This window comes from Athene noctua, chromosome 2 (genome assembly GCF_965140245.1).
Source record: "Athene noctua chromosome 2, bAthNoc1.hap1.1, whole genome shotgun sequence".
NCBI classification, from domain to species: domain Eukaryota; kingdom Metazoa; phylum Chordata; class Aves; order Strigiformes; family Strigidae; genus Athene; species Athene noctua.
The window spans coordinates 115,967,823-116,112,001 of NC_134038.1; the positions used below are offsets into that span (position 1 = coordinate 115,967,823).

At 37.3% G+C, this 144,179-nt stretch overlaps 2 protein-coding genes and 1 long non-coding RNA gene across 10 annotated transcripts; 1 reads left to right on the top strand and 2 right to left on the bottom strand.

The window, feature by feature from the left end:
• Positions 1-29,498: 29,498 nt before the first annotated feature.
• LOC141957848 (uncharacterized) lies at positions 29,499-36,051 on the bottom strand. 4 transcript variants are annotated; one of them, XR_012633182.1, is made up of 4 exons: positions 35,937-36,051; positions 32,794-32,886; positions 30,834-30,991; positions 29,499-30,616 (listed from the first exon to the last, which is right to left on the bottom strand). It is a non-coding gene; the product is annotated as an uncharacterized LOC141957848 (long non-coding RNA). The 4 variants fall into 4 exon arrangements; XR_012633180.1 differs by having other exon boundaries at positions 30,834-31,021; XR_012633181.1 differs by having other exon boundaries at positions 30,834-31,021; positions 32,794-33,982; positions 35,937-36,035.
• Positions 36,052-36,651: 600 nt separating this feature from the next.
• PFKP (phosphofructokinase, platelet) lies at positions 36,652-85,773 on the top strand. 5 transcript variants are annotated; one of them, XM_074899958.1, is made up of 23 exons: positions 36,652-37,092; positions 45,801-45,874; positions 52,682-52,759; positions 55,097-55,286; positions 57,774-57,939; positions 58,549-58,593; positions 58,694-58,802; positions 59,234-59,329; positions 60,778-60,870; positions 61,225-61,350; positions 61,932-61,996; positions 64,174-64,243; positions 67,676-67,822; positions 68,676-68,746; positions 69,184-69,271; positions 70,188-70,340; positions 76,008-76,160; positions 79,861-80,025; positions 81,170-81,231; positions 82,233-82,344; positions 83,814-83,913; positions 84,561-84,666; positions 85,240-85,773. In XM_074899958.1, the coding sequence occupies exons 1-23, from the start codon at positions 37,008-37,010 to the stop codon at positions 85,391-85,393; spliced, it is 2,508 nt and encodes an 835-aa protein (XP_074756059.1). In that variant the 5' UTR covers positions 36,652-37,007; the 3' UTR covers positions 85,394-85,773. The 5 variants fall into 5 exon arrangements, with proteins under 5 accessions (XP_074756059.1, XP_074756063.1, XP_074756062.1 ...); XM_074899962.1 differs by lacking the exon at positions 70,188-70,340 and adding an exon at positions 84,247-84,252; XM_074899960.1 differs by lacking the exon at positions 76,008-76,160 and adding an exon at positions 84,247-84,252 and having other exon boundaries at positions 36,654-37,092.
• Positions 85,774-86,398: 625 nt separating this feature from the next.
• Positions 86,399-117,048, bottom strand: PITRM1 (pitrilysin metallopeptidase 1). Its single transcript, XM_074899964.1, has 27 exons — positions 116,941-117,048; positions 116,440-116,542; positions 115,508-115,614; positions 114,432-114,583; positions 113,886-114,000; positions 113,682-113,778; positions 113,111-113,271; positions 111,735-111,861; positions 110,934-111,022; positions 110,245-110,373; positions 108,393-108,506; positions 107,858-107,954; positions 101,785-101,919; positions 99,744-99,882; positions 98,548-98,664; positions 97,252-97,384; positions 96,449-96,569; positions 95,583-95,659; positions 95,086-95,251; positions 94,861-94,961; positions 93,783-93,903; positions 92,163-92,234; positions 91,226-91,338; positions 90,547-90,672; positions 89,151-89,296; positions 87,478-87,580; positions 86,399-86,857 (listed from the first exon to the last, which is right to left on the bottom strand). Exons 1-27 carry the CDS (start codon positions 116,985-116,987, stop codon positions 86,764-86,766), a joined length of 3,102 nt encoding a protein of 1,033 aa, XP_074756065.1. The 5' UTR covers positions 116,988-117,048; the 3' UTR covers positions 86,399-86,763.
• Between the last annotated feature and the right edge of the window lie 27,131 nt (positions 117,049-144,179).

The following is a 144,179-nucleotide window of genomic DNA, read 5'->3' on the forward strand; positions in this document are numbered from 1 at the left end:
AGAAAGAAGAGCACAAGTTCCATGGAAAATTTATCCACCTGAAATATAGAATGAGAATTGTAAATACTAAAGCTTTTGCTTGTAAATTCAGTCTTGTAGTCTTAGATAATCTGAGGACCTTTACTGAACCACATGGTACATTATCTTTTTAATTAATTAAATTTAAGAATATCCCAGCATGGTGAAATTTAAGCCCTAATTCACTAGATCCAAATATAAAAGAAAATTATTTCCTGACTGAAACTACAGTGCACTCACTGGGAAAGCATATTCCACCTTTAACATATTCAGAGAAGGGAAAACAGCTGTTATGCAAAAGTGTATAACACTCAGAGTAAATATTGGGAGCTGCAAGATGAGACAAGTATGAAAATGAATCATCAGGAGTGTTTTGTTGAGCCTTTGTAGTTGTATTCCCATTTATCTAGAGCACTCAAATAGCAAAAAGCACAATGACCAGTTTCAGACTCTGGCTAGTTGCATTCAAAGTTAAAGATTTGACCTTGTATTTTGTGGCTCTCTCTGATTACACTGTTGGGCTTGCAGATTGCCAAGCCTTGGACTAAAAACTGTTTCCCCACGGTTTTGTAACTCATTCAACCAATTTTAATATCTGAGCAAGGCTTTTAACATGGTTTTCCAAGGTAGCCTTTAGGCAAATTGGTGAAATACAGTTTTGATACATAAGCTACAAGTGGAAAATTGGCTGGGCAGACTCAAAGGGTTGCAAGCAACAGCATAAGGGGCAACTGACAGCGAGTTCCTAACAGTGTTCCTTGGGAGTCTGTGCTGGGGCCACTACTTTCAGTGTCTTTTTTAAGGACCTGAACAATGGAAGTGAATACACTTCCTGAAATACTTCCTGACATCTAGTCTAAACCTTCCCTGGTGCAACTTGAGGCCATTCCCTCTTGTCCTATCACTTGTTACTTGGTTAAAGAGACTCATCCCCAGCTCTCTGCAGCCTCCTTTCAGGTAGCTGTAGAGGGCGATGAGGTCTCCCCTCAGCCTCCTCTTCTCCAGACTAAACACCCCCAGTTCCCTCAGCCGCTCCCCGTACCACCTGTGCTCCAGACCCTGCACCAGCTTCATTGACCTAAATATACGCCTAGCAGGTTTGTAGAGAATATCAAACTGGAAAGAAAAGGTCAGTACTCTGGAGAGTGGAGGAATTTCATTCAGAGGATTTCCAACAAACTAGAGATATGGATTGATTTCAAGTTCAGCAAAGGCAAATGGAAAGTCCCGTACTTTGGGTGGAATAACCTCACTCAGCTGCACACACTGAGTGCTACCAGCTAGAAAGCTGCAGTCATGGTGGCCATGAAAATGAGTTAACATTGCATCCTTCCAGTGAAAAAAAACATACTGGCCTCTATTAGCAAGAGTTGGCAAGCAGGTCCAGGGAAATTATTATTCTCTTCTATTCAGCATGTGTGAGAACTCACCTGGAGTACTGTGTCCAGGTTTGAGCTTCCCAGCACAAAAAAAAAAAAAGATACTGTCATACTGGAGTAAGTTCAGTCACCAAGATGATTAGTGGGCTGTAGCACAAGATATATGAGTAGAGGCTGAGAGAACTGTGTTTGTAAGTTTGAAAGAAATCTAAAGATCTACAGTTGTTTAAAGAGAGGGTATAGAGAAGATAGAGTCAGACTCCTCTTAGAGGTGCAGAGTGATAGGACAATTGGCAATGGATAGATATGGCAATAAAGGAAACTCTGAGTAGTAAAAAAAAAACATACACAATGAGGGTAATCAAAAATTGAAAAAGGATGTCCAGAGAGGTTGTATCTCTTCATAGTGGAGATATTCAAAACTCAGCTGGACCTGGGAAATCCTGGGAAACCTGACCTAAGCCTGGCTCTACTTTGAGCAGGGAGTTGGACCAGATGAACTCCAGAGGTCTTTTTCTATCTATTTTATTCTGTTAAGAAGAGAGATTCCTCTATAGGTCAATTTATTCCATCTGTTGTAGGATGGGGTGACTTACCCTAAGTCCCTCTCTCTTCACTGCCTAGAGGAGCAGCATAGAAAACTGTTTTTATAACTGCTAACTTGTAGGTGGTAAATATTACACATAATAAATTAATCTTTTAGTATTCCTCATCCAGCAAATCGGTCATTAAAAAACCCTACAAAACTAGTTTGTTAGTTATTTAATGCCCAGAACAATCTATGAACTTAAAAAAGAAATCCTGGGGAAAAAAAAAAAAAAAAAAAAAAAAAAAAAAAACACCAAACCACAACAACAACAAACAACAACAACAAAAAAACAACCAAACAACCTAATCCTTAGATAAAAAGTATGAAGATTAAGAAAATGAAGTAGCAATAATTCTATAAAAATATACTTACATACAAAATTTAGTTTAGATATACAAATCCATTCGCTAATGGAAATCACAAGTTACACTCCTCGGTCTATATATCAGAAAATTTAAATGTGTTACAGAACCACTCAACAATGATCTCACCAAGTGTCTTTAGACTTTAGACCACTCAGTAAGTGTCTTTAGACACTTCAGCTTCTGAATAGATCCATTAGGAGATGTCTTTGGCTAAAAACCTCAAACACTTGACAGGTGAGATTGATAAAATAAGATTATATTGATCAATTTGAGAATAATGGCTTTATTTTAACTGTTAAGGTGATCTTGTTTTGGAGCAACTAAATAAGATGCTTTAAGCAGACTGATATCATTTATATATTAGAGAGGTTGGATGCTAGCCCAAAGCTACAATTCTATCTGTTAAGATGTCTAAGCCTGAGCTACTCATTGTAGATTCCTTTTATATCAATCAATAAATAATTTTTTCAAGGGATCAATCCTGAGAGAGCATCTAAGTGCCAATAAATCATATTCTGGTGTTCCCTATTTACCTTCGTTGATTGTTAAAGAAACCTCAGATGACTAACTCAAAGTAAGGGCATATTAGTGTTCTGGGTCAGGAACGTGTTTCTGAAACAGATCTCCTGATTGTAAGTGGGGACAATGCTTTCATATGCATCACAGAGTCATCTTGCAGCATGGGAACTGAATTCCTCTAAGAAGAAAGTAAACCAGAAGATGCATTCCAGGATCACAGTTGAATGCATCTTTGCTCATTATTTTACAGAATGAGACTAAAGTTAATCAGGAATAACCCCTCCAAAATTTGCCTAGTGTAGATCCCCACTCCTCAGAATCAATTTTTTGGTTCTACAGATTCATTCCTATTGCTTGCATCATTTTCCAATGAAGATATAGACCATGACTGTGTTTTAGACCAATATGTTTAACAGAGACTAATATAATTTTAGAAATCCAGTCACTAACCATTCAAGTTTAAGACTACTCCTTTATTTCACTATGAGGGTACAGCTTACCTTCTAGTTTTCAGAATCAGATGTCTGTCATCTGTGAAGCTCTCCATCAGTTTGTGATTTAGAACTTGTCTTTATTTATTGACTTAAGAAACACTGACATAAAAGGGTTTCTCTCTAAATATTATGGGATATACAGATGTCTTCTACCGGCATTTGGAATGTCCCCAAGAATGTCATTAATATGATATTTACACATGGGCTTTAAACAGTTCCTTCCCAGAAGATCCTTGGGGAAGGAGTATTTTTTCTTTTATTCCTCTCAAGAGTTCTTAGTTGTCCTGTTTGCCACTTTACAGGGAATTTGAAAACAAAGTAATTTTCCCATGACAGAGAATGAAGAAGACCGTGATCTTCTCTAGCTCCCCATGGTCTCCAATGAACTATTAAACAGGTGATTAAGCTTCACTTCAGGGAGAACTAGTCAATCAGGTCTACCAGACCTGAAACAGAGTTTCAAAAGTCACAAACTCCTGGCATCCAATCCAGATTAAATGACTGAATCAAAATAATTTTACCTACTGGAAATCTCACTGGTGGATCACATGGAACAGATAGGGACAGAACTCACTGGTGATGGATTTAATAATTAATTTCCTTATGGCTTTGCTGTATGTTTGTATTTAAATTATTGTTTATATTTTTGTTACAGTTTGCTTAATTTTTTCAAGGTTTATTCAAGTTCTGGTGTTCCTTTTACCTTCACTGTATCATAAATTTGTATAATAAAACACTTAATAAAGATGTACTAAGCTTTGTCAGGTGACATTATCATTTTAACCTGGCATGACATAATTTTAAAATGTATTTTTTGTTATTTTTAGTATCCAGTGGAAAGTATACACAGCAATGGTGCTAGAAATTGTAACAGTTTATCTGTCAGACTACACAGGCCAGTGAGAAGACTATGCAAAGTCCTGGGTCTTAGTACAGTAAAACCTGAGTGACCTACATTTTCAACTCAGTTATACCAGGAATATGAAGAATAACCATTAATTGCAGTTTACAAGATCCCCCAAGTACAACAAGTGACAAACACATCAGTCCTACATGAAAGATAGTGTTTTGGAATGAAGTCTTGAAACCAAGATCAGTAGAAATTATGAGTACCTTGTAATGCCACACCTTGCCACTATTCAAAAGATATTCTCTGGGGCCTTTAATCCCTCACAGACCTAATTATAGCAAGAAAACGGCCAGAGGTACGCTGGAAGAAAAGGAAAGTAAATGTGTCAGACTTTATCTCAATGTAGAGTCACGAAGTGTGGGGTGGCTGTGAAATTCCCCAAGTCTCCCTGTTAAGTCACAATCAGAGAAGTTCTGCTTAATGCCAGGAAACCCACTAATGGAATTCGGTGAATTAAAAAAAATAATCAACCCAATCTGGAATTGGCAGGAATGCAGTGTAAAAACAGTAAGTCTATTTCATGAAATGGAACTATAAAACAAAACAAAAACTGAGTTGGGCATTAAAAAAATTTTGCAAGTTATTGTAAACTGAGGTGTCTAATTTGTAGGAAGGGTGGAGACTATTTTCCAGCTCCTGGTTAGAGTAAAGTGAAACCATTCAGTGTTTCTCTGAAGAAGAAAAATAAAAGCTAGGAATTGAAAGCTGTGATTTTGCACAGTGAAAAATAAAGTCCATTAGGCAACTGGAACAACCTAAAGCATAAGAAATTAGAAAGTTTGTTATATAAAATGTTTTAGCTATGTATATATAGGAAGATTGCATATAACTATCCATGTCACACTGATGACACTGCTTTTAAAACCCACAGTAAAGCTGACTAAACATTTATGACACAGACATAAGTTTTTCTACTCAGAATTAAGGGTGCTTTTATAAAAAAAAAAAGGTTACTTTTTCAACCTTACTTATTGGTTGCTTTCCAGCTTCAGGCTGTATTTATCAACAAGTTCTGACTAAACAATTTTTAAGATGTCATTTTCCTCTGTAGTTCAAAAAACCCAATCACTGTAAAAGTTTGGTTAAAAAAATTGTAATAAATGCCATTTTCAAACCTTGCAAATTACTTATTTTTTCTGTATAATAAATCAACAGTGCAACTATTTTTATGTATGTGCAAATATTTATATACATACACATCTGTTTATCTTGCAATTGTATATTCACCATTTAAAATATCTTCCTGATTTCTGGTAACAGCAAGAATGAAAATAAACATATATCATTTTATCTTTGATTAAGAGACGGGTAAATCTGTCACTTTATGCTGCTTTGAAAGATTCTGGGATTTGAGGAAAATTGTATTTGTGGTTAACTTTGAAAATCATAAAGTTTAAAAAATACCTAATAATTAAATGCTATTTCAAATACCTCTTGTAAAAAACATTAACAATTTTGTGACAAAATTTAAACTTACTGAAAGTACATTTGTTATATATTTTCTATTCAGAAATAAATGTTTCATACTTTTAAGTTCCTAGGCTGTGTGAAAAGTCTAGTATAGATTTCTAAGACCAGACTTTGTAAAATGCCTTTGTAATGATGGTGCATTTCCCCATAAGTACCCTGCTTAAAAAAAAATCAAAATACAATCAAACTTGTGATTGTTAATGCAAGTCAAGACAGAGCTCCGAAGTACTGACAATCTAGAAGATTAACTATACATATCTTCTAAATGTCCATTTCTGGGAACTGAAAATAAACTGCCTTTATTCTCTCCACATTTGTTACCTCCTCTTCCCATTCATTTTGCACTGAAGTTAAGCTTTCTCCTTAAGTACAATAATTTCAAGGAAACAGAAGTTGCATAGTGCTTAATATATGCAGCAATTTAAAAATTACCTTCTATAATTTTTCCATCTGCAAATGACTAACAATATTAATCTTTATGAAAATCTCATTAATTTAATTCAGTTTTGTCATACAATCAATGGGTGGAGGTAGTCCAAAATCTGTATTAACAGTTCCCAAACTACCTTCGTTCACTTATCACATTGTGAAAAATCAGTTTTATTATACTAATGTACTTACCTTGTGTGCATACCTACACGAGCATTTATCTCATGTTTAAGCATGGCATGGATCCAGTGTCTGAAACTCTCAAGGGAGCCAGTCTATTACTTTGGGAAGACAAAATGGATCAACTCTACTTTAGGAAGATAAAATCAGTTGGCTTTCTACAGAAGTCAATGAAGTTTGCTTTTAAAGCATATCTGGGGAAAAACAGTAGTGCCTCTTTCCCTTTGTATGATAATAAATGAAACACATTCTTGAATTGGAAGGCTATGCATCTCTCACATTACTTGTAACTGCCTTAGTAAGCAGTTGGGGCAGACAAAAGACTTACCTAACACAAGTTAGATAGTTATTATGTTCACCCCTAGCTGGTACAGCCTTCCTTAATCACCAGGTTATAGTTTATTCTAAACTGAGGGACATCATCCACATTTCTGGCTGTTCCTTCGTACATATATATTTATTTGGAATAGAGATACCGCTTTGACATAATGGCTAACATACCTAGTTGGATAAGGTGAAGTTCTGTTATAGCATCTCCAACAGTTTACTCCAAGTTCTCTGAGTGTTGCTATTGTCTAACCATCACAGGTCTTGGAAGTGCCTCACCAGTGCTGACCAGATAGGAAGGTACACCTCCCTTGACCTGCTGACAGTAATGCTCCTAATGCAGCCCAGGACTTGCTGCAAGAGCACCATGCTGGCTCATGTTCAGCTTGGTGTAAACTAGGACCCCCAGGTCCTTTTCTGCAGAGCTGATTTTCAGCTGGGTGGCCATCAGCATAACCTGGTGCATGGGGTTGTTCATCCCCAGGTGCAGGACTTTGTATTTCCCTTTGCTGAACTTCACAAGGTTCCTGTTGGCCCATTTCTGCAGCTTGCTGAGGTCCCTTCAGATGGCAGCATGACCCTCTGGCAAATCAGTGCTCCTCCAAACTTGTTGAGAGTACACTCTGTCCCATCATCCAGATGATTAATAAACATGTTGAGCCAGTATTCTCCAACAAGACTTTGTACCACTGATCACTGCTCTCTGGGCCTGGCCATTCAGTCGGCTTTCAGTGCACCTCACTGGCTGCTCATCCAGCCCATACATCAACAGCTTCTCTATTATACGGAAGGATATTATGGGACTCAATGCTGAAAGCCTTACTAAAGTTAAAATAGACAAGATTCACTGCTCCCCCCCATATACCAAGGCTTCACAATCTGTGAATCTAGCTGCACATGCAAGCAACTGCTGTCCTCCAGCTGCAGGAGTAAAAGCACAGCTCAGTAAGTAGCAGATATTACCCATCTCAAGGAAGAATGCAAAGATTTCCTTTTTAGCTTAGTCTCTCAGTGTATCTAGTGTTTCAGATCTGTTTTAAAGCAGCTGATTTTTCCAGGTATCATTTCTGGAACCTTTGTGCACAGCTCAAGAGCCCAGACTTCACATTAGAAATCATGTAAAGATAAAGAATATGATGAGGTTTAAGTCTGTGAAGATTTGAAAACGGGTAGATCTTTCCTATTAATAGCTTTCCTCCTTGTTTTACTTGTTCCCATATTTTATTGGCCTTTCTGCACTTTTATGGATTCTTTCCCAAAGCAGGAATTTCATCTGCTAGTCACAAAACATCAGGTTTTCTGATCAGAATTCATTAGGTTTTCTGATGAGAATTTAGTGTTTTTCCACCATTTTTATACTCCTGTATGGCAGTATAGGTTTTTCATGTATCTTCTCATAAACGTCAGTCATGAACATTTTCAATACTGAAGTACATAGCTAAAGCCATCCATGTTTTAACTGCATTTACCTTTAAATAAGTGAGATATCCTACAGAATTTTATGGGAACTAAACAGTTAATTGATCAGGATCTTAATTTTAAATTTTGAATGATGGACTGTCACACTCTACTGAACAGCTGAACTGTACGGCTAATTAACAGATTTTCCAAAAATTAAGTGCTAGAAGGGCTTATATTCATGCACATTTTTATAGAAACGGTGACTTCAAAGTAAGTTTTAAGAAAAAGTGCAAGGTTAGACATGGCCATGATTTTTAAAATAATTGATATTTTTAAAAATTTTGATTATTAAAAGCATGATTTTCAGACACTGGGTGATCAGTACTTCCAGGAAGCCAGGCGTTTTGGTAGTGCCTCAGTCTGGATGCCAAAAAAATGACAACTAAAACGCTTCATATTACAATGTTGGTAAAGAGATTACATAAACCACGAACTTCTTCCAAACATGAACTCAGCAATATCTGGCACACAGAGCTCAGTCATTGCATGGACAATTGTACACAGAAAGAAATGAGTGAGAATTCTAAAACAGATGCATAAACTTCAGGAATAGAAAGCAATGAGTATTAAACTATGGAAGGAAATGATACCAAAAGTGGTAAGGATTAACCATTCTCAAACAAGGTTCAGGTCCAACAAGAATGTCTAACTAATCTGATACTCTGTACAATTATTTTAATTAGGGAATGATGTGGTTGAAAGAAAAAGAGGCAGCTTTTACTTTATGACCATTTTCTGGCTTTCAGATCACAATTTAATCTGGCTGAGTTAAAACATTCTGAAGGATGTTTACTCTAGCCCACACCTTATAAAAAAAATATGAAGAAACTTCTGAAATCACTAAATCCAGCCTCCAGCTCTGGAACACATTGGATTACATTATACTTTTCATCAATTTATAAAGCTTGTATGTTAATAAAAAATATATTTTATCAGGACCCCAATTAGAAAATTGTTCTACAATCCAAGAGCTCCAGAGGTTGGGAACTTTCAGAATGACAATTAAATACTGGTATGTTTAAAATGGTCCCTCTATAGTGGAGTATCTCTCAAAACAGCTGTGCTAAGTACCCTGGAATACATGGCCTTAATGAAATCAGGAAGCCATTAGTGCTCTGTGATATTTCTCTAAATACAAGGAGGTTCCTTCAGCTTCTTACAAATATGAAGGCACCTGACCTGAGATCTAGGGAGTAATGTCTTCAGGTCATGTCCAGAACTTTCCATAACCTACCTCTGCCACCTAGTGATGCCACATACTCAGAGTTTCAGCATTCAAACATTACCTTGCTTTTTTTTTAAAAAAAAAAAAAAAAGAAAAAGAAAAAGAAACATTGGTATGCAATTAAACTTTAATCACATTTGCCTTTTCTTCTATACTAAAATGTAGCACGCTGAATCAAGACAATACTGACAGCTAAATAAAACAGAATTAAAACACCATAATGTTAATGGCATGTTATTAAATCACCATTGGTCTTCTCCATTCACCCTCTGTATTCTTATAGATCTAATGTCCTAATAGTCACAAAAATATTACAACCTGTTTACAAATTTTCATTTAAGTTAAACAGTGAGACAACTTAATAGCTTTTTTATACAACCTGAATTTATTACCCATAAAGCATCAGGTACCTATAGCTGTCACAGAATACCAGTATTCCCTCCCATTCCTGGTAAATATTTTAGTTTTAGGATTTATCATTCTGAGCTATGATGAATCTGTGGGACAACCAGCTTATGGAAACATAAAAAGAAAAATGTATATTGTGTAAACATGTCCATGGTTTACATCAAGCTGCAGCTGCCTCCATTAGGAATGGTACAAATGGTTAAATTGCTATCGGAAAGAGTCTATCCATGTTCACATTGCTGAGTCTCCAGAGAGCTTGCCATTCCTGACTATGCTACTAATATAAGTTCTCACCTGCTTTACTCTGTAACAATATTAAGGTCACTTTCTGTTGACATCAAGCCTTCTGTTAAACTCTTCCAAGTCAAAACACTCCTAAATTTCCCTATGGACACTCTTATAGAGATAAAAATTAAAGTACTACAGAAAAAAGTGATTGCTCAAAGGTCACCAAAATAAAAAGACTGGATGTCCAGATCTTCCAAGTTCCATTTTGGTGCCTTAAAGATGATTTGTACCAGGCCTAACAAAGGTTAACCATTCCCTCACTATCCACCTTCTTGAACTAGTGAAAGTAAATTTTTTTGAGAGCTATGATGGTATTATTTAATTTACAGGACTCTAGTTTGAAATTCTAAGCAGTAAGGTTAGGTATTTAATTTCCAACCTTCTTGGATTACTTTTCCTGATCAGCAGGAAATGACTTTCAGATGTGGCTTTCACTTTCTGCAGATACACTTTATACAGTAAGGTATGCCTTTTCAAAAAAACTAGTTCACACCCATACTAAAAAAAAAAAGGGCGGGGTGGAGCGGAAACACCTCTCCCACACTCATCCATCCCAAACAGAATGGGATCTTCTAGCACAATAAATTTTTATAGTTACATAGCGATACTGACAGTATTCAATTACCTCACTTTGAGAAAATGAGCTGCTATTTCCTCTGGCAAACCAGAAGAAAGGGGCCAAAACACAACAGTGACTATGGTTCTTATGTTCAATAAATATTCTATGAACTATTTTTCTTTAGTTAATTCTTTTACACGTTGTTTGTTTGTTTGTTTGTTTGCAAATGTTTTAATTAGAAACACGGCAGAGCAGAATTTAACCACATCACTGCTGAGCATCTTGTAAAAGGAAAACCACAATACAGGGAGAAAACATTAAAGGAAAAAAGCTAAAGCATTTCAGATGCCTAGCCCCGATCACTCATGGAGTTCCAGTGCACAAAAGGAAATTACATTATCCTCAAGTGTGAAGCCTAATATTGAAAGCTAAGCAGGGTGGAAAAAATGAAGTGGCAAATTTTCAAACACAGACATCTGGCAGTCATCTTTCAGACCAAGAAAAGTCTTATCACTCTAACAACAAACAAGTAGTATCTATGTTTTTCTCACTAAGATATTCTAATTTTAAAGATGAATAATTTTTTAAAAAATCTGATATTGAAGGATTTGTAGGTTCAAATAAGGTTATTTACACAGCTAGAAAGAATGTATCATTTCCTCTCTTGCTTTCTTGCTTTTTTTTTCCTTCAAAAGAACATATTTGAATTCCTATGTCAGACAAATTATTACAAACATTCACAGAGATGAATTGCAGGCTCACAACACAGTTATTTCATTAGTCTTCTGAAAAAGCACCTCCATTAGCAAACATAACACAGAGAAATATCTTTTGAAAGCTGACTTGTTTTATCTGCAGCCCCACTGCACTGCTTCCTTGAATATTCTCTCCAAAGTGGTCCAACTGAATTTTATTGTAGGTACAATAAATTTACATAGAAAGAATAGTTATGATTTGGTCATGAGATACTACACAGCAACTGTGTATCTTCTATTCAGGAGCCTTGATCTCTCAAGAAGCCATCACTGGAAAAAGAAGACTCGAAAAGACAGAGATAAGGAGTGTACACAATTTTCATGCAATTCTCCTCCTCTCCCAAATTGCTTCTCTAATTTTTTTTATGGAAAGTCCATTGAAGGTGTACTATATAACTTATATTTTCTATTTCTTACTGTTGTTGAATCAAAAGCAAACCTGAGACTAAACATCACATGAAAAATTTAGGGTATCACTGTTTAGAGATATTTACATTCACATACATAACACATGTTACAACCTGAAACTTAAGAAGCATGGTTATACATGGAATAATATATATATATCACCATCCAGTCTATTTAAAACATTTTACAAAGTTACTCAGTTCAAAGGGAAAACAATATATTCAATCTTACAAACAGGATCTGGAATTTTAGAATTTCAGAACTGTTCCTTTATATGGTTGTTCATTGAAACTGAGCATCCAACTAGTAAGCAATTTTCTGCTCTGAATGTTAAGAAATGCACAGAGATTTGCACACAATTTCAATGGTCTGAAATTTCATTCTTGAAATTTAAATTAGCAATCAGTAAATTATCACCTTTCTTATTTTTTGTTAAGCATTGAAAAGTCTACACATCTCAATATAAATGAATTCCTAAGATTTAGGTCCACATCTGTAGCATCAAGTTAGGTATCCAAGTAGCTCACGCTGAAAGGTGTGATCACACTGAAATGGGCCATCAAGTCCAAAAATGTTCCAGCTTCCAGCACTACACTGTTCCTGATGTTGTCTTTGCCCTATTACCACTGCTCTCAATTCAGCCTTGACATGGCATTATGCTAAGACAGCATTTTACTAAGACAGAATTTTACCCTTCCTTAGTGGCTGCATGTATCGTAAGGTAATTTTTTACATCCTGTATCCAGACTCTACTGCTGAAAAGATGTTCATGAAACATCTCCAAGACAAGATAAAATGAGGTCTGACTTACCACACCCATCTAGCTACTTATTCGCAGAAAAGTGGCAAAAATTACCCTTAATTCCAGATGTTAGGTTTCTTACTACAATTCCTGAAGAGTTATGAATAGCACATAGAGAACAGACATCCACTAGCATTAGTAAAGTAAAATTATTAAAGATGGGGAGGTATTCTCTAAAGGGACAAACTGACAACGTTACAGGTGAAAGAGACAAATACAGTCTTAATGAGCTTTCCAGAAGTTGGATGTTAGCGGTCTAAGGACTTTTAAAACTACAAACCAAGCCATCTGAAAAAAAAAATAAAAACTTTAAAAACCTCGTGCAAAATCCTTTCTGTCTGCAAGTAATGCAGTGCTTAACGTTTGGACCAGCTATCACAGAGAAACTTCAGGCAGTAAGATGAAGGGCCTCAGACAGATATGAAGTAACAGGACCAGTACATTTGGATGTTAGAGCTGCTTTTGGTTTTAATGGGATTGAAAAGCTCCAGGGAGAAATTTTAATGAAAATAAAATATTATTAATATTAAGACATTTTCTGATTTGGTAGGGATTAGCTCTCCTGGAAGTTAATTCTCTACTGTACCTCCAATCTACAGTCAATGAAAAACTTACACTGATTATTTCATAGTACTTGGTGTAACTTGGGGAAGAAACATGTGTATGTGTGTGACCTGTATGTATATGTGTGCGCATATGAGTTTGTACTTTACATGTGAAAGTAAATATAACAGTTACAGAACTATAAAGTTAGATGTTCACATAGAATGAGTACAGTTGAACTTTTTAACTGTTACGTTCAATACTACTTATACAAGTATCACATGGAGTAAGTTATATGAAATTCTACATTCATAATGTAAATGCAGAAGACAATATTTGTTCATATTGAAGAACAGTGGGTTCTATATTTTATCACCTTTATGTGAATATTTACAAGCTGTTAACTAAATGTTGTAAAATCAAGCAAAATTAACATTTTATTCTACAGACTTCAGTCATCTAGTTTTTAACTGTTTAAATAAAAACTTTAAAATGTGGCCTCTATGCCACCCACATATAGCCTCTCTATTGCCTGGAAATCAACATACCTGAAGAGATGGAATACTGAAAGCAGGAAGTTTCACTTTGCATCATCTGCTGAGAGGAGGTGGTCAGAGATTTCTAAAAGTGCGGGAAGAGCATTTAAAAGGGACTGAGATAGCTGACAGAATGGTACCCCAGGAGTCCTACAGAAGTGCATGATCAGGAGCTGAATATCACCCACAAGGTAGGTTTCTTTGATTTTACTGCTGATTTTTATAGATGAGATTAATTTACTCATTTCATTTTTCTTTTTTACTTTACTACTGTAATGCTAGTATGAAAACAAAATCTTACTAAAATATATCTTTACATTTAGAAGCAATCGCCTCAAATCGTGTTATGAGTTACAAGTGACAAGGTTACAGGTATTACTACTCAGCAAACTGCTAGGGAAAAAAAAAAAAGAAGTATCTTTTAAGTCATTATTTAGTGGATAATAGTTTACATGTAGTCAAATTTACTATAGCAAATAATGCCAGTATTTGTTTATCCATATAGAAACACTGGGAAAATAAGTATTTCAGGAAATTAGAATAGGATTTTTAAAAACCTATACAACAATTTACATATTATATAAATAGTATAAAAAAGGATTTCTTATATATTTTTTTTTTCTTCATACATTGGATAAACATATTTAACTTTCAAACATTCCACCATGAAATCTGAACTCATTAGGCCTATCATAGCACATCAGTAAATACAGAGTAGAAGTGAATAAGCAGCAGCAAATGATCAACTGTGCTTGCGTGACTTTACAAAATTGTAAAACCATCCTGATTCTATTTAGCCTTCTGTCTTCTTATTATCATTGTTCCAAAACTAGACAATGTATTGCCCAGGGAGCTGCTTCTTCCTCTTAACTGTCTGCCTCATTGCTTCATCCCTTGGTAATCACCAAAGCAACAGTCATCAATGCTTTCAAAGTGTGCAGTGGAGTGAGCTTTTAAAGGAGATTGAGAAACTGGTAAGTCAATGTGCAAAATATTGTCACAATCTAGAGATGTCATTTTCAATCTTTTTTTCAGTTTAGGTGTAATGAATTCTCAAATGTGTAGGAAATGCCTGATGACAATTTTTTTACGTTATTAAAAAATGAGCCAGATGTCCCATCTCTACAAAGACAAAAATTTTAAATTTAGAAATTTTAATTCAAACTCATCCTGTTGAATATAATGCATTTGTCTGCCTTTCCAAAATGAGCTCCACATCCTCCACACAGAAGTCACATATTATACAGTCATCTGGGATTTCTGCTAACTGGCATCAGCTGAAACCATAACACCATAATTGTCTTTACCATGACATAATCCCACTCAAAGAAAATGGCATTCACAGTCACAAGGGGTTTGGTACAAATACTTTCTGAAGGTGATTTTGGAAATCAGCTATATGGAAAGCATGTTTCCTTTCCCAGTTTGACTTCTTTTGTGGCCTACTCTTTTCTCAACACCATACAGACTGAGATTCCTGGAATGTTTGAGAAAATAACAAAGAACTATTTTTTCCATTTTAGATAGGCTTGGAAACATATAAGCAAATGAATCTTCACACAACCTCATGAGATATATAGTGTCCTCTATTGATGTAGTCATCCATACACTTCATAATTAAGAGAGCATCCGATAAATGAACTCTTCTACGAACTGTTTCCATAATAAACCTGACTTTGTTGATGCTTAAAATTTCTACACTGATGTTTTCTTTAAGAACAAAAGAGGCTTTTCTTTGGAGTGTGAGGAAGTGAGCAATGAAGATTTGTGTTTCCCTGAGCAGATGCTAAAAGCAGTAAGTAGAAGAAGTATGTACTTGACATTATCTCATTGTTAGCGGCTCTGTACAACACAGCTTATGCACCTTGCCACGAGACTTTTACATTAGAATTATGACATACTAAATTACAGGTTTAAATGATAAATCTGATTGTTGACTTTTCAGTCCAAATTCTTTTCCCTGACAAGTTACTTATGGAAATTGACATTTTCTTGCTTTTCCTATTATTTTATTTATAACGTCACTTTTATAAGCAAAAGGGTTATATGTTTTTTTGTTAGTCCTGCTGTTTAAAGTGGAAAACTAGTTGGAATCGGTTTGGTAGCCTGGAAACTACCAGAATGCCAACTTCAGTTTCAGTCAGAAGCAGACCCCATGAAAGCAGTGCAGGCATAATCTTATGTACTACTTAGCACATACATGAACTTTATGTTCACAGTTCACTTTCAGTCCAGGTCTGCAATGACATAAAATAAGGTGGTACTGGGTTGAGAGTGTGCTACTGCACCAAAGCTATTCATTCAGCCCACTTCCAGCTCATCTCTTCAATGGAGCTTCTAAAACACAAGCAGGGAACAAAAGGGACAGACAGCATTATCAGACTCTCCTGTATTTCCATCTTCTCTGAGACAGAGGGAGCTCCCCTTCATCAGATATGTACTGTGCTTATGAAGAAAGAGCTGTACACTTTTAGTCTATTGTCTTGGGTCTTAATTCTAAAGATCTGCATTTGACTCTTGGCCTCTTACTGACTATTCCTTGTACATTGTATATATATGCAAGAATATCAATACAGTCCAAAAATGCAAGATATATTTACATTACAAAATAACAGTCTGCCTTATGAAAGCAAAAATTGCAGCTGGAAATCACACATACGATTCCAAATTTTCAAATAAATACAATTTTTTCAATGCGTATTACTTTCTATAATTTTTGTACTAAAAATTTAGAAGAGCACAAGAAACTGGTGAAAATCGTTTAGGAGTTTATGATAACCAGAATCAGGCAGTGGAAAAATGTACCATTAACCGAAACTTAAGTGCAACCTTCAAAAAACACATTTGTCTATGTTTGGTTTTTGTCATCACAGGTTAATTATGATAATGCAGCCATTGCTCATATAGTGCATGAAACTGCTGAGTTTTTCAAGAAAGTAGACGCTCCTTTTCAAAATAAGAATGTTTTTCTAAGAGGAATGTATGAAGCTCATGCTCAACTCAAGACTTGTGTAAGTACCTTTTTTTTATTACACTACATGGTATTCAAGTCAGACATTCATAGTGAATAAAACTGATAATATGTATGCTGAAAATGCAGTAGAAAACTTCAAAGACCACATTTTCAAATAATGGCACTGAAAACATCTGTATGCAACTAATGACAGGCATCTTTCAGCTTTTTTACTGACCTGTATGATACAGGCAGTTTCAAATTTACATATATATATTTGTGGGCTTATTCTGAGATGTGATGTCTAAAAATGTGGCTGTCAGTATTTAACTTGCTTCCCCTTAAAGACTACACTAGTTCTACACAGAAGTACTTACTATTCTCACTAAGTATCAATTTCAAGTGCTTTTCTTCAACTAATTATAGCTTCTGTCAACACAAGCTAAGGAAAGAATTACATGCAAATTGTATGTAAAACACTTCAGGAAAATATTTAGATCTGCATTCAGTCTGTTTCAGCTGAGTAAACTACTTAACATGCGCAAATAGTTCATTCAGTTGGGGTCAGCTTAAGAACTATTTACAGAGGACAAAGCCTCAGATTTACTATAGCTTGCCTTGCAACTAATACCTACGCCAGGCACCAAATTGCTAACAAACCTGCAGAACAAACCTAGGCATACAAATGTACACCTAATATACCCTTCTGTGCTGCTGTGAAGGGAACCCACTGCTATTTTCTGCAGAAGAGAGAGGTTTCCATGACTAGACATATACCTGACCAGTAACACATAAACACTGAGCTCCAAAACCACACTGATGCTTCTAATCAGGCCAGACCCCAGCACATGATGTGTACAACAAAGGATAATAACTAGTACTTACTTAATCCTTCTTTTAAAAAAAATGAATTAACACAATCACATAGGTATATCCATAACATCCTATGTCAAATGACCACCAATTATTCTGAAATCAGTTTCCTTCAAAGACAGTATACATAAACAAAACTAGTATTATCACAGAACAACAAAAAAAAATCCATAGACCCCTTACCTTGGTTTGAACACTGATATATTAATTTCCTAATCTCTTTGTAGACATAGCATGTGCTACACTACCTTTAACATCAACACATTCATCAAGCTGGCATATGACAGAAGCATTCCAATGCTCTCAGTCATGACCATGTATATCATAGGTTACTGTTTTACTGAGTCATGCTCAACTTCTGTTTATTTGTCACTGTTCAAACTAACAGGATTTTTCCTTTTCCATTAAAATAATAGCTGAAGTCCAGACTCAATATTATCCATGAATCCATAGTGAAAAGCTGCTTCAAAAAAATGGATAAATTTGTGGCCAAGGTAAGTAGGTTATTTCTTTACTTACAGCTAACCTAAAGGAATTGTAAAGATACAGAAGAGCTTCTTATACAAGCAGTCCCACTGCTGATCAAAGCTGTACGAATCTGTGGGATTGTACCACGTTACCAGCCACTATGGATTTTCACTCACACAAAATCTTTTGGACCACATCCATTTCAAGGGCATATTACAGGCTTTAAAAAAACCCATTTAATTTTAATTCAGCATCAAAATCCACAGCAGTCTGTGCCTTTTCAGAAACACTTTACATCACATGGGTCAGGATTATCCATGCATTTGATGATATCTATTTCACCTTGAAAAACAATTATCCTTTTATATACCAAAGAACATTTGATTCTTAAATAGACTTCCTAAAACTATTCTTCATTTTTTTCTTAAATTTCTTTTGAATAAATTATTACAGGCCTGTTCTCAATTCACATTTTGCTTACCATAATATTGGATGTAATTATTTACAAAAACATCTAATAAACCCTTCTTAATCTTCTCTTCACAGTCAAATGATCACTGCACTTGGCAAGAGATCCATGCGCAATCCAGAGAGATGCTTCAAAGAATTGAAAACTACTCTTTCAAGAGAAGAGCAACACATTAGCAAAGTCAATTTCCATCATATCCACTGAGGAGCTACTATCATGTCAAGATAAAGTATCCTATTTTTCTAAAAATGAAAGGAAGTAGTATACACATGGTTTCTACGTAAAACTAGAAATTGCTTAACTTATTTTTGTGAAGATATTTTTTCTAAACTACTGTAATAACTTTAGCCTTAATAAAAATGTTGTAAAAGAGCATGTAAATATGTTTATGCTTAATAGTTTTACCAAAAAAAGCAGATATTTTTCATAAAATCGATATCATAGATATGGCCCTCCGAATCTTGTGGTCAGGCTAAAAAGTTACACTATTTTATTTTACAGTATGTTCATCAAGTTACAGGAATATGAACCTATAAAAAATCCTAATGCTTTTCCAATGCACGTCTCATGGCACACATTTGCACTGCTGGACTTTTACCACTGCAGTTACAAGGCTATCTAGCCATTCATGTGTGAAAAGATACGCCTGTTTCCACAATGCCATGATGCCAGGCTTCCAGAAACATTCACGAAGAATTCTGAGATTTCCCTTTTATCATCCAGATGTAAATTATATATATATATATATATATATATATGAAAAACAACAACAAACGAACCAAACAAAATCCTCTGCATTCCTTTATACAGACCAGACCCTAAATAATGAAACACCTTTAAATGCTCACATAGTATCTAATAAGCACTGGCAGCACTGCATACTGGCACATTTTTCCAAACAGCTCACTGATTATTTGAAAGCCTGTAAAAGAAGATAACATCTATGAAACTGACAGTTTTGAAGCAGAGAAAGGAGGGGTACTTTGAATGAACAGTGTTTCATAACATCTTCTGGCAGTGAGATAAGCCTTATTCCTGTGGTTCCGGATTTCTAGGCACTGGTTTTCAACTTGCCTCTTCACAGAAATGTTAAAACAAATCAGAAGACTGCAAAAGATTCTAATATTTGTATTTAATTTAGATTGCACAAGGCTGAAAAGAGTAAAAATATTTGTAACACCCTGTCTGGTATGGTATTTTCCATCCATTCTTGAACTTTTTTTTTTGTTGTTGTTTAAATCTGGTTCAAGCCTTCACAGGTAGCCTAGCACTTCACTTCAGTATGACTTTCCCAAATCCTCAAGATCTCCTCAGCTCTTCTTTCATAAATGGCTTGGGAAAAAAAGCTTATCTTTTACAAAGAAAAATGAGAGTAACCAGGCAGTCAATCTTATCCCTTTTAGATCTACTGCTCTGTCATCAAGTTTAAGAACAAACACAGTTCTGATGGTTTGATCACCTTTCATGGCGTATGCATTACACTGCCTTAGTTATGTATCATCTGCATCAGAATCTGATCACTTAGCTGAGACCTGTGTCAGAGATCAGCGTGCAAAGATAGTGCAGACAGTGTTCCAGCAGAAAAAAAAAACCTTTAAGTCACACAGTAATCAATACAAAAATCAAACTTCTTGAATTAATAAATTAAACTAAGACAAACAATAAATTAAAATAATGAACAAAACTCCCACATCTTTGATCTGAGGAAGTGCTTTTGCATCAACCACATTCTAAGGCAGATATTGATATATATTACAGTCATTTGGATGTGGATCCAGACTTTCCATCATAAAAAGTTCACTGTCAGTGTAAGCACATTATATATATGATGGCATTAAATACCTAAAAATGCAAATAGAAATTAAAAATTGTCTTACCCTGACCTTTCTAATGTTTTCCCATTAATATAATTAAACATCTATCAATATATATATATTGTTTTATTCCTTAACATGTAGACATTTGTAAACTGACTTAGGGTAGGATTATTATGCTAATACATCTGTCTGAGTATTTATTTTAACAACAAACATAATCTATGTTAATCAGATTAGAAAGGACACCAATTATTTAAAGTATTCAATGCAGAAAATATAAGCACACAAAAGCAACTTTGCAAAAATAAAGGAGCAAAGAGATGCACTGGGATTTAAAGTCTCAGCTAATGAATCATTTGATGAATGCACCATTTTTACAATATCTATCCCAATCTCCTACTATAGAGGAAGTTATATTAGGATTAGAAAATCTTTATGCATCTAGCAGTGATACTGTGCACATCAAGTAGGAGCCAAAGACAGAGACTTCAATTTCTGCTGGAAAAGTTGGCAACTTCTAACCTTCTTAGATAGTCAATGAATAAAACAACCTGTGTTCTCTTCATAGCAACACATTTTTTCTGTGTATTTGCAGATATGTGGGCAAGTTCAAGCAATATATGAAACTCTATCTTCTCTATCTCTATCTTCTCTCTGGAGGAAAATAATCACAAATCATGGCTACAATACACTGTGTATGCCAGATAGTGACAAAAAGTTTGGACTAACAGGTATAAGGCCTCCATTAAGGACCATTCTAAGGATATGTCTCTACAGCACATGGCAGTACAAAAATACTGAGTTAGCCTTAAAATATTTGGGCATAACATGACAAAAACTCAGGCTAGACATAATGGTATCAGTTCTTCACTTAGGCAGTGAAGAGCAGATTAATAGCAATCCTGATTTTATATAGCAAAAATGCACCATGAGTCAAAAAACACCAATGCACTCACTATCATGAGTAGTTTATCTAATTTTTTTTTTTTTTCCTGAAAAACAGCATTAGAATTGCTAAAGGTTTTTGCGCTTTGGAAAAAGACTAAAATTATTCAGCATCTTCCAAAACACTAATCTTGTACTGAGAAAAAAAGGGGGAGGTAGGAAGCAAAAGATTTTTAAAATAATGAGGAATAAAAATATGAAAGAATGATGTTAAATGGCCTATACTTTGTCCTGGAAAGCTGTAGATACAGGATTAAATATGCATTGTCTTATTTAGCATATTTTTATAAAGTGTTTCAACATGAAAGTATTTCAGAATATAAATAAGGCAAGCAGACTGTATACACTGTGAAACAGCACTTCTGGAATAGACAAGATTTATTTTTTCCTCCATTTGAAGTCAATAGTATGCCCACTTAAAAATATTTACGCATAGTTTCTTGCACCGGTTGAGTATTCACACTCAAATTTTCATCATAAAAGCATCTATGTAAAATCTCATTCCTATGTAGTAATCTTGATAAATACAAGATGTGTGTACAGAAGATGTGTGTAGCCTTGATAAATACAAGATGCAGAAGAACAGTATGAGGCCAAGTCATGAATGGCAGATTTTTTCCTACTGGTGATTTTACTCAGCTACAGCATCTGAGCTGTTTAGGTGACATTAGGAAAACAGTAGTGTGACAGCTTTTTAACCTGAACTTACAGCTGAAAACAAGGAGAAATGAGCATCATAGACCAATTTCTATTATTCAGTGACAATGCATGGCTTTCAGTTTGAAGACTTACGTGGTGCTATGAGCATACTGAGCTAACCACAGTAACAGAAGAAAGAAGCCCTGCATTGCCATTGTATGTGATTTCCACTCTGAGACATACTGACAAGAAAAAAAAAAACAACCACCTTGGCATAGCAAGGACTGTCACAAACTAGAAAAGCTATCTGAAGCCAGTAAGAAAAAAATAGCTGCTCTGAATTACAATCCAGAGAACCTTCCTTCTTCCCCGATCATAACAGAGAGCTTGCTATTTAGCTTAAGGAGTTTAAGCTTGTATATGTCATATTCCACATTGCATATTGAAACTCTAGTACTCTATAATGCTTTGATGAAGGGATAATTTTGTATTGTTTTATTGGACTTTGTTAACAATACATTCTTCATGTGACAACCTTATTGCTATAATCATCCTAAAACAAAGTTTCTAGTTTATTTTAGACAATTCTAAAAGATCTAGAAGAAAAGATCTTAAGGATTTTATAACAAGCATGTTGCTCCTTCCAATTTGCTTTTACTACTTCACTCACCGTGATACTACATTACTAAATTTCCACTTGAAACACAAGTTCAGTACAAGTTAATAGTCCCATTGTCTGTAGCAACTTCAGAATCTCCAAGTGTTTCTTTCTAGTGGAAACTGTAGTCAACACTATTTCTAATAAACTGAACAGCAATTCTGCAATAACGAGGCTGTACTTCATGGTAAAGCCTCTTTCCTGTCTCACTGTTTTCATGTCCACATCCCATCTTTCTTCCTTCTTCACATACATTTTCCCTGTGTATACCACAACCGCCTATCAGGAAAACCTAGAAAAGTCTAGTTTAGACACCAAATCCTTTTCCAAGTATGGCTTTTCTTTCAGAACAGAATCTTGAAAAAACTCTATCAGTGATCTGAGTTCAAAACATGGTCTCACCAGAAATACTGAGTTTACCTAGAATCCCAGATTTCCCCTGTAGAATAGGGGGTTTAACAGAAGACCACTTTTAGTCTTTGTACAGCACAGCAGACTCCAGATTCTTTCTAGACTCAGCCTTGAAACTGTCATGGTAATAGGACACATGGATGTCTATACTGCTAAAATTGCAAATATAAGAATTTCCTTTTTTGTGATGGACCTGTTAAAGTTGTTGGCTAGAATGAAAGTATTACGCCTCCTGATATTTAACAACTTGTTTAGTGGATCACTGCTGCCTCTTAAGAAACAATATAGATAATACAGGTAAAACTGCTGGCGAATATTATACATTACAGATAAATAATGGAGATACTAATTATTTATACTCTTAATATAGGCATCAGCCTGCTCTAAATTTCTAGTGGGTTAAAATTCAAATATAGCTCTGTGAATGTGAAGAGGAGAAGTTTGATTGTGTTCAATGTGTTTGTTTTCCAAATAAGCAAATTTAGCTCCAAAATGTGAATTATTCATAAAACCAAAACACTGTACCACTCTAATTTTTACTGAATGTTCAAATGGTACATTCTCACATCTGAATTCTTGATTTCTGGTCAAAGAAATTTCCTTCCTAAACTCTCAAGTCCTTGAAAGAAGAAACCAAATGCAACTTTTATTTTTAAATACAATATCTACATGGCAAAATTATTTGAAGTTAATTTGTAAATTATTTCAAGCTGTCTGTAAAACTATAAAGCTGTGGCATACAGAAATATTAGAACATGTATGTACATGGATTATTGCTGGAAAGAGCAGTTGCAATTAGAACACAGGATGCAAATCAAGTAAAGCCTGACAATGTGATACTATTATCCTATTTCCATGTTTACATTTTTATCTTATAAAGCAAGTAGTGTAGTTGTCACATTTCATATACAATCAGCACTACAAGTTAACAAGGTGACTTGAAAATGAACTTAACTCAGAGAGATTCCACAAGGTCAGGAACACGGATGGTGGTCACTGACAAAAAGATTATGGAACAGTGGTACTAGAAGTGTACTAGAAATAGTGCTTAAAATGTTTAAGTAATCTTCAGTGAAAGATGCATGAAGACTGAAGACAGCTAAATCTTTTAGATTAATATATTTTATAGCTTTAGATTCAAGAAGAAATAAGTATCAGTAACACAGAACCTAAATTTACATATTCAAGTCACTGATAAAAACAGCTTTTCTTTTTTAAAAAAAAAAGCCCAGTATCCCTAACTGGTAACAATAGTGTATTCACACACATCTCAAAGTAACAGTAACTGTGGGGGATGAAAGATTTCTGTCAGTCAGTTTTAACAGTTATTCTTGTTAATAAAAAACTAAGTTACTAGAAAATAATGTATGGAAAATAATTTTGTTTTGGGGTATCATATAGGTGGCCTAGCCAACCATTTGTACCTCAGACTTCCACGATCTCATTAAACTGTACTTCCATTGTGAGTGGCATAGGGAAAAAGGAAATAAGAAATATCTGACAACATCCAGGTAACTGTCTGTTATCTCGTGGAAAAGTTTACTTGAAGTTTAACTTGAACTCCTAACCCACACCAGAGTGGAGCCTGCACTGCAAACATGACCATGCCAACTCATTACAAGGCTGAAATGGTTGTAAAACTGGAATAGCTCCATTACAAAGGAACAGAGTACAAATGTCCCCCCATACGCCCTCTTAATGGGATCCTTGTGCTGGACATGTGCTCAGCTGTCTCCCTATCCAACACCTGTATTACATCTTTTCTATTAAGGACAGTTATTACACTTTGTCCAACTGTTTGCCAGCTGATGGCTGCTCAAGGGTACCATGTAAGGCACTGCCACTCCAAGACTTAGGTGCCTATTGTCAGACCTACTCTACAAGTTATCTTCAGTTTCATTTTCACTACTGTCCTGACTCCATAGCATCATCTTATTGTTTGATCACATCATCTACAGCAGCAGTGACAGTGGTCTCTTGCCAGTGTGCATGGCTTTCAGGAAAATTCTGGCCCTAACAATTGCAAAGAAAATTACTGCAATTTCAGTTATTTTGGCTGCTTCATGCTTCTAACAATACTTTACCCCAGACATCTAGGTACCCCCCTGGGTTTGACTCTTCAAACTATGAAGTGCTCCTTGTTTGCTCATTAATCACAATCTTGCACTGACTCATTCTACTCACCCCGCATAGTAAGCGTTTCCTCTCAGAATCCCAAGTTTCAAAAATTATACTGGTTCTTTCTTTAAAAATATTTTCAGAGCAGCTGCAACTTGTCTGGCAGTCTAACCATACGTATAACGTCCTTCACGTGTTTTTAGCCTGTAAATACTCTTCTTTTCACACAAGATGCTATAGCATACCCTCAAGTACTGTCACATCCTACACTGGGACACAGGGAAGGTGCCAGTCACATGGCTCCTTCCAATTCCCTGGAAAAAGAACTTGAACGGGCCTGGATTAAATTACCTGTGAAAGCAATGTGGTGAGACCTCTGGCAACCTTCCCTCATCAAAAAAAGTAAAAAAGAAGTCAGAGTTTCACTACCCCAAATCTGTGAGGGTAAGGGAGAGACCTCTTTCTGTGTTGGCCTAGAGGAGGTTTCACTATGCTATGAGGTTGTGGCACGGGACCTGCTGATCCACGGCACTGGACATTACTGTTAAGAAAAGCTACTAGAACAATGTTTCCAACTTTTACAGACAAAAAGCAGTAGTTAATTATCTTGTGTATAGGACTGGGGATTTTATTTATTTGCTTTGGACAACAAATTTCTATTAATTTTTTTTTTTTTTTTTTTTTTTTTTTTTTGTGAAAGTACTGTGTCCAGTGACAGGTACAGACCAAAGTTCAGTAAAATAATCATAAAACTATTTTTAGAAGGAATATACAAATGGCAAGAAGCATAAAGAATGTGACTATGAGCAGTAGTTTTCTAGTTGTCTTGGAAAGAATTTTATGCACTTCTATTTTTTACAGCTACTTCTTCATACTAGCACTTAGATAAAATAAACTCTGGAAACAAGAACAAAACAATAGCTTATGAATACTTTTAGTAACCAAAGCTTTTATTTTTCCTATTATTTGTAAATGCACTTAAAGATATAAGGAAGAAGTTCTTCACTGTGAGGGTGGTGAGGCCCTGGCAGAGGTTGCCCAGAGAAGCTGTGGCTGCCCCCTCCCTGGCAGTGTTCAAGGCCAGGTTGGACGGGGCTTTGAGCAACCTGGGCTAGTGGAAGGTGTCCCTGCCCGTGGCAGGGGGTGTGGGACTAGATGGTCTTTAAGGTCCCTTCCAACCCAAACCAGTCTGTGATCTGTGTATGAATACTTGCCGTCTAATCCATACAACTAAGAAGGTATGACCCACATTCATCCTCTTAGTGATTTACAAAATTGAGTATAATTTAGAATTATAGTACTATAGAATAATTTAGGTTGAAAGGGACCTTGCAAGACCTAAATTCAACTTCTTGCTCAAAGCAGGGTCAACACTGAATTCTGGGCCTTCTCCAGTCAGATCTTGAAAACTTCCAAGGTACAAGTTGTAAGAAAAGTGAGTATTCTTCACAGCAGTTCACATTCTTTTGTGATTCTTGATAAATTATTTTTATTGGTGGCAATATGAAGGTTAAGAAGGCTTTAAAATGTTTTTCCTAGCAGACTTATTTCTGTTGTCTCTGTTCCTGTCTTCCTTACCCTTACCAGATTAATCTTGTCCTACATTTGCTTATTTAACTTTCAGTAATCCACCCTAGTCTGGCCTTACATACTGGAAAGATTCAGGGTTTCCTAAAGCAGCCACCTGCTTTATTTATATGGTACATTTGTGATCCTCTAGGACTTGTGGATCCCAAGATAAGGACAAGGGCATTGCTGCAGAATTGTTTCAGGGATGGGGGGGAATTCCTATCCCTCTCAGTCACCTAGCAAAACGGAAGCACTTTGCCACAGCTGTCTGGTTTGGGTTTGGTGAGCATCACCTTGTGTCACTACATTGGAATGAGGCTTCACAGGAGCAGATCTTGACCTCATGGAGAAATGAGATTGGCTATGGACAAGTGAGTGTATCAGGGAGGAAGACTGGAAGATCTAGACCACAGATTCCCAGAAGTAGCTAAAATACTACTAACTCTTTGTGGGGCTCATCCTGCCCTGGAATTCAGTTGATTCCCTTCTAGCCCACCACACATTATTTTCCAAATGCCCCATGATCTCTCCTACTCCTCTCTACTTCTTTAGAATCCATTCCACATGCCACAGAACTGAGCTAGCTGCTGCTGCGAGCTAACTTGCCTTTTTGGTTTTGATAGTAAAATCTAATTTCATCAAGTTCTAAACTCACAAAAGCAATAATGAAGAGTAAATACTATGACATATAGTCTCTTATATCATGTTAATTAACGAGTTATTTTTTCATCTATGTAGAATTCGTTTTCCCTTGCGGTAAGAATAATTTTCCTTTTAATGTCTCCAGTGAGGTGATGTTGTTGCACCTGTTCCTTCAGCATTGTTGTTTGTTTGGGGTTTTTTAAAGCAACTATTTAATACACAACATTCATATTTTAAAGACAAGTATTGTGTGAGGCATTCAGTCTCAGAAGCAAATAGAGGCATTCAACATCAAAGAAACACTGCCTTCCTGAAAGGGAAATGATGAGCCTAAGACTGTAAACATTACACATGCTCCATCTATGCCTGATCACAACAATTACCATTCAATTTATTCACAATATACAATTTTCACATAATCCTAATTTCACATGATCCTAATGGTATTACTCAAACATATCACAGAAGGACCTTGGACAGTTGCATAAGAAACAAAAAAATGATTTTTTAATTAGAATTCTAAGGAATTTCAAGGAATTATAATGCAAGTAATAAAAAAAAAAAAATCAGTATGTAAGAAGCCAGTTATGAAATATGTTCATAGCACTGGCACTTACTCTTAAATACTACACTCCATATACGCTTACAACATTATTAACTCTGTAAATAAAAGCAAAAACAATGTGGGTTTTTTTTCCACAGCCCTCTTCCACGGTTCAAATATGTCACTTAACTTCTCAGCTATGCCTGTCAAAGTATTTCCAAACTGTAGGTTCTAGGATACGCAATACGTTTTTTGTCTGAGTTTGTTTGGCAGGGGGGTTTTTGTGCTGCAGAACGTGAGATAAGACTTCTTCTGGTGTCACTCTGAGCAAAGGATACATACAGATGCATTTTTACAAGAAATCGATATTAAATACATCTCTGCTAACTATTTGAATTTCACAGACCAGGAGAAATGAGATGTTATTAATTTCCTTCACAGTAAGAAACAGACCACATTGCATAAGGCATCCAGACTGGCTTCTTGAAAATGAAAATAACTCTGCTAGTCATTGAAGACTATTTATTTTTAATTCCACAAATGGAAACATTCCATATTTTTCATCATCGTTTATGATCTCAAATCAATGTCATTAGAAGCAAGAATATGAAATTTTTACCAGTTAATTACTATACTAAAACTATCAAGAGGAGTAAAAAAACTCCTGACATTCTTCTTATCTTCAACGTTAAAAAAGGAAGAAAGAGATGGGAAGGAAGTTGCAAGTAGTGAAAGCAAGGAGCAGCAAAAGAAAATACATGGTAGGAAAATAAATGAAAGGAAGAGAAGAAAGACTGTGGAGGAGACTGAGTGAGAGAGCAAGTGCATGCTAGGAAATAAAAGGTATTGACCGAACAGGAAACAGTATAAGTAAAAATAAATATGTCCTCTTGAAGAAACAGTCTTTGCTGTTATATATTATTCATGACACCGTAACAGAATAAAACAACAAAAAAATCAAAGGTAAAGACGCTTGAAGTGAAAATTATTCAGACCAAATACCTAACTTTATTGCTTTCTCTAAGTACTTGTAATCTCTCCCAGAAACTGCTGGCTGCTAACACACAAGCTCTAATGATGGCCTCACTACCTGGTTTACTACTGAAATTGCTTTTCTAGTCTTCCTCGGTCCTGCAGAAAGACAATTTTGTGGCATTGTACTCTCCAGATAGTTTGTTGAGGAGAATAACAACTTGTACACTCTGGAATACATTCCATTTTGACCTCTCATGCTCTTCCCTCATCTCACAGTCCCCAAAATTAATGTTTCCATTAGGTTCAGGCATTTTGAATACTGAATCCTCTTTCAATCCAATTGTAACACACCACACTGAACAACAAGAGCCTTTGAAGGTCTAGGGTCATAGCAGCTACAATAACAGGTCCAGTCATACATCATTCTATCTATCTATCTGAGCAATCCATCACTGGCTGCCCAAAGTCTCCACAACCACCTAGATTATTTTAAGCATTGCTGAAGCTTCCGTTTTCAGGCAAGCCACAAAGCTGCCAATAAATTATGCACAACCTCTATTGTAAAGAGTGAAATCTATCCTCAAAGGGAAAAGAATCCCATCAGAAATATATACCAAATCCATTGTTTATCAGTACTGTTGTGGTGTAACGCCACACCTGCCCCCGTGGGATGGGGGAGAGAATTGGAAGGGTAAAAGTGAGAAAACTCCTAGGTTTAGATAAAGACAGTTTAATAAATAAAGCAAAAGCTGTATGCAAGCAGGGTAAAACAAGGAATTTATTCACTACTTCCATCAGCAGGCAGGTGTTCAGCCATCTCCAGGAAAGCAGGGCTCCATCACACGTTAACAGTTACTTGGGAAGACAAACACCATCATTCCAAACGTCTCCCCCTTCCTTATTCTTCCCTCAGCTTTATATGTGAGCACGACGCCATACAATACAGGATATCCCTTTGGTCAGCTGGGGTCAGCTGTCCCAGCTGTGTCCCCTCCCAACTCCTTGTGCACCCCCAGCCTCCTCGCTGGTGGGGTGTGGGGAGAAGCAGAAAAGGCCTTGACCCTGTGTAAGCACTGCTCAGCAATAACGAAAACAGCCCTGTGTTATCAACGCTGCTTCCAGCACAAATCCACAGTATAGCCCCCTACTAGCTACCATGAAGAAAATTAACTCCATCCCAGCCAAAACCAGCACAAGTACTAATAAAACTAATATAAATAACTTATGCAAAACCATAAAGTAAACAGAAGTTGAGTCTTTACAATATAAAGGAGAACAAGTTCACTTGTTTAACTCTCATGTATTATAAAACACGTAAAGATTGCAAATCACAAACCACAGTTTCAATTAGTTTAATTTTAGATAAACTAAAATTCTCCCGTATCATGCAAACTGCTGCATATTTGGTGGAATTGCTGCAAATACAAATATCTGTGGAGACTGCATTTTTAATTTGTCATATCAGTAACTGTGTAACTACATTTATATTATTTTAAATATACTGTCACATTAATTCTGGATTATAAAATTGAAGTCTTTGTGGAAGGGAAGCACCACTGTGATGTTTGTAGAACATCAGAGCTTATATTTAGAAGTGAACTTACCAAACCAATGGAATTACATTAGATTAGATTACTAACAGTACCATTTCTTGAAGTATAATTGAGGGCACATAATTTTAAGTACAAAAACATTTCTGTGCTCTTTGGTTGTTTTTCTTTTCCAAATAAAAATGATGCCCAAGGTCATAAAACCGGGGAAGAAGTTACTCTTTTCTTAAGCAACCTTAAGTTACACGAATCATGTAAATTCTTCTTTATTTCTCCTAGTTCTTCCAGAATTTTCTTCCTTTTAGTTATTTCCATCAGTTCTGCAGAAGGAAGAAATCAGAGACAGTGTCAGGCCAAATTGTCCATTTGGCTCCAATCCACATAAGCACTTATTTAATGTGTCCTGCATTTGTGCCTTTTTGGAAACAAATGACTAAGCATTATTCCAACCAATCTCTGTTGAGGAATACGATATAATAAATCTTCAGAGAACTCTTCAACAGAAGTGACCTCCATGTAAAATTCCACAGTGCTCACCTTTTATATAATATAGCCTAACAATTGCAGCATATGACCAGCAAGTGACGCTCCTGAGATCGGTTTTGCCCAAGTACATTGAAGCCTTCCTCTGCAATCTGTCCTATCATCAGAAGGGCATTTTTCTGGATGAGGACAGTCCAACACTCCTGCTGAAGCTGTTACAAGGATTCATTAATCCAAAAGTACTGTAGAAAGGATAACACCATCAGGTAGTAAGGGCACTCACCTATAAAAAAGTTCTGCATTCTAGACAATGTTCTAAGGTTATTGTTCAGATTTTTATATTGAGCATAAAAGTAAAACGTAATTCATATCACATAAATAGTAAGTATTCTTGACATCTTAAGATCATTTGCACTACTTAAGAGAAAGCTGCAGAAGTGCCACACTCTGAGAATACCATGATTAGTCTATATCCTTTTAATGCAGACTATGAACATGTATACATGGCCCTACCCATATCCCAGCGAGACATATACCTTTTGTGGCTCATAGTACGTCAAGTTTACAAATTATCCTGTGGCGCCAAACGATGGCTCACTGTGGAAGTTTTCTAGGTGAGAAAGAAAGGCTTACGTATTCTTCTCCCCCAAACCAGGAGAAATAACTTAGTCAATTGTATGATTCATTAACCATTTAATTAGCATAATGTTTCCTTTTAAAGAAGTGTCTTAGGCAGTTTTTTCTGATTCTGAGCTTTTTAAACCTCTGAGCAATTATGATACATGTATGACTAGCATGGCTCAATTATTCCAAACCTACTATATCCGACACAACATATCTTTCACAATAACACAAATCCTCTTTGATCTGCACTATTTTCAGGTGGTACTTAGCTCAGTCATGAATCTTCCTACCCAATAAAACAAGAAAAATATACTTTGAAATTGAGAATTGCACTCCACGTCATGTCAATCCACAGAAAGATGCATTTTTAGCGTCTTAGAAATTGATTTTTTCAAGAATCAAAGTTTGAAAGTTAGATAACCTAGAAATACATAGCATGTAAATAATATTTGTTTGATGGTAGCACTGAACAGTGAATTTAGCAGCTGGCAGCAGGAGAAAGAAAAAATAACACCAGATAATGAACATGCCAAGCACAAATTAAGAAATTTTAGTACGCGTCATTTAAGAAAAGATACATGAATTTACCATGGAAGAAATAACTATCAAGCCTAAAGACCACACTGATACATTTTCCACAAAACTATTTACAGGACATTTTCCATTAAAACGTGGAGGCTTCAAAGTTAGGAAGAGCTGAACAATACTTCTTGGTTTTGAAGCTACATAACATTCCCAGTCAAAATATTTTTTGCAAAGAATTGATGTGCTACTGCTTAATCATGATTTACATTTAGATTCTGAGATAAACAAAAACATTGTGGAGGAAGTAACTTCTAGAAAAATACTGCTCAATCATTGTCCTTTTTTTTTTTTTTTTTAAATAAAGAACAGTTATAGTTAAGTGCTTTTCTTTTATACATGGCTTGATTCAAGTACCATTAAAAAATCCTGCCATTTGATTTTAGTGGGAATTTCATTAATGCCTCACATAAGTACCTAAACTCTCAATTGAAAAGTCAGGTACAGGAAATTCGAAGACAGAGCCATCTGACATTAAAAAAAAAAGTTGTAGCTAATTTTCTTTCATGATGAACATGGTGACCTTTTACATTACCATCCCTCACTGAAAATAATAATACATCCTTTACAGTTGACCTGTCTTCCCTTTCCCACTTCTCATGCTGGCTTGGGCAGTTTAGATACCTTACACTTGCTACAGTATGTTACTAAGCATTTTTGCCTCTGTGTAAAATGCGCATATTCATAAACCAGATACAACTCTCTCTCATATTACAGTGACTGAGGATGTTATCCATTTTTACAGTGAAAATTATTTTAATGCATTTTATATGACTACTGGGAAGCAAAAGATTAATATTTTGATTACCTTTTCCATAATGTCTGTATTGGTCAGAGTTTTAAGTAAATTCCTCTCCAAGACTGCTAATTGCTGCTCTCTCCCTAACAAAATCAGTACCAACTAGAGAGGAAAAGAAGAAAAATACATTAGAAAATCTCATTTGAACATTTATTAAAAGACTTTACCTATTCCAGATACAATCATGGCCCCTTCTCAAGTCTGTGTTAGCTTTCCATTGCCCGCCCTTCCTCATCCAACTGTAACAGCAAGTCCCTTCCTCAGATGTCTTGGAGATTTTCCTGTACCTCATCTCATACTAGTTCTAGATTTCCTCTCATTTACACACTGTTTCTAGCATAAAGAAACCCTTGTGTAGGTTAGTGTCATTAGGACGGTCATTATGCAAGAGAGAAATGAAAAAAACCCCACAGAATCCAGCCAGTTCTACAACATTTATACTGTTAGAACAACACAATTGAAGCATGAAAACAAATAGGAAGGAGACTAAGTAGTACAAGAGTTTATATGCAACATGTAGGGCCAGTGAATAGTGTAGTATTAATGCAAGGAAGTAGCCAGTTCTCTTAAAAAAATCACTGTCACCATCTGACCAGAACTGATAGCTCAATGACTTCTTCTTTCCTTTTTTTCATGCTAATAAGTGCACGCCATGACTAAGCCTGTTTCATTTCAAAATGCTGGAGTTTCTGTAAATCCTTGCATTTCATTCTCTGTTCTCTGCCTGTTTTTTAATAATATTAAAAATTTGAATATGCAAAAGTTAATTGTCTTTATGATTCATAAGTCTCATGAAAAAAATGACAGCTGGGCAGAAGAGACAGCTCCTATAAGTGCTTCAGACAAACTCAAAGCGTGGGCTCACATACCACTAGATGCCAGAGAATCCACATATGAAATAAAGGTCTAGCTGTAGAAAATAGTTTCATTTGGCTGGAAATCCATTCATTCAGCTCTGTTACTCCTGCAAAAATCTTGTTCTTTTTGGACATGACTTGTTCTTCCTAGTTTAACTTACTTTTTGTGGAGGATGATGTGCTAAATGTGTGTCCACACTGGTGATGTTTCCTCCATGGTATGAACCGGTTTATAGTTCAAAGGCAGCAAGTGTAACGGTACTGGCACAGTGAGTTGAGGTGGGTAGCAATCCAAAGTATTTCTCAAGGGTCATTGAGGATTTCTTAGGTAGCGATAAGATCTAAAATGGGCAGATAGGCTTGATCTAGATGGCACGGGGAACAAACAGGCATGGGAAAAGTCTGCAGCAGAGCATCTAAAATAGTCAGTATAAGGAAAGAGCCAAAACACACCCGTCCTCTCCCTATCCCATGTAAACTGATTCTATTTGGTGTTATAGTAAGAGTGCCTAATGTGGTGTGCAAATTACCTGCTGAGGTTTTATTCAGAGATGCAATTTCTTTATTATCAGTTTGCATATCTCAAGAGAGCCTATTCTCTTAGTGTCAGTATGATTTATACATGTGTACCTAACTGCATTGCAACTATATCCCACAAGGTTAAATAAGATTGTTTCCTGCAACAATCTTCAATACTTAAGCCAAGACTTCACTCCTTTTAGAATTATAGGCAATTGTATTGCTGAAAGATATTTAAGCACATCGAGACAGCCTCAGGAACAAACAGTTCCACATTCCTTTCCTGTCCTCCCACCTCTACTTTAATGACTTGACACAGACAAAATACAGTTCTTTCCTGAGAGCTCTGCTGAAGAACAATGAGTAGCTATAATAAATGACAAAAACATCATAGGCAGCTTCCTAGTTAGACAAGGGTGAAAAAAATACATCACTTCTAAGTTCATTATGTACCTTAAGGCAATTGGAAAGAAAATACTTTCAGCAAATAATAGCTCCTTGGCATCAAGGCTGTATTTGGAATCAAGAGGGACAAGTCTACTTCCAGACAAAGTGTGAATGATTTAGCTACACTGAATAAAACAAAGTAAGGCAGTTCTAAAGAATAGCTAAGTATCTGCACCAAACCAAACAGAACCAATGCAAAGCTTCCTCAAATTGTTGCTCAGATGACAAACTATCATTGCTGATCATAAAGTAGTCATTAATAGTTCATATTAGCCGAAGCCCTTCCTACCAATTTTACATGCTTGGATCAAACCGCAGAACACCCAAAGACCTTCATTTATCTTGAGCAGAGCTACTCTCTGAGAAAGTAACGTCATTCCAGTTCAAACCTGAACCCTTTGAACAGAGTGCGACTTTATGGGGGGTTTATATATTTCTATAATAAAAGTTCACCTTTATTATAATCTGTGACTCAGAGCTCTCTTCAGATTCAGGAAAGAATACAGCAAATTCCCAGCAGAATCACTGTTGTTCATGGTATGCAAACAATTTGGAAATGTGTCTTCTCTGTTGTCAAATCACACACCCATTTTAGCCTCTGAGTAGATCTGCAAACGTGAGCTGCCCTCACGCTAGGTATAGGCATCTATTATCAGGTATGTTTGCTTCAAACATTTGAATAATTTTGACTTAACTGCTCAGATGACTGTACTTCTGTGTATGTGTGAAAGTTAACAGGATGAGCCCGTGTATTTTTACAATGTGACTTAAGTCTAAGATGTGATGAAAATGTTGAACAAAAACAGTAATTATTACAGCAATTAAAATATAAAACTTGAGTCAGCGTTTTGCTGCTGTTCCTGACTCTCCCTGACTTTGGGCAAGTAACTTAGCCCTTGATTCTGCAAATACTTTCACTTATGGTAAGTACCACAAAAAACTATATACAGGATAATACAGCTTTATTTGCTTAAATTAACAAAATCGAGGTCGCAAGCTGTTTCTGCGACTATGCCCATTATGATGATCAACAGAATGATTCTGTTGTGCTCCAACTGTGGCGTTACAATACGTCGAGTTTAAGAGAGCGCTTCTCCACCAATACTCGGCACTCCCCAGGAAAACGCATCGGTGCGCAACAGAACAAAAGGGAGGGCAGTGAGACTGGCATTCTTACCCAGTCAGTTCTCCCAACTGCTTTACCGCTGTTGCTCCCCTGGACTCAGCCTTTGTCCCTAAGCTGTGAATACTTACAGGATGTAACTTTCTTTTCCTACGTGCACCTGAACATCTCCTACGGTTTCCGGATGCCACAGCAGCAAGACATACCTGAGCAGGCACGAGAGGGGCCAAAGGGCAACGAAACAGGCCTTTGGGCTTCCCTGCCTCACAGACCCTGCGGCACAGACCCCGCCGGGCGGCGGCAGCAGGAGCAGCGGCGGCGGCAGCTCTCGGCCCGCCCTGCCTTCGCAGCCGGCGCTTTGTCCGTCGCTCCCTGGTGCGGGTCTCCCGCGCAGCAGCCGCGCCCGAGCGGGCCGGCCGAGCCGCCGCACAAGGCTGGGGCCGTGCGCGCCCGGCACGCCGCGGGCAGACTGCCCCTCGGCCCGCGGGCAGACACGCGTGGGCGCCCCCACCGCGGCACCCCCCGCCGCCGGGCCTGCAGCAGGGCCCCCGCGGCACAGGGTGCGCCGACTCGCCCCGCAGAGCCGAGCCCCGCAGCGCGGGACCCTGGCGGCCGCCCCAGAGCGGACGGAGAAGGGGCTGCGCGGGCTCCCGCGGCTCCAGACGCGCGACGGGGACCCCGCCGCCGCCGCGGGGAGGATGATCTCTCCCCGGCCGGCAGCTGGCCCCCGGCCCGGCCCAGCCGCGGCGCCAGCCATGTTCCCGCATCGCCCCCACCGCCGGCGCCGCTGGGGGAAGGGCGCCGCCGGCACTCCCGCCCCCACCTGGAGCCCCGCCCTCGCCGCCGCCCGCTCCCGCCACTAGGCAGCTCGCTGCCTCATTGGGCGCCCGGCCTGCCCGTCAGCCGCCGCCGCTGCTGGCGGGGCGTTGTGGGGCGGCGCCGGGCCGCGCGGCGTAGGGCTGTCAGCGGCTGGTCGGTGGCGATGTGAGCGCTGCATCTCTCCTCCGCTCTCTCCACTTTTTAATTTTTTTTTTTCTTTTCCCGGGCTTTTTTTTACGCAGCCGTCCCCTTCCTTCGTGTTTGCTTGGTTTTCTTTTTTCTAAAGAAATACACCTGCCTGTAACTAGGCACCTGCACGGGGGTTCTTCGGGTTCTGTTTCCGCAGAGGCCGGGCGTTAGACCCGGCGGAGCGGGCACCTCGGGCAGAGCCCCGCGGCCAGGGGCTCCCTCAGCGACCTCGCTCCGTCTCGCCCCGCCGGTGCCGCCTCCGCAGGGCCATGGATCACCAGCCGAAGTTCTTCGAGAATCTCTCGGGCACCGGGAAGGCCATCGGCGTGCTGACCAGCGGCGGCGATGCCCAAGGTAGCTACGCGGGGAGGAGGAGGGGAGGGGGAGAGGCAGAAAATGAGGGAGTGGCGGCGGGCGGGGGGGAGCTGCGGGCACGGTGGGGGACGGGGGCGGTGGAAAGGGGGAGGGGGGGAACCCCTCGGGGGATGGTGTGAGGGAGGCGGGAGGGCGAAGGGCCTCCCCGGCAGGCGGGCAGGGCGCCCATGCGGGCGGCTGGGGAAGGAGGTGGGTGTAGCAGCGCCTGCGAGACGGGAGTAGGAAGCACGGGCCGCCCGAGGGGCGGTTACGGGAGGCCGCGCCGGCCGCGGCACATGGAGGCGGTGGAGAGAGAAGGGGCCCCAGGTGGGGCACACGAGATTGCTGTGGTTCTCGGGTCGCTCTTTTCCCGCTGGCCTTTGAGCTGCCTCTCTTAGTAAGATGACTGAAAAGATAACTCTTTCCTGCGCGGCCTGGGCGCCTGAGCTGCAAACATGCCCTCATCCTTCCTCCCCCCTCCCTTTCTCATCGCATTTCCTCAGAGCCTGCCTTGGCAGGGAGGAGAGTAAAAACGCTCCAGTAACTTTTGCCACCAAAATGTCTTCACCCCCCGGGAGATGGTGGCGAGAGGGGAGTGAGGAGGGCGAGCGGGTGGCTGACGCGAGCGGGGGAGGAGGTCGTGCTGCCTCGCAGGGCGGGTGGGAGGGAGGCTGGCTGCGTGCTGGGGCTCTGCCAGCCCTCGCCTCATCTGCTTTTCACTTCAGTTTGGCACCAGGAACACGTTTATGTTTCTGCTCGTGATTTAGAGCGCTTAGATGGTAGTTTACTCTCTAGCCCCGTAGGAGTATGCTGGAAACGTGTTTCACCGCCTTAAAGCTCCTAAGTGTAGAGGGAGTCCTAGTCAGGGCGAACAAAAGACCTGGAGACATGAAGAGGGAAGTGAAAGAAAAGAGGCTTCATCGCAATATACTTAGTCATCAAGTCATGTTTTCCTCCATTTTTGTTTCCCCCTTTATACCGGGAAATCTATATTAACAGTTTGAAGTTTCGGTTAGTTAAGATTTCAAATGTGCAATACTCCATGCTGTGTGAGAAGCTTGCTCTGCTTTTCCCAGGAGAGCGGGTCAGTGATGATTGCCTTTCGCTCCTTCCCTTAAATTATGATTATTTTTTTTTTTTCTTGCCGGGAGTGTCTCGAAAGTACTTTCACTTAAAGAAGAAACGGCACTCTTACTCGCGTTTGTGAAGTGAATGGAGAGGTGGGGGAAAGCGCCTCTTTCTGTGGGCGCTCGGCAGTTTAAAGCTTTTTACGCGGGGACGCAGCCCGCGGCTGTGGCGTTCTGGCCGATGCACCCGGGGGTGCAGGCAGCCGCCTCCCTTCCTTTCCCTTCCCCTCCCCTCCCCTCGCACTCCCAGCGTGCCCACGAGGTGGTAGCCTGCGTGGACCAGTGTCTCCTCGCTCCCTCCCCGCCGCCGGTGTGTACGTGATCCGCTGCGAGTCGCTGCAGATTCCGCCTCTTTGCGTCATCCGGGCTGGGAGAAGCATCCAGCCTCCCTCCCTCTACCCGGAGGAATAACGGGGAGCCCCTGGGTTTACCTGGGACTGTCTGAAACTCTAATCAGGGGTAGAAGGGATTTGATACCAGTCGGAGAGGAAAATGTTGCAGTTCCAGAGAAAAAGCAATTTGATGCCTTTAAACGGCTTCTCCTTTTCCTCTCGGTGGGGTTACACTTGTTCAAGTTTTATCCACAGTTTGGTCTCAAGTGTCATCGATTCCACTGCTAAATGATTCTAGGAGGGACTGAATCAAGGCGTCTCTGTTTTAATGGTCTGCTCGCCAAATCGCCATTTTAATTTTAAAGTGTGACAGGGCATTGCCTCAAGCAGCAGTAGCGTGTTCGGCAAGAGGCTGAGCCCTGCTACTTGATTCCGCGTGGCTGGAGATTATATAATGCACCAGCAGATGTATCTCTTTTTATAATCTGCACTTTAATGTGAATTAAAGCATTTAAAGGACTTGCAGAATCCATGGGTGACATCTAGACTTTATTATCTGGCAGATTGCAACTGTGGCATATTTACACAGAGGGATAAAAAGTAACAGCCTGTAAAAGTTGCTGTCTGAGGAGTGAGGTTGTCACAAAGACCAAACAAAGTAAACGGGATGTCGTCCAAGTTGTTTTGTAGGCAGCATTGTTGTCCTAACTTAGAAGAACAAGGAAAAAAAAAATTAGAACTTCCTAGTTTCAACTGATTCACACAACACAGTTGAGGTTCCATAACCCTTACTATCTTGGTAACAGTAGAGATGTGTAAAATATGCAACCTCAAGTTTGCATGCTAGGTTAGGAATTAAACAAGGGACAGAATGAGTCATGCCCTGTCAAGGTCATTTGCCCTCTGTATGGCAAATGTGTGAGAGAAATGAAGTTGTGAAGTATAAGCAGAAGGAAATACACTGCTATTACTGAAGAGCTGTATGAAAATACATGTTCAAGCAAACTGTAGGTGAGGCAAAACTAACTCTGAAGTAGGCAAAAAAGTAGTAATATAAAAAAAGAGATCCAGTCTTCTGTTCTGGTGGGGGTTTTTAGGTTTCTTAGACACTAGTTTGAATTACATATATTCTGGAGATTTCTAAACTCGCAGGAAACTGAGTGGAAAGAACACCCATTAGTGAGATGCGGTAAACACATAAACTTCACATTAATAGGTGCCGTGATTTAGATTGGGCTGTAAATCTTAGCCTGGAACAAAATATGCTTGAAATGATCTTAAAATAGAAGTTAATGCCTTTGCTAGTTTTGTACTGTTTAATAATTTAGAAGTAGCATTATGTAAATTACACAAGCCTTTCTGTTTATAAGATATGTTAAGTTACTTCCCCACATTCGTGGTATTTCCTCGCAAGGATTTTTTTGGTTTTCTTTTTCACTACCCATGGAATATTAAAGACTATAGAATGTGTATATGTCATATTGGAACTATTATGGTTTAGTCACTGTATTTTAAACCTAGGTTTATTATTTTTTTATGGTGGAGTTAAAGAACTTATCAGTGATTTACTTCACAGGAAAAAGATTACTATTTTGTACACTTAATGTATGTAAGTACTAAACTTGGCAGTCTGTCACTTTAGATAGCCAGCTGTTAAATTGTGAACTAAAACAAGTACTTTCCACCATAATCACAAGTACCTTAAGAAGCAAGAGAAGTTTTGACAATTGATTCGCGAGAGTTATGGCTTAGTTCAGTTTCTGGACTATTGCTAAATTGTAGTGGTTGCAGCTCAGGAAGGTGGACGTCAGGGTTTTAAGTCACACTTTTTGTCTTCACTTTGTGAGACTCTCTAGCCATGGTCTGCTCCAGGTCATGAACACTGGTTGTATTTTATGCGAGTTGCCAGTGGCTGCCACAGACAATTTTGGCTGCTGTAGGTAACTTATATTCATGCAACCTCCAACCAGACTGCTTACTCTAGGACTGTGATAAGTACGGCTCAGCAGCAGGAACAATGTCACCTGAAAGCTTGACAGAAGGTGTTTGTGCATTACTGGGGAATGATGTGTTTGTGGCTACTTTGAGCTGCTGCCCAATTCACTGGCTCAAGATTATTGTGTTTGAATGTGACCATGTTATTTCTGAGATAAACTCAAAGATTTAGTGTTGTGGAAGACAGCATAAGGAAGAGATTTACAGATTACATGGTAATGCTCTGGAATATCATAGACCATGACTGCTGAAGTAAGGGTCTACGCGTCTCTACATTTGAAGCATTGCAGGCTTCCCAACGTTTCAAAGCATATTTAATATAGCAGTGTAGATGTATGGCTCTTGTCCTGGTAACTTACATTGGAAGAAGAAATTTTGCCACTGAAGAAACAAAAAAGCTCCACTCCTTCATAAATAATGATCTTAGAAACAGCTAAAAAGAACCCTGTAGTCTCATGGATTCCAGAGTTTTGGAATACCACAGACCATGACTGTGGAAGCAAAGATCTACGTATTTCTGCTCTTGAAGCGTTACAGGCTTCTGAGGAATATCACAAGACATATTTAATATGGTAATGCAGATGTACTGATCTTGTCCTGGTATGATGGAAAAATAAATTTTGTCACTGGACAAATAAAATAAACTTAACTCCAGCCCTGCCCCCAGAAAACCCCAAACCCCAAGCCAGAACAACCCACACTCAATTTTTATGTCATCCAAATTACAGTTTATTTGTTAGCACTTGATGTAATTTGAAGATAGTCACAAGGAACTTTTGGATTCTAACACCCCACCCCCCCCCCCCAAAACCCCTTTTCCAGTAAATAAGCTTGTGTGTATAGACGTGTATATAAAATACGTATGTGTTCATATGTATAATATTATAAATATAGTTCGTGTGTAAAATTAAGGAATGTAGTTATTAATCGATGTGTGTAGCGATTTCAATGCATTTAATGTTTTGGTGGAATCGCTTCTATAATTAGTGTATTTTGTGATTACAACAAGCCTTGAGATGTTTTTTTTAAATTTTGAAGGAGATATGTGTGTAGTCTAGATGTTATGCTCTTTTATGTATTTGTGCAGTAGAATGTTCTGACCTAATAGAGTGTTACTGTTTAGAAAAATTGTCCAGTATTTTCTTCATGTATTGAGAATCATTATTTTGATTATATGCAGTAAAATCTGTTGTGTAATTAAAAGTAAATAGAACAAACGCCAATTATTTTCTTAATGATTTGTTTAAGTTCTTGTATTTGACTGCTTCTCATCTTTCTGATGATTATAGGCTCTTACAGAGTTACTGATGTAGCCATTTACATACTTGAACAAAGTCTTTGTTTGGTAATGTTTAGACATTTTCTTTAGTTTGTGTGTTTTGCTATATAGTCTTTAAGTCCAGGTCTTTATTCAGGGTCGCACTTAAACATGCATGCTAATTCATTAAGTGTGCATGAAAGCCAATATTTATCTTTGACATTGGTGGTACTTAAATATTTCTTGATGCTTGTCCAGGATGCATAGTTTTGATTTGACTTTTCATATGGTTAGTATTACCGTTATTTATTTAAAGGCCAGTGTAGCTGACTGAAGTGAGGAGAACTTGGCTCAAACACAAAATAGTGTAGAACCATCTCTGTTGCAGTGGTGCATATGTATGTGGAACAGGACATAGGCATGGTAGAGGAATACTTTTGGGGGAAGGAAGTGCCTTTAAAATAATTTAAAGATTTCTGTAGTACTGTTTGTAACCTGGCTGTGAAAACTATTGCTTTCAAAGACAATTGAATAGACAGTATCAAGAAGGATAGTAAATTATCGACTCTTAATTTAAATTTCAGACATTTTGTAAAACCGTGTAAGTAGTTGCTGATTACTTAATCTCTGCTGAGTCCAAAAGAGCAAAATAAATCTTTTTCTCTGTCAAAGGCTTTAATGCAAAAGCTAGCGGTAATTCAGAAAGATTTTAAATAATTCTTATGTTATAGAAAAAAAATACTGGTTTTTCTCATGGCTTTCTTTTGAAGCTGCTATTCTAATCGTGTATGTTTATCAGTCTATATTTATTATTCAGGACTAAATCCATGGTTAACCCAGTAAATCTCTCTTTCAGTAATAAGTATATAATTACATTTCATAGTTATTATGGTAATTCACAAATACTATTGTAAAACTCCCCAAATAATCAAATCCAGAAACATTTTGTTAGACAAGTTCTACAGAGACTCCATGTAATTCTCTGTATTTACATACTTCCATCACTGCAAGCAGTGTATTCAGATTTAGATAGCCAACTTGTAAAAGTCTGAAGCTTCAGTGTTTTAACTGTATCTTTGTAGATATCAGATGATAACATCCTTCAGTCCTTCTGAAATGTAAGCCACTTCTTCAGGAGTTTGCCAATAGACACCCAAGTTGTTCTTCTGTGTAAAGAGATAAAATACACATCACCAAATAATAAAATCTATGTTGTATAAACTTACAAAGTTACAGTGGTGGTACTGTGAAGATATTTTCTGTCTGTAATTTGTGTTTTTTTTCCCTGGGCTTTTGCCCTTTTTTGCAGCAGTTTTATGAATTTTAATAATTTTTCATGTAAGACCCATGGAAACTGGAAAGTGTTCACTAAGAAAGTATATGGCTGTGTTATGAATAAATTCACCTGGAAAGAATTGATGGATTTGTCATTTTGAGAAATAATTTTTTTTATCTACTGTTTTAGAAGAAGTGTGAACGTTAAGCCAAATCAATATTAGTAGGCGAATTTATACATAACAAACACATGGCAGATCTGGAGAATTTGTAATGAGAACAGGGTAACTACCCTCGTTTAAAATTCACTGATTGAGAGGTGCATGCTAAAGATAAAAAGCTAAGATACATTTCTGCTTTACTGGTCAAGTGTGCAAGAAACAGACAGAAGACAAGTATGTATTTTTGGTAGAAGTGTGAATGTTTATATTTAATGTCTTCCTATTTTCTTAAATATTTATTTTTTGTGACAAAATTCTGCTTTAGCCTGTTTGGACCACAGATGCTTTTTCTTTAATTAGGTATTTGGAATACAGAGACTACTGCTGAATGAGACACCAGAGTCTTTACAACTGAACATATACATTGGATATCTAAAACAGTCTTAGTGTTCCTTCTTAGGTGCCAAACAGGAGACGTGACACAGGTTGAACCTCAAGAGCAGAAGGTTCTTAAAAGGGCAGTTCTGACTAGTCCTCACCTGATGAGGACGAACTTTTTCCCTTCAGAAAATGAACCTTTTAGCTGCTCTTCTAGAAATCTGCAGCCAAATGGATAACAGAAAAATGGCTTTATCTCTATAAAAGGCCTTCCGCGAACAAACCTGAAAAAACAGTGACACACCACCCCCTCCCCACCCCCCCACAACCGCACAAAAACCCAAAACCCAAACTGCTGAAAAACATCCCTACTAACCAACAACAAAAAAAGCACCCACACACAACGTGTTGTGCATAATAGAAGCAAGCTGTAGACTTTGAAAGAAGTAGTTTGTGCTTATATCTTCCCTATTTGAGGGAAATGGCAGTGCTGTGAAGAACCGTCAGTTTGATAAAGTTAAAGGACTTTGCGTTTGCTTTCCAGGGGATATTGTGTGTGAGAGGGATGGGGGTGTTCATTTTGTTACGAAAACTGTTTTACTGGGGAGATAATCTGCTACACAGAACAGTTCTGTTTTAGTCTGAGACTTAGCATGCTAACTTTCTTTTCACTACAGTCTGTCAGTTGAGATTCTCTGCTTTTCTTTGGCATCACCCAGTTCATCATCCAAAGCTGTGCTTTTAGCTGTCTTGGCATTTGAGAACTTTTTCCAGCTCTGCCACAAGGCCTCTCTGGCTGAAAGAATTCTTGCTGTTATTTCCTAATACAAAATTGATGTGAAAACACTGTTACTTGTTATTTTAATCTTGAGGCTAAGCGACATCTAGACAAACAACAAAGTAACTTTTGATTTTTGGCAAACTTAATTTTTTGTTTTGCATTGGGTAACTTCAGGGACTTCCTGGTATGTTCCGAAGTAATAAATCTTTGAGAAAACCCTAGTCATTCTTTATTCAGACAGGTGAGCTTTTATAGCTCAGCATTTTTTTTCAAATACACATATAAATATATATAGTAGGAATAGATCATTATAGTTTAGTGTATTGTAGGTTTATATAGTCTAGTTACCGACTTCCTGTTATCTCCCAACAGGTGAACATTTAACACCTATGTCGAACAGCAGAGCTGACCTACTACTTTGCGGTTTTGATATTAAGTGCAACAGATTTGGAGAATTGGTTCCCAGTATTTTGGATTGTCATGTTTCTGGCATCTCTTTTCAACTGATATGCGGAGGCTGTTTCTTTCAGTGTAGCCTAACTACTTCTTCTGTCCTCATGCTTTGCATAATTTCTTGTGTCTGTTTAAGTGGTATGGAAGCAGTTAGCTTATTAATTTGGGGAACTTCCTGGATAATGAGTAAGGCAATACAGTATCTGAAGGGATGGGTTATGACAGAAATTCATTTGACCCATATGAGAACACCAGTGGAACTCTCTCTTGCTCAGGTTAATTGTTTGACCATTGGATTTAAATGGAAGATTTTACATTAGTATGATTTGTCAGATGTCTGTGAGCAGAGAATTGGAATGTGAGCTTGCAGTCCCAGGAAAAAAAGTGGCATTTAGGCACTTCTCTGTCAAATGAGTCCATGCAGCATTTTTTTGGTGTTAGTTTACCGTTACTTCTATCTTTTTAAGTGGGAATTTATCAAATGTTAGGAGCTTTGGCTGTGCTCCCCACAAAATACTGTGTATACACCTGTGTTACTTTGGAAAGCTCAGGAAAAAGAACTGTTACAATATAATTTCTCTTTGAAGATGGTAGAATTTAACTGGCTCAATATTTTACATTTCAGACAGAGAACTAATTATTATGAAATGAATTTACTTGCTGTTTCTGGTTTAGTAGCTGTTTCTTTTACAATGCTGTTCTACAATCAGCAGCAATTTAATCTCTGATTAACACACATACTGACATCCACATAATTACTGGAACAAAGCAGTAGTTTTGCACTCTTCGTATTCATGGGCTGATTGCACTGTCATTAAGAAAAATTCTGTTTTAATAGATGTTGATCACTGGGGTTTTTTTAGGAATGAATTAATGTTTCTTTTTTTTGTAGTTATACAAAAAAATATTGGATAACCTATAACAAGTGACTTTGCTTTTTCTTCCCAGGTATGAATGCTGCTGTGCGCGCAGTAGTACGCATGGGAATCTATGTAAAAGCCAAAGTGTATTTTGTTTATGAGGTTAGTTTTTGTTTTATTCATTCTGTATTTGTCCTCTGACTATACTTGAGTTTTTGTGGAAACCTCATGGAGAGTGAATGGTATAAATTAAAAAACGTTGTAGATGTCATTCCCTTTCACCATATCAAGTTTTTTTGTGTGTGTGTGTAAAGTATTTTTTACCAGGTATATGCTAAAACTATTTAATTTAAAAATATTTTTTTCATTATATGCAATTCTTCATGTGCCACTAGCCATCAGAAGCTTGAAAATACTGAGAAAACCAGAGATGGTTGTCACCCAGCTATGAGCTCTGTAGTTTTGTACATGTTAGATGTTTTGCCCCAAATATTGTACTTTATAAATACCTTCCTAAGCCTGGTTAAACTACTGATTATTAACCCTTTGACTTTTCCCCATTCCCTTTTCCTAGTGTATGATAAGGATACGGTGTCGTCCTCATTTCACAGATTACACAACTTGTTTTTGATCAGAAATGCTGTCAGGCTGGTGCCGTTGTTCCTGGCTTTATAAGTAGAAAGCTGTTACTGAAAAAATTCCAACCAACAAATAAAAAAGACTCCACTAAAAAACATGCACCATCACTAGCATGTCCAAACATCAGAATTTTGTGGTTGAAGCTTATGACTTCATATGCACGGAGATTTTAACTTTTAACAGTTTTAACTTCTGTAACAATTACTTGATATGAAAAAATGATGAGACAAGTTTAATGCAAATGTTACTGAAAGACTAAGCTATAGTTAGACTTCCACCTGAAGGACACTTCCAGTTTTTATAAAATTTGCAGTTTAAGAAAAGAACAGTGAATATATTTAGCAAGAAGTCATTCTGTTCACACTGGAATTCCTGTACAACTCCTTAGATGTTTGAAGTGATTACAAATCATAATAAACATTCGATATGAGGCAAAATTTAGTAGGCAATATTCCTAGCAAAATCTAATTTTAGCGTTTAAAATAAAAATACGGAGTACTATAATTCATAGAAGTGATTGGAAAGTACTTTGGTTTTAGTTTTGCGAATGTAAACTATACAATTCAGCTTTAAAAGGTAGCTATTTATCCATTTTTCTTTCCTATAGTTCATTTACTAAAGAGATGCAAAGTATATTGAAATGCAAATAAGCAGAGCGCTGTGCTCCAGAATTCTTTCATACTACAGCATTATAGAAAGCAGCTCTGAATACTTAGTGTGTGCTAATTACATGGCCAATCTCTAGAATTCCTTTAGTGTTCAGCTGTTTTGTGGGCTTGCTGAAATGGGTCAGATACTTTTGTGGAAATCAGGAGGGTTTTTTGGCTGTCTTTAAAAGCCAGAACTTGGATTGATTTTTTTGTTTGTTTTGTGTTTTTTTTTTTTTTTTTTTAAATTCTGTTTAACTTAAGAATTACCATTTTTGTAGTTCATCTTACGGTGTGTTTACTTCTGTCACCTTTTAAAAACTATTTTGTATCACAGAGTGTATTCAATGATAAATTTCCAGAGAAATTTGGATATTTCTTTTTTTCTGAATTTAGCAAAACTGCTGTATTTGAGTTATGTTCCTTGCCAGAGTTTGCCAATGTGAAGTCACAAATATTTCTGAATGAAAACCAATTGTAAATATCAAGTCAGTGTTCGAGTTTCCATTATAGACTGTCATTCTATTTTCATTGTAACAACGTAGTCTGGGAGAAAAATACACATTTCACTGTAAGTATGGGTAATATTTCTGAAAGAGATCTTCTAGATTAGTCTGTTCATTTCTATGTTTCAGGAAGTACTGAATATTGAGCTTTTTTTCCTCTCTGACTCCATGTTAATTAAAATATGAAGTCAGTTTTCTTTCACAATGCATATAAGTACTTCAGAGAAACAACTATTTAATTTCAGCACTTTGAAATAGGAAACAGATTTAGGTGACAAGTGTAGTGGAAGATAAAAATCTTAGGGTAGGACTTGTCACTAATAATCCCTATTATAAGCCTTTGCACGATGTATACAGAGGAGATGTATTTTTGTATATACTTGAAGTTCTTTAATACTTTTAATAAGGCCCTTCAAAATTACAGTTTATCAAATGCAGACTTAGTGTTTTAAGCAATGAGAATAGTATGGTTTTAGCCTACATTTTGAGTAGGCATCTTACATAGACACACGTATGTCAAGGTGAAATGATACTTGTATTGAAGCTGCTCTGAAAAAGTGAAGAAGAAACCTGAAATGGCAACACCCACTGATGAAAAATGTTTTCTTATTTGGAGCCAAAAATTGAGGTAAAGGTCTCAGACTTTTTCAAGCCTACTTTGCTGTAGTTGTCGTACACTATTTTTCTCCTTTAACTTTCTGTCATAAGAAATTTTTTTACACTGTAAAACTATCTGTCTTGTACAGTCGTGGCCAAAACTAGCTCCATATTATAAAGAAAACAATAACTCTACTTTCCTTTTGTTTTCTAACTCCATTTTGCTTCATTTTGTGATGAGAGATTATCAAGATAAATAAAAATTGACAATGAACTAGATATAAATAATTTTCTAGCTTTTTTAAAGTTGAGTTTACCAAAGCCCAAAGAAACAGCTGTTTGAGTTCATGGGCTGTTTGGAACTACTTTGACTCCCAAAAGGAAAAGAACCCCAAACACCTCATGTAAAAACTAAAACTATAAAATAATTTATATAAAACCCTATAATTGATTATATTTATACATAATTTATATAGTTTATATAAACCCTCTAGTTTTATAACTAAAAAAATTTTAAAACCTCTTGTATCTTAATTAATTGAAATTAGCACATTTGAAAATTTTGCTATTAATTTATGGAAACAATGCTTACACTATACAGTTGCCCTAGTTCCATATTTTATTTGTGTTAACATCACATTATTCCTCAAATCTACCTCATCTGAATTAAAATTTGAATACCTAGTGGACTTATTTCACTCATGCTGTTGAAAATCTAGGAGGTAGAAGTACATGTAAAAGTGTCAGACTGCTTTAGGAGGCTAGTTTACATTTTTTCACTATTCAGAAGTGATTTAAGTTGGTTTTGCTTTTTTGTTTTTGTGTTGTTTTTTTTTTTTTATTTTTGATTGAGAAGAAAAAGTGATTCCTCTCATTTATGGCAATTCATTTTAGAAACTGAGGTCTTAAATATTTATACAAATAACCTGCCCTTTTTCCAGGATTGAAGCACATAGTTCCCAGTGGATGCGTGCTCTTACTACTAAGCTATGGAACTTTTAGATTCTACATCTTGATTAAGAGTCTTTTTCTCAAGAGGCCAGCATTGGAAATGCAATGGTACGGCAGTCATGGATTTCTGTGAGGAAAACTTCATGTCTTTTATGTGGTGGTTTGTGCACTCAGTGATGCTAGTATTTTACGTTGTCAAGCAATAGCTAAAAAAGTTCAGTAAGTAAAGTTTAACTGTTAAAGCCCCAAATGTCTCATATGTAACATATCAGAAGATGGCTTGTTCTTTTTCAAAAGCTTTTGTCTATAGAGTTAAGGCTTGAAGCAAGGTTTGCCATCTCTGCCAGTCTCTTCAGGAGTTACAGTGTATATGTATGTACCCTGTGAACATATGACACACAGAGATTTCCTCTTGTTCATCTTTGAATATTCAGATTTTGCATAGAGGAAGGAATAAGCATAAAATAGTCTTGATCTTCAAGTATAGTGCTTGCTGTATTTTTGACAGTTTACTTTTTTCCATTCTTGCCCCATAGTTTTAGTACCCAAGCTATTTTTAGAATCTAAGTAAGATTTAAACAAACAAACAAAAAACCCACAAAAAAACCCCAGAAAACAACCAGTAAATTGGCAGGTTCCCACCCTCCTTTTATTAAGTCTCTATTCACATCTGCCAGTAATTTTCAGTAACCAGACAATTGTAAGAGTGTTGAACTGTTCCACCTTCACAATGGATTGTCGGATTGTCTAGTCCCCACGTTAGCATGAGTGTTTAAATAACTAAAATGATAAATAGAAATCATGATCATTATTAATGTTTCAATTATAACTAGTAATCTTTTCTTTTTCTTTTTTTTCCCCCTATAGTTTTTCTAGAAAGCTGTTTTAATACTATACTTTTTCTATCTCTTAATGGTATGGAAGAGCAGCATGGAAATTTTGGCTACATTCTTCAGAGCGAGCTTACATACAGTACTTGCAAGCAGAACTGAGTTAGGAGAAAGTAATGTGACAGTTAAAATGGATCAGGCCTGTTCCAAAAGCTCCTTGTCCTTACCTTGTAGTGGGAGGAATTGTTAATATGGCCCCTGTTCCCACTTGTCTACACAGAGAATGTAGAACCAATGTGAACTCCTAAGCAGAATGCATGAGTTCTTTCTGCTTTAAAGATGGATCGTGCAGGAGTCAGTCATAGCTCATCTTTAGCTGTAAGTTGTTTCAAATTTCACAGAGACAGTTTCAAATAGTAGTTTATCCATTTGCTTTTTCCTGTGTTTTAGATTTGTTAATAAAATCGGGAATTTTCTTCCATGACTCTCATGATGTGTATAGAATTATGTATATATTTTACTGTATGTAATACTTGGATGCACTTTCTTTAGTTTTCCTCCTAAGTAAAAATGGAAGGTGAATGATTGGAGCAAATACATGAACTGTATATATTTTTGTCAGCTTGTAGTGCAGCTTCCTATAGTCAGTGTTACAAATTGAGTGAAAGTGTAATATCACACTATTATTTCAGGATTTATTGCTTATGAATCTTTGTGCTATTGTACTTGCCAGTATGAACACTGACAGAAAAAGCTTTCAGTCCATTACTGAATGATATAAGGAACATCATTTTAAAAAAACAGAACAAAACAAAAACCCAAAAAAACCCCACAACAAGCAAACCAACAAATTTGTGATAAGTGAATTTAGTAATTTATTGGCCTTCATCAACCTCAGTTGGATCCACTGGAATGTTTCTGTCTGAAGATCTTTGCACTTTATCTGAGAATTATTTTTTTTTTAAGTTGATGTGTAGATTTGTAGATTTTAGAATTTTTTGTTAGATCTGCAGATTTAGTTTATATGTAGATTTTTTAGTTGATGTGTAGATTTTTTTAAAGGTACGTAGATTAAGCATTATTTCTTTTCCAACTTGCTCTAATTTTGAAGGAATCGTGCAAATAACGTTTTAGCTTCAAGTCATTATGTGTATACATTAGTATACAAGACAACATGTGTATACATTAGTTACATACCAAAGTCATCTTGAGAGTGGACAAAACAATGAAAGGATCTGTTGAATGACAAAAGTTAGAGACATAGGTTGTTTTCCATCTATCTGTTTCTTTGCTATTACTCGATCATCTTATATGTAAATTTGTTAGTCAAGTCTCACTGAACAGAAGCTTTTATGTTTCCCCTTTGGAATCTGTACTAGAATCATAGAAAGCTTAATTTGGGTAACTTGTACTTTTGTGACTCCATGTTATCTTTATATTCTTATTCTGTCATGCTAGTGAGGGACTCCAAGTATAGTATAGTATTCATATAATATATATGGCTTTTTATGCCAGTGTAGGCTTAGTACATTTCCAAGTTACTGCTTACTGGATAAAAACTCCATACACTCTTGATTGTGACAGTGTCTCCGGTTTATAATGTCAGTTCTGCTGTTTCCTAAACTCCCTTCTATTTCTAGTTCCACTTGTTTTGTTATAGAGAACCCTAAGACTAAATACGTACAGTCTTGCACGAACTGCGTACAGAAGAAAGGCTAATTAATTGTTCCTCAGCATAATTATCCATATCTGCACATAATCTAAAAACAGAGACATAAACATTGTCATGCTTATTTTTGTTTAGTGTTTTTTTATGTTCTTTAACCCATAGTGGTTTTTTCCATTTAGATTTATACCAATGTTAAAAAGTTGAACGGTAACTCCAGTTTTATTCTGGTGTCTGTATCAGTTTTCCAGGTTAGAACTTCGCTGTTTTTTGGTTTGGTGTTTGTTTTTTTTTTTTTTTTCTTTTTTAAAAATCAGTGTTCACAGTATCACCTAATGGAAAAGAATCTGTAATTGTTACTGTCTTTCTGCTAGTATTTTTTCAATTAATAGCACCAGGCATAACAAAACCCTTCATATGCTGACTAGATAGTTTTCCTTCTTTCAGCTGAGTATAATTCTTTCCCTATTAAAGCATGCATTGGTTTCTGAAGACCATTTGAGTTAAGGTATTGAGGATTTCTTAAATGCATCACTAAAAATTGTATTTTTTTCTACTAAATTTCTTTCATCTATTTATTTTGTAACTGCCTCCAAAAAAGAATGAAGATTATGTAACTTGATTTCTTCCTTGTTTATGAAAAATTTTTGGTTGTTGCTCTTCATTTTGTTATGCCTACCTTGGGGGGAAAAAGTGTACAAAGTGTTACAAAGGTAGATTTTTTTTCAAAGATCATGACCTCAGGCTGAGATTTTGTTTTAAGGAAGCACATTTTATAATGCTTTTCAAAGTTCTTCTGTTTTTATAGTTTCTCAAAAATAACTGAATATTTATTCCTAAGAAAGGAGAAATACATTTCCATTTTAGTTTATGAACTGTGTAATATTTGTAAAGTATTACTCTATCTTGAAGTTGTATTTGGAACTGATCTTTTAGGAATAGGGTTTGTTTTACTTTTTTTCCCCCTAATGTGATAGCTGCTTGAATGTTGTTTCATTTAAGTTGAGGATTTTTTTAATTCAGTGTGTTTAATTACTTAAAGTTGCATTAAAATAAAAAAGGTGAGTATTACTGTAGTGGAAATGTTGCATAATTTTTCAAATCAGACTTCCGAAATACTACTTCTCTTTCAGGGTTATCAGGGAATGGTTGATGGAGGTGATAATATTGTAGAAGTTTCATGGGAAAGTGTTTCAAGTATCCTGCAAGTGGTAAGTGTTAGGGGGTGGCAGTGGGACCCAAACCTTCTCTCTTTAAACAGGGAGCCAGAATTCTAGATCCATACAACCACTGTAATTATGGATTTGAATTATGTGATGACTGAGTGTCCAGTACATACCACTTTTAGCAGAGCCTTATTTCTACAGCGTGGATGTTTGACACTGTCTAAAGATTTTTGTGTGGTCTTGTACTTGGTGCACAGAAATAATCTTGAAAACGTTTGTCCTAGATTTTCAACATTACATGTCATTAGCCTCCTAAAGCCATATTGACAAACCTATATTTAATAAAAAATTCATTATAGGGCCAAAATATGAAACAACTGTGTTTTGTAAGGCAAGTGTTATCTTACGAAACCCTGTTGGCTTTCTGTGTAAGTGGATTTAGAATTAGAGTAATGCATGTAATTACAGTATAGTTCTCCAGAGCTCAGATAATACCAGTAACTTTGTCTGTACGATTATGTTACATTCTGCAAGATGGCCATTTGGATCTCCTTAAACTTTTCCTCAGCATGGTAATGTTGTTACCTCTTCCAGAGCAGATGCTATATTTGGCGAAGAGGCCTTACTGCTTGCCAAGCTTTCTGAAAACTACCTCCAGGTGAAGCGTGGGTTTCTTTGGAGCTTTCTGTAAAGCTAATATAAAGCAGTTAGCAGAGAGAAAATAGATTTTTAAATTTAAAAAAAAAGCCCAAATACCCTGCAATATAGTGGGATATTTTGTCCACATACGTTTCATTTTTCTTTTTTTTTTTTTTAAATCCCCTGTCTATCTCATAGAATCTGTAATCATAGAATATCTCAAGTTGGAAGGGTCCCATAAGGATTGAGTCCAACTCCCTGCTCCTTGCAGGGCTACCTAAAACTACACCATATGACTAAGATCATCATCCAGACACATCTTATGATTAAGAGAAAATTTGAAATGTCATGGCCAGACCACACAAGAGCATATGCAGGAGCAGGGTGTAGGCATCCTATACATATATATAGCATATGTACTATAAGAAAAACACCTTTCTGAGCTTGATTGCTAGGAATTCAATACGCCAACAGTGAAGCTGACGATGCATCTTAAAGAATGCATTTAGTTGTTTTGATAACAGATTTTTCAGCCTAGTGTATATTTCTGTTTAATCAGAACAAATTGTAGTATGTTGTTTCAAATACATAGTTTCTTTTCCACTTACAACTATGCTTTTTGAAGTATGAAAACATCTACTTTAGATAGGGGTTTTAGTCCCGATTGTTATTTTCAGAACATCTCCATGTGTACGCTTCTACTTTTTTGTCTGTGGAGAAAGCCGAACTGTTTCTACTCCACCTTTTTTTTTTTTTTTTTTTCCTTCCACTAGCAACTGTTGTGTATTGCAGTGTAGATGGTAAAATAGTGCTGAGGACTGGCTTGAGAGCTGGCACACCTATTGATAAGGCAGAGTACAGCCTCTACAGATTTTAAGCTCAAATTTAGGTTGGCTTGACTGACTTATAAGTTAAAGTGAAGGAAACATTTATGCAGAAGTGAGGTAATCACCTCTGGATTTGTTTGCAGAAAAAAAAAAAATGGTTTTGCAGTCTTAATTTTACTTTTTACTGTGATAAAAATAAGGCAAAAATTAGACTTTTCTTGAGTAACTGAACAACATAAATACAGAAGGTGTATAAATAACTTGTTTTCAGCAAGATGCCCAGCAATTTTCAGTGACATGGTGCTTCAGTCTTTTTTGAAAATAATTACTTTGATTTCTGGAGGAAGTTATTTAATTCATATAAATAAATGCAGCAGATGATTAATAAAACAGAAAATTGACCATTAGTTTGATCTTAAGGCACTAGATGTAGATGCAGTTCTTTCCATAATTCTGTGGAATGACAATAAATGATAATTTTGAGCTTTTCTGTTATTGTTTATATATTTCACGATGTTAGCAGGAAAAAATGTCATGCTTTGAAGCAAATTCATCTGAATACGTAACTACTTAGTAGTAGTAGTATCACTTGTACTACTGTCATTACATATAAGTAACAACCACATGATTTATTGGATTGCTACTGAAATTAATCCCAAATCATTTAACATATTCCTTCAAGAGTAGCTCTTTATCAGTCATTTTGAGTGTTTTTTCCCTCTTCCCTGGTGTGTGTATCCGCTCTTGAGAACATAATTTCCCACGTTTGATAATTCTTCAGTTTTCATTAGTTTTTACTTACTGTAAACTTAAAGATGGAGATTATGCTACAAAATAACCATTCATCATTAATCCATTTTAAAAAAGATATCGTAAAATACTGGATTATAAATTAAAACTGTTGCACTTTTTCTAGGGAGGTACAGTTATTGGTAGTGCACGCTGCAAATCCTTTCGTACCCGGGAGGGCCGCCTGCAGGCAGCCTACAACTTGGTTCAGAGAGGAATCACTAATCTTTGTGTGATTGGCGGAGATGGCAGCTTAACTGGTGCCAATCTGTTCCGTGAAGAATGGAGTGGACTTCTCGAAGAACTGGCACAGAAAGGTAAGTTTGTGTTTAGACCTTCTAGACTTCTAGTCCAGTCTCCAGGAAAGTTATGTACCCTAAATAAACATACACAAACTATATCCAGAGGATATTTCTTAAGTTTAAAAGTCAAATGTATATATTCTAGGAGAGTACACAGTTCTTCATAAAGTAATAGTTTTTCATTTCTGGACATCCTCTCTTATGTAACATAAAAATTCAAAAAGGCCAAATAGTTACGGGGCAACAGCCTATGTGGCTTTTTCCCCCCATTATGAGTCATTTTCAGGGTCGTTGAACCTTCTGCTTGAAAAGCCCTTTGCCCTCATATCCATAATTTCTCTCCTACAACAAGCTACATACTTCATTGTTATTATATTATGATGCTTTCCTGCATATATGTCACTATTAGTTTAAGATCAAAACATTAACTGGCTGTTGCTAAAAGTGCATCTAGCCCAGTAGGTGTCTTTGATAGCATCCAAGAGAATGTACAGGGAAGAGTAAAAGAACAGAAAAACCCTAAATAATGCTGTGATGATGCTATATGTTATTCATAATACGTAAATACTGATAGGTTCCATCCATTTCTGTCTTCAGGACTTGCTGAACCAGATGCTGTTAGCAGTCCTTAATTAATTTCTCTTCCATGAATGTATTCAGTCTCCTTAAAAGTATACAGATTTTTGCTGAAAACATGATGTATCAAGGAGTTCTACAGATTCACTGAATGAAGACTGTGAAGAATCTTCTGTTTATTTTGATCCTGCTGCCTTCTAGTATCATTTGATGTCCTATAATTTTTGTGTTAGAACAAACAGTGAATAAACAATCCTACTTCCTCTCTGCATGCCACTTGAGATTTTACAGCTGTCTTGTTTTCCCTTCATCATCTCTTTTTCTAGATGGAAGACTCCTAGTTTGCTTAGTTGTTCCTTATATGTAAGTTCTATACCTTTGATCATCTTTGTTGCGCTTCTCTGAACCTTTTCCAGTTCTACCATGTCCTTTTTGAGGTGGGGAAGACCACAACTGCACCCAGTATTCAAGATGAGGGCAAACCATGGATCTACACAGTAGTATAATGATCTTTGTTTTGTTCTCTATTCTTTTCCTAATATTTTCTAATTATTTTTTTTTTGACTGCTATTGAGCATTGAGGCTGATGTATTAATGAAAACAGCATTATTATATTATTATGCTGAAAATAGCATTCTTTTGTTTTGATGTTAGGGTACATTTTTCATGTGTAATAGTTGACATTTATCTACAATGAATTCCATCTGATACTTTACTGCTCACTGTGTCTTGCTAGTCATCTTCATTTCTTCTCCATACATTTAGAACCCAAATAATTCAGTTTGGTCAGTAAATTTTGGCACCTTACTGCTTATTCCCTTTTCTAGGTTACTGCTGAGTATGTTGAACAGCACAGATCCCTGTAGAACTTCATTGATTACCTTTCTCAGATACAAGAACTTGCATTTACTACTGCCCTCTGTTTCTTATTTTTTACTCTCTGTTTCACATTATTTATTCTATGCAAAAGCCTTCTCTCTTATCCTGTGGCTACTTAGTTTCCTCAAAATCCTTTGGCAACAGACCTTGTCAATGGCTTTTGGAAATCTAAGTAGAATATGTCAACCAGATATCCCTTATTCATGTGATTATTAAGTCACCTTTGGAACTCTAGAAAAGGTTTGTAATGCATGGTATACATTCATAGAAAACATTTTGATTCTTCTTCAGAATGCTGTATTTATCTTTATGAACATTGGTTATATTTTTCGTTATGGTTTCTACTGTTTTCTCTAGTATAGACATTAAACACCCTGATATATAGTTCTTGAATCCAATATTAAAAAATTGGCATTTTATTTACTACCATCCCATCCACAGATATTAAGGTAGTTTTAAGCAATTAAGCAGCTAAGGTATTTCATCCTTGAGATCCTTTATAACTCTTGGATGATTCAGCATTTTCACTAATGTCTTGGCAGACACAGTCTAAGACTTAGAATAGGAGCTTTTCTATTCTATTTGCTTATTAATCATGAAATCAGAGCCTTTCAGTGTTGCAGAAGATAAGTATTCAAAAGTTTAATGCTAGTTTTTGATTGTCTACATATGCCTGTAATCACATCCAGTTTGCATCCTTTTACTTCTTCATTTCATGTCATACACTGAGACTACAATTTGAACGCTATTAAATCCAAGCCATCATTTTTAAGGCTGGTTGCAAAACTTAATAATCTGTTGACACTTTAAAATGGACTGAAAAGCTCTTGTTTCCTTCCTTACTGTAAGAAGTTCTATGCAGGATTCTTTTGTTTGGTTGTTTTGATTGGCTTTTGTTTGTAGTTTTGACTAACCTTGTTATCTAAAATATCTAAACATAATTTAATGTTTGGATATGTTTACTTTAGAGCACCCAAGCAATATGTCTAAGTTGTTTTTTTTTTTTTAAATAATCTTACAGCTCTTTCTCTGGCTACTTCTTTACAGGACAGATTGATGAAGAGGCTGTTAAGAAATATGCTTACCTTAACATTGTGGGAATGGTTGGATCCATAGACAATGACTTCTGTGGCACTGATATGACCATAGGTACTGACTCAGCCTTGCACAGAATCATTGAAGTTGTGGATGCCATCATGACCACTGCTCAAAGGTGAATTGTGTATATTATATAAAACTGTAATATACAGTTGTTTATGCTTCAAATTTTAAGTTTCCTATTGCCATACAATAGTGGGGGATATAAGTTAATTATAAATAGAAGTTAGGTATTTGTAGCATTTCTAGAGTGGGAATAAAAGCCCTTTTTGGCTGCATCTTTCAAGTGTCTCAGTGTCTTTTTTTCTTAGGAACTGCTTTTCCATCATTCTTGTCATGGCAGCACTTCAGGCGTCTGATTGTAGAGGCTGCATCAGCTTTAGGGGCAGACTATCTTTTTTTAGTATGTTTTCAGGCTCTCCCAGACATACTCTTCTAGAGGAGATCCAGATACAGCTTGAGTAGTACAAAGTAGCATCTGTTTGTATATAAGCTTTCTCTAGGTAAAATTTAAGCAATTGAATGATTTTTTATTTTAATACAGCTATGTCATTACAGTTCTTAACTATGGGTCTGCATTATTTACATTCCTACTAAATGTTCACTGCTTCTCTCCTAACTGCCGTTACATGTTTTAGAAGAAAGTAATAGTGAAAATGAGCTATGCATTGGAAGATATGTAATTTTAGATAAATTCTTTAAATTTGTTGTCTTATTTTTACAGCCATCAGAGGACGTTTGTGCTGGAGGTTATGGGGAGACACTGTGGGTATGTATTGTCTTAAGCAGTTTGTGTCTCATACAGATATAATTATGAAAGCTAAAGAAATCTGAACCATAAATGTCTAATTATTTGTTATGTTTATTAGGTATCTAGCTCTTGTTAGTGCCTTAGCCTGTGGTGCAGATTGGGTATTTATTCCTGAATACCCACCAGAAGAAGGATGGGAAGATTCAATGTGTGTTAAGCTTTCAGAGGTAATTTATTACTGTGTTTGAGATTCTGTGATGTCTTTGCAGACGTTTGAATACAGTGATTTGAGAACGTGATCAGGACTTTCAGCAAGTCTTTACTTTTGGTGTCACAGATACTGTTATTTGGTCTTAAAAAGTTCTTTTCCTCCATTCTGTGATTGTTTTTAAGAGTGATATAGCCTGCTCTAGAGATTACATAAAACCATTCCTCTATAAACAGTGTGTGTATCTTTCCTCATTAATTTGATACATTTCAATTCATCAGTGAAAAGACCTATATGAAGATAAAATGTGTGAGAAGTCTGAAGTGATTAAGTATAAGCTGCTAGGATTTGAGGAAATATTTCTTAATGGATACCAATTGTTTATGAAATTGTGCTGTAAATTTCTTTCAGTTTTTTCATTATATAGATGTGGTTTTATTTTTGTTATAGAATCGTGCACGAAAGAAAAGGCTGAATATTATTATTGTAGCTGAAGGGGCTATTGATTGCCACAACAAACCTATAACATCAGAGAAGGTTAAGGATGTAAGTTTCAACATCCCTATGCTACACTTCCTGTTTTGTTCTTAGGATGGGGCTTGTTTCTACCAATAACATTTCTGTAAAGTAAGTCTGTTCCTGTAAAGTAGCTTATCACACAGTTTACTAGTTGTATTTTATATTTGTGCTTTATTATGTGAATCCATAGTCCACTTAAGGGGAAATTATTTCAGTGGCTGCTTAGAACATTTTTTCCTTGTAACATAACACAACAGGCCGAAACACCTACTTCATGGAGACCTTAATTGATAGAGTCTGAAATCAGCTCAAATCAGTAATTATAATTCTATTTTACTTGATATTTCTTGAAAAATTTTAATAATACTCTCACAGTGAAATAATATTGTCTACTTTGGACTTTTTTCTAAACTGTTGCTTTGCCAAAAAGTTGCCAAACTGTTGCTTTGTTTTTTCATCAGTGTTAAAGATGAAAAACTTTTGAGCTGAAATTATTTTGCTTTTCTTGGAAAAGAACCCTTAGGAGAAGTTAAAAAAATAGTCATTGGCAGGAAGGTTCCATGACACTTTGACTTTACCTGGGGTTTATCTGTCCTGTGACCATGAAGTTTTGTTTTCCACAGCTGTCAGTGTGAGAGTGATCTTTGACTCTTAATTCAGACTTGCAGTTTTACAAAGTAAAATTTAGCACTACGTGATGTTAAATGTACTTACAGCAGATAGCTCTTTTGCATTTATGGAAGAAACATTACTTGCTTGTTACAAATTTCAGCCAATTAAAACATTCAAAAAATATAAGTATCAGGGATAGAAGATTTTGTAAATAATTTCTAAATTTTTTTTTCTGCTTTGTGGTATCCATTACTTATTCCTAACCTTACATGTTCACTGAAGATGTATTAATAAAACATGTCTTTCTGTCAGTTTAGGTTTGATAATGTAACAGAGGAAATGGAAAGAAAGTCTGACTGAATGAAATAGTGTTATTATAATTTTTACAGCAAGTTTTAAAAGCTTCATCAATTAAAGTTAAAAATCATCTTCACTAAAGTTTTACTCAGAGTATTTTGGGATGTGTAATCTTGCACATTGATGAAACATGGAGCGAATAAAACACTGTAATTGAACTCCTTTCAAATATTCTAATTGTGATATTTAGATCTGTTTTTACAAGGCTGAGGATTGTGCGTAATGAAGCTATTTGTAACTTTAGTTAAAGCATTGCAATCTAAGCTACTGTTTGTCATTACTAAATAAAATGTTCCATTAGATTAGGAATCTGGAGTTTAGCTCTAGGTCAGGAATAGTAAAGACTGACTAAACTTTTTTAGTATATTCATTACTTTTGGCATACTAATGTATAGTATATGTAGAATTTTATTATTCCAGTAGCACATAAAGCAGAGTAATGCTAACACATGCATATGTGAAATAATGATGATAATAAACCCACTATATTGCGAAATTCTTTGCAGCTTGTGGTTCAGCGGCTTGGTTTTGACACCCGGGTTACTATCTTGGGTCATGTGCAAAGAGGTGGAACCCCTTCAGCTTTTGACAGAATTTTGGTGAGTGAACCTAAAATAATTACTAACGGCACCACATATTTGTTTGTTTATTTATGGATGGGGTGGTTCTACCTGATTAACTGGACAAATCCAACTATTATCTCATATTAACTGTCTGAATACCTCAAATTCGTGATAGTGAAGCGCTTACTATAAAGGAACCTGTATTAGGATTAAAAATCAAAGCTGCAAGAACAATTGTCGATACTTAAGGGTATAAAACAGCCTGCAATGTTTTCACCAAGGAATAATTGGTTTCAGCTTGATTTACAGAGGAGTCATGACCATTTCTGTGATTAGAAGCCCTGTGCTTTTAAGCGCTTAATTGAACACTCAAACAATATCTATTTTCAGGCAAGTCGAATGGGTGTGGAAGCTGTGCTTGCCCTTTTAGAAGCTACTCCAGCGACCCCTGCATGTGTTGTGTCCCTCTCTGGCAACCAGGCTGTCCGCCTGCCTTTGATGGAGTGTGTGCAGATGGTGAGTTTTCTGGCAAAAAGCCAATTTATAGTTATTAATTAACTACAACAGACCACTATATAATAATTGTCTGTTATTTAATGCTGATGCGAGTGTGTGCAGCACTTTCCCACATTTGAGAATAATGAACTTCATGTGTGTTCTCTATGTTTTGTTGCTTATTTGCAAACTACTAATAAACAAGAAATAGATATTTTTTTAATTTGTTTTAAAATTTTATCTCAGTTCTTCTGGTTTTATTGCTATAAAAAAATTCTTCAGATGCTTGCATTCATTTACACATCATATACAACAGTCAGGTTTCTGCACTAAAACTATCCAGTTTAAACTGAAAAAAGAAAACACAAAATAGATACTTTTTTTTTTGGTCCTAGGGAATCTTTAGGCATCTGCTTCTACTTTGTTCTTCTTCTGTCCACTGTAATTTATTCTATGATAAGAGGTAGTTCATGTACTAATAAAATGTCAGTATTTTTTCACTTTGGAAAGTTATTTCAGAATCATTTATTTACTGGAATATGTTAAATAATCATCTTTCTGTGTTTTTTAAACTTACCGAGTGATCAATTTGTTTTTTCAAGACTCAAGAAGTTCAGAAAGCCATGGATGAGGGAAGATTTGTTGAGGCTGTGAAGCTTCGTGGAAGGTATAGCCAATAACTTCAATAAATAAATCATTTTATTTACTCTAGAAAAGCTGAATTGCTTTGCTGTTCTGCTGGCATTTGACATTTTATTTTTAATAACATAATATCTATATGTTTTTATGAGTTTGGGAATAATAAAGGGTACAGAAGAAGAGTTGCTTATAGAATAATTGATATTTTAATATTCTTGAAAAACATGCAAAACAAAGAAAACTGTTGTTCAGTACTGTTAGACTAGTTAGTGACTGATGCTATGCTAACTGGTCACAAAGATAAGAGCTGGTGTGTTGTATGAGCTGACTGGTAGCAACCATATGTTTGTTTATTCAAAATTTTGAGGCCAATCCCATGAGCTTGTAAGTAACTGGTAGTTTTCCAAGAGTAATGTTGGAGGGAGACATTCTGCTCTTATGTGTCAACAGAGCGTTTTCTGTTTCAAGTCATTTGATAATCAAGTGGCTAAGCTGCTATCCATCATATTTGAGAAGTTGTGGCAGTCCAGTGGAATTCCTGCTGACTGGAAAAGGGGAAACATAACCCCCATTTTTAAAAAGGTTAAAAAAGAAGATTTGGGGAACTACAGGCCAGTCAGCCTCAGCTCTGTGCCCAGCAGATCATGGAATGGATCCTCCTGGAAGCTATGCTGGGGCACATGGAAAATAAGGAGGCGATTGATGACAGCCAACATGGCTTCACTAAGGGAAAATAGTGCATGACAAATTTGTGGCCTATGATGGGGTTACAGCATTGGTGGATAAGGGAAGAGCAACTGATGTCATCTACCAGGACTTGTGCAAAGCATTTGACACTGTCCCACACAACTCCCTTGTCTCTAAATTGGAGAGACATGGATTTGATGGATGGACCACTCGGTGAATAAGGATTTAGCTGGATGGTCACACTCAAAGAGTTTCAGTCAACAGCTCGATGTCTTAGTGGAAAGCAGTGATGAGTGCCGGGACTGGTGCTGTTTAACATCTTGGTTGCCAACACAGACAGGGGGACTGAGTGCACCCTCAGCAAGTTTGCTGATGACACCAAGCTGTGTGGTGTGGTCAGCACACTGGAGGGAAGGGATGGGCCATCCAGAGGGACCTGGACAGGCTTGAGAGGTGGGCCTGTGTAAACCTCATGGGGTTCAACAAGGCCATATGGAAGGTCCTGCACATGGGTTGGGGCAATCCCAAGCACAAATACAGGCTGGGCAATTGAGTGGGTTGAGAGCAGCCCTGCGGAGAACGACTTGGGGAGTATCAGTGGATGGCAAACTGACTATGAGCCAGCAATATGCACTCACAGCGCAGAAAACCAGCTGTATCCTGGGCTGCACCAAGAGAAGTGTGACCAGCAGGTCGAGGGAGGTGATTCTCCCCCTCTGCTCTGCTCTCATGAGACCCCACCTGGAGTTCTGTGTCTAGCTCTAGGGCCCACTGCGTAACAAGGACATGGACCTGCTCAAGCAGGTCCAGAGGAGGCCATGAAGATGATCAGGGGGCTGGAGCACCTGGTGTACGAGGACAAGCTGAGAGAGTTAGAGTTGTTCAGCCTGGAGAAGAGAAGGCTCCAGGGACAACTTATAGCAGCCTTCCAGTACTTAAAGGGGGCCTACAGGAAAGGTGGGGAGGAACTCTTTATCGGGGAGTGTAATGATAGGATGAAGAGTAATGGTTTTAAACTAAAAGAGGGTAGATTTAGATGAGATATAAGAAGGTTCTTCACTGTGAGGGTGGTGAGACACTGGCACAGGTTGCCCAGAGAAGCTGTGGCTGCCCCCTCCCTGGAAATGTTCAAGGCCAGGTTGGATGGGGCTTTGAGCAACCTGGTCTAGTGGAAGGTGTCTCTGCCCTTGGCAGGGGTTTGGAACTAGATGGTCTTTCATGTTCCTTAAAACCCAAACCGTTCTATGATGCTATGAGAGTAAAATGCTTTACCCCCGAACTATAAGACTAACTTGCCAGCTATGTAGTTACTCTATCACTATTATCTTACAGGATTAAGTATTTTGCAGTATTCTCTCATTTCCGGTTTTTATCATGTTTGGATTTGTAATAACTTGTGCTAACACTACCTGTTTTTAAGGTTTCTGAAATATTCAAGTGGTTTTTAAAAAACGATGAGTTGAAAAAGTTACTGTTTTGTTTATCTTATTTACTTGTCTTATTTACTTATTTATTTAGGAGCTTTGAAAACAACCTTAACACCTACAAATTACTGTCGCACAAAAAACCAGATGCTGAGCTTCCAACGGTAAGGGGTTTTTTTGAGTGTGCAGTGCATATCTACTTTTGGGGTGTCTTAACTTTAAATAAATGTTTTTCTTCTCTTCCCCCTCATCCCACCTTAATACTCTCTTCAAACCTATACCATAGGATATTTTATAAAATTAGTTAAATATTATTTTGGTAGAAAGATACTTGCAACACACAACTTTATTCTACTAATAGCTAACTTTTTTTTTAAGTGAAATGCCATTCTAACTAGAAAATTTCCTGCTAGGTAGTTTCTTTCTGTCTTGGATATATGTCTGGTTGCAATTGTTGTAGTGTCTGGTCCTAATAGTTGCAGTTATACCCTCTGTTCTCTAACATGGAGAGAAGGAGAAGTGATTAAGAGTCTAAAAATCTTGGGATAAAGAAGGATGATTAAATGTAAAAGAATTGTAGCCTTTCCTTTTGAAGGGTAAATAAAACTTTTAAAACAGGGGTAAATCCAGGAATTCATGGGATGAAATAGTGAAGACAGATGCATCACATTTACCTGATCTAATAAGTGACTGTGCATAATACAGCAGTGGACATTTAGTTCTTCTTTTCTTTGTAGTTTGTAAGCTGTGTGTAAGAAGAAATTTGAATTTACTAGGAAGTAGACACTAAATGTGTGTAAATAAATTTCAGACAGGATATTTTTGTTTTCATTAATGGTTTACTGAATAATTCTGGTTTTGACCAAAGTTGTTGACATGTCACCTCACTGGTTAATTCCTTTTTTAACTGTAGTTTGTGATGATTTGGTACCTTATTTGAGTGATTATGTTACTGTTTTTTCTTCTTTTTATTTCAATTAAATATTCGAGTAATAATTAACAGTAACTTCTCAGTATTATGGAGAAAAATTGCATTGAAAACAGGAAAGTTCATTTGAATAGCTGATATCTGTTCAGAAATTCTACAGATAGCAAGTAAAATAATCACAACTAGACTTTTTATTTGACAAAAATTACTGTAATGTCATGGAAAATTCCATACAGTAAAGGAAACAGTTACAAATGAAAAGTCATAGTAAAAGCTTTCAAGGACACTACGATTAAATAACTCTAGTTTAAATTAGTCTTTTATTTTTGCCTAAATGTAAATAACAGTAAGTACATAGAACAGAGGGGGGTTTTTGTTTGTTTGTTTGTTTTCAAAAAATAAGGACCTAAGTTTGACTTTGAAGAGGTCAGAATATTCTGGATTTTTTTGGTGGATATAGTCAACATTTACTTTGCTAGGTCAGGTGTTTGTTTGGGTTTTTTTATAAACCAATGCAAATTTAGGACTGTTAGCACTGGGCTTTCCTATTTTGTTTTAAAGTAGTTTTGCTATATCTTTTTGTGATGGGTGGCATTAGAAAGAAATGTCAGCTGCTTGTAATTGTTAACGACTTGGATTAGACCACATTAGACAAATCGGTGTGCTTTAATAAAAGAGGTTGGATGGGAATTAAAAAGTAGGTGAAATGTGCATGTCACAGGAATTGAGGAAAAGACTGAGCTGATCAGATCACTAGACCCTACTGAACGCTCTGCTTCAGCAGTGTTGCTGCACACAGATACTTTGCTGCTTGTGTTTCCTTTGTGTTTTTCTACAATCGGTTGATTGTGCTGAGCTAAAAAAGAAACCACATATGTTCTGGTTTTGGTCTCCTTTTTTGTCATTTTTTATTTTTATTTTTTTTTAATTAGGAGAGATTCCATGATCATTACATAACAACTGTTCTTTTCTGTTTTGTATTTTCCCATCTTCCAGGATAAAGCTAATAACTTCTAGCTCTCCCAAGTACCAAATTGTTACGGTTGTGTCATGTCAATACTTATAAACAATTTAAGGTCATCCACCTGACCTAAAGGATGATGAATTTTAGTGTACAAGCTCAGGCTGTCAAGTTTTCTTGCGTTTTGCTTGCTATCATTTAAATTCTGTTTGCTAACTATATACAGGGTGGTTAAACTTTCCCGAAGGTCAGGCATGTAAATTTTTACTCTTCACTTACATTTTGCTCTCAGTATTAATTTCAAAGCTGTAAAAACCAAAATTAATAAATTGTAGTGCCGCCTTCATTTTTTGGTAGTGGATTATATTTTATTCTGTTGGAAATCAACACTTATTGATATCTGTGAAATTGTATTGATTTATACTAGCTAACTGTTTCTTAATCAGACAGGGGCCTGTGATTTATCTGGAAATAAGCCTTCCATTCCAAGGAATATTTCATGTACAGAAGATCTGCACTTTTTGTTTTGCAGTTAAAATGTTATCCAAAAATGCTTACTAGCATTTTACATGCAGTAACATTCTTACTTTGTTTACTCTTACAGTACACATTTATGAATAATTTTTCTGTTATATTTTTCTTTTTGATGCAAGTATTGAAGTCTTTTTCCTCTGGGAAGGAATCCATGATCTGAATGATATTAATTTATCGGTATAAAGTAGTAAATCCATTGAAGAAAATGTTCCTAATTTGTGGTTTAGAGTTGAGTGTGTTGTAACAAGACAGAAGTTTTTAGTAGTGTTTTGTAGGTAAATTGTGAGATTCTTGACCACTTGTGTTGTTCAGTCTGTAATGCTTACATCCATTTAGAGGTAGCTTTTTATCTATAGTACAAGTGATAATAAAACAATATAAATGAGGACTATATAGTCATAGGTATGGAATATACATTATATATCATTCCATGTTATGTTTTAAATAGAACCTTTTTTCTTACCTTGTCTGTGGTTTGAAGTACAAATGCATATTTGATATCTCAGACTTTTCGATCTAAATAGATTAACCACTTACCTGGGATACTCATTACATTTTGGGAGACACTGTATATAAGCACAGTTGCTTTGAGTCGTTAGGAAACGCTTTAAAAACTGCCATAATCTGAAAATATACGGTATTGTGAAAGATGCTTAGTGCTCCTGTTTGCTAATACTATGGTCAATACTTTATGACCTGGCCAATACTTTAATTTAAAAGTTGTTGTCTGTTCCACTTTTCGTGGTACTGATAATATACACCTAACTGCTATGGTGCTACAATCAGTTCTTACTCTGTTCTTGGCTATTCTGAGTGTTTTTTCAAAAACACTATTGCTTTGATAACATGTAACCGGTTGGATGACACAGAGTATTTTATGTTTCTTGAACCTAGCTGAGCTAGAATATAAAAACCGAAGTAAATTATCCTGCAAACCAAAGGAAATGTGGTAATGTCTTAATTAAAAACTTAAAAAAAATTGTTTATGTACGATATTCTGCAAAAGGGGAAATATGTATATGTATCTTCTAGTTAACTTTTAAATTTTAGATGGTTTTAGGAGCTTTAAAATTTCATTTCCTACATTCCAATATTTAGCAACTGTGTGTGATGGACAAATTAACCATGATGTAGAAATTAATGTGCTTATTAACTATTATTTTTCTCTTGCAGACTAATTTTAATGTGGCAGTTTTAAATGTTGGTGCCCCTGCAGCTGGAATGAATGCTGCAGTGAGAGCTGCAGTGAGAGTTGGCATAACTGAAGGCCATAAAATGTTTGCTGTCATTGATGGATTTGAAGGTTTTGCTAGAGGGAAGGTCAGTATTATGTGTGTACAATACATAGTAGTATGTACCTCATCCCACACCACCACCTTTTTGTTTATGTTCTTAGAAGGTATGTTCTGTCATAACTGTTGTGGGAACTGATATCATAAATTCTTTTATTTCATAAATATATATAAAACTCAAATTGTAACTGTATTTCTCAACTATTCAAGTGTATAGATTCATTATCTTAAGTATTGCTAATCACATGCAGCAGAGCTACAAAATTAGTTCACATCAATCCTACCTTCAGATTTGGTCAATGTTTAGCACATAGTTTTCCACAGAATAACAGAATTGCTGATTCTGTACGATTAGTTGTTGCATCTGTGTTCCTTTGCTATAAGAAACTTTGCAGTGGTGCTTGTTGATGGAGGAAGCTTTTTTTTTTCTCCAGGTGAGTTAGATTTTTTTGTTCCCCTATTTTAAATGTTAAGCATCAGTTGGTATACTGAGGAGGAAATGGATACAAAACTTAGGATTTCTATGCCTAGCTGGAGCCATGGATCCCAAAACTAACTTCAGAGACACAGTTCTAGATTTTTGTGTTTCATATTCAGTAGGAGAGGATGTGTTAATAGGATCATGAAATAAGGAGGCAGGGTTCATCATGGTTTGGAGGAAGAAAGAATAAATAGAATGGAAAGAGATTGGTAAGAATTTAAGAGAAATTAAGGTAACCTCTTGATGCTGTTATCCTTCTTTGCCAAGTTCATTTTTGGTGCTGTGCTGAACAACTTGATCCAATAACTTTACGTTAAGTAGTACCTGGTGTTTGCTGCATGTCAAGAGAAGTAATTGGATAATTACTTAACAGAATCTCCTTTTTTACTTTTACTCAAAGATAAAGGAAATCAGCTGGGGAGATGTTGGAGGCTGGACTGGTCAAGGAGGATCAATTCTTGGTACAAAACGGTAACATCAATATTTTACCAATTGATATGATGAATTCTAGTATTTTATATAACCAGTCTATGTATGATTCCGTGCTCTTTTCCTTCCACAGAATGTTTTAACTCCTCAGGTTGTTTTTTTTTTAAATTGTTACAGTCCAACTTGAGTATCTTTATAGTACTGTACCAGCTTTGAAGAGAGAATTAAAATGGGAGTAAGACGTGAATTAAAAAATTTTCTGGAGTCCTTACACTTAAAAGGATTGCAAACCTGTAGTTTCTTTACAGCTGACATGACTCCTTATTGATTGTCAGGAAGAATTATTTATATGGATAAATATGTAAAATGAAAAATGTTGCATTGCCTGCCCAGTTTACCGTTTCAGATTAGTAATTAGCTCTTATTGCTGCAGAGTCTGTAAATTGTTTTTATTTTTCTTTTGGTTTAATAATTTTTAGTACTCTTCCTGCAAAATATTTGGAGAAGATTGCTGACCAGATGCGCACTAACAACATTAATGCCCTTATGGTTATTGGTGGATTTGAGGTACACTGAAATGTATAATTATGTCTAAATAGAATAGAATTACTAACAAAAGGAATAGACCATTTTAATTTTCACCCAATCTTCATGTAAAGTACATTTGGTTATAACTGTATCTCATATACAACACAAATAGGGTTTAGGATCAAAAGTATTGTCAATCACCGATTTCTGTGGAAAGTTGACATTCAAGACAGTGACTGGAAACTGAAAACCAGGACGTGCTAAATGGTTAAATAAGTTGAGATAGCATGATAGTATTTTTGTATTAAACAAAAAATAATTAATGACTTCAGTAATGCGAATTTTAGTCTATACTGTATCAATACTTAGAACATACTTTCAGAATTTCTTGACCTTTAGTAGCAACTGCATTGTGATCCCTAAGTGCATTTGAAAATCTGTGATTGATCTAGAGAAGTTGGGGGGGGGGGGGATTTTTCCATATTTCATTTTACCCAAATTAATAAATGTTTGAAATCTTGATTCAGAAAAATATTTTGCCAACTCTTCCCAGAGAAGAACATACTTATTGCTTCTTCATGAGGAATGAATCATCCATTTTTTCCAACCTATTAGGAATGGTGCTAATTCAGGAATATTAAGATTTTAAATAAGGAATAACAGTACCTGAAGATTGGGAACTAGTTTGCAGTATGTTTGTGCTGTACAAAGCACTTTGTTATATATTTCCTTGAAAATGAATGTTCTATTTACTGTTTGTTTTCAAATGTATACATGTTTTTAATGCTTTTTTTTTTTTGTGTATGTGTTAGATTTTAGTGGTTCCTTAACGCTTTGACTTGCTGAAGTGTGCTGTGGTAGAAATGGCTCCCCCTGTGGCCCTTTCCATTTTATTACTCCAACTTTGCCCATATTTATTCATCCTAATTTTTCACCCAATGCCTGTGCCCAACAGGCGTACCTCGGACTTCTGGAATTGTCAGCTGCCCGAGAGAAATATGACGAATTCTGTGTTCCAATGGTTATGGTTCCTGCAACTGTATCCAACAATGTACCGGGTTCAGATTTCAGCATTGGTGCAGATACTGCTCTGAACACTATAACTGATGTAAGTCTATTCTGGTGTGTGCGCTTACTAACAAAGCAGTTCTGGTTAAAACTGACTAAATTGGCTAGAACTGGATATTTTTATAGACCAGAATTTTGGAAATGTAATCTGGAAAATGATACCTCTTTAAAAAGGAGAAGGTTTAGGTTTCCAAATGCTTCCATTAAGTTTCCCCTGAAACTGCAATGACATGTAAATTTGTAAAGTACAAAATAAGATGGCATATATCTATTGTATATGGAAGAAAGAAACCTAAAGCTAAGACTTGATGATAGTATGGTGCACTGTAGATTATATGTAGAGTATGAATATACTTAGCTCTAACAAACTGAGTGAATGTTGTTCTGCTCAGAATGAGATCGTTATTTATGCTACAACTTTGTTCCTCTAATGGAGAATGTAAGATCCATATTTTTTAAGAAGAAGAATTACATATATTCTACTAATAACAGATTTAACAAAAAGAGTTGAGACATAGATAAATTAAAAATGGATTGATTAATACTGAACTCAGTTGGACAGAAGGCATTCTCAAACAGCACACAAATTAAATTCAGACATGCACATTTACAGTTCATCTGAGTCACTTAAGAAGCATTAATCCATCACACTTCTACTAAAAGCAGTTATGTTTCTATATATTCTGACATCATTTTATCTGTGAAATAATAGCAGTGATGTTACACTTCCGTCAGTATTTTTCTTTTCAGCATAATTTGCAGGCACATACATATTGCAAATAGAGTTACAGAGTGTCCAGAGTTTAAAACCTAGCAAAGACCTAATAAAGCATTTGTCTTCAAAGTTGAATTTACATTTTCGCTTATAAAGAAGAAACAGAATTATTTCATAACTTAGTGAATTGCATATTATTTTACAGGTTCCACTTTCTGATTTTTGTCTTCAGCCATGTTGGTCCCACAATGTAGGATTTTTCACTAATTGTCCATATTGAGCTACTTTTTAAAAAATGAAAAATTATGAGCATAGTGCTCATGTAAAGAGGGAAAAAATTTTCAAATTGCTTTTGAAAATTGAATGTCAGTTCTTCTATCACTTAGATGTATTTGAAGGTTTCAGATTGAAGATCTTCGAATTATTTTCAGAAATTTGAAGGATTCCTCAAAGGCTATCAACTTCAAAAGCGCTAACGTAGTTTTCACCTGTTTTGGTTTTCTTTACCATGCCAACATAAATACTTTTATCTTCAACAAAATAAAGCCTTCAGTTAGGAAATTTCATTTTCCTTAACTATTGCCTTGAGCAAGACCATAAGGTGACTAAAATTTATCTTGAACATATTCTTTATAGACAACTTAGGTTATAAATGTTGATGTTGTTTCCAGTTCTGGTAAATAAAAATATCCCTCCAAAATGATTGATCACACATTAAGGTGAGTAAAATGATTGTGCATAACACCTACTTTTCTTCTTTTCTATTCTTCATAAGCTTTGTTAACCTAACTGACTTCTTTTTATAGGTTACTTCATGTAGAGGGGATATATCATAGTCAGCCTCTCTCTCCTTTGTTGCTGTGTTTTCCTTTATATTTAGGTTTCTAGATATCATTTGCCTTCATTAGATAAGAAAATGTCAGTATGTCCGTATTTTCAATGCAGTAGTTGAAAACTTCTCAAAATGATTATTTTTTTTTTTTTTTTTACTAATAGCTTCCATCTTGGTTTTGCATTTTATTTTGCCCAGATTTTTCTTTGAAATAAATACGAAATCTAATGGCATTTCAAGATTTAGATTCAATCCAATGGAAAAATTTTGTTCTCTTTTGGGGAAGAAGCAGACTTTTGTATTGGGGAAACATTTCTGCTTGGTATCTTTTCAGTTTTCTGCCCTGGTTGTTGGAACATGATTCACTAAAACTGATAATGAAAAACATATCCTTTCATTCCTGTGTCATATGTTCAGTTCAGGTTCAGTAGTGATGCTGCCCCCTGTTAAATGTGGCTGACAGGCTCAATACAAGTCATACAATTGACTGCGGTAAACAAAAGTAGCAAGTGGACATCAATGTCCATTATATCTAGTTTATAGCATTTTTATTCTTATTGCCACTATTAGGTCAATAAATTCATCATACTCGTCAGTGCTCTCAGATTAGTACCTCTTATTATGAACACCAAAATGTCATCACGCTTAGCTTTTCTGTCGTACTGTTCTTACTTCTGTAGTTCTTAACTTTTTGGTAAGGTAAGTACATTTCTGCTGGGTCATGAGGCCTTGATAGTGTTTGGTATTACTAGACACTTGTCAATGTTAGGTTGTTTGAAAATTGTCAAGGCATGTAAATGGTACCTTGAGACATTTGCAGATAAAATGTGTTAAGATGCTGCATTTAAAAAGAAAAACAATAAAAACCAGACCAACAGTTAAATGACTTCTGAATGGTTGGCAAAAGTGTGCTTTCCCCTAAGTCATAGATAGGCTGGTACATTTCTCAATAGTTAAAATTGAGATTGTATGACAGATTCTGTGACCCTCTTGAAATGTTCTATTTTTTTCATTATTGTTTTAAAATAAAGGTTTGTAATCAGTTGAATAATAGAATTTGGTTTGTCTTTTGAAAAGTGTTTTAAATTTGTGATATGCTGTATTTTTCACTTAAGTTTTTAGAATATTAGTGAGAACAATTGTCAGTTGTTCTCCAATATATAATACCTGGGGAAAGCTGGATGTTTCTGGACCTGAAAAGGGTATGCCTAAGGCTTGTATATAGAGATATACAAAATAAATTCTTTAGGACTGCAGAATAAGAACATGAACTTCTGACTTTTCTGTGTAAAGGAGCATCAGTAAAACAACTGCCATAATAAAAATAACTATATTCTCAACTTCATGTTGCTAATCCAGTGAAATGAATAGAAGATTATTTCAAATAGCAGACCTCTGGAATGTGACGGCAAAGATGTGTTAGGTTTTTTTCCTATGTAACAATGAAGGATAGAATTTTCTTTTTTAAATGAAAGTTGGAGTACATAATATTGCTCAAAAAGAGGCATTATCAACACACTTTGCAGTGGAACTAAAAAGCAGAAATCTACTCTGTGGTTAAGCAGAATGAATAAAAAGTTAGATGCTTTCAGCTACAGAACATGAAAAGATCATGAAAGGATGAAAATTTAATTTGAAAACAAAGCCTACTGATGGAAAGAGGAATAAACCAGAACAAGGTATGGAAGAACATTCATTTGGTTTAGGACATGTAGAACTAAATGGGGAAATGAAAAGAAAAAGATATCAACTAGATGTGGAGAAAAATATAACCTGAAAAAGGAAGCAGCTAAATCTCACTAATGTGTTTCTTTGACAATCTGCGTTTTCCTTTCATCAAAGGGAAGGGAGTACAGGTTGATGAGTTGTTTTTGTGAGAAAAAGAGTAGCAAACAGCCAATGAGGAGTGAAAACAGCTTCAGTTAGATTGCCTTAATACAGTCTCCATGCATTTCCCTTGGAAAAACATAGAGTCCTATACCCTCCAAGTGGTGGTACTAGCATATGTGGCTCCACATTAATCTGAACTAGGAAACTGAAAATTAGCCTGGCCAAGCTAACTAACCAATTAAATTTTCATCTACTTGAGTCCTAGCAACAGCTGGATGTGGAGCTTGGGCGATAAATCCATCCCTTTCAATGGCCATTGGCATTTAGATCAACATAAATTCAAGAAACCACAGTCTTTGCTTGACTGCATGCATTTTTATAAAGCATCCTTGGTTGTAGCAATACCCTTTCTAATAACACAAATACAATAAAAGGATGTGAAATGATTGAACCATTTTGTTGACATAGTACAGTATCCCTCTATGATCTTACTGTAGTACTTATTTTTTAAAAATAGTTGTAAAGCAGTTATTAAAAGCACTGATCCCTTGTTTACCCTTTATAATGAAGTGACCCTTTATTGAAAGCATTTTTGTATTTTACTGCAGTTATGTGAAGATGTTGCATATAATCATCTAATGCTCATGCTTGGTGAAGGTACACAGTCTTTGGATATGTTTGCTGAAATCCCTTGCATCAAATAAAAGGGCAGTATTTAATGCAAGTAAAACATATCTTAACTGCATCTTAACATATCATAAATGCAGACTAACCAGTTGTGTTAGTTATTGCTCTGAATCTCCCTTCAACTTGGTTTCCCAGAAGTCTCAATATAAAAGTCTGTAGACAAACTCAGGTTTTGCAGATCTCCAGGAAGCCATGTGGTTTTACCAAACCACTGTGGCTTAGTGTACAAAATTCAAGGCAGCCTGACTGAGCTCAGTTGGGCTAGGCAGTTACTGAAATTTTCTCAGTGAAATCTCATCCACTAAAAAAAAAAAAAAAAAAAAAGATCAATTTGTTACTCTCCTGGCTATACTGCTTCTCAGAGCCACAGGTCTGAAAGTTCATTCTTTTAGGCTGTGTTTCAGACTTAAACTGGAAATGCATCCTAACACTGAGCTTAATTCAGAGTTACACTTAGACTTTGAATAGTCAGTTTGAAGTTACGCACCTACTGCCATATGCCCGTCCTCTCACTGAACTAGGAGACAAAAAGCTAAAGAGCAGAACTCTCATAGATGAAATTTTTTCCATCATTTTCTCCTTCATTAGTGCTTAAATCAGTCACTGTATAGATATTTGTGGAGATAGCTTGATAGCTGTCTAATTTTGATCTGCACTACTATGCTTCTCTGGACTGATCTGAGAAATCGGAAAGATGAGACTTCTGTGAACATCAGTCCTTTCTGGGAGAAAGAGATTAAGAAAAACAGCGTACTATGTAATCAGGCTTTCTTGTGGAGAGTCATTACATAGGCAGTTTGAAAATTTGTCACACATCATGAGAGAAGCTGGTTAGTTTAAATTGGAAAGAATCGGAATAATGTAACTAAAAAATATGTTTACTGACTTAAACCAGCTGCAAAATCTTAATATTTTAAGCATTATTTTGACATCTATTAGGAACATCTGATCCTTTTCATGTGATGATTTGTTTTGTAGTGTTTGGAATCTTACCAAGGACCTACTTTTCAGAGAATCCTTGAACTATACATGCAGACTTTATTAACTGGCAGTGCACATGTTCCTGGATTTTTACTGGCCCTATGTCCAGTCTATGTGCATAGAAGCAGATGTGTGATGTTGATAGAATCTTGGGGAGATATAGGCAAAACTTCTTTTCCTTGTTCTTGGTGGAAATAGATGTGTGTCTTTACTTTATAGGATAACATAGGGTTTTTTTAAACCAGCTTTCTTTAATCATTTCCTTCAAGTTGTAGGTGTTTTACTAGTTAACTTTCTAAACTTCTTAACATGTATCAAACTTTGTTCTTTAAGTGGTTTCTTGTGGAATGATTTCCAGTCTACCTTTATGCTGCCTTTTTCTGCCCAGCTGCTTCAGACCTCTGTGCTGTGCATACTTCATGTTCACTCTGTATTAACTTGCACTAATCTTCTGCATTTCTTCAAAGAGCATTATGCCAATGCAACCCCAGTGCACTGTTGTGGTATGTACAGGATATTTCCCCCTGCCCCCCCAAATAATCTCACCAATTGTATTTACTTGGGCCAGTGGACAGTCAAATTTACCATCACATGCAAGGAGTCATAAGCAGAGCAATCCAAAGAGGAGGAATGTATCACTCATACTTGTACCACTGCTTCAGGCCTATGAAAGTTGTCTGCAGCTATACGAGGCACGTTCCTGCTTTGAGGAGTTTTGCGTACCTATCTGTGTGTTGCCTGCTACTATTAGCAACAATGTGCCAGGCACAGACTTTAGCATTGGTGCCGACACTGCCTTGAATGCTATTGTGGAGGTAAGACTGCGTATCTTTTAAAAGTTAAGACAATAAAATGCATAAGATGAGGATACCTAAAGACCTAGTTACTAAATAATTCAGTTACTGTATTTTTCCTTTGTTTTATAGCTAAAATGTTTTCCAAGACTGATTAAAGATAGAGCTTGTAAAAATTAATTTTGTTGGATGTTTAACTTCTGGGGATTCTGTTTTGCTATCTAAGACTGCTGCATTAGTGCTTAGGGCATTTTCTTTTACTGAGAATAAAATATTTTGCTTGGTTTGATTTTGTTTTTTTATCTTGTATAGCTCTTCATCATTACTTAGGTGAAAGAAGAAAGCACATGTTTAATAAATAAATTTATTGCATGGGCTGATGACTGAGCTCAATGCAGTAGATCATTTTAAGTACATGGTTAACACTAAATACACGAATAATCCCATAGACTGCATTAGGCTTAATATATATTAAGTGCCTATAAATGCATGCATAGTATAAGCAGTTCAGTCTGTCGCTGTTGCTAACTAAACAATCTGAGGCCAGAACTTACTGTGAGTGAGTTTTCCATTTTAGTCAGAACAATAACTTTCCGAGTTTTAGTCTGCCATAGCTTTTTCCCTTGGGTACAACTGCTATATTTCAAGTTCTTTACTGTCCTACAGAGTCTGCTGTAGCCACACTAAAAGGAATTGAGTTCAGGTCTAATGCAAACAAATTAGTAAACCTCTGAACAGCTCTGGGTTTTATCAAACCCCTCGTTATCAATCCATCTAACTGATAATGAAGTAGTTGGCCAAGAAAGTCAAAATAGAGTTCCAGGGCTTTGAGAAACACAGGTTTGTTTTTCTGCTCTGATACAATGTTATTTATTTATATAGAGTGAAAAAGCTCCAGCAGATAATTGAAAGACCTGTGTCAGAATATACTATGGCCTGGTTTTCATGAGATGCAATACAGCATCCCTGGGGCAAAGATGACCTAAGATGTAGTGTGGGTAAATAGTACCAATATGTTCATAGGCAGGAAACGGGTACTTTTACCAATCCATGAGCTGGTACCCCCTTCTCTACTTCTATAAATGTCAGGCTAAGTCTGCTAATTAGGACTGATAACATTTCTAATAGGCACTTGTAAAAATGAAAACATGGAAACACAATGGAGAAAAAAATGATCGCATATATTGCTGCTTTCTGTCCTTACTAGTAATTTTAATTGCAATTTGTATGACTTTCAGTAATTCAGTAAAAAAGAAAAGTGGTTGTATCTGTTGAATTTCATTATGGTTAGAATGCTTAGTTTATGTTAAAAAAAGAACACTTGATTTGGTGAAGTTCTGAATATCAGATTTTTCATGAAGCTGTCTCAGTTCATATGAAAGCTCAAATACCAGTGGAATTCTGAAGACTACTCAAAAACATCACCATGCCTTCATGTTCAGAACTTCTGAAACCTGCATCAGGTGTTTGAACTTTGGTCATTCCAGCCTATGGAGTAGTATATGATTTAATGATTCTTTAAAATACATCTCTGTCATTTTTGTATCTGGGTATTTCTGTCTCAGTCATTCTGAGAGAGCAAGAATAGTAGAAAGTTTCTACTGTGTCTTTTGTATAGTCAAGGACAGAAACCCTTCTGAATTAAATCTGAAGTGAGCAATCCCCAAAGCAGCTAATGATTTGCATCCTTGCTTAAAACCTGGAGCTTCTCAAAAGGCAGAAAATTTCATTCTACTACCAGAAGCTGGAAAACGTTTTTTAGAAAGCTTGGAGTTTACAAATATTTTAGGTCTCTCAAAATGAAGGAAATCTTTGCATTCTTCAGTGTCTGAAGCTAAGATTTTATTATTATTTTTTTTAATAATGTAAGCTAAACACATATCCCTCCAGTTCCAGGCAGCTTTTTTAAAATGTGTTATAAGTGCTTCAGTGCTGCACCTGCCACTGTTAAAAGTAATGGGGATTTTTATAACTTTATTACTGTTTACCATACGCCAGAAGCCAGTATTTTGCAAAAATTCTTATGAAACCATATCTGGAAGGGGAAAATAAAGTGCTTGAGGACATTGTAAAATCCAAGGCAGGTAAAAGAAGGCATCATTTGGAAAAAATGATTGAAGTTCAACATAAGCTTTTGTGATGTAGTTTATTATGGATGTGCTTTCTGCTTAGGATAACAGAATGTCAATCCATATGCTGAATAAATTTGAATTCTGCACTTGTGTGTGTACATGTGTGTGTATGTATACGTATAACATGCACATAATGCAAATATATACATAAAATACATACAAATGAAACTACATGTATCTTTTAGTAGCTGGACCTAAATAAATACATACACTGTTTTTAGACCTTCAATGCATTAAACATTATGTTAGAAGTTCTAGTTTTTTATTGTTTTTAAGTTTTCTGACATAATTCATTTCATTATTTGTTCTGTGCTCTCCTAGGTGTATTTTTAAAGACTATTGATCACAATCTTAATTTCAGCTTGGAAGTATTATTTTCTGTTAGCTGAATGAAGGTTCTAGTTATAAATATCTGTGAAACAGAAATACCTGAAATATTACAGCATCTGCAATTACGCATTCAGAAAAAGTCAGTAAGGCATGGGGATCTTTTAACATTATCATAAATCAGGTTTCAAGATGACGAACTTCTCAGGTACTTCTGTTTCTTTTTTACTAAACAACTGGTGTAGGGATGGTACATCACCTTCATAAAGATCTTGTCACCAAATGTGGTATAACTGGTTTATTTATTTTTAAGACAAAGGAGGAAATAGTATCTTTTTATTTGCTTTCTGAAAAGAAAATAAATTATCTGATTACTTTTAAATAACTGAATGGTAAAAAAATTAATTCTAGGAAGTTAATTTATCAAATAGGCTTTTTGAATATTATTAAAATCTGTAGATACATAATAACCTAGTTCCTAGATTTCTACCTTTTCCTAAGTTTCCTAGGTCCTACCACATTGGAGTTTTTTCTCTGTTGTCCCCCAGCAATCTTAGGCAGCTCTTATAAATATTGGTGTTAATTGGTGGCATGTAAGCAACAGATCTCTTTGTAGAGGACATTTGTGATGCTGGTCAGAGTAAAATGCAAGCAAAGATTGCAGTCTTTGTATATCAAGTATGTATCTATTCATAGAAAACCCAATTCTCCAGTAGTGCTTGAAAGAATTATATCTATGTGGATATGATTATTGTAAAGTAAAGAATAGGGCAGTACGTGCTCAGGACTTTAAGAAATTGTAACTGTTAAATGTGGTTGGCAACACAGTGAATTTTAAAATCAGTATTAAGAAGAAATAAACTCTTCAGTAATGAACAGAGTTAAAGCAGAGAAATTTACTATACCGGATCTGATTAAAAAGCTCCATTATATCTATTTGTATCTGTTAGAAAACTATCACAACTTTTAATTTCATGCTCAAACCAAAATTAATTCTTGTTTTAGTATTTGCAGGAAGCAAATAAATAAGAGTTGATATTAGCAAAACATTTTAGTTTGACTGTGGTGTTCAATGTATGATTTATAATAATTCCTTTATTTGGTTATTATAGTCGAATGGGTTATGCTATTTTGGATTTTTTTAAAATGCATTTTTTATAAAATCTTTAAATCCTTCTACCAACACAAAGTTGCATGACATATAAAACCATAAAATTTCAGACTTTATTTATTTAAACTTGCAATATCTTGTCTTTGACTAGACATGTGATCGCATCAAACAGTCAGCCAGTGGTACCAAGCGTCGTGTATTCATCATTGAGACCATGGGAGGTTATTGTGGTTATCTGGCTAATATGGGGGCCCTTGCGGCAGGAGCTGATGCTGCTTATATCTTTGAAGAACAGTTTGATATTCGAGAGCTCCAGGTATACATCATTAGAAATGTTTTCCTCATTTTTAGGTAGATCCTAAAATTGTTGTACATATATATAGCATAATGTGTGTATTTGAAGTAGATGTCTCATGTAACAAAGTCAAAAAACCCCACTTTAGATTGTATCTAAAAGCTGTGCTTGTCAGTAGCACTTTGATATAGTTCAAGTTCTTCTGCCGTATTATATAAAGGAACATATACCCAGTTATTCTGGCATCAAGTTCAGTTAAATGACAAAATTATTGTATAGGACATTAAACATTGCTAGAATAATTGTTTCATTTTTATTCTTTTGACTGAAATTCAAATTACATGTAAATGAACAGACCTGGGCAGTTTTAAATGAAAAACAAAAATAGGGAAAAACAAGAAGGGAATACTTTTTCCATTATGATACTGCCTCAGCTCATTGTTTTAAAAGGCTATTCAGGTCAGGAACTGAACAGTATGTAAGGTGCATTAGATACTGACTTTGATACCAGAGCTATTCAGAGCATGTTTGGAGGTATTACTAAAATAAAGATCTCAGGATTTAAGGATTACAGATTAGAGTGTAAGCTGATATGGTACTTCTCTACTATGAGGATTTTACACTTCTGAGGTAGCTGGTGCTAGCTGTGGTCACGGACAAATACAAAACTAAAAAGATAGAAATTTTTCCTGAAAGGAAAACAGATGTGAAACAAATCATAATTCCTCCCCACTCATTTCTCAGTGGCTTATATTCTTCATGTCATATATGGGAGTACCAGCACCGCAGTACATCACTGTATCCATAAGAAGATTTTTGCAAGGACTGGGAGTAAGGGCAAGCTGTGCTCTTTTGTGGTAATTTCTATATTTTTATGTATATCGGGGTTATCCAACTTGATCTCTACCAGTATAGCATAAGAAAACCAACTTCATGTTGCTATTAAAATCAGTTATTTGTGGTGTAGAGGAAGAAGTTAGTTTTAGATGAAGGGGAATAGCCATACACAGTGTATTATCCTGGATCTCCAAAAACCTATTGGTTATTTGAATTTGCATGTAATACTTTATGTGGAATACTTTACAGAAGTTCTCAGGATATGCAGGCTCATTAAATTATATTGGAGTTTCGTATGTCTTGTTAAAAATATTTTTGGTGTTTCTAGGCTAATGTGGAACACTTGACTGAAAAAATGAAAACCAGTATCCAGCGTGGTCTAGTGCTGAGGTAAGCAACAGTAGTTTTAATAGAAGTTATCAGTGATGCTGAGCACTTCCAGCCACATAGGTTGTTTGGCCTCTAAAACACTCTTAAGTCTGTGTTCCTTGATTATTCCTTTAGCATGAGATTTTTAGTAAAGCTGTTGCTCCAGAAGGCAATTCTGGGAGCTGTCTGGAAGCTCAAGTTCTGAACTTCCTTCTTCCTATGTAAATATATTTGCTCTATAACATTTTATCCTATCTTCAGCCTATTTTCTCATTGGCTTTGTCTTGTAGATTCTTTCTTACTAAAGATAGTTTGAAAACTAGCACACATGTGTACACGTATAATATGGCCTTTACTATAAAAGTCCTGCTTAGATTTTAGGAGATAACACAAAATAAAATATGTTTCAAAAATCAAAACATTTAAAATATGTTGATCAGCATGTTTTAAGATTATACCTTCTTAGGCAGCCTGAATCAGGCTGTAGCTTCTCTTTCTTGAGCATTTATTTTCAGTCTGTCAAATAGCAAAGGGCTGAAAAGGAATACTACAATAAGATGTATGAGGATACCATTATATTTGTTCAAGTTCTACTAATTATATGACTAGGGTGAAAAAATATCCTACGATTGCAATATTGGTAAGGAACAGCTCAGGTACTATTCATTATCTGTGCTTTTATAAGTGGCAAAATGATGACATTGAGTGTTCATGACTTCTTGTTTTAATGCAGTTTTTCTTCTGCATAATGAACTTGTCAGACCTAAAATAATATTTTTTACTACTTTATTCAACAATGAATTTCAAGTGACCTCTCAGTGATGTCAATGTAGTAAAAGTAATGCAGACTTCAAAATCATGACCATGTTACATGGAAGTGAACATTTGTGATTACTTGAAAATATCCAAGCCAGGATTACTGGTTTCAAGAAAATGGCAAAACATTTGTCATTCAGTAGCTCTAAAGACATCCACTACTTAATAGTAAATTTCCTAACTGTATCTGGCCTTCTTTATTACAGAAATGAGAATTGCAATGAGAATTACACAACTGACTTCATTTATCAGCTGTATTCTGAAGAAGGAAAAGGAGTGTTTGACTGTCGGAAAAATGTATTGGGCCACATGCAGCAGGTAAAAATGACCTTAAAATTACAGACAAGCTTAACTGCGTATGAACAAAGAGCATACTTTTTCAAGCATTTCAAGCAAGTCGGATTTGGGATTTAAAAAAAAAAAAAAAAACAAAAAACAACTGGATTTTTGTTTGTATGTAACTAAAGTTTTTGTTAGCATTATACTTTATTGCAATTCCTTCCTAAAAATCTAGGGGAAAAATGCATTAGGTTCTTAATGATTTTCATTTTTATTCCTCTCCTGTCTATATTAATGAACAATTATACTTTTTAAAATAAATAACATGGCTATCTTCTTAGGACATCCTTAGAACACACTTATCTGCCCGTCTGTAATGTATCTGGTTTCTAAACCCTGGGAGATACGAGATTTCATCAAGAAAGTATGTGCAGATGGATTGTTCTTGTAGAAAAGACAGTAGTGAGCCACTCCTTGTGGTCTTTGTACCTTGCATCTCTTTATCTCACTATACTGCTTGTTAGTGGACAAACAGTAAGTTTCTCATTAGGCTACACTAGTCACCAAGGCTGAGGTAGAGTAAAAAATACATGTAGAGCTAAATTCCTTGAGTACTAGTAGTGAAATTACTCCCTCTCCTTTTAAGTCATTTCAAGTTGTATGTATATTCCCCTTACTCATATATTTTTGGATTATTCAGTGCTGAGGTTTGCACTTCCTCCATAAAATTTAGCAAAGTTTATTTCGAAGGTCAAGACCAGTATTAGTCAAACAATCTGTTTGGAACATTTGGAACTACTTCACATATTATTTCAGTCCCATCTGCTTCATTGAAGATGAACAGAAAAGTCAGACTTTATATAATATAGACAGAGGGTTTTAAAAACAAACAAACAAACAAACAAAATGACACTTATGTTCCCAGAACTATATAAAAGCTGCTGTAATATGTGGAAAGCAAGCAGCCTCCCCCAAAAACCAAACCCAAACACCAAACCAAAAAGCAATTCCTAGTCTAGGAAGTCCTAATGCAGTTTTTTCATCCTAGTATCACATACACATCATTGTGGCCTTCCTCATTGTAGCTGCAATGGAGATCTGTGCTTCCCAGATTAGAGTCAGCACTGAGGTTTCTTAGGCTCCTTCTGACACCCCTCTGTCCACAGTTTCCCTGGTTTCTATTATGTTGAAACTAGGTTGCCCTGTGGCAGTGTGACAGCTGGGCAGTGCTTAATGATCAGCACTAAAGGAAAGTGGAAGAAGGGAAAGCAGTGCCCTCCGTTTATCAAAAGTATTATTGATTCAATAAGAATTCTATGGGTGCTTAACACAAATTTTAAATGTTTTAGCTTGATTTGTGTGGTGGGGTTTTTGGTTTGTTTATTTGTTTTTCTGAGTGGGGAAAATGGTGATAAGAGCAGGCCACAAACAGAGATGACTGTTGAAATAAAAAGATACAAATACTAGTTGGATAACTAAACTAACCTACACTTAAAATTTGCCAATAGGGTGGTGCACCTTCGCCATTTGATAGAAACTTCGGGACAAAAATTTCTGCAAAAGCTATGCAGTGGATCTCCAAAAAACTGAAAGAAACCTACCGAAAAGGTGCAGAAATATTTGGTGCTCTTTCTTGTTACTGTCTTTGATTAGCTATTGATATATGACTACTCTACTAGGCAAACATGAATGTATACTAGTTTGTTAGTCAACATACTTCTTTCCCTCATTTATGTTTTTATTATTCAGTAGTGCCTTGCTGTGCTTCCTGCTGTAAGAAGATATCCCCTCAAATGAGGTCAATAAATCAGATAGCTGTTTTCATGTCTTTCTTTGAAAAAATGCTAGTGTGATTGCAGTTTTTCATGCATGAAAGAAATGATGGTTATATAGTTACATCTGTTCTTCCTTTTTGTTTCATGGTGGCTACATGGGAGACAGAAGAAGGTAATATGTCTTCTTTGGGAATTTTTGTAAAGCATTTACTAAAATCTAATTTAAAACTGGATGTTAAAATTCAGTCTTATTGTTCCTTAATTGCACTGTATTTTACCTGCTAATCACCAAAGCTAAACTAAAAAAGTGAAGATCACTTAACCCTATTAAAGTACTAATTGATGTTTTATCATTACACTGAATGTTCAGTAACTGGAATTAAGCTATGTAAGCTTCCTATTCAGTTTAATTACAGAAAAAGGGTATTTGCCTTTACAAGTGTGAGTAAGAAAGATCCTGAATTATTTAATTCTTTTTAGGAAAAATATTTGCCAATACCGATGACTCAGTTTGTTTGCTGGGAATGCGTAGACGCAACCTTGTTTTTCAACCTGTGGCTGAGCTCAAGACTGAAACAGACTTTGTGTATGTATACACTGCTTACATTTTAAACATCTCAACACAGGCTTCCTTTCACCACATCAAACGAGTAACTTCTCCCCAGTGCTGACACACAGCATTTGCCAACTGTTTTACTTCACTTTTCGTTGGCCTACATTCAGCCAGTGATTCTCTTTGATTGTTCATTTGTCTTTTCTAACAACACCCTTCATGCTTTATCTTCACCCTCCTTGTACTTTGAAATCGTTCATTATGAATTCTGGGACTCCACTGTTCTTTTAAATAACTATCTCATAATTGCCTTTGCCCTAATGCCTAGAGAATTACTTTACTTCTGGTGCAAAGTAGTGGGGGACAGCACTTCTTTGCTAAATTTGGTATTATGCTTACCTATAAAGCACATCTTCCACTAAAGTCCATTCATTCCTTCAGTATTCTGTCCTTATTTCTCCCCATTTGGGGTCAACATTTATATCCCACTGTAACTATCAGTATCTGACCCTATTTATAAGGAAGGTCATGTACTGTTCGTATTGTCACATGTGTTTGTCACTGAGTAAACCACCTTATCCTTTTTTCCCACCACACCTGGTACAGACACAGGATTCCCAAGGAGCAATGGTGGCTGAAGCTGCGACCACTGATGAAAATCCTGGCCAAGTACAAGACTAGTTACGATGTTTCAGATTCAGGCCAGCTGGAGCATGTTGCTATGCACAGCCCCAAGGAAGCAGAAACTGGAGCCATCTAAAGACATCACTTTTAGGTTATGGTAATAGATGCACATTGTGAGTAACAATGCTTTAGAATCGTTACAGCTTTGTTTTGTAACATTTAAATTATTGTACCAGCACTTTATGTGAAACAAGATATTCAGACGTCACAGGTTTTGTCCTGTATTTGTTACATTTGAAACAAACCCTAGCATCTAATAGATAAGCACCATTTACTGATACAACCCTTTAACAGTTAAGTGCAACACTGTTCTATGCACTCTGTAAGTTACTCATTACTGCACTTTGTTTCAGAGTACTTACACCCAAAAAATAAGTGTAGATGGCTAGCTTTGTGTTGAGTTACAGGATGTGCTTAATGTATCTGAAGTGAAATAAAATACTGTTGCAAACATCATGAGTTGTCAGAAATTGTATTCACCTGCTTTTGAACAGATGAAAAGTCACAGCAGGGCAAGGGCAAACTGGTGGTTGTTGCTTCTTCAGTATTAGGCTAGAAGTCAGGAGACTTTCTCCTTATACAGGGATGATAAAACTAGTTTTGGATGGGGGGGCTTTAATAACTTGAGATTCAGAAGGCCGTAATCTGGTCCTTGCTTCATGTTTCCTTTCTCTCAGTTTCTTCAAGACTTAAAAAAAGCCCATAATGATGAAAAAGGATAAAGCTTATTTTTGAAATAAGGCTGACAAGCATAGTCAAAAATGTTTCCTCATGCCAGCTTATCTGTTAACTAGACCTTGACAAACAGTTAAAGACAAGACTGTGTCATATCAAAATATGACGATGGTGCCCAAACTGGCAAGGTAAGTTGAACTTAAAATACCCTGTACCCTGATTCATTAGTGATTTGCCCACTGCCCTGTAATTCATCACAAACTTGGCTTGATGGGAGGTGGAATGCACTGACACGAAGCTCCTCTACCTGTTGGCAGCTTACACAAAGGAAGCTGGAATTACCACACCAAAGAATGAAATCTGTCAGTAAGGGATAGACAGTTATTTATATATCCAACAGCAGACATGATTTCAAACAAACACAATTTAATACTCTAGAGTTTTACATATACAAAAATATTTAATTTATATAGTATTCATGTGTGATTGGAGGAGTGAGTCTTCAGTAAAATATTATGGTCTGTCTGCCATACAGAACATGTAATTGTTGCTCCAACTACTGCATGGTTAAAATTTTTCACATAGTTATTTCAAGAAAGACAGCTTTTAACTGGTTTGTTGGACATTGTTAAAAGCAGCAATGAACTTATGTTCATTCACAACATGAACTTATGTTGGACCATAGCACTGTTAAAAGTTACTTTAAAATCCTAATTATATAGTCACACAGATTTGGCTTGGTTTATATTAGTTTGGATGTTCAGCAGCAATTCATCGTTTGACCCATGAGGGATCTTTGGTGATATCTGCATTTTCTGGGCCAAGTACAGCTTGACCACGAGTGCTCTTCCCAACTGCAAGATACCTGCAAGAAAACACAGAAGAAAATGAGAAGCTGCTGCATTCAGTTATCCATAACTCTGCTATACAAGTTAAAAACATTCCCACTTCAGGAAAAAGTACTGTTTGATACATATACCCCTTGTTTGGATTTACAGCATCTTTCGGATTTACGTTTTTTCCCCAGTCATCACAATATAACAGTCTCTTAAGGCATGGCCCTAACTAGCTCTCTCCTTAACCTTGTATTCTTTAGTAGTGGAATTCTTAAATCTCAAGTGTAATTCAGAAGTCTAAAAAAAGCACGAAATGTTACGATTCTATAAGAACCAGCTCATACAGTCACAGGAGCTGGATGTCTGAGTACACTCTCTCTCCAGACATTTTCTGGGCCCTTCAAAAGTAAAGTAAACATCTCCCACAAATTCAAAATGTAGGGGGGAGTTACATCTGCTAAAATGCAACAAGCAGGATGTAATTAACATTTCTTTCTAGGTTACAAAAGCAAATAGTGAAAGCAGTACAAAAGGCCAAGACAAGAAATCTAGTTTATTACAATAACTTTCACAAACTGTTTTCTTCTTCAAATTAGGTTTTTGTTCTATTTTTCCAGTAAATACTTTTGGAAATTGAGCACAGACTTACTTGTTTGATACATCAACCAGGTTATCACTGTTGACAGCAAAAAGTTGTTCTCTGTGGGACTGCTTCATTTCATCTGAAATCCCATATAAGAAATGATCCATTCCTAGAGAAAAAAAAACACAAAATGAGAAGAGAGGCTACCATCAGGCTATTGTTCTGAGACTATATCTGTTAACTAACTGTCAAAGGCTAGAACTGGGTAAATTAATTTTCTGAGGTAGTAAGTTTCCTATTTAGGAAAAAAAAAAAAAAAACACTCCTATTCTGGCAAGTGATTTAGTTTGTCAAAAATCTAAATGTGATAGTGGTCCAGGAAACCTAAACAAGATTCATTCTAAAGAGTCTCAGTACTTTCTAACATTTTAGCCAAACTGCATTTCATGAAGCTTCTATTTTTACTGTGGGTAATAACAACAAACTTAAAATTTCCAATCAGTTGTAACATACATGCAATACAAAAGTTTGATCATCTTTTTGTGCTACACAGACATCTGCATATGAAAGCTTTAATACTTTTGTTGGAATACTTGCCTACAGTATCTTTGTACTAAAATTAGTATTACAGGTCTGTGAACAAGAAGAGAACTCCAAAATAATCAAAGAAAAGCTTTTTGTCATGCAGATAATCATGGGGGAAAAGAGTGGCTTGGGAGGGCATCTGTCAACTAGTCCAACCTCCTGCCTAAAGCAGGGCCACCTTCCAAGGTTCAAGTTCTCCTGTAGGGCCGAATGATCTAATTAACAGTAGTATGAAGGGACAGGTATTTCTCTCTACAGCACTTTCCAGCCTGCTGAACAATGTTCTTCTATTCAGTGTTTCACTATATTTGCCACAGCTCTGTTAAGATGCCTGTTCAAATACTGGAGAATGTAAATCATTACTCTCACAAACACCAACATTCAATAAGCATGCACTTCACCCATATGCACCTAGAACTGATTACCTTTTTTTTCATTGCCCAGACCAAAACCAAGTTCTGTCAGCTTCCTTTTAAGTTTTTCTTGTTTCATTAATTAATGCTAATACAAGTACATATTAAAATAATGCTAATTTTAACCTTCATGTATATAGGAAGGAACGTATCTTAACTCGGGAAGTTTTGCACTGAAATTAAGCTGAGAATGGGGGAGGGAGGGAAAAAGCAAGGAAAGTAAAACAACATGTCAGCAACTGAAAAGATGGGAAGATAATACCAAGCCATCGTAGGTATGCAGATATGTAAAGAAGATAACACCCTCCTCCGTAGCAGACAGACTTTTATGCTTTAACTTCTTCAGAAAAAGTATGCACAAAAGGTTAGTCAATATGCATATTTATGTCTGGAAGATAATCCTTCAGCTTTTTTTAAAATCAGACCAGTATTTATTTTTATTTGCTTGCATTTAATGCCCTTTCCAAGCCTAAAGTTTCTTTAATCTGCCTCCAGATCCTAGCTGTATTAACCTGACATCAAGGAGCAGTATGAATATGAAAACTTCAGTAGAGAGACTGAATGCAGGAGGTACTTAGGAAAGGGGGCAGCTGGAACTGACTGTTTCATTGAAACCACAATTGTCTTACATCTGTCAAGTATGAATTTTATCATATGATACAGCTGAGCAAACTATTTTCTTCCCTTTATTCTGAATTAAAAATACATATTGGCAGTGCTGTGAGGCTGGTGAGAATATACCTTTATCTGAAGGAGCTACTGGTGCATCTACAGCAGCAAATACTGCTAGCTTAGCTTCATCGATATCTTGTTGTGTGAATTCTCCAGATTTGGCCCATTCAACTGCTTTTTCAAATGTTTTCAAGGTGGCTAATGAATTTGGGTCTCTTAGAAGAAGAAAAAAAAAGTAAAATTAATTATTTCAGTCTTACAAAATGAAAAACTAATTGCTTTGCTCTCATTCCATTCATAGTTTACTACCCATCACACAAACATACATACATGGTGATTAAACTAAATTATAAACTTCCTTTTTATGTACAAAAAGAGGTTTTGGGGTTGAGTGTTGTTTTTTGTTTTTTTTTTTTAAGAAGTGTTATAAGCCAGGAATAGTTTGACTTTTAGATACACAGGTGCAGCGAGTTCAGTTGCCTAAAAGTAGTTCGAAGACAGTGTGCAGAGAAAAAAAGATGGTAAACCAGGACTGTTTACAATGAGCTATCAATCTGCTGCAACAGCTTAGTATGCATAACTGTCATTAATATCAACAATAGTAATACTTATGATATGCCATATCTTCTCTAAGTTGCTTTTCCTGCTACACATGCTTTTGCTCTCTGTAAAACAGGTGCAACAGGTTAACAACTACTGAAATACTACCCAGGACAAGTTCTACCATGTTGAAGCTTCATAGCAAGGCAAGGCTGCTCACTTTTTAACTAGGAATCCTGACCAAGTACCGTGCTAGGCTGCCTTTGGTCTAGCAAAATGATTTAAGCCAGGACTATGTGACATTTTTAGTGGGGATTATAACTAGTCTTTAATACCTACCATCACATTACTCAAATTTCACTCAAAAGCACTTTGGTAAGACCAATGCAAGGTAACTGTTCTGGACTGCTAAAAAAGTGGAAAAGGAGAAAGTAGTTCTAGCTCATCACCAGCAGTGCTTTCTGCTGAATCTCTGATGATTCCAGCCAGTCACCAAAGGAAGCTGCAGATTTCCAGTCTCAGGACTTTAGGGAACAACATTCTACTTCCTAGTCTAAAATTTAGACTAGTCTTGAATACCCTTTCTTAGGGTCCCCTCAACCCAGGAAGAAACAAGTGAAAGCCAATTTTACTTAAATCTGGTACCAAGACAGTAAACTTCTAAGCACCAAGACACAATAATGGTTGCTACCACCAAAGATAAATTAGGCTTTCCCAAGGACAGAAACCAGAGAAAGCAATAAGTTATTATACACCTTAAGCAATTAATCTCAACATCATCAGCACCGAATCACTTTCAAAATTAAGTGAAACAAAAAGAACAAAATAACAGGAAAGAGCTACAACTAAGTCAAAAATAAGAAACATGCAAATGTAGTCAGTGATCCCCTCAGACCTGAACAGGAAAGAAGGAACCTACTGTTACCTGTAGGAGTAGAAAGTAAATATGCCGTTGTGACTAAGTTTAGCACCTCCACCATAAGCCCCTCCTTTCTCTCTGATTTCTCTATGTAAGAATTTAGCTGTCATCAACCGTGCAAGAATTCGAAGGCTGTGATGAGAGAAATATCAACAGCAAAGATGTTAAATGAATTGGACAACAGTAATATTCTCAGCCTCCTCTAAAGTTCCCGAAGATCCCCATTTGCAATGCACTGTAATCTACAGCAGTAACTGTAATGTAACTGCAATACTTGTAATCTACAACAGTAACAATACTTTATTTAATACTAGCTGAATTATGTGGTAACATTGTAAGAGTGTCACTGCTTTGGAACATTCCTTGACTACTTCCATTTATTTCACTTTAATGAAAATCTTTGTTATGTGCAACAGGATTGTCAACTCAGACACACGCAAGTCTGCAGAGCTATTTATTTGCAAGTTAGAGGACAGTAGCCCCTCGTTACTTAACCTCAGCATTTACTAAAACAGGGCATTTCTGGACCTACCCATGCAAAGGTTGCTCTGGAAAGATTTTGTGGCAAATGCACTGCAAAGCATTTTCTATCAACACTCCATTTTCTGTGGTCAGCCTAACACTTTCCATTTTGTTTTGTGCTATGCAACAGATATAGAAGCTCCCTGCTGGTTCTGCATCCCACCTTGCATAGTCTGCAGCCACGTAGGGAACTGTTCGAATGCATTCTCCAACATAGTTCACTGGGAAGGGAAGTACAAAATGGGTCTTCATCTGGCATGGTTTGAAAGTAGGATCCTAAGAAAAAAATGCATTATTGTCACAGTTAGCAGAGATGAGACAATTTATCCATTTGAGAACTCTGGCTTTTTTGAGAACAATCAAATTCTGCCAAACATACAGACACAAACACACAAACATATAGACACAAGCTACACACAAACGCTAAAGCTGCCACTTGACCTACACTGCAGCCAGTGACATTTCCTTGTGCCCATATTAGCAATCCAGTACACAGAATGGCCCTGGGAAACTACAGTACATGGACACTGTACCTCAGCCACCCACCCCTGCATACCAGCTTCTCAGTTGTGCAGATCTTGTATTATTACCAAAGAGTTTTGATGGGAATGCTTCCCCTGCCATGTCTTTACTTATGTCCACATTAGTACATGGTCACCACATCATATTTTAATCCATCTACTCTATTTCAGATATTGAAAACAGATTCAGAAACTGAAACCCACAAAAAATGCAATGTATTTATGAACAGCTGCAGCTATATGAAATTCTCCCCTGCAAATTCAACCCTTCCTTACAGCCCCACTTCAAAACATTTTTTTTTTTTTTTTTTTTTTCCTGCACACAAGGATGTGGAGTTACCTAAATGATTTTCAGGCCAGAACCAAACGGAAGATAAAAAAAAAAAAAGGTGACTCAGAGGAATTAAAGTTTGAAGGCGAGTTTAAGGAAAGAATCAATCAGAGGGCAGAACTGAAGGGCACATTATGTTTCACTGGTGTGTTCCTAAATAGTGAAAGAATCTGTAACAGCTTAAGATGGACCATTAGTATCAGTAACAGCCCTGTGATACCCATGTCCCCAACCAATAATGTACTTACATTAACTAGTTTTCTTGTGATCTGCAAACCAGTAAGCATTTCACTTCCCACAGGTTTGACTTCTGATGATTTCTACAAGAGACCCAGCACTCATATTAAAAAAGGATTTTAAAATTTAGAACAAGAATACTACAAATGCAACCCCACCACTCAAACCTCTTTGAAACTATCATCAGACCATGTCTTCACAAACATAAGCAAGCTACTTGGTAACTTCATTATATCTGAATGCCCAAGCAAATGCCGAATAAATTTTCTTTCAAGAGTAATTTGACACTGAAAGACACCAGAAAGTTTCAGACTATCATTTCCCTCATGGGTAGGAAACAGGGAGTTTATTCCAGTCTCAACAGAAATCAAGACAGATCTGCATATTGACAGAGCAGACCCTTTGTCAACTCTAGTGAATCAAGCACATGTTGTGCCAAATGTCCTGAACACTCAGATAATGAACCAAATTCCTATGCAACTGAGGAACTGCACATCATGCCCTATTTCCTTTTGGCCAACATTTCAAGTAAAGCTCAGCTAAAAAAGAAATTACAGTTTTATGCAACAGAGAAAGGAAGAATTTTTTTCCACATCCTATGCAAAAGCAGTAACCTCAGGGTAAGGCTTGACAGATGATCTACAGGATTACTACTGTCTATTTTATTGGGTGAAGACAGCCTCTGTGGCAAAACACATGGCAGCTTATCACAGAGCTGATTTGCAAATTTCTCCAGACATCTTTGTATGGACATACTATAGGAGTTCAAACAATTGGCCACAACAACCCCCAGCAGCGCTACAGGCTTGGGGAGGAGTGGCTGGAGAGCTGCCAATCAGAGAGGGACCTGGGGGGGTTGATTGACAGCCGGCTGAACAGGAGCCAGCAGGGTGCCCAGGGGGCCAAGAAGGCCAATGGCATCCTGGCTTGTGTCAGCAATAGCGTGGCCAGCAGGGACAGGGAAGGGATCTGACCCCTGTACTCGGCACTGGTGAGGCCGCCCCTCGATTCCTGTGTTCAGTTTTGGGCCCCTCACTACAAAAAGGACATGGAACGACTCGAGCGTGTCCAGAGAACGGCAATGAAGAAGCTGGTGCAGGGTCTGGAGCACAGGTCGTACGGGGAGCGGCTGAGGGAACTGGGGGTGTTTAGTCTGGAGAAGAGGAGGCTGAGGGGAGACCTCATCGCCCTCTACAGCTACCTGAAAGGAGGCTGCAGAGAGCTGGGGATGAGCCTCTAACCTAGTAGTAAGCAATAGAACAAGAGGGAATGGCCTCAAGTTGCTCCAGGGAAGGTTTAGACTGGATATTAGGAAGCATTTCTTTACAGAATGAGTTGTTGGGCATTGGAATGGGCTGCCCAGGGAGGTGGTGGAGTCCCCATCCCTGGAGGTGTTTAAGAGTCGGGTCAACATAGCACTGAGGGATCTGGTGTCGTTGGGAAATGTTGAGTTGATGTTGGACTGAATAATCTTCAAGGTCTTTTCTAACATAGACAATTCTGTGATTCTGTCTTTTCCAACCTAGACAAATCTGTGAATCTGTAATTTTCTCCTGATTGCACAGTGGTCTTTACACAAGATCAAGTCAACTCTATTTGATGCCCTAGTCACAAATGAAGTCATTTCTTACCTCAATCACATGAGGACGAACAGGTTTTCTCTCTTTTTTACTTCTAGCTATGCCCTTTATAAATTTCTCTACTTCTTTAGATGCTTCTGTTATCTGTTGAGGTGCTGCATTCACTGAACATCTGTTAAAAATACATATTCAGTTTTTGAATATGTTTTTATTTTCAGACAATCCTTTATAATTTGCATCACTTTGTCTTCATAAACATTTTCTATTAAATCATCAGAATGTTACATCTGCAGTCACTGATAATCATTATCACAGAAAAAAGCAAATCATAATCCACCGTTTGATGTGAAAAAAAAAAAGTCACAGTTCAATTGCTTTTCTTTTCCTTGCCCAAAAACACCTTCAGACCTAAACTTTAGCAGTGGCTGTCAAACCATTTCTGTGCCCAGGACAGGACTACATCAGTTTTGAAAAATATGTATGTCTCACAAAGAAACTAATGCTCTCTGTATTCTCTCTTTACAGGCAGACCTACCATGGTTTTGAACAGTACAGATATTTCCATAATTTTATTCATCTTTTCATGCTTTTCAAAACAAAACTTTGCAACTGATGGCACTTCTAATGGACCTATTTTTGGAACTAATGCATCTGACACTAAACACCTTAAAGTGCCCTCTTAATTTTTCCAATATATGCATAAAGCAGATTTCAGAATGTCACTATTTTCCTTTTGGGAGAAAAAAAAAAAAAACAAAAAAACCAAATTGTATTCTAATGTTACGATACAGTATAACAGCATTTGCCTAATGGGCACCTTTAAGGGAGAAAAAAAAAAGGCAGAATTTTGAGTCTTTCTGTATAATCTCACAGGCCATTTACACACTTCTGGTGCAACAGTTACATATTAAATTTGCTCTAAGTTTCTTCTACCTGTTAAAAAGAATACGACATAGCTACTATGCTGTAAACAGGGAGAATTTCAACTAATAACATTTTTGTAGTTTTTCCACATACCTCCTGTTTCACAAAACCCCAGTACTCTATGAAGCACACTGAGAAATGCACATTCACAGGCCATGGCCTCTCGTTAACTAAAATGCCCCTTTTCCTTTCAGCTAGAACTCACCTGATGTTGTCACTATTTAATAAATACTTCTTAATGCGTGGTAGTTTGCGCAGTATTGGTTTAATATCAGACATTTCTGCTATTCTCTTCATCAACTTCACCTGTGTGGGGAGGGAAGGCAGAAAGACTACAGGTTAAGCCAACAGAAAGACTTAGCAAAAATGAACACTGTAATTCCAAAGTCAAGAATTTGAGCCTTGCTAAAGGATGCCATTAACTTTTCACCTGATCCATCCCACTGAACATTTCCTGCAGTTCTCCGGAAGGTGTAAGGTTTTTGCTGGCTCTAATAGAGGCATATAAATGCCCAGAATCTGGAATCCCATTTGACAGCTCCTGGGCAGTCTTCTTAACCAGAACTCTGAAATGTTCTTCCTCCTCAAATCGTGGGCTGAAGAAGAGAAGTAGGTCTCTAAGTCTCACACAAAAGCACACCAATGGAATATATAAGACTGAATCATTCATCGTCCCAAGTTTAACAAAGAGCTTTTAAACTGCTGGTTCACCATTTAATCCACTATATAGTCATGCAAATTATGAAATACATAGGTTTAAAAACAGAGAGCTATTAAAGATACAGTTATGAAAAGAAATGCCAAAGTAGGATCGCTAAGAAGAGGAGAATGGTTGGGTAAGAGGGGAAAAAAAAAAAAAAAAAAAAGAGAGAACCCCGACACACACGCAAAACCACAAACAAACGAATGAAACCCAATGTACAGTACTTGTTAAATATTTCACTCCATAAATGCATCATGTCTGGCAGATTTCTATCCAAGCATAGAGATGAAAAGAGCACACCCTAAAGGAAAAAAATAAAAACAAAACAAACAAAACCCCTTCACACAAGACAGCCAAAGCAATGGCCTGAGAAATGCACAATAGCTTTTTATGAAAGTGATGCTATGATGCCACCCTAATGCTACACATCACAAAACTAATGCAGGCTGTGCTACTAAAATCAGAGCAGACCTGAAATATGATTGTTCTTCACACAAAGCAAGCCTGTCAATTCCTCCTTCTCAACAGTAAGTAGCAGTTCAGAAACAGAATTTCTTATGTTTCATATCAAGTACAAATAAAACTGTTCTGGCAAATGCACCTTTCTTCAGAGGAGTTCCTCTGTTTCAGCACCAGGATCTGCAGGGAGCAGACCCAAGCAAGTCTAAAAAAGCCTTAAGAGATATTGCTAGGACTGTAATGCCCAATACTAAGATCTAATGATCTTGCAAACATTTCATGTTTCTGAACCACATTAACACTGATACACATGTTAACAGCAATTTCTATGTATAACACTTATACCATTCTGTCCTCTATCCTCTGCAAAATTCTTCTGTAGCACTCAAGAAACATGGTGACAGATGCTAGTGAAGCACTGTCTTAAAATGGATAACCACACTGAGCACTTCCCCTATGACAAAATACTAAGTTACTGTAATTTTCAAATTTATATCTTACAGAAAAAGGCACGAGTCCTTTTATATGCTGTTTTCAATGCACATTATAGCTGACATGGAAGCCCTGACTGACCCTTAACTACAGAGCTGTTACTGCAAGTGTAACATCTTGAAGTTTATGATTAATTTACCTGCTCATACACATCCAAATGTGAATCGTCTGGAATGATATGTGGGCTGACAGACATCCCACCTGTTTTTAGTTCCATTTTCTGGGCTTGTTCCCTGTAATCAAGCGCTCCACATCCCATCCTGCAAAAACCAAGAGATTTATTTCCATGTTCAGTATATGCCAAAACCAGGATCCATATGGCATTTGCAAAGTAGACTGCTTAGGCCAATACTAATTTAGCAACTAAACAATCTGGGGCATTATCAAGCAAACGTAATACTTCATACCTTATAAATGTTTCACACCAAGCTTTTCAATTAAAGGATCCTGTTAATTCAAAATGGTGTGTTAAAAAGTCTGCTTTATGTACAGGCTTGCTGCCAACATTCATATGGAACTACATTAATAACATTACATAAGCTCTTATCACCAATAAAAAGAAGATTCCTCCCAGCCCAGGTCACTTGTTCTGCTCTGTGCCACTCCTTCCCCTATGATGAGGTCAATGTTTCTGTGACCACACGGTGAAATTAGACCAAAAATCTACTCAAGTGAAAACATTAATTTCTGCTAGGCTATTTTTATTCTGTTCAGGGAATGCTTGTGCTGATGCTGGGGAACAAGGCTGAGACTGATGTAGAAGAGGAAAGGAGTTGGCAGCTCTGTGGGGAAGAGGGAAGACCATTGTTTCTGCAGGACACCTACTTACCAGCATTTCCCTTCTATAATGAGAAGAGATGCTGAAATTATTAAAAGTAGTATTATTTCAGTAAGCTGTATTACAGCTTATTGCTTCAGCTTCTAAGAAAGTAAACCTCTCACTTTGTAATGACGTTGCAGAAAAGCGGCACATATGGCTTGAGCTCCTCAGGAAGCGTGTTCAAGCTGGAAACAGCTCTGAAATAAACCACCCCGTTGGTTGGCTGAGCACAGTACTGGACAGGAATTTCATCAGCTAGGGATAAAAAAACAAAAGCAAAGAACAACCAACAGCTTCCTACTACAAACACATAGAAACAAAATAATTTCTTAGAAGATCTTCCAAGTAAGAGTTATTTTCTGTTAGTACTTGAGCCACTTCTTGTTTAAACTTTGCACATTGCAGTGAATGCTGAACTGAAGGTGTTTTATTGTTTCTGTCCATGGTAAGGTAATAGACACCTGGAGAATTTGAAGAGAGAATTAATTCTGTTGACAGAGATCACATTTTAGAGTTAACATTCAAATAAAAGAATGGTTATTTATTTAGGAACAAGGCAAGAAGTTTTTCTCCCTTATTTTTTGCCTTCACCATCTCAAAAGTTGAGGAAAGCACATTCCTGCACACTGTACAGTCTCTCTAAGCTCAGGCATTAGAAGACAGACATTAGACTTTTAACAAAACCCAGGTCATTTTAGCATCAAAATTCTACAGTACTCGACAGTTGCTGGCAATTTTTGCAGGAAAGTGTCTATCAGAAATATACTACAGAGCTGTATTACCTGCAAGATCTTGACAGAACTGTAACAAAACTGAGATCTACAATTTCTTGTTTACTATCAATCCATGGGGTAGCCACTGGCAAAGCAGGGAGAAACCTGCACTGAAGTTACGAAGAATGACAATTTTATTTTTTTTTCCCCATGGCTCCTGTATGTTATATTCTGTAAAAAATGGGTAGGGAAGGAGAGTAGTAAGGAAGGCTTGCTGCACAAGCTGCCAGTAGTGCTGCACACTGGCTAAGTCTTTGGCAAGTGGGGAGATTGCTCAAGAGCAGCAGAGCACGCCACCTCGAGACTCCTCCAGCTGCAGGGCTGGGCAGGCAGTGAGTAGGCAGGTGGCAGGGAACTTGCCTCAGGAGCCCTACTGCCAGACCCCTGGGAAGGGTGGGAGGCTGGACTGAGCAGAGAACAGCCTCACATCGCCCCTCGGAGGTGACAGCGAGAAATATCTGCAAAGCCACTACAAACCATCTACTGCAGAGGTGGTGCACTAGAGGAAAAGGACTGTAACTATGGGCAACAAAGAGTGAGCACATATGCCTTGCAAAGAGCAAAAAGGAGCAACAGCTGTGCCAGCAGCTAGGTAACACTCCAACAGTGCTGCCCTTGTGAGGAGGAAATAGTGGTTACACCAACCTGTGAGTGTTGTCTCCAGCACAGTGAATGGGATTTTGGGCTCAATGTCAGACACTTGTAGAGCTGGGAGACAAGAGGTATCCTGAGGTTTGCTCTGAAGAGCCATTAATTCCAAACCTAGTAAGGAGAGCAGACTATCAGCTTGTCATTTTCAGCTTTTAGTGAAAGTGCTGTCAAAACCTACTGAGGTGATGCAGATCAGAAAAACTCAAGAGTTTGAAGTTTAGAATTTTCTATCAATAATTTTTTCAAATATTTTACTGAAAAAAATTCTGCAGATTATCACATTGCAATAGCAAACAGAACACTCTATCTTTGCAAATTCTCCATCCAATCCCCCCTTCACATCCTGTTTACAGTAACATGCAATTCAAAGCACGGAGTAGTGACATCTGTCAGGCCTGTCCTGTCACCCAGCTCTGCGAAAGCCAACCCAGGCAACCCAGACCCTGCAGGTAAGAAGCTTCTTTCCAACATATTCCCCCCAGTTCTTACTGAAGTGCTCTGTCAGTACACGGATGCAGCTAAACTGCTGTGTTTACATTTCTGCCTTTCAAATTCTAGCTGGTCACCTCTAAGTACTCTCCAATTTATCATTGTAAATAGAAAGCTTCATCTGATTTTTCACTCCGCTATTCCCTGTCTAGTACCAAAGCTTCAGAAGATTAATGCCACTTTTTTGGAGTATTTCTGTGACTAGATCACTGTTTTCACAAAATTACAAAACTCCCAAGTTATTGCCCAGAGTAAGTTAAACACAACATTATTTTTATAGTGGGCTTTTTAAGTAGAAAAGATAAGAAAATTACAAAAATGTAAGTTTTATAGGAGCATGAAGATGACCTCACATGCTAAAAATAAACTGCTTGAAGGTAAATGGTGGAATTCATCTTGTACTTGGTGCAAGTTAACGTGGGAAAGAATAAGCACATCAATATTTTAAAACAATTTCCTTTCTTCTGCCCTACTGGAGACAGTGATCATTCTGGTTTTGAGAGTTAAAACTAATGCAATATACAAATCACACACTGTAGTGTAGACACTATACTGCATAGCCCCTTAACACATACACATGAACTTCCAACCAAAAAAGCATCCCTTTCAGAGCAAACGTTGGAGAGTGCCTGAGAATATAAGATATTCTACAGAACACCAGCTAAAAAAACCCAAATAAATATATGAAAAAACACATTAACCTTTTTCAAAGATTTGGGTTTTTTCTTCTTCAGAAAGAGCATTGACCTTTTTTTCCAGCTTTTCTGCTTCCATTTTTGCTTGTTTATCATGGTAGTCTTCCTCTGGACTCATTGACAGAGTCAATCTATGTGGATTATCCTGTAGAAATATATCCCAAAACAAAGCATTATTAATTTTGAGGGCAACTTCCTCCTAGTTTGCCTCAGATTATTGCTTCATCAGCAGGAGATAAAAAGTCTGTGAATCATTTGGCTTGCGTATTATCAAAAGTATCACAAACATGCAATTTGAACTCTTCATTTCATACAGAACAATCTGATACAAGGGTGGGGAAGAAAAGCAGCTTCCCACAAGAACAAGCATGAACAACCTTCTGTGAAATTTTAGTATAGAGTCAGAATCCCTCAACAGCACACAGTACTCATTAGTCTAATTAAATCCAGGTTAAACAACTGTACAAAACACTACAGAGCTGCATGCCACAAGTTTTATCTGAAGAATGTTCTAAGGTAGGGAAACTGGTTAAATGCAGGAGGGTTTCATTAAACACCTCTTTCAACCTGCCCAAGCTTGAATGCACAGAGATCCTCTATGATGTAAAATGTGCATGCCTTATCCTGCCAGAGAACTCCATACATTACACAAGTGTCACAACTGCTGTTGTGTCACAACTGCTCTTTGTTTATACCAGACTATGGAATTTTAATAACAAAATTACTCAAGCAGCTTCCATTTTTTATAATACTGGGAGGCCAGTCAAAAGATGGTGACCTCAAAAATTGACCGTTTCAAAGCAGGACTCAAACAGCAACATCTGTCACTGACAGACACTGCCAATAATTTGGGACAATGTAAATCAGATTCTGTTTTGAGTTTATCTCCTCTGTGCTTATGTGGAAAGACTATGGAAACCTGACTGACTATAGAGTTGAAGAGGGAAATGCAAAATTAACCAAGTATAGTAAAATGGACAGGGTGAACAGCATTCTCTCCCTTGCTCCTGGCCTTCCTGCTTTATTAGCCTCCAGGCACAGTGTATAACAGTGTATTATTTTCTGATATAAGAACATCCAACTATTCTCATTACTTCCTACTGAGTCATGTCTTTGCTTTAGCCCCCTCATCAGAGCTGCATAGTAAAGAATAGTCTCAAAAATACTGCACCTGTATTTCTTCCCTAAAAAAGACAAAATGCTAACAGCTCCCTACTAGTTCCAGACACTAACAATGCCTTTAGGAAAACAGATTTCAACTGATGCTGCTGACTCCTGTTGCCTTTGACTACATGAAAACCAGCATTTACTCACTATTAAGTCAGGTTGGCAGTTACCTGTAATAGATCTGCCCTTCAAAACAACTTGAACAATTTGACTGGAAAAAGAACAGAAACCCTCCACCAAAACAAACACCACAAAAACCACAAAAACCCAAACCCACTTTTGCACTGCTGTCACCAATTTGTTTCTTTCTGGCATTAGCTAATTCAGGGCTTCAGAACTATTCAATGTTATAATGCCTTTACTGCTTTTATTTCTTCAAGAACTCCAGTAGAACATATGAAGAGGAAACAATAAAAAGAGCAGAAAGCAACTGGCACTGACAGCAAAATTCAGACAGCAGCTCAGTAAACATGAGAAGCAACAGAACTACTTACAACCAAAGCAAAAGAGATACATCTTGCTATGCCAACACTAAGGAATACATAATTAGGTTATAATTCTCTGTTCACATCTGAACTTCTCGTTAGGAAACACCCATGTGCCCTTCTATACCATCAGGCATCATAATTCAGTAAAACATTAGTGTTTCATCAATGTTCTAATATGTGTGTTTCCAAATATCCAACCAATTCTTTCAATTTTGAAAAGTTTTCACTTCAACCATTTAAAATTAAGATACTTCAGTCAAAAGTGCTGCTGTTCATCTACACCTAAAAATAGGCAGTATGGTTATAGAAAAATTACCCTTCAGTTTAAATTTAAACACAAAATTGTGATTTAAATATTTATACTGAAGATATCTTTCCATAAGTTTGCCTACCTTAAAATACGTTTTAACTTTTTCCTGAAGAAATGTGGGATTTTCTTTAAGGCACTGCCTAAACCGAGAGACCTTATCTGCAATCTTCAGAAGCTCCACTGGATCTCCATCTTGATTCCAGCAGGAGGCTATGTACTGAATGGGAGAGAATAATTAGGTAAGCAGGACAATCCATCTGCATCTCTATAACTGACAGCATCTGTGTTCGAAAACCACTTTATAATTTATATTTGTATAGCAGACATATAATGAGTAGCTCTAATATATTTGGAGGGGGAAAAAAAAGATGAAATGTTTGTTCAGATCAAGACTATTCAGTCATCATCTGTCCTCTGTTCTCTCCATTCTGTCCTCTAATTTTATCATATCAGACCACCTTTTTTTTTTTTCCACAGGTGTGTATATCTGCATTCTGGAAATCTGTTGTAATATACTTTCCTCCCTCCCATTTAAAATAAATTCCTTTTCAGCCCAAGAAAGAAGGAAAAAATAAACAGACTGTAGAGAAAAGTAGTATTGCAGTCTACCGATCTGTTTTATCGGCCAGATGAAAGGATTTATAATAAGGTAACTCAAACATTTACCATAGATGGGACTTTGGACAAAGAAGATACTAAATAATCAGAAATATCCCCAGGATATTTCTTTCAGAAGGATTTTTATTCTAGTTTTATTCTCTAGTTTGAGTCTATTAAGTTTGCTCAAACTGTCATTAAAAGTTCTTCAAATACACCACAGGGCAAGATATCAAAACTTTCTCCATTTGTAATCTGTGTGAATGAGAAATAATGAAACAAAGTAAATATGAAAGAAAAAGTACATACAAAAGAAACGCACAGGAACTGTCAAAACTACTTTCTCTTTTCTTACCTCTTTAATTACAAGCAGGTATCCTAAGCCTTCCAGACTTTTTCAGTAATATCTATTATGACCTATTCTGTGGGAAATCCCTAAAGTGTTTTAAAGAATAGTATTGTTTAGAATATGCTCAAATAATTCTTTTGAAATAAAGGTAGTCACTCCTTATTTGAGGCTTTTGTGGGGTCATTACAACTCAGTGCTGGTTCTCAGTAAGCAACCTAAAACTTTAGCCATGTATCTAAGAGCACTGTCCAAACACTTCTTTAACACTGACAGGCTTGGGGCCGTGACCACTTCCTTGGTGTCATGGTTTAACTCCAGCCGGCAGCTGAAATGCTGGGCTTTCAACCCCAAGCCCCAAATTAAGGTTGACATATGGGTGATTCCCACAGCCCTTCACAAAGGGGGGGTGAGTTTCCCTTTAGGCTTCCCTCCAGGGTGCAGCCGGCCTGGCAGGGAGAGCCATTGGGTAAATGAGCCCCAGGCGTCACATATTAAGTAACCAAAGGTCAGGGGTCCCACTAAGGGATAAAAGCTGGACCACTGGCAGGAAGGGGCAGTGTCTGTCTGTGAGGTGGATGCACTGTGCAGAGTTCCCTGTTGGGGAAGGACCTCCTGCCTCCCTGGAACTGGGTTCCAGTCAGGTCTGGCTTTTGTAAACGCAGGCTGTATAAAGATTCAGTATGTGGCTTCCTTGGTCTTACGTATTTGGCTTGTTGACTTGGTTGTCTCCCATCCCTTCTATGGGAAACTGTATTTCACCATTTATTCCACCCATTGTTGGTTGTATGGTGGTGTTGTTGGGGTCAGTGGGATTGATGTCGATTATGTATAATCTGACTTGTTTGTACCCCCAGTACTCACCCATGTACTGACCCTTTTGTATCAAATACAATTTGGTTATTGGTTCATCTTTATGCTGGCTGTGTCCTTTATGCTAGGTCTAATAATTGGCAAAACAGCAGCTCAGCCTCACCCAGCTACTCACTCAGTCTCCTCACAGTGGGAGCATCAGAAGAGTAGAAGTGAGAAACCTGGGTTGAGATAAGGGCAGTTTAATAGGTAAAGGAAGCAAAAGCTGGGTGCAAGCAGGGCAAAAGAAGGAATTAATTCACTACTTCCCATTGGCAGGCAGGTGTTCAGCCACCTCCAGGAAAGCAGGGCTCCACAGTTACTTAAGACAAACACCATCACTCTGAACATCCCCCCTTCCTTATTCTTCCCTCAGCTTTATCTGCTGAGCATGATGCCATACAATACGGAATATCCCTTTGGTCAGCTGTCCCAGCTGTGTCCCCTCCCAACTCCTTGTGCACCTCCTTGCTGGTGGGGTGGGGGGAGAGCAGAAAAGGTCTTGACCCTGTGTAAGCACTGCTCAGCAATAACAAAAACATCCCTGTGTTATCAATGCTGTTTTCAGCACAAATCCCAAGCATAGCCCCATCCTAGCCTCTATGAAGGGATTTAACTCTATCCAGCCAAAACTAGTACACTTGGGGACCCTGTCCCAGTGCTTGACCACCCTCTCTGTGAAGATCTTTTTCCTAATATCCAGTCTGTACTTCCATGACACAGCTCAAAGCTACTTCCTCATGTCCTATTACCAGACACAAGAGAGATCAGTACCTCCTGCTCTGCTCTCCACCACGAGGGAGTTGTAGACAGCAATGAGGTCACCCCTCAGCCTCCTCTTTCCTCAGCTGAACAAACTTTAGTATCCTCAACACCTCCTCAGAACACATGCCCTCTAGTCCTTTCAGCACCTTTGTTGCCCTCCTTGGGACATGTTCTAATATTTATCTCCTTACATTGTGGAGCCCAAAACTGCACACAGTACTTGAGCTGGGCCACACCAACGCTGAGGGTAGTGGGACAATCACTTCTTTTGACCAGTTAGCATTACTGTCCTTAATGTGCCCCTGGATTTGGTTGGCCCTTTTTGGCTTTATGCGACTCATATTGAACTTGCCATCAATGAAAACCCCCAGATCCCTTTAGTCATAGAATCATCAAGTAGTTTGGGTTGAAAGGTACTTTTAAGGGTCACCTAGTCCAGCCTCCCTGCAACGAGCAGGGCCATTTCCACAGAATCACAGAAAAGACAGTCTTAATGCAGCTCAGCGTTGACATTAGTTCATTCAGCATATTCACACACCTCTTTGGGTTACTTTACAGCCCCTGTTCAGAAATAGCTCACTTACTTTTCAGCTAGATCAGGCTGCTCTTGAATATTTCCAGGCCCTTTCTACAGGGCTGCACTCCATCCTTGTCCCACAGTCTATATGTATTATACTGTCCCAGGAGCAGAATCCACATTCGTCCTTGTTAAACTTCACCCAGTTTGTGATTTCCTAGAACTCTAATCTATCAAGATGTCTCTGTAAAGCCTCTTTACCACCGAGGGAATCAACAACTCCTAATTCAGTATCATCAGCAAATGTACTTAGTGTGTACTCAACTCCTGTGTTCAGGTCACTGATAAAAACATTCAGGAGAACTGGCCCTACAGTTAAGCCCTGGGGAACACCCCTAGTGACTGGCCACCAGCCAGATGTTACCACATTTACTAAAACTCTTTAAGCCCCACTCTTCAGCCAGTGGTTCACCTATTGTCATGTGGTTTTAGTAAATACATCACACAGAAGGAAGTACTTCTAATTGTAAATCTAGCACAGCACTGGAATACAGCATGGAAGCCAAAGAATCCTTACCACATGACATGTAAGATTACACAGGCTGTCATCTGTGATAGCCAACACTGCTTCACAAAAGGCAAATCGTGCCTGACTAATCTGCTGGCATTCTACAATGGAGTGACTGCACTGGCAGATAAGGGAAGAGAAACTGATGTCACCTATCTTGACTTCTGTAAGACTTTTGACACAAAGTCCCACACAAAATCCTTGTCAGTAAGTTGGAGAGATACAGGTTTGAAGGATGGACTATTCAGTGAATAAGGAACTGGCTGAACAGCCGCATGCAAACAGTTGTATTCAGTGGCTCAACATCCAAACAGGGATCAGTCACAAGTGGCATCTGTCCCTCAGGGATCCATATTGGGACTAATAAAGGTATTGAACAGTATCAATGACATAAATAGTGGGATTGAGTGCATGCTCAGCAAGTTTGCAGATGACACCAGTTGTGGTGGTGCAGCTGATATGCTTGAAGGAAGGGATGCCATCCAGAGGGATCACGACAGGCTTGAGGAGTTGACCCATGTGAACTTTTATCAAGTTCAACAAGACCAAGTGCAAGGTCCTGCATCTGGCCTGGGGCAATGACAAGTAATCAGCACAGTTTGGGTGATGAATGGTTTGAAAGGAGCCCTGCAGAGAAGCACTTGGGCATACTGGTAGATGAAAAATTGGATATGAGGCCGCAACCCGATCTTGCAGTCTAGAAAGCTAATCAGATCCTGGGCTGCATAAAAAGAAGCATGGTCAGCACATTACGAGAGGCGATTCTCCCCCTCTACTCTCATGAAACCCCACCTGAAGCACTGCATCCAATTTGGGGTCCACAGTACAGGACAGACATTAACCTGTTAGAGCAGATCCAGAAGAAAGCCATAAAAGTGATCAGAGGGCTGGAACAGCTCCCCTGTGAAGAAAGGCTGAGAGAGTTGCGGTTGTTCAGCCTGGAGAAGAGAAGATTCTGGGGAGACCTTATTGTGGCCTTTCAATATATGAAGGGGGCTTCTAAGAAAGAGAGAGACTTTCTGCCATGGCCTGTACTGACAGGACAAGGGACAACTGTTTTAAAACGAAAGAGGACAGATTTAGATTGGATATAATAAATAAATTCTTTACAGTAATGGTGATGAGACCCTGGCACAGGTTGCCCTGAGAGGTTGTGGATGCCCACTCCCTGGAAGTGTTCAAGGCCAGGTTGGACAGGGCTTTAAGCGATATGATCCAGTGAAAGATGGCTCTGCCCGTGACAGGGGGTTTGGAACTAGATGATATTTAAGGCCCCTTCCAGTCCAAACCATTCCATGATTACTTTAGTTATAACTAGGGTTCCTTTCAGGCCCTTTTCAAGACCAACTTCTAAAACATGACCTCAGGGAAAAGAACTGAAATATCACCCTCCTCTATGGGAGTATTAACACTAAATGCTGCATGCCTGGTCTTTAAAAGCAAGAATTGTTTAGGAATTGTTCTAGAATTAAGTCCTAGCAGTTGAATCAACTTCAAGGCTTAAAAATGGTGTAAGATAAAGTACAAGTGTAAATATTTCATCAGACAGAATTACTCACACAATCTGAAGACATGCTAGAAAGTACTGGCTGTCAAAAGTCAGGCACATTTTGCCAGATTATGCTATGGAACATGACAGGCAATTAGATATCCACAATTTTTCTGTTTCACTGTACAGCAATCTTATTTAAAACAGCTCTTGGTTGTGCTCTGCCGTTTACAAGTCTCATCAATCCAGGGCTCCACTTCTTTACCTAACTTTGTATGCCTAAGGAATAAATCCTGTTCATGCTAAAGATACAACACTTGAGAGACAGATCACAAAAGAGCTGCAGCAACTTCAGTTGTTTAGAAGAGTAGAAAAAAAACAGGATACTAGAGAACAAGTGGCAGCAGGAGGTCCTGACTTCCAAACTGACTGCAAATACTGGAGCTAACTCGTGCCCAAATTTACGACGACTTGCAGACTTCTCAAAGACACCACATTCCGCTCTGGAACATATTTTCCGTAACAGCTTTGTATCAGAATTTTGATATGGCTTTGGTATCAAAATTTGGGCCAAAGATAGAATTAGTGTGCATTTCCACTTGTGAATCTTGAAATTAAATTACAACAGTACAACCCTAAATTCCACAAAAAAGCACAGTCCTTCTATTTGCTTTTTAAAAATACACAGGCATCTAGCCAAAACACACAGTTCCAAGAGCCAGTACGACATGCCTCTCTTATAGAAGTAATCAGTGCTACTGCAATCAAAGCTACTATTCAGGCAAAGACAACAGGCTCACTGCCTGATTAGTTCATACAGTGTGGAATCCAGCAGTAGTTTGAAGACTACTGGAAAGAACAAAGAAAGATGTACATAAGATGACAAAGGAAAAGCCCTTAAGTGAAAAGTTTTATGTGTCAAGAGCCTGCAAAGCAACCACAAATTTCATAAACTTGTAAACGGTAAATTTCCTACCCATTCCTAAAAAAACAGCACACACAGGCACACACAGAGACTTACAGATGTCAGTGCAAGTCCAAAACTTGTAGACTGATGCTTCAGCTGGATTTCAATTTTGTGAAGTAGAGCTTCAATCCTATCTTCCTCAAATCCTTTCCTTTGGGAAGGGGTGATGAGAGAAGGAAATCATATCCATTAACACTGATCACTTTAAGTGAAGTTATGAAAATGAATTATAACATTGATAAAGGAAGCATTACAACATAATGTCTTCCACACCGAATAAAAATTGATATGAAACAATCTTATCATGCTGTGTCATTTAGTGAAACTGCATTAATATCATTAAACTGCTGAAGGTTATGCTGATGAATACGCTGCAATAGAGGAAGTAGCAGATACAAGTTTTAAGAGTATGGAACAGTATTACTGCTTCTTTGGTGCACTTATTTTAATCTAACTGAATTTTTAAGGAATGTTATTATACATATACCTGTATTATTACATGCCTATATATTATTATGTTATTAATATCTAATTGTAAAAGACTGTAAGAAAGAACTAACAGTACTCTCAAAAGTTTAGCAGTACTCACGCAATAACTTCATCAACTGTTCTAGCAATTATCTGTTTCACAGTATCAATGTCTCTTTCAGCAATACCCTGTAGACCAACACTGAAATAAGCTTCTCTTGTTGAGCCATTAAACCTAGAATAAAACATATTCAACTCAGTGACAAGTACTAGAACTTAAGCATTAAACCTGCCAGCAAAGGCAGAAGGGTAAAACCACCCAGCATTTTCACATACACACACGGAGGATTTTAAAGACTAGACAGAAAGAAAAATAATTACCGAAGAGACAAGAAATGGAACTTAAAAGCATTTTTTTGTTCAATTTCAGTAGCAGTAGCCACTGTTAAGAAAACATATGGTGTGTGATATTAGAGAAAGAAAAACAGTTGCAGAAGAAAAGCTGGTCTTTTCTGTTCATCTTCCCACTCACCTCCAAGTACCTTCAGGTAAAGAGGTCTCTTTTTTTAAGGTGAACCTTTTAGCTGTTTGTAACACCAAACACACATTCTATTTAAGCTGGTGAGTGGAATGCTACTTTTAAATTTGTACTTTTAAAGAAGTATTTGTAAAGTAACTAGTGAAGTGTTCCATGTTTGTTGCAATTATTTTCAATAGTACTTAAAAAAAAAGTAAAGATAATTTTGCCCAAGCTGTCAGTCAGGGTTAATCATAAGAACCCATCTTTAGAGAGACAAATTGACACCTGCAGAAAAACAGAACACCTAGAAGTTTGAACCAAACCCAACAAACAAAAGCCAGTAGGTGCTCATTGCCTCTAAACATCCACTATTACATATCTAAAAACCACAGAAGAAATTCAATGGCAGACTCAGGTGTTGAATTCCAGAACCTGATCTCTGAAATCAAACTTACTCTTCTAGACTGATTCATCGGCACAGTCACTAAGCAAATTAAGGCCAACTCACTGTATGTTCAACACCATGCTAATATAGTCAACCTGGAAAAAGCTCAGCTGACAAAACATACAACCAAATCACTACTTCAGTGTCTAAAGACAGATATTAAGATGTCTGAATGGCACTGGCATGCATGACAGAGGACTCACAGGAAGCCCGGGACTGTAGAGACAGTTCAAGACAGGCAGAACACTCTAAGACATTAAAATCATAGATTAATATATTAAGGTTTTCCACTCAAACATCTGAGACAGTCAGTGGAGACAAAGGCGTGATTTTTGTCATCGCCAAGTCTAAAAATCAGTCAGATGAATCATGCCCTGTGAACGCGCTTCTTTCTTTCCAACAATAAAGGCAAACTACGATGAGCAGCTGAGCCTGTAGTTAGGTGAAGACAGCCCACCCACCCTTAGTCTGCAGGACAGAGAAAACTCAGAAGACTGGCTGCAAAAGCTATAGTTTGAGTAAGCCCTTTTGGTACTGAGGCAATGGCAAGTTAACGGTACCAAATTGCACAAAAGCACATTTGTGCCAAACCTACCTGCTAATAAATCACAGATTTAAAGCAAAAAAAGCAAAGGAAACACAGTACAGAGAAAAGCTAGCAAACTTTTCTGATTAATACTAAATGGCTAAGATGAAAACTCCAAGTAAATTAGGGCACTGAAGGCATACCATATTTTTATCTACCCATTTTTCCTGTTCATAAGCTTTAAACAGTACACCTTTGTTTAAGCTAAAATAGCTTCTACTGAATTATTTTGACAAGCCAAAAATTAATAGTTGAGAATGCTTTACAGTTCATCAGTAGAAACTCTTAAGATGTTTTAATAGTGAAATATGATTATTCTGGGGTAAACTGCCTATATGAGAAATTACTTCTCTCATCTTAATAGCGATTTGTAACTTTTCTAACATTGCTTATAGTGATGAAATGTAAGTTGCAACACTTACCCAACATCAGGAGAAAAGTCTGTACCAACACCAGACTCAATTAAGGCTTTGTAGAAAGGAGAATTCGGCCCATCAACCAACAGTGAAGACAACAGGCTTAGTGTGAACGTTTCAAAAGTGTCTGTAATACTGAAGAAAAATTAATAGATCTTAAAAACCATCAAGCTACAAATGTGACACCCAGCATCACTGAGTTAATTTCAGAATAAACACTTCCACGAAACAAGGGAGCAAGTGAGAAACAATTGTCAGTTATAAACACCGCACCAAACCTTAGGCAACTAAGAGGGTTCTGCATCTTACACTTGTTATAAGTAGCAGCAAAGCAAGTTAAATTAGGCTGCAGTGGTAGATAAAGTTAGTAGTAGGGTCATACAGAAAAGCTTGCATGTGGCAGGAAATTGAAAGACAGGAAGCCAGTGTTCCCAAAAGTCTAATTCACTGAAGAGCTCTGTAAGATAACGGCTGATTTTCCTTATGTCTATCTGCTAAAGAAAAAGACAGGAAAAATTCTGTTTAGCAACTAAACTTTCATTTACTAAAGCAGGATTTGTCTAGCTTTCCCATGGCATTATTTACCTTAAAGATGACATTTATGAAGAGGAACTGGGGGACATGCAATATGCCTGCATCTTGCTTATAGTTCCAAAATGAGCCTTTGATTCAGAACGTCATTTTGATATACTTACTCTGTCAATAAGTAGCTGACGCTGACAGTCGTCTGCTTGGAGGGATTGGCAGCAAATGAGTCTAAGCCACATGTTACACTGTGTTCTCTCTGTAAAGTATAATAAATACATTTAATGCAGACTACAGTTAGAGCAGAAGTTACAAATAAAAATATGTATCTTCATAGCATCTTCCTTCCAAAGATTTCAAATAATTTTACAGATACTCAGTATTCACGAGTAAATACATAAACACAGGATATCTTGAAAAATAAGTGCTACCTCAGTTTTTACAAGTGGAGAACAGAGGAGAGGATCAAGAAAATCTGGCCATAATAACACTCTGTGCTGGGTTTCAAAAAAATGCTTAAGCTGCTGGACAAGACAGGGAGGAAAAGGGGGAGGGGAGAGGGACAGAATGGAAAAAAATTTTGTTGACACCAATGTTTGGAAGTTTGGGCACCATTAGAGGGCATATTTCCTGACATTTAGTATCAGCTTTTCTCTCTGTAGCATGAAATGGTTTCCATTAATAAATGCTTTAGTGCTTCAAATGATGAGGGACTTGACAACTAGAAATAAGAAAAATAAACAACTGTACACAACCATTACATTACTGAAACTCAAAAGTAAATGTTATTTTTCCCCACTGTAGCAAAAAATAAAAATAGTTCAGCTCATTTAAACACAAACACACAACTAAATAAAAAAGTAACTCCAGCAGGGTGGGCTAAAATATTAACCTGTTCAGTTTCTGCAATTACAAGATTGGACGTGTACTGTTTCATTTTACTTGTTTCATTTTAATTTTTTTTAACTTACAGGCTTTTCCCAGAGTTTCTGTTTTGGGATGTCAGTATGTGATTCAATTCTTTCAAATTTTATCAATGCTTCCTCATGTATTTGTTTCAAATGTTGCTCCAGTGGAAAATTACCGTAAGTGAAAAATCTGCATTTCAAATGAAAAACTGGGATTAAGCATCAGATTTTACATTAAATTTACAGTAACAGCTTTTATTATATTCTGAATTTCATGTGTCTTCCACTGATTCAGTTACATATAAAATGGCACATGCTTATTAATGCCCCTAGGTTAAAGACTCACCAGTTTGCCACATACATAAACCTCACAGATCTCCTGGTAAAATTCCACATTTTTCAACTTCTGTTTCATGCTTCAGAGGCCACAAAAAGCTAGAATTTTTTAGTTGCAGCAATATACAATACTGCAGAGAAAATAATACTAGTAATTGAAAGCAGAATCCCAGTGCTCTAAAGTTTCAGAAAACAGAATTCTTATGATCCTCACACATAACATATAAAATATGATGATCCATGTCTCAACTGATCTATAACACAGCTGAGTTCTGCAGGTCAGTCTACCAAGCACATTCCCATACCTAAAAGAAACACGGCTGACTTCCGCTGGATTAAATATGATCATGAGGTCTGTCTCAGACAAATCTTATTCCCCAATTAAAATCTAAACACAGGTACAGTAGAATACTTGATAAGAAAAACAAAGGATAGTAAATTCATTATTGTGACACAAGCTGATGTTCCATAAGTGAACTAATCAGACTAACAGATTGAACACAAAATTGATGCAGAAGAAATGACGATACTATAGATTTCCCTCCACATCACTTTCAAATTGGCTTTTAGCTTAAATATATTTCTAGTACCAACAGAATTAGCACCTGACTCGAATATCCATTATTTAGAACCTGATACAGTAATGTGTGATCCAGAAGCAAATGAACAGCCATTCATTTGTAACTTCTTTTTATATCTTAATCTGTGTTGACTTCAAGGAGGACAGGAACCCCTAGACTCATCTACACTACTTGTACCTTAACTCCCTAACGTTATCGCCAAATATGCATTAGTATGTTCCATTTCCCCCACCCCGACATATGAGTTCAAGATAAACATCAGTAAACAAAAATCCCCAGAACAAATCCTCACAATCAAGCAGACAGAAAATCAGCCGTCTCTCTTTCCTGCCTCCAATTCACCCTTCACTGTGCTTCCTAGAGCAAATTCCTTGCCTCAGTGCTGTCCTAGCTGCTGTAGGGCATAGGCTATCTAAATTGCTGGTCATGTGAATGAAAACGCTGGTTCTCCCCTCATAAAAGTACGAACAGAATGCTAACACACTATATAAGATAGAAAAGTTTGTCACAAATTTCAGATACCTGGAATTGCTTGGATGATAATGTGTGGCATGGAACTGTTTAAGCTGCTCCCATGTAAGATCAGGAATACATAATGGATCTCCACCAGATACTACACCGTAAGTGTGATCAGGAAGGATTTTATTCTGCAAGTGCTGTGCAAATATCCTCTCATTATCTGTCTTAAGAGGAAAACACCACATTTCAGTAAAAGCCACCAAAACACATTTTAAAAATAAAATGCGCTCAATAAGAAGACCTCAGAGCTCTAACTTACACAAGAATGCCCCCTAGCATAAGCATTTTGTTCTGTAGTGCCACATACTTTTGTAAAACTAGCTACGTTATCACATCAACTTAAAAGATTACTTAAGTTCTATAATAAAATCCATTAACAAGATGCTTTTTGTATGTAAACAAGTTTTTGACAGACCAACATTAAGAATAACCATGTAACAGTTTGCTGACTTTACTAAGGATTTAAATTTCACAAAGGAGGAATGGAAATCTCTACTGCAACAATGCCATTGACCTGCTCCTTAAGCCACTTCACTGTGTATAAGATTTTAAACCAAACAATCACAAAACTTACAAATGCCCCTTTCATTTCATTAAAAACAACTCCTTTGAAAACCAGAGGTGTCTGAGGATCAGCTGGGTTCTCATGTTCTAACCTCCAACCTTCTTGCCTGAAAAAATTAATAACAGGAAGTATTGAGAGTTTGAAGGTTTTGGGTTTATTTTGGTTTGGGTTTTTTTTAAGGTTTTTATACATCTCAAGCTGTCCACATCTTACCAGAAATCTAGTTGCCTCAAACATGGAAAGAAAGCTGCATCCAAGTACACTGACAAGAGATTCTGAAAATCCTTAGGATTTTGTGTTGAAAATGGATAGAGTGTGTAATCACTAGCTGCATATAATCAAACATAAAAAGATCAGAATTTTAGAAAGTTTAAGATGCATTTTTCTCTCATTTATTTTTACGTTCTCATCCATATAACTGTAAGAGAAGAAACTTACTCTATGAGATATATTTTTGCTGAGGAATATACGTAAGTTTAACACCGCAATTCTTTTACTATGAAAACTTTGCTTTTTGATATATATATATATATATAAAATTAAATGTATTGTTGCATACGATAAAGATCCAGCTCTACTGGGACTCTGTAACTTCCAAATGAACAAAATCTGTTTTGTTGTCTTGCCTTGTTAGTTTTTTTAACATCTCACAACATTCACACAACGGCTTTCCAAAGGGAAATTAAGGAGAGCCGACAGACATCTCTACTGCAATAAAACCACACACATTTTAAGTGGTATTATTTACTTTGGGCTCACCTGTGAAAGCATTCATAAAAGTGGACAGAGACCTGTTCAACATTTTAAAGAATGGATCTCTGCAGGGATACTTTTGAGAACCACATAACACTGTGTGCTCGAGAATATGCGGGACCCCCGTGCTGTCCATTGGAGTGGTTCGGAACTGTACACTGCAAGACAGAGCACACAGAGAGGAATGCAGTTATGTGTGACGAGAAGTCCACCCACTTCCTGTCTGCAGCTGTGATTTATGGGAACATTATCACTGTCTAGTAACTAACATGACATACAGCATGACGCAGAGTTACTGCGTTCTTAAGACTCTTCAGTGCTCAGCCACCTCTTCCAGAGGGTGTACAACTTCTGCACTTCTATATCTGGACGTAGAACAGAAGTTTTCAGCACATAATTAAACACATTTCTTTTTTACCCAAAAGGCTCAGGGAAAAACTTCATGGAATGTTATGGAAAAAAGTAGTTTACATCTTGCAACTATAGGGCAGTTTATCGGAAAGTCCAGTTTTCAGCTTACCAATACACAAGACACAATAATAAATTTGAAGTAGTTTAGCTGAGAGCCACAAAGATGGCTGGAGCCATGCCCTCAAAAAAAGGCTGAGGAAATAATGCTCATTTAGCCTGGACAAGGAAAGGCATCAGGGAACTCAACAGCTGCCTTCAAATCCCTACAAGGAGGTTATGATGAAGATAGGTTCTTTGCACAGATACACACGATAGAAGGATGAGAGACAATGTTCATAAACTGAAGCAAAGGAGGTTCCAACTTTGTATTAAAGAAAAAACTCCCCCCACATAGACAAACATTTGGAACAGGTTGCGTAGAAAGGTTGCATAATCTCTGTCTTTGGAAGTTTTTAAGGCCCACCTAGATACATGTCTGAGGAACTGCACCTGACCCTGTTTTGAGCAGCAGACTGAACAACAGACCTCATGACATCTGTTCCAACATGAAAAACTCTTAAGGAAATCCTCTTTGTTATCACAGAAATATCCAGTTATGAAGCTGAATTATAATTTAGAAACCACAAGGTGATGCCAAGATGCAATGTATTATATATATATTAACGTTTTACCTGAACAGATTATTGGAGTCCTCCCGAGCCACATGTAAATACCTGGCTCCTGTACCATCGTGACTAAGCTTCACTGCAGTCAGGAACAGCTCAGGAACAGCTGTGACCTGCATTGGGAGAAAACATCTGTACTACAGTGTGACAGCAACTAGGTCAAATCAATCATGGATGATGTAACAATGATCAGTTTGTTGATCCTGTATATAATACTGCAGTACTGAAATTCAAGTTCTTTGTTCGGGGGGAGTGGGGGGTAAGTAGCCTGCAAATGGAAAATAAAGTTTAAAGAAGCAATTAAAATACACTATGACCAAAGTACTATACTCTTCTGGTACGTTAAGACCAGAGCAATTCGATTAGAAATACAAAGAAAAGGCATATATTCAAATGCCAGTGATTAGATCAGCAAAGAAAAATCAAGGAACTCAGTTCTACCACTAGCTCTGTCACTAGCAATCACTTTTTGCAAATTACCTTTACCCTGCCTCTGCTTTTCTCTTTAAAAAAGTGAAAAGAAATTCGACACATTATTTCCATCGCAGGATCTTCACAAAGGCATTAAAAGCAGCTTAGAAGATAAAATATTACTTGAATGCATTTCACAAAACAGCACGCAATGTCCAGTGAAGTTCAGTTATCTGTCAGGACTTTCAGAAGACTCAACATCTGTAGCGGACACACGAACTCCCGTGGTGCGTTATCTACTCCCGAAGAGTTAACTCCCTATAGGAACATGTGTTAATGCTACCTACAGAATTTGGTTGCAGGGAAGTAACTACAAGGAGCTACTGTATCATTTTTTAACTGACCACCCAAAACATCTATGCCAATATTCAGCGTGTAGACTCCTGGCCTCACTCTGGCGCTTTCCAACCAAGGGCAAACGCACCTACGCAAACACAGGGGAAACATCAGCGAAGGGCGACGCTCACCTGCTTCACAGTGAACCCGTGGACCTGCTCGCCAACCCTGTGCCGCAGCGCTCTCTCATTAGCGGGAACGCTCTTCCACCTCCACGACGTCTGACTCAAAGACCTGAAATAACACCTCCCTTTACAACAAACACGACCCCGCGCCCCGGTGCTACCGCAGCGAACCAGACGCGGCCCCCCACCGCCGCGCCCAGGGACGCCGCCCGCCCCGGGGCCCGCCGGCCTCGGCTTGCAGCTGCCCCTGGGGCGTGGGGCCCCCCCGCCCGCCCGGGGCCCTCTGTCCCCGCCCGGGACACGGCGCGGCGTTCCCCGCCCCTCGGCTGAGCGCGGCCGAGCCGGGGACAGCGCGGAGCCCGCCAGGGCCCGCGGCGAGGCCCGGGGCGGCGGCGGCGGCGGCGGTCGGGCCGCCTTCCGCGCCGAGTGCCGGCAGAGGGGCCGGCGCCGGGCGAAGGACTGGCGGGACCCCCCGCCCGCTGCCCCCAGCTCCCTCCCCGCCCTCACCGGCCGCGGCTCAGCAGCCCGCCGGCCGCCCGGTAGCGGCTCCACATGGCTCGGCGCCTCAGCAGCGGGACGGGCCGCACAGCCGGGCCGGCGCAGGCGCCGCGGCCCCCGCCCGCATTGGCGGCGCCGGGAGGCTCCGCCCGCCCTGCCGCCGGCCCGGCGGGGAGCGGCCCTGCGCCGGGAAACGGGGCCGGGCCGGGCCGTCCCAGCACCCGCCCGCCCAGCCCCGGGCGGCGGGTCCCGGAGCGGGGCAGAGGGCCTTAGCGGGAGGGAAATCACAGCCCCAAAACATTAGACTTTTGGGGGAGGATGTCTTGGAAGTGTCTTTACCTGTTCGGGAGGTTCTCAGGAAAATTAAAAGCTGCGTTGGTGGTGAAGGGACCGACCTTTGAGTAGAGCTTATTGTTTGCTTTTTCAAATAAAAAAAAAAAAACAAAAAAACAAAAACACAACACCCGAGATAAATGCGCTTCAAGGGCTGCATCTCTCCTTGCTCATGTCTTGCCAAAGCATCCTAATATTTTTATGCAAAAATTCCGTGAGGAAAATGAGCTAAGTAAACAGTGGGAAACTAAACCAGGCTTTGATCCCGCAATTCTGTGTGTGTGTGCAGAGCCTCCATGTGTTGCACAAGGCCGTTGACAGGGGGCCCGCACAGTTTAGATAAGCTAGCAGGGACACAGATGTACTTCTCCCAGTTAGTGCTGTAACAGGGACCTTAGTGAAGATTCACAGGATGCCAATGTACCTGTACAGGAAAGTGCAGGTACAAGCCTAGATTTTTACTGCTTCTGTTTTGCAAACTAATACGATTTTTAGGTAGTACCTTGTAACTGATTTCACATCACGTGTTCACGAGGTTTCCGAGAAGGCCAGCACCTGTGAAGAACGGCCACCAAATTACCGGTACCTCGTTTCTGAATGTAAGAGTGCTGTTACCTTTTTTAGACATACGAAGCCTGATGCTGAAAGAGGACACTGAGTGGGATTTTAAACAAAATCAGAGTGAATAACAGGCGCTCAGCATGTCTGAAGCCTCTTGTGTTTAGTTCTTTGGGTATGATGTTACCTGGAAAAACTGGAATTTAAAGTATCCTGGGAATTTTTGTCTCTGCCATCTCTGACCTCTTCCTCCTCTTTGCTGTCTGGCATGCGGTTGTCTGCGTCCCACTGCACCTGTGATCAGTCACGTTAGGGATTTAACCATCTGTGCCTGCCTCAGCCCTCTCCCTGCCCTTCTGCCCTCCCCACCCCTGCTGCCCAGCACATCGCCCTAAAGCACGTCCTCCATCTCCCCGCCAGCTGCATGGCTCCTGATCTCTCCAGCACCATTCATTTCCTCTGTTTTTCTCATTTGTGTTTCCCATGTAATTTCCCCATTTCATTAATTTTTAAATTAAATAAAATAGCCAATAACTTGCAGTAGTTAAAGTCTGGATGTTGTGCATTAACCTATATAACCTGTCACCGATCTTAATTACATTTCTCTTTTTTTTTTTTTTTAGGCTAGTGAAAAGATCCAGTAACTTCCATGGAAAGTTTAGATGCTGTGTACTAGTGAATGCAATTTGTTTGCTCCCTATTTTCGTTTATACTTGATTTCCTCCCTGTTTTCTACCATTTCACCCGCAGTGTTTTTTGGCCTTTTTTTCTCTATTTGTTTCAGATGAGATTCAAGTCACGCCTCGTTGATGGGAGCTGCTTCCAGTATATGTTTCTTTTCAGTCTATGCTTCAATGTATGTTTCCAGGAACTATATGTTTCTAACACTATGAAGGACCAGACCTGATGGGAACTTCTACATTTTTTCAAGCTAAAAGCAAACGATGACATAAATGTATAATAAGCAATGTTCTCAAAAGAATAAACATGTAGAAAGAAGTACTTCTGAGACTCAACTAGAACCATGTGTTTACACTGCACGATTCAATTTTCAAATATTTCTACATATTTTCATATACTTGTGGTTTATTATTTGTCCCAACAAGGTTAACTTATAGCAATTTTTATTTCAGAAAAACTATACCGTTCTTTCTGTTGACTGTTCAGTTCCTTAGTTTTACTAACAATTTCCTAATTTGACCATAAGCTACTGTCTTTTTTTACATATTTCTTCATGGTTTGCTTCATGGTTTATAATATTCATGTTAATGGAACATCAGGCCAGCATTCTGGTGCAGACATTTATTTATTTTTAGTTGATGTTTATATTTGAGGGATGATTTATTGGCTGTCTCTTTTCATATCACTGACATAGCATTTGACAGGCAACCTTTCCCAAACTTAACCAATATGAGTGGGCAGAGTTTCAAAATACGTCAAACATCACTCCTAAACTTAAATTAATCACAAAGTGGAAGTCTTTTATACCACCCTTTAGATAACTTTGAAATATCTTTTCTTTCTCCTGCTACATTCGTACATGATATTATTTATGAATGTAGGAGCATACATGTATATATATATATATAATTTTGTAAATATGTCTTTTTCATCTTAAGAAAAGGATACTTCAGCAAAACCTCACTGCCATATAAAAACATAACAGATATAAAGCTATCTTGACCAATTTGTCTTCATAAATCACATAAAACTGTTTGGATTACCATGACCAGATTCTGCTTTCAGTTATTTAGCAACAAATTCTATGTTGCAATTACTTCAAAGAGTTTTTCCACTGGTGAAAATAAGATGACAATTTGATTCTCAGTGTTATAATAGAGAGATACCTTTACGTTATTTTCCTTCAAAAGATGTTGTTTTCAGCACAAGTTAAAGTAAATATTTGGGCTAAAGTGTCCCATGCCTGCACAAGCTGCTTCTTTCAAAAAATTCAACTAAAACTGTTCAGAAACCAAAATGTGTGTTTAAGAAGTTTCATTCTTTATCATCTGCAGCAGAGACTGGTCCCTCCCACTTGTCAAGTGGATATCATTAAAGTCCAAATTTTGCCATGTTAAAATCTCTGAAAAATATTTATTACAGCTGGAAAACTGTATTTTCTATGGTGTCCCCTACCAAGCATGCTTGGATCTCAATATTTCTCCCTGCACAGAGCATAGACTGTGCCTGCACCTTTCTTCCAGGGTTTTCTCAGTGCCAAAGTTAATAAAAATTATTTCCTCTGTGACTGCCTCACCCCCCCAGGAGAGAGACCAGTGATTTTCTGCACAGCCCTATACTATATGTTGTCAGAAGCAACATAAAACTCCTTATGAAAGTCAGCAAAAGTTAAAGGAAAAAAGACTATGCTTAAGGTCTACTGAAAGATAGAAATTTAAAGGGGATACAGTTGGAATGTCAGAAATCGTGCTTTGTCAGTGAACAAAATAATCTGCCAGTCAGCCCTTTTCTGAAGGCCATGAGCCAAAACTCTGTGGAGGAACTTCATGGCCACAAAGTGGCAGCTGGTGAATTGAGAAGAATGAACTTTCACATCCCAGATGCCAGCCATGCTCTTCCCCTGTTCCCTGCAATCACCACCCATCACCTTCCTGAGAGAGGATCTGTAAGAATAGGTCTTGGAGAGGACGTGAGCACGACCCCAACTTCAACTGTATCTTGAACATCACTGAACCCTATTAGTACCCTTTGCTTGTGTATCAGTTTTGTTTCTAAAATTATTTATGTGCATCCCTATTTTAAAGTATAATATCTTTGATAGCAAAACATGAGCGAGCCAAGGGTTTTGCACCATGGATGTAAGTGGGGCACTGAAATCAGCATTTTACAAAGGCATGTGGAGAGAAAAGTTTCCCAGGCCTCAGCACACCTCCTAATTTACTCTGTCCATGTTTTCTTCCAGCCAAGATTGAAAGTAAGAGGCAGAGACAGAAGGTGCTTCCTACCTTCACAAGCATCTGTTTAGCCTCAAATTTAGGACTTGGGAGTATCCCCGAGATTGTCTGCCCATTATCAGGACTTCTGTCCCTGGCAGCTGGAAGATTATTAAATGAGTACATGGTAGTGTGAAAGAGAGGGAAATACTCCCCACAAAGGTTTTACATTAGAAAATGGAATGAGAACTGAGCACAATATTCAGTGTAGTGAGTTTTGGACAATTAATCTCAAAGAGATCCCAGAAGGTGGAAATAGGCTCTCCACCAGGCTATGTGACCCCATGCAGGCCTGAGGCTGGCATGTGCAGACCCTGCTTGGTATTGTACTGTCAGAGAACAGGATACCTCCCATCGCTACAATGCCAAACAATGATTTGAGAGAAGGAAAAAGGGAAAATCTTATGTCTTGCTGAAAGCCTGGGGTGCTGTAGTGTATCAGAAATGCTTCTGTGTTTTAGGATTGTCTTAAGCAGACCAGAATACTGGTTACAGTCAAGATGAAAACCTTGCTTAATAGTTTACACTTCAAATAATTTTACTACCCTCCTTCACATCTTTTTCTGCATCTTTATTAAAAGATTTAAATGTTTTGGTTGCTTCCCCTGCTCACAAATGTTATGACAGTGAGGAATTCAGTGACAGGAAGAAGAGAGGAAGGTGAAGGGGAGGTAGAGGTTGGGTCAAGGTTGACAAAAATTGCATGTTTCTGTAATACATACACGTAAGTGAGGAAAACTAAAGTCACATCAATATCATTTGTACAAAACAAGGTATTACAAAGGATTACGACTAAGTGAAAAGCATTGCTACAGAATATCACAAATTCAGGAATAGAAAGTTGTTCAACATCTCAGTTTCTCAGGGGTTAAGGAGAACTTCATGCAGAACTTGTGTGCTGCCTCCAAATTGCAATTTAACGCTATATTCAGACTCTGTGCAAGTCACTTGTTAACGGTGACAGCAGAAAGAGAGTTAATCTCAGGGATAACAAAACCGGTGAATTAGCAAAGTGGCAGCATTTTATTCCACAGAGTATGGCTTAAAAATTTATAACTTGCTTATTTTCTAAGGTGATTCTGTTTAGAAGAATCTTCCTTTGATGGTGGTTTATAATACCCAGAAATATTCAGTTGTGTGCCTTACATATTCTTATCAGTCTTTTCATTCATCCTTTTACAAATGCTGGGAATATCTCCACTTTAACCATTAGTAATGTTACTTGTTGTAGGAAGATAGCTGTAACATAAGTAATCATGAGTTACATCAGAGTCCATTTTTGCCAATAGAAGAGAAACAAAAGCCTCACTGCTGAGGAGTTCCACTGTTGTTTCAGATTCATTCATAAACTATAGTCCACAACACCAAGAAGAGGATAAACAAGTTCTCTGATACTGCAGAATGATCCACATTTTATGAATATTCTTTTAGCCTTAGCTGGGTTCTATTTAATTTCTTGACTTCTTTGTTGCACCAGAGTGAGACAAGCCAGAATAGAGATTAATTCTGTGCAGATGTGGTCTTTCATATAGCTCTAACAAGGTACCTCAGTCTTGCTTCTGTCACCCTGTTGACAGAGAGCCTGTATTAAGTCCTTAACAGTGCAGATACACATATAGCACCAATATAGGCCAAAGTGTACTCACTGTGTGTGGGAAGAACAACATCTGCATAAAGGAGTTGTAGAGTTTATGTAGAGTTAAAGGTTTAATTTAAGTGAGCTCTCTGCCCGTATCTGCAAAACCACATGCTAGATCCTGTGGAGCTGTAGTAATGGAAAAAACTAGGAATGTATGCCTTGATTTAGTACAAGTGAAACACATTTTGAGAAGCGGTGGGATCTAGTCCATGTCTGATGGTGTCTGGGGTAATTGGAAAATTGCTCTGCATCTGTTTACATTCCAGCTGCCACATGTTGGGAAGGATTTTTTCTTGTTATCTCTTACCTTTCATTTTGGGGGAGGAGGAAGGGAGAGAAAAAATATTTACCCCTCACATTTCTTGCATTTTTTTACAGACTTAAGTGTCAAGGTAACAGGGCATCCCCATGATAAAAAGCATCTTCTAACAGCAAATCCAGAGAAAGTTCATAAAAATTAAGGTCCACACTTTGCCCTTGGTCTCCTCTGGTCCCTATTTGGCCCTAAGACATAGCTGAGGGGAGGAGAATTTCAGTTTAAGTTACCTGAAGTAGTGAGAGAGCTGTAACACACCCTACTGGGGCAGTGGTTTTATAACATGAAATTGTGCAGCATCCCACATCTGTGTGTGGGAAAAGGGCCTTGAAGAAATCTGAGGTGCAAAGCCCCAGGATTAAGTCGGATTGTAAGGTGATAGCAGCCTAACCCAGTAAAGTCTTGTTCCAGTTGCCTTTTAAAAAAGGTCTTTGAGCAAATATATCTACAATCTTAGCAGATTTTGTTTTAAGACCAGGTTATTCATTCCGAAAGAGAGCCTGAGGATGAATTAATGTTTATGTGATCTGAACCATCAGGGGATAGCGTAGCCAGGGTCTGTACTCCAGTGGCCAGAGGACCAATTCTTTACTAATCTCCAACTTTCCTTATTTGAATGCTTGTCTGAACGCTTAGGGTACTCAGCTGGGTGTATTCTGACGTGCTGAAGTAGTAGCAACAGTAAAAATGCTGTATTTGCATCTGTGACTACCTCAGGTATTGGAAGTTTATGTGAAGATGTGGGTGTTCAGACAAGCTGTCCCATGACCAGCAGGTATAACCAAATATTGTTTCTTGTTGGCTACACCCGTTACATTGAAGTAAAGCAATTCCCCATTATCTGTCCCCTTATTGCAGTGCCCTCAGGAGCCTCACATCCATACTACGATTTTGCATTGCCCATGCTAGCAGTGTAAAATCATATGCTGTAGCTGATTTGGAGTGATGCACAGACAGATTGCTCAGCAAACTGAACATATAATGGATGGGCTTTTCCTGCTTTTCCCTCATATGAGCACTTAAGTTTTTCTGCTGCTCATCTGTCTCTTTTAACAAAACACGGAATTTAATATCCCTGGGACTTCTGCTCTCGTCAGGTTCCATCGCAATTAGTCAGTTGGTGGAGGAGAGGGAAACACAATGATAGACAGGAAAAGCATGAGCTGCAAGTCTAATTTTCTTAGAAAACCAAGATGTACAAATGATATCAAGTTAAAGTAATCAAAACATTCTCCAGTTCACTGTCTGTTTCTGAGAAAAGCAAAGCAGTGTTATGTTTTAAGTCGTACTTGGGTTTAGATTTTGTACTGGCTCTTACACAGCTGTTTAAAATGCAGCACAAAATGCAACTTGACTTACACTTTATTATTTCAAACAAACGCTAAGCAGAAACCATCTGTATCTTCCACTGTTAATGTCTGCATGGTGCTGCAGTTGGCCAACTCTTGTAATCACATTCTAGACATGAGACACAATTGTAAGTCTTGTTAAATGTCTGTATTTTGTGCCTTCATTTTGTACCATTGAAGTTAAACTTTAAAATGCAGGTCATTGTTCTGAAGATTCAGAGTCAAAACACTTCAGAAATGTTGAAGACAGTGCATAATTTTTTAGTTTGCTCAACAACCTTGTTTTCAGTTAATTTTAAGTCTCATGGGTCAGACAATTTCTGCTAACTGACATATGGTTTAGTCAGTCATCCTGAAGTAAATAGAATTTCATGAACGAAACACCAGTGAAGTATTGTCCCATGGCTTTTGTTCTTTATGTCGCTGTCTACTCATCTGCAACTATAATGATAGCTATCTGGAAGGGGAGGTGCACAAGTGCCGTTACCACCGCTCTGCACTCACAGAAGGGCGGAAAAGCATGCCTGCTGGCGGACAGCTACAGCTTCTGCAACCCTTGCATTTCGGCCTGGGGACTTGCAGCCCTCATCCCCGCAGCAGTGGCTTTCTGCTATGTATCACTGAGAGATTTAACTAAGTCAGGTGGCAGAACTGAGCCGGGGTTTTTATCACCCACATTTTACTTTTACAATTTTCAGGACATGTAAGTCTCTCTCCTTTGAATAATCCATAAAGTCTTCAAATAGGCAACGTGACCTAATCTGCTGAATGATCTCATGCTTTGTCAGATGTAAAATATTATCCAAAGTGAATGAAATGTGATGGTTTGAAGTTTTGAAAAGATGTCTTTGGAATGTATGAACATATTTGTTTCATCTTCCACATGTAACCCAAATAAAGAGCCCATTATGATGTATTCCACATAGTATACAGTTCATTATGTTCAGCAACATGTCTCTCCCTTCTTGTATTAAAGCAAAGTATTCTCTTTCATCTCTGTTCCTGATAAAGACCTGCCACCTTTTGCTGCTTAATAATTGAAGGCAACCTACTACAGAAGCTTAGTGTTGGATGGCTGCCTGCACCAATAATATGAAAAAGAATCGAGTTATTATTTTTGATGGCTTTAGGAGTTATTAAATCTGAAGATTGTATGTCACGACTCCAGGAATCTTTTAGCTCTGTCACTGACTTACAAAAAGAAACCCTGGCCGTGCTAAGGTGACTTCTCTATCACTGTAAACTCTACTTCAGTCATCAAGTCTCTCAATTTCACAGTTTCTCAAGGAAATAATGAGTTAAGATTGCTATTATTAACTATTTTACAGATAAGCTAATAGAATTACATTAATTGATCAATGGGACTCTGGAACAATATTAATTTATTTGTCAGAATCACACAGCACCTGGTTGTTGACATATATGGGTGAAACTTCCTCTGGATTTCCTGTAGAATAGGCATGCTTTTTACAGACATGGGAATTTATTTGTATATATTTGAAATTCAAATGTGTTTATCTTAATCCTTCATTATGAATTTCAAAACAAGGTAATTTTCAGAAATATTTGTTTTGCATAAACAGATTTTCTGAACAAATGGATCTAGTTTGAACAGAGACTTTTCAGTCACATCTGTGGCAGTTTTACACATTTTGACACAATTTTTTTGTGAAAGCTAGTTCAGGGGTGGATCTTTCAGAGGACCAGCAAATTATCGAAAGCTTGCTTTTGCTCATTTCAACCAAAATCATAGCAAAATCAGTGTAAAAAGAACTCATGAAATTAGTATCATATCTTCAGTCTCCTACACTGTTAAAAACCAAACAATATTTCAGTATGGTTTTCATCCATACACATGTGGAATGTATGTGTCACGCAGCTTTTTAGCTGTTTGGAAGGTCATTTCACAGGTCTTCCACAAACAAACGGAGAATGAAGGACATGAAAATTGATGATCAAGTCAAGGACCGCTGTGCAAATAGGATCAGCACTACCAGCTTTCATATGCGGGCTTGTCCTTTCATTTTATCAGGGAAGTGTTACCCAGAACTAGACTGTCCTATGACTATTGGGTACATAGTCACAAATAGAAAAAATCCACCATGTAGTTGTGAGGCTATGACAAAAGGGAAGTAAGAAGAAATTGGAAGAGTCTAATTGGAAATGTGTAGCTATGAATAGTGAATACTTGAAGCCTTCAACAGTTACTGTCAGTAAAATATGTATAATATTTTTCATTTTACCCATACTATATTCTTCATAGTTCTGTACTTAGCAAGTCTGAAAGGGGCACTCTGTTTCTGGGGCATCAAATATCATTTTCCAATTTACTCTATAAAATGAATACCTAATGTAAAAACTAGAGCCAGGCAGCGCGTAAGTGGCAGAAGACTATATCCCTAGAGCAACATCTGAGCATCAAAGTGAACATGATAATAACTTTGATTTATTCAACTCTTAAACATAACTTAGGGTGCAACTTCATTTGGATGAGACAATGTCTAACCTTGGCATACAGAATCACTGCTATGGGCCAAAGCTTTTGCCATCTTGCAGTTTGTGTGCCATTGTTATGATAAGCTTTCCTATTGTGATAACTCAAGCGTATGCGGTTTGCCATTCAAAACAGAACAACAAAGCTTTCAGTAAATGGAATAATGTGTACGCTGTATGTCAGATTCAACATCAATAGAAAAATTACAGATAGCTTTCTTTCAATAGAATATCTATTGATGATAGAGCTCACACATTTCACCTTCAGATAACCGTGTTTGGCTAAGATAAAATATTTACCTGTGTGCTGTGTAATGTATCAAGTACCCATGTATTTATCATACATGTGCAAACAATTTAAATAAAATTCCAAACATGCAAAGAACACATCCAGTTCTAGATTATAGATTCTGCTGCCCTAATGGTATCCCCAAACCTTCTTCTGGTACACCGACAGTTTTCAGAGGAACACTTGATGTAATTAAAACACAAAAAGGGCTACATTTGCAGAATTGGACAGTTAGATTTTCTGACTCTGCTTAACACATTGTTCAGAATAGAAGATTTTAACTCCAACTAGGAAATTGAATATATTTTCATTTTCGAAAACAACAATTTTACACAAATAGGCTTTGGAATAATATCTCATGGGTAAGCTTGTTTTGAGAAAAGATTAATTGGAGAATTACATAATGTTGTTAGAAAGCAATTAAAATTCAACCGAGTCTTAAAACTTAGGCCTTAGGGAACCCTGGTCGAATTTACACACATTTCAAAAATAAAAATACAAACTGCTTCCAAAATGACATTACATGCCATGCATATTCAAGAGTTTTCTCTTAAACGACCCATTTAACCTTGCTTAAAGGAACACTGTTTTGGATTGGTTGGGAACACTGTTTTAGATTACTGACTTTGGAACTATCAAAAAAATGCTTTGTCCTCCACAACCAAACTTAGGTTTTCTTATACTCAGTGCATTCCCTGGATGGCAAATTTTGCTTTCTTCACATGTATTAATGGCTCAGTTTTTAGGGAACCAATATTGGCAGTGGAGAATTTTAGGTCACCATGATGGTAGGTGTTGGATTAGTGAAAAATTAAAAACCACTGACATCTTCCAGGGTTTTCGAGACTGTGAAGAAGGTAGCAGGAAAATCATAGAGTGCAACAGAAAGCATGTGGAGACTTGTGGCACCCATGAGGAAGTCAAAGCTGGCCAGGGAAGGGGCAAAAGAGAAGAGGTAAGCTGAGGCTATGTGATGGGAAAGGGTGATAGCATCAGTTTTAAGTGACATTGAGGAGCATGGCAGAGTTGTTGCTCAAGAAATGGTATTGGACAGTGACACCTGCTCTGCTTTGTTCCAGGAAAGTCACAATCTGTGAGTTTATAGCTCCAGAAATGTGTGAATCATCTTCCAGATAGCTTTAGTGTTTAGACTGATCGTAGTTTTTCCTATGACGGCTTCTTGGAAAGCACATCGTGTTTAGCCACCTCCTCTCTGGCTTCTCCACAGCCCAGGGAGCACAGCAGGGCTGATGCCAGGGAGGAGGAAGGACTGCAGAGGGAATTTCGGTAACTTGAACCGTTTCACACCATTCGCGAGCTGCAGTAAAGGATCTGTGGGTTTGAAAGAGCAAGAGCTGGCTGTTGGTCGCTAATGCTCTAGAGGGCGAGTGCTCCCTGTTGTATCTTAAAACCTCCTCGAAGCAGGATTTTGTCCTGTGTTACAGTATTGCTTCTACCCTTGTCTCATTTAAAACTGATGTTATCACCCTTTCTTATGGCAAAGCCTTAGCTTAACCCTTGCTTTCTTGCTGGTCACACCGCTGGTTTTAGCTTCCTTCCTTTTACCACTCAGATCGCTTTATTGATTGTGCTGCTGGCCAAAGGAGCTTTCTGTTGACACAGCTGGCATTGAGACAAGCCCGTGCACTTAGAGCTCATTAGATAGCTGGGATTATATTCTAAAGCTAAAATCTGACACTGCAGAAAAATTATAAAACTCCTCCAATGCTGTTCACTGTCTTCTCTGAAAATTGAGTGCAATAATTGTATGTGCAATTTATAATTTGCTTTTGAAACAGTCTGGGTTGAGATGCGGATTTCCACTGAATTCATGCAAAATTTGTAATATGTGGTCTAGACAGGGTTTTTATTGTTTACCTTTCTACAAGATTGGCCATGCCATGACAGAGCTTTGAAATGAGATTATTTTAACTTGAAACTGAAAGCAAAATCTGGTGGGTTTGTGAATGGAGCCAAAAGGAACTATACTTTAAAATGCCATTAACAAGGCTGACTGCTCTGAAAAATCAAGCCGAAGCTATTTCAGGATAGGAACAAAAATGGATAGTATTTTTCCTAAAACAGGAAGAACAACATCTGCTTTTTCACAGCATAATGAAGAGAAGGCCATGTTTGTGTGATACAACACTGTGCTCCAGGTTCCTCTGGTAGTTTCAAGTAGTTTGGTGTGGCTAAACAGCAAAGTGCATTCCCATGCAGAGTTACTTGTCTGAGTTACAGAAACAGTGTGATCCTCCTACCATGGCAAAAGCATCTCCCTAAACCAAGATGCAGTGTGACACTGATGTATTTATAATGCTTCTAATTTTGTGACTAGCCTGTCCAGCACTCCACTGTTTGATGTGGACATACCTAGAGTTAATTAATATTTGTGAAAAACTAATCTATGACTATGAAAAATAGCACGGAAAGACCCATGAAGAGATGAAGCATCATGCGTACACTTACAGCTTTAAATGGCACACAGTAAATAAAATCACAGTGCTGAGTGACCTGAAGATTACTAGGAATACCAGTTTACTGCGTATTATCCATTCTTGACACTAAACAACACAGTGGATAAAATAGTATGTGATCAAAGACAGTATTCATTAATACTGAAGACAGCTAACTATCTTCAGTCGCATGTTTTCTGTGTGTTTGGTTTTGTACACCAGTTAAAAATCTCTTAACTAAGTTTTGTGAAATATAATGCAAAGATGCGTATCTAGTGGGTAATTCTCTAAAGGAGACAGAACCTATGAGAAATGCCCTACTTGGCAGTCTGGGAAAGATATAATTCAGAAGGAAAATGACTGAATTGTGAAGACACAACCTGAAGAGTCAAAGCCAAGGCTGCAGGGACTCTGTAAAGCTTCCTGGATCTTACAGATCTGAAGGGAACTACAAACCAGAAGAGAGCAGAGATCTCTCAACTTCAGCTGTAAGAAAACAAAATTTGGGGGCTCACTGATCAGTGAATACTACCCAGTGCAAAAAATATTTTTTAAATTAAAACGCGTCCTGTCTGCCAATAGAAGAGGGCACCATGTGGTTTTGCTGGCAGCTATCTTTAACAAATAGATTGTAGGTTTCTCTATATACAATATTTTCTTAAAGAACTGTAACATTGTGTTTGAAAAGGATGAATGTTTCTGCCCTTTGCACCCTTCAACAGAAGGAAACACTAATTGTTCTGTGGGGCAACATCCAGCAAGGTTTTCCCATGTCTATTCAAGCTCTTGCACATCTGTACAGAATTAAAAGTTATAGTCTACAGATAAATATATAAATGTATGTAAACTATGTGTTTATTAATTGTAGTTCTGTTTAAAGGCCATGATTAAAGATCAAAATCATCTTGCCTGAAGGACTTCACATGAAAATGAAAGGACAGTCTTTGTCCCCAGACTGGCCGAGTGAAATCCAATTAAAATATTTTACCATCAAGAACTATAAGTATGATTAAGCAATGCCTTGAAATAAACATAATGAAAACATTATCCATCATTTTCAATTGTGGTTTTCCAATTAAATCAGGGCATAACCTATTTGACAATTAGCATGCAGTGATGTCTGTCCCTAGTGGTAAATAAATATCAGTTTGACTTTGGTATGATGAAAGCTTTTATTTTTTAACTGTTGCGGCACTCACGTGTTTGGAACCAGGCTGATATCAAATGCGTCTGATTGGAATATATATACCATTCAGTGAATAAAAATCTGTTGTGGGGTATTTTCTGTGCGCGAAGTTCAATACAAAGAAAAGGGAAAGGGGGCTAATATTATAAGGGAATTTGAGCTGCACAGAAAATACTCCCATGTGTGAGCAACTGAAATCACAAGGCAAAGTGCGGAATGACACAGGGTGGCAGCACAGATCAGCAGTACTGGCTTCTGCCCATTGAAAGGATTATAAACCCCACGTGTCCTCCTTGCAGAAATTTGTGATTTTTATTGGGGCTATTTTGTTCATGCCTTATTGTCACCATATGGTCGTTTTCCTTAAAGGTCGTTCACCTTAAATTGGATTGAAGTCAAACTAATTTGCTATGGCTCGCTCTAGCTCTAAAAGAAATCATTAGTGGGTGAAGAAACATGCTCCTAGAGAATGCTTGTTCTGGAGTGGGTAAAGTTAGGCATCCCAGGTGAAATCATGACATTGTTGAAGTCAAATGAGTGATTTGTTACTGATTTTAATGAGATCCGGATTTCAATACTGGGCTAGGATTTCCAGGAGATCAAAGGAAAGAACAGTAACATTCAGGCTTTTAAAACATTTAGTCACTTATATTTGAAGACAGTGTTGCAAAGGGGTGATCTAAATTGTTTGTAAATCCTAATCCCAAATCCATATTCAGTCACTTTGCCTAACTGACCTGGTTCATCAGGGTTTTACGTGTTTGCACTCCCTGTTGATTTAATGCAAATATGTTGAGGAAGTGTGTAATGTTACCTTCAGGCAACATTATTACTGGATTTTCTATACTTTAATGGGTTTCAGTTTGCAAATTTAATATATTGTTTTAATCTCCCTCTATTCCTGTTGTCTGATGATATCCACAAGGTAAAATTAAGGTATCATTTACGGCATAAATAAACCTAGTATTTATTTCTCCATAGCTAGCATACAGAAATTTGGGTTTATAAGACACACTGCCTTGTGCATCTGGGTTCCCATCCCACAAATGTTTATGCATCTTCTTAACTTTAAGCATGCCAGTTTTTCCATTAGAGTCACATGAAATTACTTCCACATTTAAAGTGCATGTTAGCAGGATCAAGGACCTTAGGTGAGGTAGTGAGATAGTGCACGTTCTCTAAATTCTCTGTCTCAGTGGGGTGTAATAAATGAATAATGAGCTTACATTTTCTTGTCACAATGCCAGCATTGCTTTAATTTAATCCGTTGTATTTATTTTCTCAGGAACAAAAATCTCATTTAATAGTAAGCTTGAAAAGGAAAAAAAATAAAGGGGGGGGGGGGGAAGGGGATGTATGTCTTTCATTCGCTTAGTCATTTGTTCTTCTTTTATGTGCATTCAGCTCTTGTCCATCCTGAAAGACTCTATGGTAACAGGAGATACAATGAAATTATGACATCTCAAGAGAAAAGAGGCTGAAATCTGAACAAATGAGAGAAGAAAGGATTTTTAGCCACTGTTCACAACTCTTTTCACTTGTTTTGACTGACATCTACTGAGCAGCAGTGTCTACTAAACATTATATGAGAACATAGGTTTTACTTTCTTGATATAGCTAAGACTGAAAATAGCTGCTTTTTTACACATTTTATTTCTTGTCTTTTGAATGAAAAAACAAAACACTTCACCCATCCTTTAAATGCTGCAGTGAAGATAAAGGTCAAGTGCTTTATCTTAGTATAAAGATGATTACAATAATCTCCTTACACATTCCCTTCAAAAAGCTGACTTTTCAGTGCCCTCCATATCTTTCTTGCAGTCATTCTTTGCTTCTGGACATCCTTGTTTCATTCCCATTTACTGGGAATGCATATAAGCACACTGCTTTGGTCCAAATGACTGCACATTGCATCCGCTATCAATAGGTACAGTAAAGATAATAAATGAAAAAGAAGTTAGCTATAAGCAGGAAGAATTCTGCAATGAGTTGAGGCAATCTGTGTCAATGTCAAAAGGAGGAAGGACATTTGCACAGCATACATTATGCAGCTCTAAACACTTTCCTGAATATATATTCTGAGCACATTGTCCTTATGATAGAGGTTGTAAGGGGATTTTTAACTTTTATTCCTCAGGGCTCCATCCTGCAATGTGGTGTTGAAAGGCTGCAACTCCTTCTGAAATCATGAAAGTGGTGACAAAATATTAGCTGATTTAAATTGTTGTAGATCCATTGAAGTCTTTCTCCTTATTTCAGCTTACACCAACAAAAATACTAGTCCTTAAAAGAAAGAATTTAACAATTCCAGAAGTTGTTCAGCCCTTCACAGGATCGGATCAGCAGACATCAACGGTATCATGAAACATATTCCCAAGGGACAACTGGCATTTCATACATCTTATCTGTAGGAATTCTGTGCTAAGAAAGCAAGCTGCATAATTCTAAGAGGGAGAAAAACCTGAGCATTAACTAATTTGTTAGTAATAATTTGGCATCTGATATTTGAAGGTCTAATCCTGTCACATTCTGATGTTCTCAGATTAGACAGTAATTAATTTTTAAAATAGTTAAGATGGCTGGGGATAATTGCAACCAAATTGTCTTCAGTTTTGGTTTTGTTTTGGGTTTTGGTTTTGTTTTTTTTTTTAAAAAAGAATGGTTGATCATTAAAAAATTGCCCAAAATAGGTCCAGCTATATTATCTCACATCCAAATAAAAGTACCCAAGATGATTCCAACAGCATGTCGGAGCACTGAGAATTTTTATAGAGATGCGAGGTGTAATGGATAATCTGACAAATGTAACTATTATGGTTTGAGCACACCACCAAAATAGCTCCCTGCCTTCTGGAAAGTAACATTACGTTTTAGAATAGCCCAGACTCAATTCATATTGATCCACATAAAGAATAATGACCAACCACACTGTTTCAGTAGAATTAATCCAATCTCTGTCCCTACTTCCCTTGTTGAACCCTCAAGAGAGAATTATAGATTTCTTATACTGTTATGCTCATTCACTTACTATGTGGCAATGACCTACTTTCTGTTTAACACAGTGAACAGGGGACTCTGAATGTACGAACATACAGCATTAGGCTCATGCATATAGTGTTGTGATTGTCAGAGATAAAATCTGACATCCAATAAATCTTTGATCTTGAAAGGAAATGGTGCTTATTTGCATGTAAGTACTTCCAAGCAATTGCAGGTAATCCAAATGGAGAATCAAAGCTGGAGAAGCTTTTTGTGGGTAATTCACATTTAAAAATTCTAGGCAAAAAGCAGTTTGAGTTTGATTTGCTCAGAGAAGCATGGGCACTGAATTTGCACAGGTTTACAGAAAGAGCTTCCTTCTAACTCCCTGTGACCTTGCCTTTGGTCATTGCAAAAGAAATGCTAATTAATGGAGCATAAAGTAGTATTTATTTGTTCCTCATTAAGTCCCTTAAATGAGAAGGATGCAACCTGAAGGGGATGTTGATATCGGTTATTATGAAAAGCAAATAACATGTCTCCTCAAATGCTACAGTCTTGCACATACATGTACTGGGAAGAATGAAACGCCAGGTAATGAATAACGGAAAGGTTTGGCTCAAAGGCTTGTGAACTGCAATGTAAACATCACACCTTGGAATTACAGACACGTAAGCAATATGGTTGACACATGGTATGCTGGGCTTTACATCATGACTGCTTTGGTAGAGGGCAAAGCTGTGATAATCCTGTATGTTTTTATGCCAAGGAGAAAACTGATTTGCTTGAAGTGTGAAAAATTAGATGAACTCACTGTCAATGAGTTATGTCCTTCATGTGAAGGCAGGAAGGATCAAAAAATCCAAAAGGATTTTCAAGATTTGAAAATCTGGCTTGAATAGAAGAAAACTTCAGCTGCAAAAATTCTCTGCAAACAGAATTTTCACTGGGTAGGTTTTTTTTAAATGATGGTCTGACTTTTTATAGGAAGGTCATTTTAAAATAAAAATCAGTATTTTGCTCAGAAGCACTGGGCAATGCTTTGTGACATGGATAGGACTTTCTTTCATTTTTCTACTAATTTAGATTCCTCAAAATTAATGCAGACTGCAGTACATACAGATTATGATTGAATTCATATTGCAAGGCAGTTTTTCACATTTTTATTTTCAGTCAGCATTCCTCCAGTGTCTTCATAAGATTTCTGGTGAAGCTGGGTGTTGCTCACTATAGATAAATTTATCAGTCTGGCTCTAGGTAAGTAATTAGGATTTATCTACATGAGAACATTTAGCCAAGGATAGAGTTTAGCTACTTGTCTTAGTGTGTGTGTGTCCTAGTTTTCTACTGTCGTAAGCATGGCTGCTCGACAGTAGGTGTATATAAAAAATGTATAAGTCAGAAGTTCCTTTATTTTCTACTGTAATTGTTTGAGAAATGTAACTTATTTTCATCTACACAAAAAGAAAGGAACTAGGAAAATGAAAAAAAAAAATCACTTTGTTTTTCATATAGTCTTACGATAAAATATCAACAAAAACATATATTGTACAATTTCTGGAATCTTTTAAAAACAAATTTTATTTTCTTTAAATTGCTTCCTTTCTCATTTTCAACAAAAATTAAGTTTTCTCTTGAAAATGAAAAAAACTCCATAATAAATGTAAAGCAATACTGCTAAAAGACATTTTCTGTGACAGAACCTTAGATTTACTTTTAATGTGCATATATGACAACACATTTTTAAAAGTTCAGAGTTATGCCTCTGTAGCTGCTACTTGCCCAGTATTATTTGACAACCAGATCTTTTACAGTGCATCAAAGAACATGATCACTAACCATTACTGACATGCCATGATCTTTCTGGGGGAAAAGCGCTCATATCACTCTTTTTCACAGTTCAGAAGTAGTATGGTTTTTTTACCTTCTCATAATTTTAAATACCTAACCAACTTTGCTCATTCTGTAAAAGTTAATTAGCAGCTATTATAACATTCCTTTCACTTTCTGACAAGCCATATGTATATAATTATAGTTTTACATCCCTTCATTCAATGCATTGCATCATCTGAACCTGCATGGTAAATGAGAATTATTGTCTCTGTGTTTTCTGGCGATATTAATGTTCCAAGTCACAGCAAAATGTCCTTCATATAAAGAAGTTTAATCCTAGAGTAATTAGATTCTTCTTTCATCTTCACTCACAAGATGGAAAAGGGGAAAAAAAAATCCAAACCACTAAAAACATACAGTCATTGAATAAGTCTTTCCGTGATGACTGTAAGTGAACAGATAGACCACAAACTTTTTGAAACAGTCAAAAGAAATCTTTTCATGTGGTCCGGATCTCAGAAAACATGTTTGAAAATATGTCATGTATGAAATGAATAATGTTGGAAGTAAGACTGCTACACTCCAACAGCTTTGTTCACAGTGCTTTCTAGGTTGATTGAAAACAATCAGCTGGAAAGACCTGCATACACAGGGAAATGACACAAGTGGCCCTTACTAAGATATGCAATTTTCCTCTTATTATGCTAATTAAAGAAAATTGCCTTCAATAGTACAAAATGATATATCTATATTGGTTCAATTTAACTAATGTTCCATAGTTGCATAGGCAATCCATGAAAGCAAATAAAAAGATATTCAGCTAGAACTTGTGGAGACTGTTCAAGCAACTCTCCAAAAGGAGGTCTGAGGTTTACAGTTTCCCCACTATAGATCCTGTTTTATGCTGTTCAAGAGATTTTCTACATCGTTTTTCTAATTTTTTAATATAACAATTACTGTCCTGATAAATCTGACTCAATGGGGACAATATTACAAAGTGACAAATGCTATCTATCTCCTTTGACAAAGCCCGTATTTTTTTTGTCAGAGCTATGTATTTTCACTTCCAAAGAACAAAGAAAAGAAAAATATATTTTAGTTTTGTCCCAAGCTATTCAGGATTCAGTGTGTATCTTTTAAGTTAACATTAATAGAATTTCAATCTAATCTGCCTTAACCCTGATTTAAAGTGAGTAAAATAAGTTATGTTGCAACTACATTATGCAATGTGGAGTATGTAATGGCTGTGGTAAGAACCACAGTTTTATGTTTCCTGATTCATTTCCAAACTCTTATTATATCTTTGTGATATACTTTCATGTAATTTCCATTTGTTTTAGGAGACTGGAAAACAGAGAAAGATGTATGGTTATTGAAGTGTTCTCATTTATTTTGAGCATAGAAACTTTCTTTAAATAAAATGTAACTTTATTGATTGCAATGATCACCGTTTATATTCCAGTGATAACTATGAGAAATAAGCATTTTCCAAATTTTACTGCAGAATGCTATCCTTTTTTTTTTTCTATAAATGTGGGGGGATTGTGAACTAATATTAAAAAAAAAAAAAAAAAAAAAAAAAAAGACTGCAATACTTTAAGTTTGTTATTGCTATATGGTGACTTGGTAACTATTGCAGTGTAACTTGACTATCTACTGTGTGTTAAATTTGGCAACCATAAAGCTTAAACCATTTGAGGGAGGATCCATTTCTTTACTGCATGTTAGTGTTTTCCTAACACTATGTACAGGAGCCTACTGCCAGCTAATGAACTACAGCCATAAAGTAATGACACTATTGTTGCTAACAACTGCCAAGAAAAGTTAGTTAAGCTTTAACTTGTGAACTGAAGCCCATGTGGGAAGTGGAAGGGCTTCCAGTGACTCCAGCTTGGGAACCGAGCCCATCATCTACAGCAGCAGAAGGACCTTCTGCACTCTTTGACACTTGGAAAAGATTCAATTTCCAAACCTCTTCGATCTTAACTTGTTCTGCTTAGATTGCCAACAAGTCAACCAGTAAGTGCCAGTTACAAAGTGGTTTCCCGTTCAAAGAATGAGGTGCAAGGTGTCAATGAATTTCATAACCAGCCTGAGAGAGGTTGCACTTTGATTAGGTTTTAACCGGTAATCAGAGTTGAAAGATTCTGCCCGGTTGCTAGTTTCCTAAATCATTAAAACTCTCACCTCTGGGCTAAACTTATCAGCAGCAGCTTGTATTTTAAGTTAAATGAATATTTGGAAACTTAATTTAAAGCAAAGTGGCAGCAGGATGAATGAATTAATTTATTTTCTAGTGCTGGCAGAAAAATGGAAACTGGACAAAGTAAAGTATTTCAGCTTTCCTGGCAAGAAATTCATAAAAGAAGACTTTTTAAGTAGTCTGGCTTTTAAATAATGCATGTAAACTGTACATTGCATTCCAGTCAGTTCACCTGTTTTTTCAAGTGACAAGGTTTTTTTGCAAAATCTCCTATTTCTCAGAAGTAGCCAGAATTCCCACTTTGTCTTCTGACTGTACTCTCACTGAAGTCTTTTATGTCTACATATCTACACCCGTTTTTATGGCTTTTTTGTGACCATACTATCTAAACCCCTGAAAAGATTTAATTTTACACTTCAAGCACTCTTATTACATTTTTTCCCCAGAATTTTACAAATATATTGTTGCGATACAGAATAAAAATTCTCCAAGGTCACCCATGTTGTGAAAACATAAATTTCAAAGAGATTGTATCACCTGCCACTCCCTGCCTATGTCATTCCTACATAAAATAATTTATTGATTGTGATTATTCATTTTTTTCTTTTGCCTGTGAAACATTAAAAACCTTTTAGAAATTAGTGATGGACCAACAGCTTCTCTTTCTTGCTCTATTTACTTATAAGCAGAAGAGAGAAGAGGGCAGAAGAGCCAAATACCAGAACCAGGAAAACTGGCAAATTTTCTAAGTTCACAGGAGTGGAAGATCAAGGCATGTTTCAGACGCACTGTAAAAAGGAAAGGACTGGAGGCAGACAATGGGGACTCAACTTCATGCCCAGATGTTCAGCAGAGCTTCCAAGGTCAGTCCAGATGTCAGTGTGCTTCTGGTGTGCAGAGTGTAAGTATGGGCTGAAGATCTGTACTTTGGATCCCAAGAGCAGATCCAAACTGCTATTACGAATATACACCCTGTTCTGTCAACTCTACATACTGGTAGTAGATGCTGTTCTCCTCTGCGAACAAATCACTGTGCTATTCTCCAATTTCTCCAGCATGCTTGGCCCCATCTCTGCCTGATTCTTTCAGAATGCCTGGGAGAAACATTCTGCACCATGTATATTCCTGCTTTCCCCTTCTGCAGCCCGCGAAGCATCCAGTTAATCTCATGCATTGATATGTAGTGAACAGGTGAATCTGGTGCTGGGTTGAGGCCACACTCATCTGACCGTATTGATGTCTAGGGAAGGAGAGAGGAGAGGAGTCATAAACTGGAGCCACTGAATTGCTGTGTAGTTCTTCGGGAGGGAAAACTAAGCCCTGGGGACAGGTGGAACATGCCCATCTCTGCAAAGCCTCAGAAGGGAATGTGCTTACATGTGTATTTGTCTGGAGCAAATCCTGGTCTTTGCACATGGTCACACCTGCAAGGCACAAACAGGCCTGGGGATCTGAATGAGGCCATGAGCGTGCAGCATTCCCAACTAAAAATTACAGTCATGAGATATAGCATAGTAATACCATTTATCCATAATCTGTAGAGTTGATTTGACTCCTCATATTGTAAATTTTGCCAAAAAATGAACTGCTCCGATGACAGAAAAAAAAGGTATGCAGAAATCAGAAGCAAGGCAGCAAACATTTGCAAGAGATCGTTTTGTGCTGAAACACATGATCTTATAATGACTTTTATGTTAAATTGTGCAAGTTGACTGGTGTTTCCCTCAGAAGAGATCCACCTAATCCCTTACAAAATCTATTTTTAAGATTTCTTCTCTTGAACTCCATTTGGTGTAAAAAATAGTTCTGATAATACCATGAAGACAAAGAGATATCAAGAGAGAAAAACCTGTGCTCTTTAGTGAGACGATAGAAATTCATTATTCACAGCTGCATACACACGGTTTTGAGTTCTAACAGCCAGCAATTAGTTTAAACAGTAATACCACCAAGGGAAGCATAACTTAGTTAAAATTTACATTTAAATGAGATCATTTAGAGAAATCAAATGCAGAACAATCTGTTATTTTTATGTAATATTTCATAGTAGATTTTCTTAGTAAGGTATTCCTCACAACATAGTTTTATTACTTGCTGGTCTGAAATTACCATGATACATTTGTACGTGTAGGGGAAAAAAAAAGTCTCACTTACCATTTGTTCATTAACAACCTGATGCAGAAAATTATCTCAGTTCAGGAAAGCATATTAACCAAATTTAACTTAACACTCATGCTTGGCTGAAAGCTAAACACGTACTTAAGTGTTTTTCTGAACATGAATTGAAATTCTAAATGCATTTACTTGCTTTCTTCAATCATGTTCTCAACCTACAGTGATAGAAACTGTTTCTGTTATGAAGCTCTTTGAATTTGTCAGCTATTTTTAATTCTTGTGAGTAGATAAAAACAAATGATACATCACCCTTTAGTAAGACTTTGTGGAGACTTTTATATCAGATAGGAATCTCTTGAGATTTATTTGTGAATTTTGAAATTAGAACAAAATGAAAATGAGATCTTCCTTCTAGGAAGCTCCTGCAATTCAACTTTTTTTTTTTTTTAATCTGAATTTTTGGCCATTATTACAATAAAGATTTTGCACAGAATAAAAAGTTTCTAAATAGACATTCTTGATATTCCCAAGCATTAAACTGCATCTGCCAGAGAAGGGACAGTATTTTACAGGATTTTTGGAATGTCTTTTTCTGATTTGCCTCCACAGTTGGACTTCCCATCTAGATTTTGTAACATAGAATATGTAATTTCTAAGGACTCTGGAGAGTAATTGGCTCTCCCCTGTGAGAAAACAAAATTTCCAGCTATTAGCTTAAATAGGATCCAGTCAAGGAGCAGGCAAAAGCTTTAGGGGCATGGCACTCTGGAAAAATACCTTCCAAAAGGATGGGCAGAATAGGACCCTCAACTCTGAACTACCTGGGGAGCACTGCCACCCAGCCTGGGGAAATAAACAGGTTTCTGTACTGGTGACTGGTTATTGGAGTGCCTGAGTAATTCTTTGCCTGAGCTGGCAGTTACAAGAGCAGCATGCAGGCAGTGTGGAGAAGCACATACAGGAACGTGGCTTGTGCAGTTTATTGTCAAAAATGTAGTCAGCCAGGACTGTATCTCCTACTGAAAGGTCTGCAAGAGTGTTACGTCTATGTCCATGAGCCACTTGTCTGCTAAATAAACTGAGTAACTCTATGACAGAGTAGACCAGAAGCCTGTGATGGATACCTTCATTATCCATTCAGCACCTAGAATGAGCAAATGTTTCATATAGAACACAGAGTAAGATGAGTCTATGACAGAAAGCATTTATATAAAGACACAATAGAACAGCTCATAATGAAAACCAGTTGCAGATACACAATAAGAAGGTCTAGAACACAGATGTACCTGAAAGATATCTGTAATCTATTAAATATGGAAGAATCTCCCCTTTCATTTCTTATTTTTATCACTATAATTTCTTATTTTCTTTCCTTTTTGTTCAATTGACTTACTGCAGTGGTTTTTAATACATCAGTGGCATGGCATTTTCTGACTAAAAGCTAAACTGGGCTCTTTGAGCTTTCCTCTCACCACTAGACAATGCTAATAAAACCTCTCCTGAAAAGCATGAGGTAAACCTATTTTGCAATGGGTAGTTGGATGGGGATCAATCAGCACTGTGCCAGCAAAAAAGTTTAAAAACATAACAGTGAATGGTCAAGGCCAAAAATGATGTAAATTAATGAAAACTTGGCCATCCTCAAACCTGAAACCCAGACTCATCACTCATTCCTGATCACTGCTGCAAGCTCCAGTGTAATAAAACAGAGTTTTAAACAGTCTCGTTTTGACATGTTTATGCATTTGTGACGCACTCTTGTCTCTATCTGAAAACGACCCTCTGGCAATGTCAGCAGACAGAGACCAGGAGTGGGATAGGCATGGAGGCTCTCATTTCTAATGGTCATCTGTCTGCCCTGGTCAGGAGGGAGCAGAGCATTAGAGGGAGCCAGCTCTGATACCACTTGCACTGGCCTTGTACTTTGGTCTCCTGTGTACCCAGCTGTGCCACTTAGAGAAAGTACTAAAATTCATGGTTAAAAATGTCCCTCTGAGGAATTTTAACAGCTGACAACAAAGCTCAAAGTGATATCATCTGCTGAATTGAGAAATTTATTTTAATTACCAAGCCAGTCTTTGTTGTAACCTCTTAAGTGTGTGGTTTCAGTGTTTATTTTCTTTCTTTCGGACAGGTCCTTGAGTAGAACCACAGCTTTTCTCTCTTCGTTATAGGCAGAGTGACATCTTGTCAGGTTTTATTATAACAGTTGCCAACAGTTTTAGCTCAGAGTTAGCGGAAACTTGAATTTGAATAACTTCTCAGGCTTTAGCATTTTCTTTATGCAGCACAGACATATTATAGAACCAGGGGGTGAGGCTGGGTGGAGTTACATGTGAAAAATATTTGACTGCTTGTCTTGATCAGCTGATACCAACTGAGCAAATTCAGAAGTGTGAAAAGGCTGCAGGATGGATAATTCATTCTGTTTGGGGCTTGAAGGCCTCCTGGCTTTAATGGGCTTTGGATCAGACCTTGAGATTCCAGTTGACGTTCAGATAGCCCTTCTGCTGAGCATCTGTGGAAGGGAGTGGGTGAGTTAAATTAGAATTAACTCCTTGCTACAAGGGAATTTCACTGTAGGTTGTTCATGTGAAAAAAAAAAATCTGAAATGGCCACACAAGTACTGGCTTTTTAGAGTCAAGCTTTCTTTGTTATGTCATAGAAGCAAAAAATTGGCTTTCTGCTATGTTGGTGCAGCTGGCAAACCCCTTGCCAGCGGATCCAAACAAAACTTGGATTTTCAGTCCCCGAATCTGCAAGCAAGGATACATCTGACTATCTTCAACTTCTCCCCTCCTAAAGTGTATTGACACAACCAGGTTTCGTGGAAAACTGGTCTTTGCAGGATGTGCATGCACTGTTTCCTTGCACACAAACATCTGCCTTCCTTGCACAAGCAGAAGTATTTGGCCTGGTAAGAACAGTGGATGATGTAAATATAGGGTAGACCTGTAGTTTCAGGAATTCATACCCATCAAATCTGACATGATACAGAGGTACATTTGAAACTTGATTTTGATAATATGACCATTGTCTGTAAGGGATAAATCAGTCTTCCCATCTCCAGAACTGGACTTGAATTTTTCAGCATTGTTTTAAAAACTAAAACTGAAACTGCAAAAGGAATCACTTTTAGGGTACTTCCCATTCTAAAGAACTTTCAAAAATAAAAGTATTCTGCTATAGTATTTTTAAAACAAAATGAAACAAACTGTCTTAAGTTGTTTAAATGGAGAATTAGATTTGTGCAGCTGCTTGATTCTTAAAAACTGCCAAAATTTTTACCTTCTGTTCTGTAACTGAAAGGAAAATTTTTAGGTCTCAGTTGGAAATCTTCAGAATTCATATAGCATTGACTTTTTTTTTTTTTTTCCTTTCAGGACCCTCACTACTTAGATCTTCTGTGATCATGGAGTGAAACTCAGTATGAATTGCATCAGACTTTGGAACATGAGCTATGTATGTCAAGGAAATGCCATCAGAATGCAGAAAGGTACTAGTTTTCTGCTGTCCTTCACTAGCAGTTTTAAGAAATTGTTCCTATCTCCACTGTCACTGGACATGAAAAGATCATGTTTGTCTTGTCATAGTCAAATCTATTGTACTGCATTACTGCCTGCATAGATACTGCTAGCTAATCCAACTGTTCTGACTGTATTGCAGGTGAACAAAGCAGGAGAGAAAAGATTTTTCCTTCTCTGGGAAATGATGCCCTCACTTCAGCAGATTATAAGGGGTAATCTGGCTGGGTCAAGGCCAGGATGCCCAAATGACTCAGAAGTGAGCAGGGACAGACAGAAGCCATTGATCTGTCCATTAGTTTAGCCAAGATGGTGAATAAATGCAAATGTGATCTTCACTTTTCTTCTTTAAGGGAGCTTTGTTCCTCCTGAGCTCTCCCAGGATTGTGTGGAAGCACCATGATCAATGCCAGGCTGTGTACTCATGGTGGTTCCTGAGCTCATATCTGCTTCAGCAAATAAAATCTTGGTGCATCGCGGTGGCTGGTCTGACATGGAATGTGTTGCTGAATGATAATTGAAACTGAGATTAACTTGCATGAGATTATGTTCCTCACTCCTGGTTTTACGTCTCTCTGTTTGACGAGTAAAATAAACTGGACATGTTCATAAAAAGTTTCAACAAATGATTGTTATACCTTGGCTCTCATTTTGTGTGTGTGTTGATCAAATATAGACAGATGGAAGCTACTGGTGATTTAAGACATTAATGCAGCCAAGGATTGTGCTGTCACTGTAAACTGTATTATAATCCATGTTTCATATGGAAACTGAGATTCTAGACTGAATTACAGTTTTGCTGTTCAAATACAGTGTATTCACTGTCATTTATAACGTAAAAGGACAACTGCAGAGTAAGAAATAAATAAATATATGGCATTACTTGTGGGAAACTAGAATATTTATCTATTTCAGCTTGAAAAGGTGTCCCAGGCTGTGATTTAAGAGGGAAATGATTGCAATAAATCAAATGAAGCAGGGGCCTAGATTAGAGATGAGAAAGCTAACATAGCCAAGATA

Bases quoted from the DNA above. Each gene is read 5' to 3' on its own strand.
- PITRM1 (XM_074899964.1), bottom strand. From the start codon at position 116,987: ATGTGGAGCCGCTACCGGGCGGCCGGCGGGCTGCTGAGCCGCGGCCG. The intron at 95,660-96,448 runs GTAAATTAATCA...TTTTTCCTTTAG, and splicing joins ATTTGGATGTGTATGAGCAG to GGTGTGCTCTTTTCATCTCT. The intron at 86,858-87,477 runs GTAAGTCTGTGC...GTTTTCTTGCAG, and splicing joins CTGGTTGATGTATCAAACAA to GTATCTTGCAGTTGGGAAGA.
- PFKP (XM_074899958.1), top strand. From the start codon at position 37,008: ATGGATCACCAGCCGAAGTTCTTCGAGAATCTCTCGGGCACCGGGAAG. The intron at 67,823-68,675 runs GTCAGTATTATG...TTTTACTCAAAG, and splicing joins AAGGTTTTGCTAGAGGGAAG to ATAAAGGAAATCAGCTGGGG. The intron at 69,272-70,187 runs GTACACTGAAAT...TGTGCCCAACAG, and splicing joins TGGTTATTGGTGGATTTGAG to GCGTACCTCGGACTTCTGGA.